Raw genomic sequence first — 144,179 nt, 5'->3', positions numbered from 1 at the left:
GCCTGTGACAGGAAAAAATATCCAAGAGAGAGCTAGAATAGAGAAGGAGACAGGCAAACGTCTTGGGGGAAGGGGGTGTGGGGGGGGGCGAGGGAGAGATGATTATGGTAAATGATGGACAGCTGCAGGGGTTGGATGAGCCGAGATGATAAACGATACATAATCTGCGGCACATAGAAATCATGGGAAACCAATTGATTGACAGAGACTCCAATTGGTGGCAGACGGGTGGGAAAGGCAGGCCACAAGTCACGACTGAGTCCGAGTCCATCATCATAGTTCCCGATTTATTTGTCAGAGATAAATCTGTGTGCTCGGTGTGACAGACGGAGCACTCAAAGTGGATAGAGACGGAGCGCGCTAACTCTGTGATGTCCACACAGGAGTCTCGCTCAAAGGTCTGACGGATGATTTCTAACGCTAAACATGAGTGTTTATTTATCCAAGTGAGGTGAACAAATAATAATGATCTCACGTCGCCCTTTTAATACACAACATACAGTTTTAAATAGTCCTAAATGAAGCTCAGATGTATTACAAACATGGACCTCTTTAGGCGATAGAACACCTTTTATTGCTCGCGACTGAATGACGCTGAACACTCGAGGGATTCATGGAAGCACTTCCGTGCTGATGTGCTGGATAAAGCCTTTATTAACAGAGTGCTTTAAATGCTGTTCATATTAAACTGACCTACCTGACACTAAGTGTGTGAGTGGAGGATGCACTTCAAACGGGTGTCAGGTGTTGTTTGAGCACTTCTTTTTTAATATATTCACTGAAAATGTGTACTTAAACACTACATCCTTTTGTTTGTTCTGTGTACTTAATGAAGTAATCATGCCGTACAGCAATGAGAGCTACTAATATAGAGGCAATATAAAAGCAAAGGGACACAATGGCATACAATACTGTGCCATCCAATAGCAACAGCCCGGCTAGTTGCATTATTGCAAGGCTGTTCTATATGTTTCCATACTTTTACTTTTCTGTACCTTCACATAGTTGAATGTAAACACAATGTTGTTGTTTTTAACAAGAAGACTCCGTAGAGCACCTTTAACTTGTGCTTTTTAATTCAGTACCGCCGGTGTAAAGCATTTCCGACTGACTGCCGGTCGAACTCTTCCTCTGATGGTGTGTAAAAAAAAGCCTGAATGTTCTCTAAAATGCACAAAGCTGTGCCTCCATAACCACACCAGAGGAGGAAAAATACAAACATTAGCATTTCTTTTAAATATTCATAGCCCTATTATAATCTTCCAACAATATTCAACCACAAACTCTTGTGCTCACTTCAGACGAACAGTGAATTGCTAATTATGTGCCAATGCCATGTGCACCGCTGCATCACGCACAAGATCTTGCAATTGCTCAATATTCAACCCAAAATAAAACTGACAAACCGTGGGACCTTATCAGCGAGGTGCTAATCAAACGCAAAACATGATATTTTCCATTTGGAAGTCACTTTCGCGCTGCATGCTGAGCTTTTTTACTCAGTGCGATTACACCACGACAATCAGTGAGGGGGGGGGGGGGGGGGGTCAGTGTCATCTCGAGAGTTTTCTTTAAATGGTACAACCTGATGCATTCATGATGTATGACCCTGACAACGGCGCCAGTGTGTGAATAAAAGGTATACAATGAAACATTTCACTTGGAAAAAAGTATGCGTGTTCTAATTTTAACTGTTCAACAAATGATTCACTTCTGACAGTGATATTAACCTGTCGACACAGCCTTTGCACCCACAAAGCACTTACTCTTGACAGTGAGAAAGTAAAGTGTATTAAATTATCTCGATGGAAGTGAGCTACCGACATCAGAGTTTCCACAGGCTTGCGCTTTGTCAAGGTTATAAAACGGTATTGTCCATTTTAGGGGGATATGAAATCATATTATGTTGCTTCCAGGCATACATTTGGGAATTATGTTGTGATACTTCATGATTACAGGTTAGAGAGGAAGTTGTTACAGTGACTGCGATGGAAATACGTTTTCAATTTATGTGGTGTTATCCCTGAACAATGTCTCATGTAATCTTAAAGTCGCTGGCGTCTTTTTTTAACAGCCGCATTTGAAATTTGGTCTCATAAAAGTTAAGTCTTTTATGGGGCACCCTCAATTTTTGTTGGTTAAAAAGCTTTATTTAATAATCCCCAATGGGGAAACTCATTAACTTAGCATATAAGAAACTACAGATGACGTGAATGAACATGAATTTAAGCACTGGACCATACTGACGCTTGAAATGCACAACACCCAAAAAGCACACGGTCAACTGAGGGGAATCTAAATGGATTTGAATGGGCTTCTTCAGTTTTAGGTGTTGTGTATTTTTACATAAAATGGTGTAAATGAGTTGTGTAAAGCTTCAACCCTTGCCTTGGCGAGGAAGCAGCTGTTGCCACTGCCGTACAAACAAAACACACGGCTCATTCGAAGGCATTAATGAAGAAGTGGCGCCTTGAGTCGCCGAGTCATATCATTCCTGAACACACTTCCTGGGCAACTTTTAAGAGAGCAGTGCTTGAAGCAACTTGTATGAACATCATTTGACCTGCAAATTAAAAGGTATGTGCTTCAATATATTTTGGCTGTCATTTAAGAGACATGTGGAATTCCTGGCAGAATGGATGTCCTGTGAGTAAGATATCCAGCAGCAAAGGATCCCATTGTAAGGCAGATAAAAGACTATTGGCTCTGTGAGTAATTGACTCACCTTCTCCAAACGTCCCTGCCCAAAAGGCTAGGCCCGATTCTTATCAGAGAAGAGAGGGACCTCTGAAGCTTTTCTTTTGGGTGACTTGTTCTGTTATTCGCTGGTAAAAGCAGTAAATGAGCTGTGAAGATGAGTCAAGAAAAGAGACGGATTGACACATTTCTGACCGTGGAAATGTGTTTACACTAAACCCCCCTTACTTAAGTCAGCAGCTGGGTAGTCCACAGAATACACACACACACACACACACACACACACACACACACACACACACACACACCTTTCTAGCAGATGGAGACTTCATTACTGGAGAGAAGAAACAAGCCTTTGTTTAGAGCACAGCACATGCCATAGTGGAGGACTTCTAGTCTATTTACTACAGTAAATGAAGTGTGTGAAGAGAGTTCACCGTGGTACCTGTCTTTTGTGACTGTCTATTGTAGCATATGTGAAGATACTGAATTATTATTTTTATTTTTTCTTTGGATGAAAACAAATATGTGGGCACTTTATGACATTTCGCAACATTCTGTGCCCACAGTGGTATTGCTTTTTTGTGTTGTTTTAAACCCATATTCTGTGTGTGTGTGTGTGTGTGTGTGTGTGTGTGTGTGTGTGTGTGTGTGTGTGTGTTTCCCTGTCTCTTTGCAGCTGTGTGGTGTATGGCTGACAGTCCCTTAGCACGTGCGACAATACGCTGCTCTGGTATTCTGCTTAGATGTTGCTAAACCACAAATCTGTCATGAGACATGCAAGGAAATAGTTGTTCCTTCATCCTGCACACTGAGGGCTTCCAGCCTGCAACCAGAGGGGCCATATTTCATTTCCACATATAGACTTCTATTGCAAAACCTCGGTGGGGCCAAGAATAAATACAAATATAAGGTGCAGTCCATATGTACAGGAGATATACAGTACCTTGAAATGATTCCTCAAAACACATGAGCATAGCTTTGGTGTGCAATGTTTCTAGTGTCAATGTCAACTTCATTGTTAGGAAGAACTAGAGTGGTAGAACCTGTAATACATTAATGTGTGTTAAAAAAAACGATGTTTTTCCAAATAAGATAACGGATACGATCTGAAAGAAAAAACGGCCATCAACACTGTTTTGAGGGAAATTTACATTATAAAGCACATTTCATAACACTAAAACACTAAAAAATGAAGCATAAAAGGATACATAACATTTCAAAAGACCGTAAAAGATAAAAAACAAATTAATCAAGTATAGTTCATGAGAACGGGGGGATGATGATCATATATACTCAAGGTTCATTCAAAGGCTGTGAAGACCATCAATGTTTTTAATTACTTTTATCCGATAGTAAAAGTTGGGGCTCATCCTCTTATATCTTTTAAAAGTTTGTTCCAACTCTGTGAAACATCCTTCTCCATGTTAAGTTTGGACCCTGGAGACTGTTGCACTATTGCAGATACCAGGGCGTTGGAGATGTGTGCTAAACCATTGAGAGGTTTAGAGAGGGGAAGCCAATGCAGAGATATGAGAATAAGTGCGTTCAACTTTCTTAATCTTTGTTAGGAGACGAGCAGCAGCCTCCTAAAGTAACCTGTGAGTTTCTTTAGGGAGACATAAGAAAAGACTGTTACAGTAGTTCAGCTTGCTGGAAATGAAAACTTTCTCAAAGTCATTTCAGGATATCAGTCCACTGATTCTTAATATATAGCTTTTTTTTTTATGGCGATAGACATTTTGCTCGACTGTATTGTTCATTTGATAAGAGGATTTCTGACTTAGTATTTTGGGAAGAATGAAAAAGAAGTGTTGGCAAACCCAATAAGTTATTTGTTCAGTTCACTCGTGGGAATCTATGGGGTTATGATTGCATGGTGACAGATTTGCATAATATGGCACAATGGAAACATGTTAATGTTAAATAAAACCGCGCTGATAACAATAAAGCTTCTCATTTTAGATTGGTAGCAGTTAGCTGTTAGCAGCCGGTGGGCAGCAGCTTACGGTGTGTTTGTCTAACACAGCTAACAGAGCTAACAGAGCTACCAGCTAAAGAGCTAAAAACACAGTAGGACTGACAGTTTCATGTACTGCAGTTTAGCTGCTCAGAGCCGGCGCAGACAGCTGCAGAGATACAAATGAAACCATATCTTCGTGAGACTTGGAAGCAAAACAACGTGTCTGCTTGCGGGCAGTAGAGTGTTGCACGAGAGTCTAAAGCCTGGAAATTAGTTAGCATTGTTACACTTTTACCTCGTCTCAAATTACTTTTTTTGATGAGGTTTTACTTGGATGTTTGAAATAAGTTCTGTGGTTGACATAAGCTCAAGAGGTTTAAATGTGTTCTACCGCATAAAGTATTTCAATAAATACCCCTTTATGTGTCTTATTAAAAAAAGGCGGTTGCTAACAAGTGGCTAAATTAAACTTCAAAATGCCATCACGCTGCCTTTAGCTTAATGTTTGGGGAAAAAGTCTTGTGGTGTAGTTTAGTTAGAGCCTAACGTCAGCTTTTCACATCTGACAATTGCATTTGGGATTCCAAAAAATCATGAAGGCAGTGATAATTCAAGAAGATAATCTTGAAGAGGTATTACAAACGTTTGTTTGCCACGGAGATTATTTTCGGCGACGATACAAAACAGACAGAAACATCACAGAATCGACCCGGCGCTAACTTCCGGGTTGGCCGACGATCAAACATGATGGTCTGGTAGTCGTTGCAGAAAACTGGTAGAGATCTGCACACCGCTGAGTGCACTTTCCTTGCTGAAACTAAATGTGGAAAACAACTACAATGAAGTGCCACTTGTGTGTATAGCTGCTGCCGCATAAGTACCATTGTAGCCGAACAAACCTCCTTTCTCTTCTTCGGAGGAGGAAAGCAAATGATTATGCAGCTAACTCAGCTTACAGGCAGGATGAAGAAAGGTCTCAGAGGATATGTGTCTCACCACACAGCAAAGCTTTGTGGTGTCAACACAAACACACGCCAGATAAATGTGAGAGGGCTTTCTGTATAATAAAACAACCTACTGGCTCTGAGAAGACGGTCACACGCATTTCTCTGATCTCGTTATTTTTGAAAAGGTATGCAGGCACATTTCTGTACAATATTGAGATTTCCGTAGTTATAATAACCACTTAAGTAAACAATATTCATATTTTTAGTTAAGCGTTTCATGGGTTGCTGGGTTCAAAAACTGACTTTGAAATCTCATGCAAATATTTCCAGAATGGATTTAAGCAGGAGTTTTGGAGCCGATGCTTTAGATTTCTTGGTGGTGAAAGCAACTGCAAGTCTGCGTGTTTTGGTGTCGTGCTTAACTATTAAAATGTGGATGCTGAGTGTTAAATGGTCCACTGGCAGTCCCGACGCAGAGAGGTCACCGGTGGTGCCCTGCGATTGTTTTTCGCAGTCTTTTGCTGCATACACATGCCGACAAGCCCCGCCAGCTGCTATCTGCCACTGCCGCTCTTGTGTGTGTGCAGTGTATGCGTTATTAGATTGTGTATATCAGAAGGTGAACAACTATGTTGCAGATTCTTGCTCAGTTTTATGAAATGTACATACATTGCACATATTAAAGCAATTACATTCCAGAAGAGTACAGGTTGTGCGTCAAAATGTAAGACCCCGTATTGTACATAATTATATAGTAACGTCTGCAGGAAAGACTCACAGACGATGGTTTCCTTACTTGCAGGTTCATCGCATCAAATGTTCACAGACTCATCATGGGGCTCTTCGCTAACAGTAGCTCCGGTACAACAGCTAACAAACTCACGTAGCATCCCCAACACACGCACAACAACACACACAACGGCACTTCCTCCGTGCCACCTGCCGCCCCCCCACCACCGCGCTCCACCAATCACAGGCGACAACCCTACCAACAAGCACGCTGCTTCCCTGTGATTGGCTGGAGAGGGTGAGAGGCCCCTGACCGGCAAATCCCCCCCAACAGACACTGTTTTTGGGTAAAGACTTTGTTGAGGATTTAAGGTGAATGGTAATGTTTCAGATTTTCAAAATGTTCAGTTTGGGTTGGTGTTTGAGTTTATCAAATGTTGTGTAACACGTCATCAACTAGCATTAGGCACTACTACGCTATTTATGAAGGCATATTGCTACATACACATGCTACTTTTCAACGACGATGTAACAGTGAATAAAGACCTACCCGGCTTCCTTAATTTAGTTTTCTTCTGTGATCGCCAGGTGAAGTGGTTTCATTTTTGCACTAAGATATTTCGGCTTCAGCTTCTTAAGGAAGTGGAAGTAATTTGGAGCGAGGCAGCTGACCAGTTGTGGGACTGTATCAGACATCAAGCTGCGCTTGTGTATCTCCAAACTGTCAACGTCAGCTTGCATGTCAGGACTGTGCTTTGATGTTGTGCCTTACAGCTGTGACTCTATGATCTTCATGGCTCAACTAGCCGCGTGAGCCACTTGATGTTTATTCATTTCTGGTGAACTTCGCTGTTGAAATCACTAAAAATGATTTGTACCTCGGAAATATTTAACTATTTAATATCTGCAACTCCTTCTGGACAAGATGAAGTGTTTCTGGGTTACTCTTTGCTAAATAAATTAATCTGCGAGCCCTCTCCAGCTTTTAAGGCCAAGAATCTTCTCATCTTTAAATCACAGTCTGACAGTTACCTCCACCAAGCGGCTCAAATAACTAGGCTGGCAAAAATGTATACTTTTCCTATTTGCTATTAAAAGACCAGAGCCAACAATAAATGTGTGTAGCCAAAGCTGTACACCTCAACAAAAACACTTAAAAACACATCAGTAAGCCGCAGCATTGACTGGGTGACAGGTTCCTAAATTGCAATGAAAATAGGCACCGTGGTTAGCGGCATGATTTTGACTCTGCCTTTTAAAAAAAATGTCCCGATGCCCTATATAATTACTGGATTGTATTCATCTTCAGCTTAAAATAGTCCCCAACAAACTTACTCGTTACTCCTTTTTGAATAGAGTTTGCTAAATATGGTGTTCAACTGTTGGAGGAAATACAGAGCCTTTGTTAACAGTGGAAGTACATATTTGGAACAAGTTTTTGTTTAAGTTTCACGTCTTCAATGTCACAGGTTTGAGGCCGATCGCTATAGAATATATATATATAGTCGTACGTACGTATATACAGTCTTATTTATATATATATATATATATATATATATATATATATATATATATATATATATATATATATATCCATACATACAGTATATATGTTATTGTTGGTTTTGGTTTTTGAATAAGCGTCCCATTTTGTGTAGAGCTATATTTAGTGTCTAATATTTAGTGTGCCAATCCGATTTATCTTATCACAATAATGAATTCAGGGGATGGCGCACCCTTGGCAGAGGTATGCGGTGTTTCCTGCTTCTGGTGTGTGTCCATGGTCACAATTGTGTTCATTTTTGCCCCAAAAAATAAACAATGAAACACTGGCAAAGCTGAAGGTTGGTTGTGACTACTAATGCTCACAACATCTCTTCGTCAGACAGTGAACACTGTGATTCTGACTGCAGATTCAGGGAATTTGTTTTCCTCCCCATGTTGCCCATCATCCTCTGCCGCCACCATTACAAACTTTTACTCTACAGCGCTGGGATTTTGCCTTCTGGCATGAAGCACCGTGGCTGATCTTCTGTGTCTGCACCCCCCTTTAAGTTAAAGCCTATCAGGCCACATTATAAAACATAATGGACCAAAGCAAAGTCCAAATCTGGCAGGAGGCAAGAAGTTAGGAAGTCGGTTGATGAGAGAATAACTGTGGGATATTCTGCGCAAGATTACAGTGATCGCTTACACATGTAGGCGGCCATGAGCAGCACTTTTAAAGCTGTTATCAAGTGCAGTGGGGTGTAGCATCACTGCCCTTACCGAACCATAGTGTAATGCAGATTTTATATGTGGGAGTCACCAGCGGCCATTCATTTTCTTTCACAGTGCTTCCAGCAATTTCTGTCGTATCACTGACCGGCCCGTGACTTATTCACACACACACGCACACACACACACATATATAAATACAGACATCACACGTACATACAGAACAGCTGTCTTACAGTTTCACACTCCCTCCAGGCTTGCGGATGATGGATGTGAGCGGAACGTAACCTTATTTAGAAAGCAAATAACATTATCTTGACGGGAAAAGCTGACATTTCCACTATCTTAATTCAAATCGTTTAATATTGTTTGAATGTGATGTCGGCTTCGCTTTAAAAGCACACATTACAAACACTGTCGAAACAGAAATTTGAGTGTTTTTACATACTTTGTGTGACGCTCAACACTATCTTTCCGTTTGAGGAATGAACTAAAATGATTATGATTCAAGATTATGATCATTTCCATAACCAAGGAAACTGAAATGAAATCCTCCTACCACATAAAGAGACAAACACATGATTCAGATATTTTCTGACTTGGGCACTGTGAGGTTGACAGAGGAGAGCCCACATGTTTCTCTAAAAGATTAATAATGCTGGGATGTGTATATTTACACTTTAAAAAAATAGCTATTTTTCTATAGATCACATACATAACTAACTCTTTATAAGCCCCGCCCCCTCACTTACTGTCCGTGGAATGATTGATCCAAGCATATGGTAAATAGTTTACAATTAAAACAGAACCTATTACTGGCAATTGTTGAAACAATGGGTCTATTTTTTAATTAGGGGTAAACTGTTCATTTTAAAGCAGAAAAATAGTCTTAAATCCATTCCTTACTTCTGTGATTTTCACAAACAAGATGACACCACCCTCTTAAATCGTCATATTGATCATATAAATCTTTAAAAAAAAAAACACCGGGCGTCCAATAATTGTACACGCTAACAATTTACACAGTATGTATCTTACTGCAGTTCCATGCACACGTGTAGAAATGAAGACTTTGCCATCCGTAGTTACAGCTGATTGGACAACTGCTGTTCAGGGGAGGGGCATAGCAAGCCGTCAATTAATGAAACATCAAACAAACACCAGAGCCACATTGTGTGCTTTTATTTAACTTTCTGTGATATTACATTCTGAAGCAAATGCTAATTGACATCACAATTAATCTTCACATTATGACATACAGCGATAGTCGTGGTCTGATGGTAAAACAAACCGAGTCTGTGTTTGTAATCCAGCACCCTGTTGCACAAGCAGTGCCTTTATAGAGCCATGGCATATACTATTAGTATGTTGGCTAATGGTTCTGCTGTTAATGTAAACTAACAAGCCTATCCCACAGGATAGATTAAACCATCCGACCCAGGGATCCATAGAGCAGAGATCACTTCAGAATGAACTGTTAATGAATTCGGTCTATTGGTCTTTGCCGGGACTGTGCCGCGGGACTGCACAGAATCTGTACTTGTTGATTGTGGTCTCTGCAGCTGTGGGGGTATCAGATTTCCCCGGAGTGTTCGTGAGGCTCGGGCGGGCCGAGAAGAGAGCGAGCGTCTGGTGGAGGCCGAGGCGCAGACAGACACAGCCTGCTGACCTTTGGGCCAGTTGCTGATTCCGCCGCTGAAGGGTAAATAATGGTGACGTGCCTGTCACCTCGGGGTACAACTGCTCGGATGTTTTCGGGGGAGGGGGGAGGGGGGTGAGCTGTCATAAATTCACCAAGGGGGCAGATTGGGTGGTCTGGTGGCTCAACTGAAGGGCATTTCCATTTAGCTGTAGTGGAAGCTTAATGAACTAAGAGCAATGACAGGGGAGGGGGAGAAAACGAGCCAATGGAAGACATCTTTCATCAGTAAACACGGCTGCTGAGGCGCTAGTGAACAGTGTGGCCGCGAACAGCGCACCAGGCCACCAGGGACGCCAAAGGAGCCGAGCTGGGTTTTTTTTTAATATTTTGCTCACGATTTAAAGCGCAATGAATCCATATATTGCATATTAATATTGTCTGAAATGCCTATTTCAGCAAAATGAAAGGGGTCGCTCATAGTGATGAACCCACTGATATCAGCTGTGCAGCTTAATAGAGCTTTTTTTTTTCACTTCCAGCTCATTGCTTTGCATTTATGTATGTTCGGGTCACTTTCCTCTCATCAAACCAATTTCCAGCAGCAGCAGCTGTTTTCGACAAACACGTTCAAACAGACCAATATGAATATATTTCCTCCATTCATTAGTATTTCAAACCATAACCATTGGCTAGGTTAAGACCGCCACCGCTGAGAAAGGTGACAACATCGGAAGTCACTAAAAATTGCATCCATTACACCGCGGCCTTCAAAGATAAATGCCTAAATCTAATTTCCAAAATCAATTCCGTTCATTCGTCTCCTTCCGTCGCTGGAATAGTCGCAGCACCAACATGCTGCTTCGCAACTTCAGTAATCAATAAAAAAAAAATAAAAGCCTGACAAAGATTTATGGCGGAAGCAGCAGCTTAAGAATAAATGAGTTGGAGGAGAAAAAAGAAGAAGCGTGTTTCTCTTGTCCACAGAACGCGGTCAATACGTGGGAAACATATGAGTTGTTGGTGACAATATAATTGTGTGCTGGCAATTTTCTTCTTCAAGCAAACAGCCCCGTTTGTTCTTGTCCCGGTGTAAATAGAAAGTTGTAATTTCAGATTCTTATCGTTGATATGGTTGAATTGGAGACTCTAATTGTTTCATTTGTTTTTCACTCAGTAGATAAACCTACGACACCATTTGGCTGATAGACACTGACAAGGAAATCCACTTTTAAAGATAAATGTGTGTAAAAAAAAAAGCATGATACTGGTGTGAAGCACAGCAAGATGTAGCATTTGCTACTCGTTTAGTGGCCAGTGTGCAACTGCAGTATATTACTGACCAAACCGTAGACGCACCCTCCTTTATGGGCTACTATTATTTCTAATAAGAAGGGCCATCTGACACATAAATGGGTAGAGGCCAATAGAAACGTGGTGTTACGCCATTTCTTTTTTTTTTAGATTTGTTGTACATTAACACTAAGAAAGGAATGCTTTCCCAGTGTTTTTTGTCATATGATATTGAGCCTTTGGAAATAGTTGGCTAAATGATTATCCTTAACATCCTCATTAAGTCAAACCATGCGTTTAAATGCTATTCATGTCTGCATTTTTAGCCATTGAATGTATTTGAATTCTTCATTTTCTTGTTTTAGCAGTGGAGTCCATCATTCCTGTGCTGTATTTGAGTTACTTTTCCAATAACAAGGGACTTGAAGGGAACTGTGCAATCCAACTGTTTGTATATTCATCTCATCAATTGTACAAGTACAAGTGTTACTGTGTACTTTTTTTTATTTTTATCACCAATCCAATATACTGTCAATGCAAACCAAACATTTCCCACTGCTGCTAGTTCACATGAAAAGTGGTGCTTATGAAACGCAACGTATTTCATAGCAAACAATGTACAATATTGTCACCATGGTAAAAGATTGTTGACTGATGTCTTCATTAAATAAGTGAGTTTGGCTGCATCATGAACGGATACAGTTGCTCTTCTGCTTTGATGACACAAGTAGCCGCACAACAAGTGTTTGCTGTGGTATGATGTCATCACCGGAAACCACAGGGATCACCAAATCAACCAGGACTGAGATCTTAAAGGGGAACTCTGCTGATTTTGCACATCAAAGTCTACGTACATGTTTTGAGGAGCAGACTACTGATGTATAAAAGCTTTGTGAAAATAGAATATGTGGGGGTGTAGAGTTAGAAAACCAATTTTTCTTAACCTCTGTCTGTTCCTAATTTTAATAAATGCACTTCATTACAAAGCGTTCAAAATAGTCTCTGAAGCACACTATGCCGAGCATTTAAAAGTGTTATTTTTGTAGAAGGAACCTAAATAAAAGAAGAATAACATATGGCCGAGCACAATGTCCAGATGTCACCGCGGAAGAGTTGCCGTCCTCTTTAAGTCGTGGGTCACAACATGAGCGTCTGGGAAATGAATATGTTTAAAAATATATATGCAATTTGTTGTGTCCCACCATGAACCCGCAGCCGTGGTCATGTGTTCAGGATCCTCGAGTATAAGGCCGGGCCGTTCGCACAAAGAGAAAAGACTACGGGCATAAACATGCCAGAGACTTTAAAAGGCTGAAGATTGGACTGCATGTGTCACTAGCCAAGGGCAATTTCAGGGTGGAACTAAATGAAGGATGATGATAATAACATCCCGGGTCACCCCTGCAGTTCTGTGAAAATACTTATCTGATGTATTTTTGATTCTCCAGCATCAGATGTGTCTAAAGGCTCTCCGGTCGCTGGCGCCCAGTCGGCCACGCGTTGTCAGCCCGTGATGAAATGAAAGAATTAAATATTCACTTCAGTTTCTCGAACTTTGCAAAAGCGCTGCAATTTTCATGATTCCTTTCCAGCGCATGATAAAATAGTCATATTAGTCTTTATCAATATTTTAACCTCCGTGCAGATGAGTTTCATGCACACCAAAAAAAAGATATTGCACACATTATTGTAAGAGTCTTATCATTTTTTTCGATGACCATGTGGATGAGATGACAGTAATTTCTTCATTGGGACACTTTGATAACGCATAACTGCAATGATTCAGGGCGGCGCCGCGTCACATTGGCGCCACACGACGCCCGGTGCGAAGACGACTTCTTGCCTCCCTCCTTAAGGTCCGGATCGCCTCAGTTTGTCTTCAATCCGAAGGGAGTTGGGCGATAACTCGAGCCTGATCAAAGAATTCGACTGAGTCATTCTGTGGTCTGTGGGCCTTTAGCTCCACGGAGAGCCACACAGCCTGATTGGATTTTCCACTTTCAGGAGCAATCCTCCGTAATGTCACTGACACCTCGCTAAAGCAACGCTGTCACAGCCTGTTATCCGGCTCAATATTCTCCTATTGGCATTTCCCTGTCCACGTAGAGACGGGTGCATGCCAGCAAAATGAGACAAGAGAGAGAGAATATTCCCCCCTTGTTATTTCCAGCCGGCAAGAAAGGGAGGAAAAAAATTACATTGACAGAAATACGAAGCGGCCTTTTATCTGCAGGGAGTCGACTGTAACAGCATTTTGATACAGGTAGCATTACAAAGAACCATATCAAACTGTTAGATCCACAAGTACAACAGCCCTTCATCAATTATGCTCAGAGACTAAACACGCAGGCTTATTGACTCTCGTGGGAACACTCCGTCTGCTGAGTTAGCGTGTGTGTGTGTGTGTGTGTGTTTGTGTATTCCTATCAGCGCATGATGCACTGTGCGTTTCCTATTTGTTTCAGCGAGAAACATAAATCACAAAATCATTGACGAACCCACTCCATAAGGGAACTCTTCTCAGTGGAAAATGGACGGACTTTGCTTTGTGTCACTCTCGCCTCGCGAACACGGGTTTAGAGGGTATGAAGATAGCCCGCTTTCCCCCTCTTGCTTTTATTCAGCCGGAAATAAGCTGCAAGCTTAAAACAATGAAACCTTTTCCTGAAGATTATTATTCACAGACTGTCAATTGTACTTATTTTACCTTGTCATTTTCCATCTCACTTGGTATTCTCCCTGATCATGATATATGGGTATCTGGATCCCTTGTGAAAATATAGAACTTTGCTATCTCAGAGGGCATTTTTCATTCATGTAGAAGCTCCAAGACTTCTCCTCTGATGAGGAAGTGAAAATGGTTTGACATGTCCCAAAGTTTTACCAGGAACCATCAAACTTTCAACTTTCCACACATTCAATAAAACCACCGCGAGTGTGTCGCTTGTGTCAAAATAATAAAATGTAAAACTTTTAATAATGTATTGAATGCATGAAAATGCATGAAAGTGTCAAATTAACTCAACCGGTGCACAATACTTTGCATTTTTCATGTGTGTAAGGAACTTAAGTCAAGTCGGTTTATTCTAACCTCACTTTGTATATCGTGGAGAGACAGGAGAAGCAATTTATATGAAGTATTCTGAATTAGAAAAGTCATTTTTTGTCTTTTTGTATTACCTATGACCAATATCTGCAGTAGAAAAGAATGAACAAGAGAGCACAATTTAAGAAATGTGATCTGAGTGGACACTGTGGGGATTTTTTCCTCTCTTTTCATTCCATAATGTATTCCATATTACAACATTCTCACTGCAAGATCACAGCGGGGCACCCTATGTAATAATATACAATATGTTGCAGGGCTCTTCAATTAAAAATGAGACAGCAGCCAGTCTGCACAATTCATCTCCTGCATGATGGATGTGATGCGGTTATTCAGATCAGGAAGGCGAGTGTATCTGATTTAGCTCCCCTGCAGATCGCTGCATCTATTCCACTGCTGGAATTGGCAAAGTAATGTGATTACTTATTTTTCAATAACAACTTTGTGGGTTGTGTGCTCTCAGCTCGAGCCCCTGGTGGCTCCGCCTACATTTGGCTGCTTAAGGTTCCACGTCCACACACTGCTGCGGACGTGGACCCGTTGTTATTTTAAAAGTTTGCCACAAAACAATACTTTCCTTTTCATTTCCTGAATCAAACCAATTTGAATTCTCCAGATCCAAAATCAACTCTGTTCAAGAACTGAACGTTACGTCATTGAGTGCCAGCTGGAAACAAAATGGTGCCAAACATAGTTAAAAAACATTAGTTTTGAAGCGGTCAGCAGAGAATTGCAGTGTAGTACGCAAAACACGCAGGTCGAAAACTGCAGACAGACACACAAATGGCGTTACATTTGAGCAGTGTGACTTGTTTAGGACCAAAGAGTCGAGGAAAACAAGGACTTGGTCTCACTGGTAAATACCTCCTAACCCGAGGTTTAAACTGCCGGCTTAAATCACAATGTTTATTTCTACTTGTGTCACAGAAAGACAAAGATGTGACATGTGAGTGTGGAGGCTGTGCAGCTATTTAAAGTACATGCGCACTGACACGCCCACGTCAAACCGTTCCAACAAACAAATTGTCACAAATCCAGTTTCAACTTGCTTGCTTTCTGCCATCGGCCTCATGACATCGCCCAAGAAGACCAGCCTGGTTTTCGGCAATTTCACAAAATGAGCGCAATATCGTAACCTCCCCTGGAAAGAAACCCCCCCCCCCCAGAGAATTACAGTTTTCAATCCCGACGGGATTACAGGGCAGCTGTCCACCTAAAAAGAAAAACAAGGTAGCAGTTTGACGCTGCAGCTTTACTTTCCACCGCTCTATTTCAGAAGTCTTTGCCTCCTCACCGCCAGTTTTTATTTTCACAGAAGCTTACCTTGACACAGTGAGACCAATCTATGTCCTGATGGGTGCATGGGCGCTTTTTAAAGGGCTATCATCTTTACGCGCGTGCCCACGAGACTTGTTTTACATTTCAGGTCATTTCTCTCACTCCTCCTGTGTCTCTTGTGTTGCTCTTGGACTCTGGGAAACTGCCACTGCACAGAACGGCCTGTTCCCAGGTGCAGTCGTATCGAGGCTCGCACAGGACAGCGCTGTTTGAACACCCTAATCCTCAGCCTTCGCTCTTCCCAAACTTCAATAGCCGCCGCTGTTGCCACTTCCCCCACAACTGCCTCTGTAATGTTTTGCACACAAAACCCAAAGAGGGCCCGGGCTGCGAGAAACATTCGTTAGACCTTCAAAGGGGGAGCTGAACCCGTGTGATGATAAAACACTGTTTCGACCCATCTCTTTGAAGGCTGTTACAATACATGAAGTGTACCAAAAGCCTGAGCACACATACACGCTGTACAACACACACACACACACACACATTGGCATACAGTACATATGAAATGACACGGGGAAAAGATGGATCGCAGGACCATGTACAGTCCATTTTGCAGCAACCTTCAGATCAATCTCTAAGCGAAAGGGCAGGGTTCTCGCCCTATCAGTATAAAAGAGTCTGTTGACCTTTTTAAATGAGTGAAAGATACGCTAAGGTAAAGTAAACAGTGGTTTGTTTGCAGCATCGTGGCAAGCGGTATTGATCCCTGTTCCCAGAAAAGGTCACGCACTTGAGAGGTGATTGTTATAAGATAAGCAAAAAACTGAGCGTGAACTTTTCAATTTTTTTTCGCCCAGCGCAAAGGCAGACAATGACATTTAATATAATTAGCTCGGAATTACTTCACGCGCAGGTTTATCCTCATGTCACGCACATTGTTGTCTTATGTACATTACTCTGGCCTGGCTTTCGGCCGGACATCTGTGCTGACTCAGCGGCAGAGTTGTGTGTGTGTGTGTGTGTGTGTGTGTGGCAGGTCATTTGCTAACGAGGCAGTGTAATGTCTGCTAAATAGCTAATAGCTTCAGTCTGAGGGAAGGCAGCCAGGAAGGGATGAGCGGACTCTCAGCAGTCCCCATTGCATTTTTTTGTCTACGATGCTGTAGTCTTTTTGGCAATCTAGACATCTTTGGGTGGTATCACAGTCAGAAAGTTGATAATTCTGCAAAACACATCATGTATCTGTCTCCCTGTCCTCCTCTTAATTTATTTGTATGCCTGGCCGGAGCTAATGTGCATTCGGATTGTTCATTCTTGTGATCGCGATACCTCAGGAACTCTCCGATTCTTCAGATTTGGCACAAACGTCTACCTGGACTCAAGGATGAACTGATAAGAATTTGGTGGTCAAAGGTCACTGTGATCTCACAAAACACCTTTTTGGCCTTAACTCAATACATCAAATGCTAAATTCGACAATTTTACACAAATCTCTAATTGGATAAAATTATGGAGCGATGAGATTTTTGGCAGACGTGGATGTAAACTGTAGTATGATAAGCACGACGATGTGATGACTGTTGGCGGAGGCATAGTAATTCTAGCTGAAATAGATCATCTTCCAACTGGTGCTTGTTTCTTGCTCACTGCGAACTGGCATTTTGGCCGTCGCCATCTTGGTTATTGGCTGTTGCCATCTTGGATTTTTGGCAATCGCCGCCTTGGCTTTTTGCAACCAGAAGAGACACAAGCGAATGGAGATGAGTCCAACAGAATGTTGAATAAGTAATTTTTCAAGCAACCAAAAATGTCCCAATAAACATTCATGTACTGAAAACACACTGATAGGGTAAAAGCAACCTGTCAATCAGACGTAAAACTAGTGATTGAGACCACAAACGCATGTTTACAATGTCTAGTGATGGAATAAATCAAGTGTGAGGTACGTTCATTTTCTCATAGACAAATACAATCACACTCTTTTGTGCAACCACAGGAGACGCCCCCTGCTGGCCAATGAAGTTCGTAGTCCCTGTTTCCAAATTTACATTTTCAGATGACAGAAGCAAATCAAATCCAACTCCAAATTGTAAAAATATTTTATACAGATGCAATATCCCTATTTTCCAAATATGTATGACATTTTTAGGATGCCTCGAAACTGGATGTATACATAAGAGTCCCTCAGAAACCTTCATCTTTTATCTCAAGACTCTGGTTAAAAGGAACCTTGCAATATGATTATGCATAGCACCGATATGGTATATTTCAATTTAGAAAGCCATATACATTATGTAAAACATGGGCAGCCCCTACAACCTTTTGCTGATGAAGTATGATAATTACTTCACTGAATTGTCTGCTGTGTTCAACTGCCAGAACTTCCACATCCAAATATGCTGAATATGACAGCAAGTTTACCAGTTTCAAGTTCTTTTTTTTACACCCCAAAAAATCCCAAACTTTAAAATTGGATTAGTGAGTAAACCTGCTCCAAAGGCGACAAGGCTTCACTGTAACAAGTGTTAAAATGTCAGCGAGTAGCGTGTGTGATGTCACCCTTTGAGAGGCATAGGGTGGGTACTGATGTACTGAAAATAATTCTGAGCACTGCAAGCAGGCACATTTTGCCCAAATAAATAATAATTGAATGACAGACAGTGAAGAAAGGGCTGTCACTCAGAGAGCGGCTGAAGAGCGGCTGAAGAGCTCCCACGGAGACGAGGAAGTATATGAAAATGGAAAGGAGTGATTCTTTTCAAGGTCTTTTTTATTTTAGACAATATGTGACACGATAATGACCGGCTTGCGCTGTGGCTTGGCTCTGCGCTCGCTTGCCTCGCGCGCTTCTCTTCGTGCCGTTGGGAGTTCGCTCGGCTGCCACCGAGAGAAAGAAAGAAGCCCATCAAACATTGATGAATGCCACTCTCCACCTGCTGCTCCACTAATTTGCATCTCTGTCCTGGCACTGATTTCCAGCTCTGGGTCTCGCAGACGGGCCTTCAACACACGCGAATGCACGCCAATTGAAGGCGATATCTTCGAGCCGGTTCATTTAGATAAAGTGCTCCGTGTTTCATGACACACAAATGACACACGGGCTGACACGCACACGAACACACAGAAGAACATTTTGCCTTAGTACAATGACAACTCTGCAAGAGCCACCAGCACAGAGCCTCTGAACATGTCCTGAGGGGAGATTAGTTGCCATCGAAGCACTTTGCCATTTTCCTGCAGCGAGTCTTTGAAGAGAAGAGACGAGGCTGGCGTCCATCTCACTGTGTCAGTTTCATGCACATAGTGCACTGTGATAATTATTATCTCTCATATTCCATGAATGTTGGCAACTTTGGGGAGCAAGAAGCAAACATATAATTATATTTCTGGCTGGTAATCTGGCCAGTCGAACACATTTTTTTCAATTTAAATCAACTCAGTGGGGTTTATATGATGTAATTGAAGCGAAACATTTACTGCCGATCAATAAGCCACCTCCCACTACAACCCCCCCTTTTACTGTTGCTGTCTCTTTGCAGCTTTCTGTTTGTGCACGTATGCAACTCAGTTTGTGCAGAAAAAAAAGTTGCTGTTATATGCTTCTGTTAACCATGGATACGTTGATTCTTAATGTTTCTAAACCCGAAATAGGTTTACTAGATATGTTTCATATTGTATGTGTTTTATATTTTGCTTGCAACAAAACAAGACAATGGTTCGTGTTGAAATAATGATGGAAGAGCATGAAAGGGTAACAAAAACTTAAAAAAGGAACCGAAAATTTAACGATAAATATAAATGAATATATAAGAACCTTTATTCAGAGACTTTCTTGTGTAATGTTACATCACGAGCATAATGTTGCATAACAATTAATACATTTTGGTTTCCAACAGAACACTAACAGCCTGTGTAACTTTACTCTACGCTATGTTAATTGCTGCATGCTAATTTAGAGCAGAAAAAGAGTGTTTGTACATTACTTTTTGAAAATGCACAAAAATTAAAGCCCCGCCGTGCCGAGTTACGGTTGCTAAATTATGACGGACAGTCGCTGTTTGGGTGATGGGATTAGCGAATGGTTAAGTGAACGTACATGTGTTGATCCGTAGTTTTAGGTTACCTGTGGCAAAGAGCTGGTGATTCACAGACTCCAGCAACAAGACACCTACAATTACACGTGTGTTGTTGTGTCATACAATTTGTACCGTCTGAACACAGCGGCTCGTCTGTATCTCTGCAGGCGAGGACCAAGCACCCATCCTCTGCAGTGATTGTGCCAAGGACGTACGCACATTATTCTAGCACTTAGTCATACTTATGGTCTCTGTTTTGTACACAAAATGAAGAGAAAAAGAACGAGGTAAACGTTGGTCCATTTTGGTCCAAATTCTTTTCACTCAAGAGATATGACATCCCCCAAAATCTGGGGATTAGGAGGCAGAGTGAAGGCCTCAGGGCCTTCCCTCAGATGTCTAAATCTGAGACGATAGGGCCCCTAGATAAGCAAATGCGACTGTAAATACACACCAGGAGATTGCCAGAGGACTATGATTTTCTTGTTTTTGTACAACAAATGTACGCATTAGTTCCCTAGGAAGGTCTGAATGGTTTCCTTTTATTTGCAATTTTCTGTTTCCTGAGCGTTAGTTTTTTCAACTGGAAAATGTGTGCTGGGTGAGAGCGTAAGGCAACACCATCCTCAGGGGGTTCAAAGCACTCCCAATCCTCTGTATCGCTGTCTTAAAGCCCTAAGCTGCAAATGAACATCCAGCATTTGGGTGTCTGCTGTTTTCAGTGGCTTGTGGACATGTGAAACCGTCCTTGCAAAGCGGGACGTTTTTTTTTTTTTTTTACTTGGGCATCTGTTTCTCAGCTGATATGTACGAATTCACAACTTCCAGAGCTATGAGAAATTATCTGTGCTCCCAGGGTGGGAGATGAGTAGTGTGTGTTAACATGAAGTGGAGCCCAGCATCATTTTAATGTGCCACAACAAGAGGATGGAGGTTTCCCTACAAACACGAGCCTCCATTACAAGGCTTTACTAATCCATCCATGCAAATCCATATCCAAAATGCTCCTTTTGTGTATAATCCCGACACAATTTCAGTGGGATTAGGATTTAGTACGAGGACCAAAATGACTGCTGGAATACAATACATCAAAAATATCAGTCAGTGTTGTGTTCAATTTGTTGTTTCTCCCCCACCGCCTTTATATATTACATCACATCAAAGACCAGGCCTCTCTGCAGAGAGAGAGAGAGAGAGAGAGAGATAGAGAGAGAAGGCTGAAGTAACGAGATTCTGTATGTTGACTTGTGGCGTGTGTGTGTGTGACAGTAAAACATACACTGCAGAATCAGAGGGTTCGTCCGCACGCAAAAAGCAGATTACATTGCGTTATCCCACACCATAACAATTCATTCTACTTCAGTCACACTTTTCACTTGCATTACGCTGCGCAGACGGACGGCGCTAAGCAGTCTTGATTAGCACACACTCTTCAGAGATATTATCTCCCCTTGAGCCAGCTACTCTACCCGGCAGTCAATCAGCACTCCAGAGTCCACAGTCTCTGGAGGAGAGAAGGAAAGGTGATTTTACAAGATTTGACCAAAAAAAAAAAAAAAGAAAAAAACGTGTTTCAATGCAAAATTTAATGAGTACTTCTCTGATAACCTTGGTGGTGGAATAGTTCAACATTTTGGGAATCACGCTTATGTGCATTGTGGTTGAGGAAGATGTGAAGATCAGTACCACTCTCGTATTTGGAGCTCCAGGTAGCAGCTTGTTAGCTTACCTTAGCGTTAGGACTGAAAGGCTAAACAGCGAGTTTGGCTTTACCCTTAAGTAAGACAATATGACTGCCAGTATCTCTAAAATCCACTAATTAACCCAAATTAGCATGTTCACCATTACATTTTTATATAGACAAATAGTACATGATGTCAGTTTACTAAGCTTCACAGCTGCTCGTTTTTTAAAACCCTCGGGTGGTGTCAGGCTAGCTGTTTGCCCCTGTTTCCAATCAATGTGCTAAGCTAAGTGTTAGGACCCAGAGTGCATGGGAAGGCCCTGATGCTGTTCCCCTCCCGGCCTGAGGGGGGTGCTATGATATATTTTGCCTTGCTCTGTGCCTTCTCTTCATTGCAGGGGATTGGACGGCAGTATTTAAGAGGGAACCTGTGGGGGGCCGCTAGGTAAGACGTCTGTACTTTCTTTTGTTTCTTTTATGGTCTAGGGAAGTATGGTGACTTGCTTGGATTGCTTTGTTTGTTATTTTGGGGTTCAGGCTCACCCTCAAGAATGGACGACACTGAAAACAAAATAAAACCTCATTGTTAATGAGAAACTGCAGCATTGGTCCTAATTTGGGATGTGGGGAGACCCGTCCGCATGCTACGCTCCGGCACCCGCAGGCCGGGCGTAACGCTAAGCTAACCAGCTGCTGACGACATCTGTGGATTTGTCGTACACTTGTGTAAGAGTTGTATCAATATTCTCATCTAAACCAGAGCAAAAAGATGCAATGCCATTAACATGTTTTAGAGGTGCTGGTTGGCTGATGTTCCTGTGTCCAGCCTTTAAAGCTAAGCTAACTGGCTATACACTCTCATCTGATAGGAGAGTAGCTTCAATCTTGTCATCTAATACTCAACAAGAAAGGGAATAACCAAAACGTCAAAGTATTCCTTTTAATATATTCATATTAACACAAATTTGTAAATGGTGAAGTGTTTTGCATTTTGATAGATGAAATAAATAGTTTCACACAAAAAAATGAAGTCAACAGCAGTGCCCTTTTCCCTTCGTGGGTGACGAGATTGGACTTTGTTCTCAGGGTTTAATAAGGCGAACCGTCTGTTTACAGTACATTTGCGATGCACTACTGTGATCCATCTGGGGACACCTCCAGGGACGGCCATCTTATTTGGCTTATGAATCAGTGAATAACAAAGAGCCTCGATATGCAACCCAGTCTGAGTCAAATGCCGAGTTTATAAGGAGGAGGAGGAGGGGAAAGGGGTTATTGATTTCCCGCAGGACACTGTACAGGTTTTCATGATAACCTGAGAAGCGCACTGATCTATTATACCCACTTTAATCTGCATGTGCGTGTTCTCTTAAAGTCACACCACCGAATAAATAATGCAGTCATGTTTCAACTCTCCAAACAGGTTGCCCCAGATATTGCACAGTGTCATTCTTTTTTTAGGTAATTACGGAAGCTTCTACAACCAAGGGGCTTTGCTAATATAATCTCCTGCTTGGCTTGAGGCAGCGTGGAGTCTTTATTTTCAGAGCACAGCAGTTTGTCTCCAGCTGCAAGGGCAATGTCAATTGTTTATTATTATTCCCCATAAATTTCTCATGTCATTTTCTAAAAAAAACAAAAAAAAAACAGCAACCTTTCCACACTTAAATACACTGGTACACTGCGATTTTGCGATAATATTCTCTTTCTGCACCGAGGCTCGGTGGCACCCGCTCTGGGAGGGTCAGTGTCTTTACTCGAGGACACTACAGCGGGATGGATATTGAATTATTCCAATCTCGCTTCCAGTTAAGCTCGGCCTCAGGATTCAGATTCTACACAGATTGGAAGGTGGTAGAAACGGATACCTGGGTGCTCCACTGCTGCGGGCGCACTACAAATCATCTGTATCTTTTTTTCTGATCTCTCTCCAGTTTCAAGTTGCAGGGGAACCTGCATTAGTCACGGCGGGGGGACGAGGGGAGTATAACTCACTCAGCACATCAGCCTGTTCCTTGCATCTCTCCGGATCTGCAGCGTATTAGTATGAATGTAAGTGGACATTGAGCCTGCCGTGTGTTACATGAGACGGCGCGGCATGCTGCAGACTCTGTTATATTGAGGCTTTTAAGACTGGGTGAGGAAGTGGAGCGCCTTTTGCGCCAGCACGGCACAGAAGACATAACTGATGAGTCAGTCATCAAGCTGTCACACTATGCACAGTCAGAGTGATGTAAAGGGAAAAAAATATGTAAATCTCCAACAAAAAGTGCCTCCTGATTTCCCGAGTTAAATCCTCTCCATGAAGTGGATTTATGTAATCATTAAGAGGATTGCAGGTGTTCCCCTAAAGCAAACAGTTCCCATCCTCCCCATACACGCCGGCCGGCTATAGGGACCTGACCCCCAGCAGCCACAGGACTGCAAAACGCTGCCTGAGATCAAAGCAGTGGAAGCAGCCCTGGGCATCACCTGACCTGAATTCAATTAAAGCTTTACAGGCAGATCAGAGGGAAGGCTAAGCGAAGTGAAGGAGAGAGCGAGAAAAAGGAGCTGTTTCAGATACCTAACATTGTCTGGGACAAAAGTGTGAGCGAGAGAGATAGAGGGGAGAGCACGAGATGAGAGAGGGAGATGAAACGTTACACACTTGCTCTCTGACACGCAAGCTCAATCTTTCCTCTCTCGTCCTTCTCCCTCTCTCACTCCCACACACACACACATACATACATACATGCACACACACCAAACCCATAGGTCTCGTTCGTTTACTCAGCCTGCAGGCAAATGTGACTTTAATGAGCCAGTGCTGAATGGACATTAGGCAGAGATCCTCACGCTGGACTGCCGGCTCCAGCAGCCCCTCTCTGCTCTGGCATTCTTTGGCAGCCACTTCACAGCACGGTGTCGAGTTTAGTTGTTCGCCACATGTTCGAGGAGCTGAATGGAGACATTTGCCCCTCTGATGCTGCAGTGAGTCCGCTGATCAGCGTTAAAAACAGCCCGGTGGTTTTTCTTAAAAGGCCGCAAGAACACGACGAATTGAGAACGCCATGCCAAATTGGGAAAAAACAAATGGTTGCTTTGATTTTGGACAGAAGACATATGCAGGCAACCCCACTGAGTTGTGCATGTGAGGAATGAGAGAGGGGTGTGACGTCAGAGCTGGAGGTGTAAGATCCTGGATGCCTTCACGGAGATCTGATATGCTCACTTTCAAACCTTGTGACTTTGCTTCTTACAGAAGATAGTTTAATTTTTTTTTTTTTTTCAAAGAAGCACCCCTGAAGCAAAATATGTTTTAATTGATTATGTTTATTTATGTTTTTAAAGGCATCCCATGATGTTGACGGATGAAATATAAATCAGAATTACAATTTACTTTCACGTTAATTCTTCAGAATTATTCTTCTTGTGTGATTTTTCTTTTCAAAAAGAGATAATAATCAAAGTAATCACTTTCCCCATCAGCTGTTGATGTGACTCCCTTTCTCTCCACCCCCCTCGTGCCTTTGTCACTTTTCCAAACGGGAGGATCGACGGCAAGAAAATCGCGAATTTGCTATATCTTGACTTTTTAATTATTTATTTTTTTATCCTTGTGTGTTTTTTTTTTGCTTTGTCTTCTTGCGCGCTCCTATTAGAGTTCCACTATTTCCGATCCCACCTGAAGGCAGCAACAGCATGCAACTCCACCTGCTCAGATTCTAGAGGAGAGGAGCGAGGACACCCGTAAGCCTCAGCTCTACTGTACCAAGACTCCGAGTGTGATGACTCCGAGCGGATCGCAGCAGCATTGGCTCCGGAAACCGTGAGGGACTGAAGACGGGTTCTCTCCAACAGAAGCTGGAGAGAGAGATGCTCGTCAGAAAAAAAGAAAGATTTGCACACACACAAGTGAAAGGGATTTATGTGAAGTGAAGTTTGGAGAGCGGCATCCGGCGATCGCCCAGGTGGTCTGGTGAGTAGAGCTTTTGAGTGATACTGAGGACGTGGTTGTGTTTCCAAATGAGCTTCAAATGGCTCTTTCAAACTTTGCGCTCGACTCTGAGCTTATTGGGGGGAAAGGGCGTTGAAGAGGAGTGAGGGTTTTATGTCTGACTTGTGCCAAACAACCAAACGCACAAATACGCACGCGTCGCGCACTCAAACGCACATGCACACACGCACTGTAGCAGTACAAGTTGACAAGTTGTCTTTAGCTGCATGCAGCACAGGCTTTCTGCAGGCGCACCAGCTGGATCGCTGCAGTCCGGGCAAGAGCAGTGAGACAGCGCCATCAATCGCATAGCAGCCACAATCCTGCGCGCCCGTGGAGGGGAGTGCAGTGCAGTTTTGGGGGTCTGGGAAGCGCGGTCGGGATGGCTGCGCGTGCGTGAGGAGTTGTGTGTGTGGGGGGGTTTGATGGGATCAGCGCGTCCTCCTGGCGCATGCACCTCCACCATCAGTCATCCTGGTTTACTGCCAACATGCAGACCCTGGGACGCCACTGCTGGACTTTTCATCCTCAGACCTAACCCAGGCTATTAAAAGACAATAACGTTAGTGAGAATAATGAGGAAGAAGATAATCCCCGGAATTGATGTTAAAGCACCTAAATTGCCGCCACACGCGAGAGGAACTTCGCATTTGCAAGTATTATTAGCCTATTTTTCATCATCAGGGATGCCCTGAACTGCGAATTCATTTGCAAATGAGAGTTTATCTACCTTTTTATGCTGACAACAAAACTGTGATGCGAATTTACGGGTTATTTTGTTTCAGTAGTGAGCATACATTATGGTCTAATTGACACTAGTAGTGTTGTTTGCTCTCCCCGACCTTTTTTATTTATTTTTAAAAACCCTTTTTTTGTGGTTGTAATTGATCACAAAATAGCCTCGTCATAGCACATAAGTGGTTTGGGCTGCAGCTGAACAGGTAAATATTGGATTAACGTTAGTCCCATTTGGGCAGGACGAGGTTGTGCCCTTCGTGAGGACGTCACGTGCCGTGCCGTAACGCGAAGAGGACTTTGTTGTCTGTCGCTCCTCATTGCTATGATGAGAAAATATTGAGCTGGATAAAGTCACACCAGGGAGTCTCATATTCCTAGATTTCATCTCAAGGGAGCATCTTGCAACTGGAGCCATTTGAGAAAAAAGACAGCTGATATATAATCGATTTAATTCATACTCTAATGCTCTCACAAGTGGATGTTTTTGGTTTAATAACCCTTTTTAAAATTCTGTAAAAAAAAAAAAAAAGAGAAAAAGAACGCCTTATAAAGCAAAGGCTCCATTTGGGGCCAGATATGTGACGTGGTGACCGCCAGATTAAGATTCATCTGTTAGTTGGACAGAAACTTTTTGGCCTTTTTTTTCTTTTCAAAATATATATTTTTAGTGAAATATAGGCTCCAAGGCAGTGACAGTAAATCAAAGCGGGCTCCCCTGGCCCCCGGGTTCAGAGCGGAACGGTTTCATCCCGCTGCCAGCCGCGGTAAGTAGATCCGGACGTGCGCAGCGCGGAGAGATACCGGGCAGCTCCAGTGTGGGAGAGAGAGGGAAGCGGCGAGGGGAGCGAGAGCGGCTGCCTGGTGGCGGTAGATGGAGCAGCGGAGAGGAGGCAAGTCCACGTATTACCATGCCGAGATTTGGACTACATAAACTACATGCAAAGCCTCCAAATATACGAGACTAATAATAGAAGAGGTACGTGAATCGTTTGTTTCTTGCACTCTGTGCTCTGTGGAACGAAGTATATATATATTTAAAAAAAAAGTTAGGTCGCTATTGTGAGCTGCGGGGTCCGTGAAAGAAACGAGCCGCCGTTGCTTTCTTTACCCTCTTTTGGGGGAAGTTTAGCCTCAGCGAAACTATTGGTTTGGTGCCGTTTTTCATAGTATGGTTTTTATTATTGTTTCTTAGTCACCCTGGAATAAGTTTATGCGTTGTTTTGCGTTGTGTTGGCAAAGTGTGGAGTGTTTCTCTCGAGCAAATCTCAGTGCTCCGCGGCACGGCTACCGTCGCTCCGTGAGCTGAATGGCTCCAGTTGGGGGATGGGGGGGTTGGAAACGAAATAGTCTGTTGGCACCTAACTTACTTTCTTGAAAGATTTTTTTTCATTTCGTCGGTTTTGAAAACGGATATAGAGTTTGCAGAGAACCCACATTCAGCAGACGCTACATCTTCTGTTTAGTTGTATGCGTAAAACAAATATAAACCAGAAGTTTTAGTTGGAACTGGATTTTTTTTTTTTTTTTTTTTTTTTTTACAATGGTCGCCCACAAGCAGATGGTTCTTTTGTACCTGCAGGGGATAGTTTCATATGGAAGGTATTTCCTCGTTAGGCTCTGTCACTTATTAACCCCACACACTGAGTATTAATAACTAAACCCGGCTCGGGTCGTTCTGACACGCCAAAAGTAAATGATGTCGGTTTTTTTACACAGCGGACACGAGCACCGGCTCGCTTTTCATTTGTCTTTGTACGGACTCCCACGCAGCCCGAGACGTTGTAAAGCGGCTGTAAACGCATGAATGTGCAATTTTAAAGCCGTCTCACAGTCATCTCCTCTGTGTCTGTGTGTTTTTTTCATTTTTTTTTTCATTATCAGTGATTGGAGTTTGATGACAAAAGAAAGGAGCTCTCTTGCTTTTGATTTAAAACTACATAGCTGGTCTTAACGCCAGAAAACGCCGGATTCAGATTGAGTTATTGTATTATGACATAGTTGCTGCTGCTCGTGTTAATAACTCTGTTAAATCCTAAAGTGAGGGATCAGGATTTTTATTTTATTGCATTTCCATACACAAGGGGAAAAAAATCAGGGAGAATTAAAATGTATTTTTTTTTTATAAATGTCATCTACAAGGAAAGCTTTACATGCCATCTTATTGCCAGTTATTTCTTTTGATCTTATGTTGGGACACATTATGATCCTATGTTATGAAGTGCACATATTTGGCATCTGGCATTCTGGCAGACGTGGGAGCAGGTCAGGCTTAGATCTCGTCCCCCTCCGACTGGATGCTCTGCTTTTATCTTATTTCCACATGCAACCTATTTAGCAATTTATCAGCCCGGCCGTCATTTGTCATGGCATTTAAAGGAGTCTGGGAAAGTGCACAGTGAAGAAAGCAATAAGCTTTTCCACAGACGATGAGAGTGGAAAAGGGCTGATTTCATGTGATTACTTGCTTTTTTTTTGTTTCTTATGTGTAATTATAGTTAGTTGTATGTACAAGAGTGCACTTGCATGATGTTGTGTTACAAAACTAACAATTATATTTTGATTGTTTCCAGGTGGTTCTGTGAAGATCACGGTACGATAATGGGGAAGCGCTTGGTTTCACTGCTTGTGCTGCTCCTGCAGCTCCTCTGTGGCTGCGCAGGGAACCAAAGGATGACGAGGGCCGCCTCCATGCAGTTCGTCCACTCTGTTTACAACGCCACCATATATGAGAACTCTGCTGCTAAGAGCTACTTAGAGAGTCACACCAAGATGGGGATCTATATCGCAGACCCAAGCTGGGAGATACGGTACAAAATCATCTCTGGGGACAATGAGAACTTATTCAAAGCAGAGGACTACCTGCTGGGAGATTTCAGTTTTTTGCGAATAAGGACCAAAGGAGGCAGCACCGCCATTCTGAACCGGGAGGTTAAAGACCACTACATGCTGACTGTTAAAGCTTCCGAGAGGACCACCAATTTTGAGTGTCGCACTAGAGTGAAGGTGCAGGTACTGGACACCAATGATCTGAGGCCTCTGTTCTCGCCAACGTCCTACAGCATCTCTCTGCCGGAGAACACGGCCATACGCACGAGCGTGGCCAAGGTCACGGCGACCGATGCGGACATCGGTACCAACGGAGAATACTACTATAGTTTCAGGGAGTGGACGGACATGTTCGCCGTTCACCCGACGAGCGGCGTAGTGACACTGACCGGCAAGCTCGATTACTCTGAGACGAAGCTGTACGAGTTGGAGATCCTCGCAGTGGACCGAGGAATGAAGCTGTACGGCAGCAGCGGCTTCAGCAGCATGGCCAAACTCGCAGTGAGGGTGGAGCAGGCCAACGAGCATGCGCCTGTAATCACCGCCGTGACCCTGGCCCCCTCGGGTGCAGACCACGACCCCACCTATGCCATTGTGACGGTGGAGGACAGTGACCAGGGACCAAATGGGGAGATAGCGTCACTGAGTATTGTTGCCGGCGACCCCCTCCAGCAGTTCAAGGCCGTGAGAAGCAGCCCTGGCAGCAAAGAGTATAAAATAAAAGCTGTCAAGGATGTTGACTGGGACAGCCAGCCTTTTGGATACAACCTCACTTTACAGGCAAAGGACAAAGGCAGCCCCCCTCAATTTTCATCCGTTAAATTGGTACATGTCACGTCTGCCCAGTTCAAAGTGGGCCCTCCTGTATTTGAAAAGGCAGTTTACAGAGTCAATCTGAGTGAATTTGCCCCTCTTCTTACACCTGTCACTATGGTAACAGCCTTGCCAAAGTATCCACAGCTAAAGTATGCCTTTCGACACAAGTCTGACAAGAACAAATTCACTATCAATCCAGACACGGGCTTAATCAGCACTGCCGGACCAATCAATGCTGATTTTGCACCCCGGTTTGAGCTGGATGTGATCACGGCTGACAAGAAAGCGGCGACGAAAGTGATCGTTGATGTGATTGACGTGAATAACAATGCGCCCGAGTTCCAGCAGACGTCTTACAAGGCCGGTGTTGATGAGAATGTACCCGCCGGGAGCAGCGTGGTAACGGTTAAAGCCACTGATCTGGACAAAGGCGAGAATGGCTACGTGACCTACAGCATCAGCAATATGACCCCTCAGCCGTTTGTCATCGACTATTTCTCCGGTGTCATCAGCACCTCGGAGGTCCTCGATTATGAGCTCATGCCAAGGATTTATAATCTCAAAGTCAGGGCGTCCGATTGGGGGTCGCCTTTCCGGAGAGAGGTGGAGGCATCCGTGACCATAACACTAAACAACCTGAACGACAATAAGCCTTTGTTTGAGAACGTAGACTGTGAAGTGACCGTGCCAAGAGATCACGGCGAGGGCGAGCAGATAACCACCGTGTCCGCCATAGACGCCGACGAGCTGCAGCTGATACGGTACCACATTAAAGCTGGGAATGAGCTGGATCTGTTTGAACTGAACCCAAACTCCGGCGTGCTGTCACTGAAGCAGACGCTGAGCGAGGGAGAGGCGGCTAAAGTGTCGGTGCACAGTTTACAAGTCATTGCGACCGACGGCGAACACGAGACCCGGCCGATGTTCATGAACATAACCGTCATCACGGCGCGCAAGCCGGTCCAGTTGAAATGTGTCGAGACCGGCGTCGCCACCATGTTGGCTGAAAAGCTACTTCAGGGCAGCAGAATCCACATGCAAACCGAGCCGGACGACAACTTAATGGACTTTCACTCGGTCAACCGGTACACTCCTCAGTTTGCGGAGACTTTCCCCAGCGTTGTTGAGGTGAAAGAGGACCTGCCCGTTGGGGCCCGGATTGTCCATTTAAGCGCCACGGACTCAGACAGCGCCTTCAATGGTAAACTAGTGTATGTCATTTCAGGAGGAGACACGGAAAGCCGCTTCATAATAGAAATGGAAACCGGTTGGCTTTTGGTGTATTCTCCTCTTGACAGAGAAACAACAGACCAGTACACCCTCAACATTACAGTGTATGATCTTGGCATACCACAGAAATCCTCATCGCGCCTCTTGGGTGTTAAGATCCTAGACGCCAACGATAACAGCCCTCAATTTTTGCAAGACACATATTCAGTCGAAATAAGTGAGGCCACGCCGGTGGGGACGGAAATCATCCAGGTGGATTCAACAGACAGAGATCAAGGAGATAACGGAGTCGTGAAGTATTCGATTTTAGGCGGCACAGATCATTTCGCCATTCACAGGGAGACCGGCGTGGTGACCGTCACAAGGCCGCTGGACCGCGAGCTCCATCCCGTTTACGTCTTGAAGATCGCGGCGCGCGACCAAGCAGCGAACGAGCCTCAGTTAGTGTCCACGGTGCCGCTCAAAATCACCCTGGAAGATGTGAACGATAACCCACCGAAATTCATCCCCCCTAACTACCGCGTGAAGGCGAGGGAGGACCTTCCCATCGGTACTGTGATCATGTGGCTGGAGGCCCACGACCCCGACATCGGGCCTTCCAGTCAGGTGCGATACAGCCTTATCGACAACGGAGACGGGAACTTTGAAGTGGACAAGATCAGCGGTGCCGTGCGGATCGTGCAAAATCTTGACTACGAGACCAAGCAGGTGTACAACCTGACGGCCAAAGCGAAAGACAAAGGGAAGCCCATGTCCCTGTCGTCGACCTGTTTCATCGAGGTGGACGTGGTGGACGTGAACGAGAACCTCTACCGACCTTTGTTCAGATCGTTTGTGGAAAAGGGATTTATAAAGGAGGACGCACTGGTTGGGACTTCGGTGATGACCGTATCCGCTGAGGATGAAGACAAAGAACGCGATGGAGAGATTCGATACTCCATTCGAGAAGGATCCGGCCTGGGGATATTTACCATCGATGAGGAAACTGGTGAGTTAATTTTTTCTCAATGTTACTACAAAGCTGTGTAAAGCTGCTTGTTTATATCTTAAAACCAAAAAAAAAGATGCATTGGTTTGAAATCATCTGCACGAGGAAAGTTTTATGCAGCTGGAGTTTATTCAGTTCATGTCACAGAGTGGAACAATGAGGTAAGGGAGCCTTCCAGGAGACGGGTAACGTTCCTGATTCCATTCATTTTTCCTCTTTGGGATAATTGACGACAGGAACAGATGGACCAGCTGTCTCTCAGACCTGTGTGGACATTCCTGAGTAGGAGCTGTAGTCTTAAGACGATTCTATGTGGTTTCACCTCCTCTTTCTGCAGCTCTCACTGTTATTACACAGTCAATTTGGAAATAGTCTCAATTGGGAAAATGGTCTGTTGGACATAAGATATAAACATTCTAATAGCAATGTTTTTATTTTATTTTTTACAACAGCACATTTACAACATTTTACTAAAGGCAGGATTTGCTTGCGGGTTCTTTATTATGTTGCAGAAGATAACTAAGACTTGCTGAACTGCCCAGAATGATTTTAACAGCTGTCTCAAATTAGCTCGAAATAAGCGGTCTGGAATTCCAGGAGTTCCTTCTCAAAAACATAACAATCACCTGATTTGGATGTTTGGGACTTAGCTTTGCTGCCCTCCTTTTTGAAGCTTGGCAACCACATTCTCGGGTGGCTTTATATGACTTTTTTTCCCCTCTTATTTGAAATTAAATTTCTCTCTGCATTCTACATATTTTATGTCTAAATGAGGCAGTGGAACTTAATGCATAATACATTGATTTCTCTTGGCACATGTAACCTCGAAGGTTATGAGGAAGCTGGAAATGCAATTTGTTAGTGCACAGCTGACTTTAACTGTTGAAAAAGTGAGTTTTTATTTTTAGTTCAATGTTTATTAACAATCAGATACATGTGAATTATTCAATAAGTTGACGGGAAGTCTCCTCAGTGAACCTGCTGGGAAATACTTTCTTCTGCCTGGCAAATTTAGCAGGAGGAGACAAGCCTTTATGAAGGATCTGTCCTCTAGGGCTGTGTCAGCGGTGGTGTGTTTGTGATTGTGCGGCGGAATTCTCATTTGTAATAAGATTTTGTTTTATGAACAGACACACTGCAGGCTTGAACTAGTGGCTGACTGTATATGCTTTTTTTTGTTGTTGCAAGAATTACATGTGCTTTTCTATGTTGTTTAAGTTCAGTTCTTCCCATTAATGCACTAAATTGACTGTAATGTAAGTTGGACATTATGCATGGAAGAGTCTGTGAGATGGACTGCAGTACTCCAGCGTTAGTCTTGAAAGGGCCTCATGCAGCCCGGCGCCTTGTCCATGTCCAACTTAAAATCCTGTGTGGGGTGCAGATTTCAGGGAGCCTGGTCTGATCTGCTACTTAATCCCAGAGGCCCATATTAAGTGATTATCAGGAGGTGCAATGATAGGATTGTCCTGGGTTGGGTCCTGTCATTATGGATTACAACTGAGGTCAGGAGACAACTAAATACAGCCACGGCGGTAATGCCCCTCCTATGATTTCACTAGACGAAGGCTGTGGTTTGTAAGAGCGTATGCATTTAGAATGTTTTGCTTCTAAAAAGGAAAACACAAGTGCGGGTGTATATTCCGCGCTGCAGCTGCACGTTGTGAATCTTAACCAGAATGTTTTATAAAAACGGTGCAAAATTAGAAAACAAATGAAAAAGCGGTGCGGGGAAACATGCCAGGAGCCGCACACCTTCAGTCATGGAATTTCTTTCTTTTGTAGGGTGGGAAGCAGTGAGGGTTTTACTTGACGTTGGTAATTCTAAACCAATGCAGTTGTGTTTGCTCTTGAGTGCAGGATCAAGTTTGTTGCATGTTCTTTTCATCGACGTTGTCGTGCTCTGTTTGTTCTTTCACCACAGCATGAATCTCTATTCTCTCAGCTCTTCCTCTGCAGTCGCATCCACGATATAGCACAGTAACAACAATACTACTTTGTGGCTTACAAAGTGTTGCTGTGAAAAACTTTGCACTCTCTGGCTGCTGACGCCGGAAGACAGCGAGTGATGCTCCGAGAGTAGGTGTATCCAACAAATCTGTACAAAGCCTTGTATTTAAGAATAGCCTTGCTACCCACTTGACTGACGTTCCCAAACCACACAGGAAGCAGGCGAGTTATTTTGTTTGTGAGATATTGAAATCAGATTGAAAAGTGGTGTCCATTATTGCCATTTATTGAATTTTACGGAAACCCTTTTCATGCAAGCGTCTTCTCCGGATATGGTTGCTTTTTCTCACTGACTGCTTAGGGAGCCCGTGGCAACTGTTTGCCCAGACATTCTCTGTGTTATTAAAAGCTCTGTGGCCACTGGCTCGGTGCCATCTTAATTTAAACGTACTCTTATCAAGACTCCTTACTGGGCCCCTTCCCATGCTGCAGACCACATTCACCAGTCCTCGCTGTAATCTGAAAAATTTGCTCATCGTCAAGTGTTTTTGGACGGGCGTGGACCAACAAGTAGTCGTAGCAACCTAACTGAACTTTAATATACTGAAAGCTTTCCAAGTGCTTTTTGTTTAAGGGAGCAACATCCAACATGCAGAGCATTACTATGCAGCAAACCGCTACCTGAGCAGAGAAGGAGGGCACTCTTCCGCTGTGTGTCTTGCAATCCGAGCTTCTCCTTGCTCTGCGGATGTAGCCGGGCCTGCTTTTAGTGCACGTTAGTGCACGTGAGGGTGCCCCACTAGCTAGCACAGAGCTAATTACAACCAATAGCGTTGTTAGCGGCGCCACAGAATCGTAACACAACATATCCGGTGAACACTGTTGGCTTTGGCAGCACGTTTGCCATAGTTTGTACTTTTAGCGCCAGCCATGTTGAGAGCTGTAGAGAGCCAATCAAAATGCTCCAAATCTCACCTTTTTCTGATATTGACCAGCTTGGAGAGTAAAATAGCAATATCATTTCTCTATTATATATTTCCATTGATGTCCAGCATTAGCTTATAGCCGGTGGTTTAGTCAAACAATCTTTGGGAAATATTTATCTCCATCTCAGAGTTTGAGTCTCCTCCCTCCAACAATGTACTTTTTTTTCTCCACCATTTTGTGCCGGTGAGGCAGCATACACCTTACTTGTCAGGGCTTGTAAGCTAAGTGGCTGGCTACAGATTTACTTGTTTGGGCCCTAGAGGTCAAGAGATAAGGACTTTCAAGGCCTTGTGCCAATTCTGAAGAGGTTAGTGTTGCAAATGGCCGATGTAATTTCCTCTTCAAAGAGGATATATTTTAAAAGATGCATGGACCGTCAGCCGCCAGTATGGCTGCAGAGTAATCTAAAAGAGCACCGCATGCTGTGTGTGTTTAAGCTCCTTGTGCAAGACCCAACTATGATGTCACTCTTACACATGCATACTGTACAAGTTAAGATCCGTATAAGAGGTTTAAAAGAAACAAAGTACATAAACACTTCCAACATTTGCAATAGTGTTGATGTGAATAAATACTTCCAGCTTCCGGTGCTGGTTGAAACGCACTCACAATAAAACAGTTCTTATCACGATGAACCAAGTCTCCACTCCTTTAAGTACATCTGACTCACGTTCCCCCATGACACACCTTCAGACATCAGGCAGACACAAAAAGTGTATGTGTTTCATTTTTATTGCCAATAAGTAACTCTCTCTTCCATTTCATTACTCTGGGATGACTAAGGGAGATTGTGCGAGTCAAGACACTGAGCCCTAATTGATCAAAAGCTCAGGTTGACATTTCAGAGAAATGGGAAAGTCAAAGGTAAAAGGAAGGCGCTAACTTCACAGCGAGCCTTTTTAATTTGGATAAACTATTGCACAACTTCATCTCAGTCTGCGGTGTGGAGGTGACGTTGATGAGAAAAGCCTCGAGGTTTTTACTTTGAAGGATGCTGGACAGTGATGTCCTCTTGGCTCGAGGGAGCCACGCTACTCAATAATCTACAGTTCAGAATATCTGGAGACAAAAACTGTTCTTAAATTAGCCCCGGAACATTAATATGAAATGGGTTTCATAGTGGGAAGGAGGAATGATCACACAAAGTATTATACCTATATTTATTACCTTTACTTTTATACCGTACTATCTTCTGTAGATATTGCATTTTGTTAACGTACGTGAACATCAGGTATGTATGTAGATGTCAAGAGGGATCAGTCTGTCTTAGATCTAATATGATACAAGTATATAAGCATGTATGATCCAAATCCTTGAGATAATATCAGCCAATGAAGGCTGCAGAACTAAAAAGGAAAGAGTAACTCAAGGCTATATTTCCTTAGAGATAATGGTACGGAGCCATTGTCACATCTCAGTTTGAAGTGAAATTATCCCGTGTACAAGGTGACCAGAGCAGAGTGTGTTCCGTGGAGATGAGATGCAGAATCCTGATTGTATAATGCATGCATTGCCCTTTCTTGTTGGATAATATATGCATTGCCCTTTTCCTCGAGGCTGTTTGCAGCCTGGGCTGTAAATACGTTCTTTGTTAAAGCAAATTAAACTGTTTGAGGCATAATGACAAAGTCCCGTTAGTGTGTTTTCCATTTCCACCCTAAAATAAAATTACCAGCCCTTCACTTCTTTTCCCAACGTCATCCAGTTAAAGTCAACAGATTCTTAACGATAATGAAAAGACGCACGCTCGTGTTTGTTTATGGTCTGTCTTCTGGCATCACGTATAGTTTTTGTGAAAAGTGGGAACTGTTGCTCTCGGTCCTCGAGTTCCCTTTTCGATCTATGTGAAGATAAAAGTGGGACTGCGAAGTGGCACATGGGTCCAAATAGTCTTTGCTTCGGTGCCGTTACTGCGGAGACGGGACCAGGAATGTGCAGCGAGACGGAGTGGACTGTCGGTTGCTAAATGTAAAACATGCTTAAAAGTATGTTGTTCTCTCAGTCCATTAAATCTTTTTAAAGAAACTTGTGGTGGCCGTCTGCAGAGGATGTGCTCCAGTGTGTGTTAATTCTTATCATGCTAACGCTCATGAATTAGAGCTCACGGCCTTCTCTCTTCTGATCTACTGTGGATTGTATGCCAGACTTCACACTTTCAAAGCAGTGTTTTTCTTAGTGGGCCCCTGAGGGACATTTCGAACTCCATAATTATGTTAAATGATAGTAAAATACAATGCAAAATTAAACCGTTTCAGATTGTTATTTAATACGTAAAGCCACGGGTGCTAAAAAGCGAACCACTACCATCAACGGCAATGTGTAGTACAAACGGCAGTGATATTTAAAAGGATTAGCATCGTCCTCACAGACGCATCTGAGAACATATATTCGCCGGGAGCTTTTGCGGCTTAATTATGGCAGAGATGTACGAGATACTGACATGCTTTTATCCTCTTATTCAAATCTCAGCAACTGTTTTTAAGTATTCAGAGCCAATTTCATGGTGTCTGGGCACTTGGCGAGAGCCCTGACCACAAATACACTCCGGCGCAGTGGAGTGGGCGTCGATAGATCGACACCAGGACAGGGACACGGCAACATAACATGACCCTGTGGATTCTGGGAGATTCGCTTCTACCTCTTCCTGATTGACATGAAGCTTAACTTCGCACAAAGCCAGAAATGGCAGGGGCTCCTACCGGCAAAACCTCGCTGATAATTACGTTCTCTCTTTTTTGTTTAAAAAAAAAAAAAGAAGTATGAAAACGTCCGGTTTTGGCTTTACGGGGGAGTTGTGTGCTGTGATTTGATTTTTGGTTCGGCGTTTTGGGATGCCTGCCGGCAACCAGGAGAGTTAATTAGTATGCTTCACATGTGCTGGTAGATAGATTTTATTCCCAAGGGTATATGTTTCCCCTGTGTCTGCTTTTAAGCTAATAATAATAGTGTTTTGTTGTGTTCAAGAGGTATTGATCTGTTCATGTTCTGATTGGGCTCAGCTCCATGGACAGGACGTCCATTTCCATTTGGAGAGATGGCATGAATCACCTCTCATGTGAAGGGGAAATTGTTTGCTCTCAGCTCAAAGTCTACATCCTCCGTATGCCAGCTGGGGTTACCATGTACAATAGGAATATAGAGAGAGATATAGTGTAGGAAAATAACAAAGAAACATGTTCATGGGGGTGAATGAAGACTGTCCTTGTGTTTCCCCGCATTGTTCCCTCAGGCACAGCCTGAGAGCTCCTCTGGGCCAAGAGGTATAGCAAAGGCTCCTAAATAATACTGTGATATTGAATCAAGGAGTATTGCTATGAGACCTGTTCAAAGGCCTTTCAAAGAACGCCATTCCCAGCAACAATAGAGGCTTTGTATCGTCAGCTAAGTTCCAAAAAGCTATCTCAACTGGAATTAATAGGCAATTTTTTATTTTTAAATGGGAAAGAAAAACCCATTCAGACATGCATCACAGACATGTAACAAGTGTATGAAAAGATTTATTTCAGTCTCTTTTCAGCGCTCACAGTTGGAGCACAAATAAATTACTCTCATGTTCTCTTTAGTCTCCCTTTTACATTCTGGCTTTCACATGATACAGAAGGCCGACTTGCCCGAAACGCCTGCGTGGCAACATTGAGAAGTCAAATTGGTGAGCCGTTCTCGTCTTTCCTTTTACAGGACGGCTCATCAGTACAGGCTGTGAAAAAAAAAAACATACAGAAAAAAAACTATAGCATTACAGGGCTAACAGAATTGTTGTGAAATGATCGAGCAATTCTTAATTAGCGATTTTAAATGATTTTTTTTTCAATTAGTTCATTTATCTAATGACTAATGTAGTAATTATTTAACATTCATAACTAGGGGTGGGAATCACCAGAGGTCCCACGATACGATATTGTCACGATACTTAAGTCCCGATACGATATTATCATGATACAGCGATACAATGAGTATTGCGATACGCTGACTATTGCGATGTATTGTGATTTATTACCTACTTTTCAAGCGCAAATTGTCCCCAAAGGAAAACTTTGTCAACAAAAAAGAAATAGATTTTATTATTCCAGGACCCAAAAGTTTAAAATTGATCAAATAAAAGATCGTTACTCGGGTTCCGTGTATCGATACATTCAAAATATCGCGATACTATGCTGTATTGATTTTTCCCCCCGACTGCTATTTTTAACAGACGTGCGTTCCTCGTGTTGATGATCACATCACGTTTATCAGGCTTTAAGCCGACACTCGCAGAGCATCACATTGTTGGGGCCTTCCACACTTGGGTGGATTGCTGGCAATTTTTTTTTAAACGGTGGTTTGTTTGGGGGAATCCATGCTTTGAACGCGCTGACGTTGTGTAATCCATGTCGTTCACATTGGCGAATCCCTATTAAGCACCATGTTACCTTTAGCCAGCTGTTGACAGCTATTCCTCTGCCAGTACCGCCAGTACACAGCGTGCACAATGGTGCGTGAAGTGGAAATGGCTCGCAGGCTCAATAGTCCGTGGTATTGAAGGAGATAAGATAGTCTTTGTGACACTATCACCTTTATAATTATCTCTGTCCCAATGGATCACGACCCCGGTGTCACCTTGAATCACAACAGAGGACACTTCCTGCAAGCCGGTTCATAACGCCTGTTCAGTGATTTGTGCGTGCAAGTTTTACATTTGTAAGTATGTAAGCAAACTTGATTTAAATTAAACATTAGCATGCTATTATGCAATGAATAAAAAAAATGACGCTAATTACGAATGTACGTTGGGAAGATTTAACATAAAAATATGTTTTCTTAAAATGTTTTTTTTTATATTTCACAAATGCAAATCAATAACTCAAAAAATAAAACTTCCGCTCATGCCAAACTGCATGAACACTACAAACACTACTTAAAAAAACACTTTGGAAGGACACAAACGCCACAAAATCTTTAACACAAACTTAGTCATGGATACACAAATAGCCCGTGAAACCCAGTCCGCATTTCTTTTTCTATCCACAGTGACCAGTTAGTTTTCTGCCTTTGACTAAGACTAAACCCTTAATATTCTGCACCAATGCTTCAGGCAATGCTTTGAATATACAACAACAAAACACATTTTTTTGCCTCGGACCATACTTTAGATCTTTTGAATTTTGAAGTTTCAGGCATAAATTCCAACAGGCGTGCCGTCTTTCAAACGCATATCTCGGCTGCAGATGTCTGGAAACTTTGGGATGATGTGATGCGTTTAGTTGCTGGGTAACAGAAAGCTTAGCTTTGGAGCTTTGGACTCTTTTCTAATACACTAGCATCTACACCGTGATAGTGGAATTTGAAGCATTTCTCCGGGGTTGTGGAAAGAGAGCGAGAGAGAGGGGGGGGAGCGCAGAGAAAGTTTATGTAAGCATGTGAGCGAGAGGCCTGAGAAGGCCGAGGAATGTGGGGAAGGGGTGAGCGGACTCACCGGAAGGCAGTTCAAAGCGTACAAATGAACGAGGGAGACCCGGAGTACGTCGAGCCACCGGCTCGGTAACGCAGGCTCCCAGAGTTCAGGCACAATTTAGAAAATTAGCATGAGCGACAATCCGGATGTTGTGAGTCTTAATGTTGTGTTGACAGGTTTTAGTTTAGCTTCACGAGGGAGAACTTGTGACGTGCACTGAGCGGTTGCGGGCGACTTTTCAAAGGCAAATGTCACCCTCTTCCAACTGCGGCTTTACTCCGACTGGAAGTCGTTACTGAATACACTCATTGTGCATCTGCACAGGACGTTGATTTAACTACACTCATACGAATGATACCTGCTGGTCTCGATAATTTGAAATCCTTCAGGCTGTCTGAAGGCTCCACCGCACTTTGAAGAACAAAGCCAGAGGGAAAAGGAAAGAGCAAGGGGGAAGGAGAGAGAAAAAGCGGAAAGCAAATCTGGCAGAGGCTGTTGCACAGTCTGTTTTTTTTCTTTTTTTCTTGTGGCCTAAGGGCAGGTTTTGCTTCTGCCTCAGTGGGTAGGCTAGGTATATAGGATGGGTGGGGCAACTAAATTCTTCAGATTCATCTTTCATGTGCTTTGTTTGCAGCCAGCCAGCCAACGGCCATGGCAGATAGCTTTTCATACTCTGTACTGTTTTTTACACAAGTTGTTCCGTTTTTGAGTCTCTTCAGATATATATATATATATATATATATATATATATATATATATATATATATATATATATATATATATATATATATATATATATAACAAATAACTCCTGTGCAAATTGGCCTTGACATTTAGTTTGAAAAGGGCAGAATGTGGACAGTAGTGTTCCTCTTGCAGCTGACGTTTGTATTCATGTGGCAATCTTTTTTTCATATTTTTTTTTATACAACATATGAAGTTATCTCTCGTCTGCTGGCAGAAAAGGCGCCGAAGAACTGCGAGCGAAAAGCATGACCCTCTCCGAAAGTGGATTTGTTCTGCTACACTGGTGTCTGCCAGTCATATACTCGAGCACTCGGGCGCGGGCACAAAGCAAGTGTCGTACCTTCCCGTTCGCCTCGTCTATACTTTGTCGTATTAACGCGTGTGCATGAGCACACATGATCGCCTCCGCTCCACTGTTCCTCCTCCCCAGACCAACACCCTGAACATCTTCCAATTTGCTGTACATGTTGCTCATCCAGTCGGGAGCCACTCCAAATTGTCAGCTTCAATAAGATCACGAATTATTCAATAATGTGTTATTTTATTTTGTAATGATTGCGAACAAATTTCCATGTTATCTCTGTTGAGCAAACGTTTGGCGAACTCATCGAACCAGATTGTCGCGTTCCTGTCTGTGTCTATTGTGAGCTTCAAGCCATGAGTTGGATTACACGCAGCCATTTTATTAGCATTCTTGATGTACTCAATGTTGTTTTCACCACGGGGCTCTTGGCTCTAGGAAACATTGGGGAGCTACCTGTTTTCCCTTGCCTGGCTACCACTCGTACGCATGCCCCCAGCTCATTTGAGAGAGCTATAATGATGACTAATGACAAGAGAGGATCCCGGGGCCGAAAAAGGCCGGGACGCTTAAATGAAACGGGGAGAGAGAGAATAAATGAGCTGTACGACTGAACTCCCCTCCCGTGTTATAATTTTTGAATTCGGCAAGAAGTAATTTGGAGTGTTTCTGCTTTTCTGAGAAATCTGCCTCCACCCGAGGAGGCGGGAGGGTTTGGCTGCTCCGTTTCACTCGTCGCAGTTTCATCACGTAACAGTAAGCAAACGAAGGCAGCGGCAGGAAACCGGCGGCCCTTATCTGTGTTATGGATTCAACACCCACGCCCGGTAATGACACGGGTGTGCCTCCACCGTGATTCACCTTTTTATTAGTTTCAGATATGATAAAACGAAATAAAGCGATACATTGACATCGCACCTATAAAAGGTTATCGAGGTATTGCACACAACACAAACGCTGGAAATAGTTGTTATTTCAAAGGTTGTCAGGGTTTTTGTTGTCTGGAAGATATTTCTCTTGCTGTTGCCCTTTGCTGCCTTTTCTATTTTCTGCTTGTTGGAATAATGCGACCTCACACACGCTCGTTATCTAAATAATATTGTGTTGTTTCATTATCAGAGAGTCTTTTTTTTGTCAGCTTCTGCCCTTTTTGAAGATTTTCACTTTTTGTCCTCATTTATATTTCAACAAGCAAAAAGCATATCCAAACGTTGTCCCGTTTAGCAGCTTGGTTATCCGCTGCATTCACTTGCTCTGTGGCTCCAACGCGTCACTCACCGTTCAATCATTTCCCCACTTTGAGTATTTATGTTTGACGGTCGCATTGCTTTGCATCTATTTGACATTGTGAAAGAATTGGTGCTGAATAGAAACAGGAACCGTAGTCTGGTTGGATTTGAATTATTAGTCTCCACGTAAACACATGAAGTAACACTTTGTCACAAGCAAACGCACACATCGGCATGTGCACTTACCCTTTCCCTCTAACTGAACCTCCCCTACACCAATTTACACACACACACACACACTCACACACTTATCCTTCTCCCTGCAATTCAAATGTACCTACTGAGCACCTGAAGAGTGCTTGTAAGTGGGCTCAGGTGGGGCTGAAAACCACTAAAGCAAATTCACTCCTGAACTTTTTGTTTGTTACCTTTTCCTCAGATAATGTTGCACTGCGCCTCAGCGTCGGCCATTCAGACATCTGAGCTAGTGTCCTCAGAAGTTACATTTACAGGTCATGCGTGTAGATCTGTTTCCAACAGATCTGCATTGTTTTTGCAGCAAAACCAATCACAGAGCATTTTTTCAGGAGATTAAAATTAAACTTGTTGATACATAACTTAGGCCTTTGGTCTCCTGCCTGAGTGCATCGGGACATGTTTACACACAATTTGTCCAGTTTCACCGTGACTGCATCCAGACTGTTCGTATGATATCAGTTGTTGTTTCTGACGACCAAACCGGCCCCTCCTCCACTACCCCACTTAACCGTTGTCAACTTATACAACTTACAGGCCTCTGAAGGCTCTGTTTGCTCAGCTGAAGGCTACAGGCCCCACATGGCAGTAAAAAAAACGTCCCTGCCAGTGAATGTAAACAAGAGAGCGCTGGCTGGCTGTTGTTAATATACCACCATGACATGTTCCTGTCCAGGCGCCTGTTGCTGGTGCTTCTGGTCTCTTTATTGCTAGAACTCGATATCAGAGATCATCAGTAGTGCAGGAATTGATTTGAAACTGTGCTGCACAGGAAAATGATTCCTGATTTCTAAAGTTTGTTTCTTTGTCTCCCCTTTCTCTCAGGCGTCATCCGAACACAAGAGCTGCTGGACCACGAGACGACGCCTCACTACTGGCTCACCGTGTACGCGATGGACCGCGGCGTGGTGCCGCTCTCCGCCTTCGTCGAGGTCTACATCGAAGTGCAGGACGTCAACGATAATGCGCCGCAGACCTCAGAACCTGTCTACTACCCCTCCGTTGTGGAGAACTCCCCCAAAGACGTGTCAATCATCCAGATTAATGCGGTCGATCCAGACGCCAAGGCCAGTGATAAACTCACCTACAGGATCACCAGCGGCAATCCCCAGGGCTTCTTTGCCGTTAACGTCAGGACAGGTAAGATTGCTGTTACGCCGATGGATATTGACGACGCCATAAATTTCTTCCTCAGAGCAGGAAGTCCCTTCTCTGACTCATGACCTTGCATTGGATTTCAGGGAAATGGAAACCTTTAATTTGGCTGCGAGCTTGAGAAAGAAACTTTAAACAACTGCAGAGAAATCCCCTCCTTAGAATCATGCGTTTTCACATGAACAGGGATCAATTGGCATCTGCTCACTGATAGATACATCAACATTTAGCGTGAAATGCTAAATGTATTTGCCTCAACTCAAGTGATCCACTGCTTAAAGGGCACAAATGTGGCAAACAGACTGTATAAAGATTTGTGCTGCACATTCAATTATCATTCGAGACTCTGGGCTAGGTTTTGAGACGCACTGTAGTGCGTGGAAGACACGCCGGCAAGCGGCTGCTGTGAAGTTCCTGTTTCCGTTCTTGTGAAGAGGAAGAGCAGTGTGAACTCCATATTTTAACCCAGGACAGGAGTGGGTTGAGCCTACAGGGGTTTTTCCCACTCTAACACTCTAAAGTGGGTTCTCATACGGTACTCTGCAAATGGTGTGATGATTAATATTTCATTGGGCTCTTTTAAAGTTGCAGGAGCCAGCTATGTTTAGTTGGGAAGCAGCGAGGAAACTTGTAATAGGTACAAAGTGGAGCAGTTGCACGTACATTCAGAGCTTCTCTGTAAATTAACAGATGCATTCCTGTTTTGCCAAACTCCATATTTAAGTGGGATTTCATATTTCATTTTGATTCCTTTGGCGAATGTGTTTTTTTTTTTACACGTGTGCATAGACCCCGATCCGTGCAATTGCGAGACATATAAATGAATCAAGGACAGTTCGTCATCAGTTTCGATGTCTTCCATTCCCATAGATCAAAGTCGCAAAGTGAGGCGGTTAAACCCTCTTTTTTTTAAGTGCCAATTACCGAATTATTCTCGCTCACAATCAGGTGTTTTATTGCCTTGAATGCAAGTGCTCGTGAAACTGAAAGGGGGAACGGTCAGTGAGGCAGTTGCTCCGGCCTGCCCTCACTGCCGTGTGTGGTCCTCCTGTTTCCCAAGGTTGTCACATCAACAAACTGGAGTTATTTTGGTTGGAAGTGGCAATGTGAATGTTCTGACCAAATAAGGATTCATCTTGGAGCACGCCTCCCAGACAAGCCTCGCAGTAATAGCCGGGTACTCCCCGCCGGATAGGAAAAGAAAGAGGAAAAAATAACTGATAACGGGAAAAAAAAGGGAAAACCTTAGGTATGTGGACACGTACGGGTGGTGTTTTATCTGCATGCTTGACAAGATTAGCTTACATACGCTGATGAGAACTGTGGGAGGCTGGAAAGGGAAAGCGCTGTGAAATTGAATATTTATCTTCTGACAAAGCAAGTCATACATAACGCTGTTCAAACATCGTAGGCAGACCTTGAGCTGTGAAGAAAATATCTTTGCAATCATGTGTCTTCCTGATATATATAGTTTTTTTTCCTCCGTCTTTTTGCTCTTCTGTAGACCATAACTGGAAAGGAATGTTTACACTGAAGCAGCTGATCTTGATCTAAATGGCGTTGCTTTTTTTGGTATTTCTTTTTTCCTCGAACGAGACTGCATTTTAATCTCTTTCACCGCCGAAGAAGATGAATTCTCTGCAAAATATTCTCTGATTCTATTATGAACATTTTGTTTTCTCCATCAGAACCCACTGCTTTGTTTCGAGGTTTTGGTGAACTTACAGTGCGTTACTTATTCAGCAGAAGAAAGTCTTCTCAGCCCACATTTTTTTATACAGCTTATGGTCAAGTCCACTGTGGCCAGGGTCCCTTTACAGTGGAATTGTATCTTTACATGTTTTTTTAAATGTCAGATGAGCTCTCTGGAAAAGAAAAACTGGTTATGTGGATGATACTGAAGCATAAAGATATGACTCATTCATGCATATCAAAGCATGTTAAAACATTTATCAGTAGGACACCGGAGCCCCCTGCGTCAGGTTCAACAAAAAGTGGTTTGGACAAAGACAACTTTAAATATTAAATCACTGCTCTGTTGCTGTGATTTCTTTCCTTCTTTGTTTTTAAGATTGCAGCAGAGAGCGGAGGTAGACGGGAAGGGAAAAATAAAAAAACAAGCAAAAACAAGGAGCCAAGACAGTGATTTATGCACAGTGCCAGTTAGAACGACAGCAACATGTTTTTACTAGCCAATGTTTTTAGTTCCAAATTGGATTGGGTGTCTCGGGAGAGATTACAATCTATATCTTATTTTTATTATCTGTGGCATTGAATGAGATGAAAATGTGCCCGATATCTTTCCGCATTATCAACTCAGTATGGCGTCCTCGCCGCATATTACAGGTTTTTGAAAATGTTTAAATTTACAACAGTCTCTGTAATTACATGTTCTAAAATTGCATTGGAAGCATGGGCCCTTGGCGTATCTACAAAGCTCAACCAAAGGGGTGGGGAAAGAGGAAAAAAAGATTCAGGCTTTTTTTGTGTGTGTGTGTGTGTGTGTGTGTGTGTGTGTGTGTGTGGCTTTCGTGGACGTGCATGTGTTCTGAGCTAACTTGCTAGCCTTCCATCGCGGGCCTCGGCCTCGCTCCGCTCTCCAAGCAGCCTGTCGAGCTTCAAACACATGTGAAGGTTTCGCTTTGACGCCTTGGGTGGCGTCGGTTGCCCCCTTTTTCTTTACCCTGCACAGAACCACACTGGCTCGGTAAAGCCCAGGATGAAAGGCTTAGGCCTACTTTATTCCTGCCAAGTAAACAAGTCCCGCTGCTTTGGCTGTTCTCTGACTTTAGCTTGTCATTAAAGTGCAAGACCAGCTCTTCTCTCTTACAGACACCATTGCAATCCGCGACGAGTGCTCAGAACTTAACGGTTTGATATGGCCTTCGCTTTTGAGGGAGAACAGAACAGAGGGGGGGCCGACACAAGACAGCGCTGTGTGGGGACGGGAATTGTGACAGTCAGCTGGATGCGACTTTGTGCTCCAAATCAGTACGAGATCAGGGAATTTGAATAATGATGTTTGGTTCTGAACTTTCAAAAGACGAACAAATGCTCGGTTGTCTGATGGCACAGATCTCATCCCGCCCACGGACATGACTACGGTTGTTCCACGCTCCTGAGCCTGGATTGGACGGCTGCTGAGCGCTGTATTTCCTTGGTGAGGACTCGTAGGCTTGTTTCCAACGGGACCTCAGCAGGATATGAGGCCGACGCCGGGCAGATAGATCATCGCCTCAAATTAGACCGAGGACTGTGTCCGCATGTGCAGTACTCGAGACAGCCAGCCAGTAGCCGTCTACATTTATTCCCCACATGCAGGATTGTCAGAGCTAGTTCATCTGAGGTTGTTGACACGAGTTGCCCACCTTTTCTGTGGGAGAGTGAGCAACGGCCATTTACCTGGTGAATCACTCTCTCGCTTCTCTGGAAATGCTGCTGCGGTGCTTGTGACTTCCTGGACTTTGGGCAGCGCTCTTATGCCAGAGCTTGCATGTGTCGGGGGAAAAGGGCAACCAAGTAGAACACATTAGTCAGAACACACGCACACACACACACACACACACACACACAGAGCACACGCACAGGAAGTTTTTTTTCATATCTAAGCTAACGAGAGCCAGAGCCAGAGCAAAGATCACATGGATAACCATCTTATCTTGCTGAACGCTCATTACTCTACATCCTGTTGTGCCAATTCTGCTTTTCTTAGCACCGTATTAGTCCTTTCCAAGGCTTCCCTAATTATCCCAGTGGTGTCCATTGACTTTTCAGACCATGGCATCATTAGTCTGCGGTGACCTGACATTTGTGCTCACAGCACCTTAAAGCCTGGTGAAAACTCCACCCTGTAACGATGGCGCCTGCCGCGTGTTCGTCACCAGACAATGGTGTGGTTCTAGAGGACACCAGCATGCCTCGAATAGGAGATGACTGTCTGTAGATGATTATGCCTGCCCTGTAATGGCGGACACCCTTCCAGTGGTTCAACTCAAATGGAGGAAGAAATATTCTTGACGGTTGCATTGAACTATTCTGGCCCATCCTTTTCCTTTTCCTTCACCGGCAACGTCCGGCTCAATGTCATCAATTGAAAAGGAGCGCCCGTGGGTAAAAAGCTTTGGCAAGCTTGGATACCTTTTCGACAGGTTTTATGTGCATTTGTCATCCCCAGGGTTGAATAGAGGTAAGGGAAAACAGCCACTGGGACTAGAGCTGCGAATCTTCCACTTTCTGTGGCGCTTATATCAACTTTCAGTAACGCCTCCTCTGTTTGAGGTAGAAAAACACACACACACACACACACACTGGTGTTATCAGTGGTCTACCGAAGCCCCAACAACTATCAGGGGAAGTGAGATAGGAAATGGATACTTCCAACAACTTCCTGGGGTTTTCCGGTAATTGCGGGGGCCAAGCGATTGTTACAGCTCTCAAGAGATTGTGAGAAGAAAAAAGTGGAAATGAAAAATTTCTGATTGTCCTCTTAAAAACTTCAAAGAGCAGTCACGGTGGCTTAGCTGGCTAAGGTTCAGTTTAACCACAGTGTCTTTGAGAGACATCCAATGACACGGCATGATATTAAAAAAAAAAAGTAAAAGAAATGGCATTTCTTCTCCTTCTTGAAAATCGAAAGCGCGTCGCATCTCGTCATTGTTGGCCTCCCTAAAGTTGTATTATTTTACAGGAAGCTGAAGACAAAAACGCACTTCTTGTTTTTCCGAAAATCATACAAAAATGATCATTAACATTTACTCACTTCAGAGAAGCGCCAGAGAGGAACTGTGATTCATTCAGAACAAAGCGAAGCCAACCCGTTATATGCAGTGTGACCAACCTCATGACCTAAAAGCAAGAAGAAAAAACACCACCACCTGACCCGCTAAAGCAGAATATAGACCAGCAACCATGGCAACCATTTGTGTCTTCGACTCGGCTCAAGCGACGCCTTTTTTGAAATTTTGTTGATGCGCTGGCATTGTGAAAGCGTTTCATTTGACGGTGGGAAGCCTGCGTGGGTTTCCACTGGCTGCAGTCAAGCCGGGGCGTATTAAAAAGAAACCGGTGAAAATCTTCACTTGAAAATGTTGTCTCTCGTCAAAATGCTCCCGCTCGAGGGTTAATGCGGGAGCGCACCGACACACCTCTGCTAAATTGACCCGGTTGCCCTCGCCGGCGCACAGCGAAACGCCTCACTTACTCAAGTGAACAGCACACAGCTGACGGCGTTAACAGCCACACATTCGACGGTACCGTTGGAACTGCCGACAGAGATAATTCCCACCCGGGTCAAATCGATCGCCATAAACTGATGATAATTGCATCTGGTTTTGTTTAGTTTCGCTTTGTTTGTCACGCAGATTACCATCTCTTTGACATTTGTGTATTTATGACACGACAACAAGGCAATTTAGTGTGCAGCGTCGCTATTTACTGGCTCGCTGCTAATTATCTCTCCTTTTTCACATATTCAAGGGACTGCTTTTCTGTATTTATTTATTTTTCGCGCCAGCTCTGTGTCACTTCGGGGGCATTGCGTGAAAAAGCATTAGCAAACCACGAGTGCTTCTGGTGCACATTCATTGTTTTATTGAGGGAAAATGACTTCCCTTTTTGCCTGTCATGATTTTAATGCTCGCGCCTCAGTAGCCTCAGGTAGCCAGCCGGAGAGCAGGCGGGCGCAAAGTATCAGGGGAGTGAAGTAAAAAAGAACAACAAAAATGTAATTGACGTTGGCCCATTGTTGTTTTAAAACACTAATCAGACTACTAAATAACTATAAGCGAAGCATTTAAACAGCATTTGTGTCGGGATGCTTCTGTAAAAGCCTTTTGATCCATAAAAGTGGTTTCCTCTGTATTTGTCTTCTGTATTCTTAGTGAAAGCTACTGTCGCCCTCAGGACCCATTCACATGGGTCTGTGTGCTACCTCGTGGGGACCTTGTCTCAGCTTAAGTTGGCACGGGGAATGTCATTGGTGCTTCCTCTTAAAATCCTCTTTAAAGGTTTGGTGAGCATTCAAAGGCTCGTCGGTGAACTGCAGCCAGGAACATACTAGCGTTACTCACAATAACTCTGCAAGCTTCTTTGTATTTTCCTCTAGATTGCAGTTTACTCCCCCGGGGGACTTTGTTCCCGGGGTCTTACATCGTTTCATTCAACAAAGAGTGTTTTTGAAAAGGGGAGTTAAGCCGCCGAAGCTAACGGGTCAGCTCCGTCTCTGACGGGGGACAATAAGTCCTCACAGTTAATTAACGAGACGTATTTGTGCCATCGACTCTCTGTCTTCAAACCGTCCCTCTTTTGTGGAGCAGCTCGCACTCCAACAGAGGAGGTTAAATAAAAGCGGCTGGTGCAACACGGCCCATGAGCTCCGATAACATCCTCCATGTTGGACTCGCCTGCTCTCGGTTCCTCGAAAAGGTCAGTGCTGTCGGGACGCGTCGCTGGTGTTCAACTGCACCGATGTGTCGGTCAAAGTCCACCAGAAGTTAAAGTCAAGGTGAAGGAATTGAACACATTTACGCTGCCGTGGCTATGTATTCAGTTACGTTTCATGTTTTTCATTTTATTACGAGAAAATATGCATTCCAAGGAGAGCTGGGCTTTAATGTATGAACGCAGATAGCTCCAGACATTCGCTAACCGGACCTTATCGCCCAATGGAAATTGTGCATATGTGATCTTGCTCAGGATTACACTTTGTATTCATTATCTTCCCCTCCAAGAACTCACTCGTTCAACTTTAGACAACGTTATGCTCATCAGTGAGCACTTGACCGACAGATGGCCGATAGTCTAATTGGCCGTGCAGATTTATGCTCGTGACACGACCACATCTTTAACGCTGTGGCTTAACATCTGAATTTGATGTCGATTTGACATAAAAATTGAGAGGCCGGCGTGAAATGCGCAAGGTCTCCAAGGAAGGACAGTCATTTAACATATATAGATATGCAAAAAACACAGTCCTCTTGCTGTCACCGTTCTCTGTGATGCCTTGTCTTCAACACCACAAAGAACTCCCAGCAAGCTCAGCGGTACCTCAGCTGCTCCACTGCACTCATGCATCCCCTCCATTGACACAACGTTCACTTTCACAAGCACTGAGGGAACCTGAATCCTCCGTAGCCCCGAGTCTTCCATGACGTGCTCGTCTATTCAGATTACAAATAAGCCTCGCAGCTGTGAGGTGCTGAGATATCCCGATCCTAATACAAACAACGTCCCCCCCTCCTCCTCCTCCACGCCGTTGAATGCCTTTTCCTCACTTTCACAAAGACCATATGTATGTATTTATGTGTTTATATGAGCCGACATGGCCACTCTTTTGTTCACGTTTGTGAACTTAGTTGGACCACACTGCCTTTTGCAAACGGCGTGCCAAGTATCCCTTCACAGTAAAAGTCAGCCGCTCTTGTTCGGCAGCGTTTCGGAGACTCGGTTACAAAGGGAGCGACAAACGGCGACAAACAGCTCCGACTTTAATGTGCCAGTCCCTTCTTAAAGTCCCACGGCCCCTTTTGCATGTCGGTCTCCCACGGTTTTCATCCCGGAGTTTAGATGGCATCGTGAGCGGTGGAAGCGGATCTTTTTTTTTCTTTCTCCACTGTGTTGTTTCAGTGGCAGACACTTAACTCAAAATACCGCTGCGAGTGCAGATATAGCCGGCTGGGGTCGGACGGCGGGTTTTTCAGGATAAGAAACGCTGCAGCCCGCCACGTTCATTATTTTCCTCGCGCTGGAGAGAAATAGCAAGCATTTAAATACTGAATATTCATAGCGTCATAGTGTCATTTCATCAACAACGACACGACGCCTCTCAGGGGGCTCCGAAAAAGCCCAGACGGCGGCACATCCTCGTGCGTCGTCTGGAGTTAAAAGCGTGTCACATGGATATGTGTGTCACTCCGGAGAACTTGCTAATTCCCGGGTATGAACCGGCCCAACAATGTCCTGGACTCCTTAACTCCCTCCAGGCCTTCATTTGGGAGCAGCGGTTTGCAGCGCTCAAGGACATGGTTGAGAGTGCCACCGCTGCTCGGCTGTTGTTTTTCTCCCCCTCTCAAAACAGCACGGCTGTAATTACTGTCGGCCCCGGCTCAGCCCACGCCTCAGGATGGCTTTTGTGTGTGTGTTTGTTGTGACAAAGGCTGCGGGCTTTGGAAGCGCAGATTTCTTTCGGTGAGCTCGGGGCTCACCGAGCAATTACTTCGCAGTTCCTCAAACGTCGAGGTGGAGACGGAGAGGTGCGTGCACCTTCCTGTCGGCCAGCGTCGGCCGGGACACAAATGGGCCATTTTTCTGGCGAGCGTGTGTGTGTGTGTGTGTGTGTGTGTGTGTCGCTTCACTGTGAGTGGACAATGATTGCAGGATGAGTTAAAATAGAGTCCTGAAAGTTTTTTTTCCTTTTCTTTCTGGAAACAAGTTGTTTCCAAAAGTGAGATCAGTGCGTGGATATTAGCAGTGGGTCTCGAGTTCAGAGATCTGGCAGCGAGCTGGCAGCATGTCAGATGAAAGTGGAGCAGAAGCAAACAAAAGCAGTTTAAGCCACAACACAACAACACAACATGCATCCAAACAGCTTCACTCCTCTGCAGTGGACGATTATTATTTTATTTTTTCATTTCAGATGCTTTATTCTTCTCTCTGACATCTTTATCCTCCACATCTTGGAAGTGTATGGTGTTTTCATGCTCCGTCAAAAATAAATGAAAAAAAACTCTTAACTTAAAAAATATGACATGGCAGTAAAAATGTTGTTGAGGATCAAAACGGCAATGCCTCAAAACCCCAACGCTGACTCGTGTAGCGCTGAAACAGTGAATTAATCAGGTTATCAACATGAAAGTAAGCCGCAACCATTTTGAGAATTGATTAATGGTTTTGATGAAAGTCATCTTTCCAGAGAAGAACGCACGCCAATGCCCGGATCCAGTTCCTCCAGTTTGAAGATGAGCCGCATCGGCTTTCAGGACATTTACTTGCAACTTCACAGACCAAACAATGAATCTGTCGATTGAGAATATCATCGCAAGGTTAATCCAAAGTGAACATATTAATTAGTTGCAGCCTCCAGACGGCTCAGCACACCTGTGGAACACACACCTGATGCGATTTGGAAAAGAGGAACCCGAGACCGTGCGACTAAAAGCAGATGCTCGCTATGGGGCGGATTGTCTGCTGCGAGTGAGACGCGCACAAAGAATACACGGTCTGGCAGGAAAGGTCGCCGCCCCGCTGTGAGAAGTTCGCATCCCCCCCCGCTGTTGCTGAATGGCACGACTGCATCTGGAAGGAGTCCCACAAATATATATATCAAATGCGTTTTGATATTTATGTCTCCGCGCCAGTTGTACTGCGTCTCTGGGAAATAGGATTTCAGCGGGTTTGTTCATGAAATCTGAGCGTGCTCGTCACCTGATGTTGGCTTTTGTTTCGTTTTGTTTTCACTTCCAGCAAGCGAACGAAGGATCAAATAACTTTTCCCTTTTTTTGTTTTTTTTTTGTTGTTGTTGTTGTTGTTGTTTAGTTTCTCCTTGTCTCGTTTGCTGGTGCGCTCTCCACCAAATTTCCCCGTCCCCATTTTCAGCTGGAGGTAGCGGCGCTAATTTGTCAGGTGGAAAGAAAAAGAGACGGAGAGATTACACCTGAACCAAAGCGCTCACTGCTTCTCAGCGAGCGCGCGTATCCGTAAACAAAAGGCATCCGGTGATGCCGCCGCCGCCGCCGCCGCCTGTGCCATTAACTCCTCTTTCCTGCGTCGTGATTCAAATTATGTTTGCGAAACGGGACCTGTGTGCTGTCTTTGGCAGAACTAAAAACCTCCATGTCTATTCTATGGGATTACTGTTAAACGAGGCATTTTTTTTTGTGATCGACCGTGTTGCCGGGCCTCGCTGCCGTTCTCCGAGTAGGAAGTCTGTTATGATGCCTCGCCAACCTTTGACTTGGCAGCCGATTTGCAGAGGAATTATAAATCAGAGGCCTCGACTCGGTGTGGTTAATGCTGTCATCTGTATTCTGCTCTATAATACATGTACAAAGAGAGGAGTTACCTAACACGGCACACAGGGGAGCTTAAAAACATTATCATCCATCAGCGCCAGCCCTCTAAAGCACATGAATAATTAGTCAGCGTGGTCTGTTTTGATGTGGCACAGCAGAACTATTAGCTTTGATGGTAATAATCTGGTGCTAGCTACCTCGTGCAACCCGCGGTGCTCCTCTGCAAACTGCTGCAGACAGCGTGCAGCACTGCAACGGGTAATTCCTGGAGGTGGTGTGAATTCGCTGAACTTAATTGTGTTGTCAGTGTTGTCACACCTCTTTTTATTATATGTTGTTGTTGTTATTATTATTATGCAGGGTTATTGCCGGGCTTTTATTGCAATGTTTTCTTCCCCCGTAAAATCATCCTCTGCAAATCAAAGGAGCAGGTTCAGAAAACTGGGAAAAGATGCGCCATTAAATATATATATTCCTTTTGACAAACCGTGTGGTTATCAACCTGGGGTCGATTTAAAATAACACCAGATACGGGGAAAAAGATGTGCCATTAAAATTTAAATCGCATATATTAGTCCTCTCTGGGCATATCTGACCCAACCAATGCTCAAGCCCTTATTTGCATCAGGTGGGCTCAAAACATAACGCATCCACCCTGATTATTATTTTAAATGAATGCAAATTAGCTTTCAAATTCGAGGGGCAGAGCCAACATGAAAAAAGAATCGCGCCGACGTGGAGAGTAATTTTCTTTTTGCCCAACTGAATATCAGTAGACCCAAATCTTTGCAGCTCACTGTGAAGATTAAATAAAGCCGAAGAAGGAGAGGATAAAAAAAAGAAGGGAGGTGGAAGAGGGGGGACGCGGGGGGGGGAGCAAAAGTGCCTCGCTCATGTTCCTCAATTGCAGTGCAGAGAGGGAGGGATATTTCAGGACCTGTAAGTTGTGGCCTGCTATTCTCGTTGCAGGCATATGTGCCATTGATGGGTTTGGGTTTCGGAAATCCTTCGCTTTATGCTAATCAGACGCACTGTGGCGGGCAGACGGCTCTGGTGCGGTCGGAGTTGGCATGTCTACTCTGCACTCAGAGTCTCTGCAAAGTTACAATTAAAGTGGTAGTGAGAACAGCGCGCCGCTTTTAACGCAGCCATGTCGCGATCCCCTCCCCCTTCCCCCCTTCTTTTTTCCTTCCCTTGTGTGTGAATTTGATTTAAAATTGGATTAGCCAGGAACTCAAGACTCTCAACTTGTTTTATTTTTTACTTTAGTAAAACCTCGGCTTAACAAAGTCCCTTCTGTGTGATTCACTTTGGAGCATCAATCCCCCCACTTAAAACGAACGGTGGAACCCCAAAAGACCCTTGAAGCACTTCAACGAGCTGCAGGGTCTTTTCTGAAGGTTCCTTTGCTCTGTTTCAAAGAGTGCTCAGGACCGGGATGGAGGGGGGGAAGGCGGGCGATGTCTGCCCGGCCGGCTCTCTATTTATTCAGCTTGTGGAAGAATTAAAAGCAGGGTGTCGAGGCCTTGCTGCTGTTTGGACACTATTGGCACACCGTTGTGATATTTCACATATGTGAGGCGGTGTGCCGGGACGTCTGGCAACGGGTCGGAGCCGAAAACAAGGAGAGCCATCCTCCACATGCAAACTCTCAACTTGTGGGTGACGGATGAGATAACCAGCAGGGTTCAGATTACGCCACCCACCACTGAGCGGAAGACGAGGAGGGTTATAAATCAAAGACTGTTTGTATATTTATATTTGTGAAACTGACTCTTTGGCTCTCAACCTGATAACAGGAGCTACACAGTGATTTAGTCCTCCATACAGCCTAGCGATAATGGACATTTAATGCAGATATTAATATAGTTAAAAGTTAAAAAAAATCCAATATATTAACAAACAATATATAGATCAATTTCACATTTCTCACAAGGATCCCGAAAATGTTCTTATTAAAGAAATATAACCAATATTTGTGCTCAGTGGGACATTTCGGTGCTCACGTACCTCAAACACATCTTTGGAGACTGTTGTTTTATATTGTTTTATATTGCTTTATATTGCTTTGTGTTGCAGGGCTCGTTCATCTGTCTACTTCCATTCCAGTATTTTCATATGAAACAACAGAAATTGGTGCAATTGGTTGTTATTCTATGTAATTGGTTCTATATCCGCCTGTATTCACACTCTCTTTGATTGTCTTCAACAGGTCTGGTCACAACCACCTCAAGAAAGCTGGACAGGGAACAACAGGATGAGCACATTCTTGAGGTAAGCGCTTTATTTTGCAACGTGCTTTTCTTCCGAAAAAAGCCAGCGGCCCACGTCCGCCTCACTTGTGTATTTGGAAATGAAATGATAATCAAAGACCTTTAAAAAAAAATCAAGGTTTGGCATTTCCAGCCTACTTTGGCTGAGTGCCACAGGTTGCCGACAAAGACAAGTCTTCTAGTGTGTGCAGGAAAGGTCCTTTTGGAATAATTTCACCTTGCACTGATTTCCGGATGGGGTCGGAAGGAGAGGTGGGAGGCGTGCGGGAGATCCTGGTGACTGCTCCTTTGTTCTTTCCCACTGTTCCGTCTCGTGGACGGAGCAAGCTGGGACAGGAAACTGTTGTCAGACCAACAGGCCAATGTCTAAACTTGTGGGTTTTAATTGAGCTGGGCTCCGTTTATCTCCCGATGCTTCGCTCCCTCTCTCTCCCTCTCTCTCACCACGGCGCCGAGGTTGATAATAGCCGTTTTAATTGTGTTTCCGGTGCTGACAGGGAGCAGATTGGACTCCTTTTAATTATTGTTGGAAGTTACACAATTCAGTGATCACTGGGTGACGGTTAATGCCGCTGCATCTGGTGCCAGAGCGGTGTTGTATTTCATACTCGGGTTGTACATTGCGCATCGCGCTAATTGCATGACGGGACTGCGAGTAAATGACAGGGAACACTGTGTCACTTTAAGTGACATGTTTTGCTAAGCAATTGCATCAAATAGTAAGGTTGTTAGAACTAAAAGGGTATTGGGTACTGTTGGGTGTCAGGAAAAAGGTTACCATAAAAACCCAAAGCGCCTCCATGTAGCGCTTTTTTTTTTTGCTCTCGACTTCCAACATGTGGCCGAAAGCTGCTGAAGTACCAGCTTGGATTCGGTGTCCGATTCAAAGTCTTTGCGTCTGTCATAAATGAAGAAGCAAATTCCCACCTAAGTGAAGTTAAGCTCAACCGAGTTTGAGGCTTTTGTTCTTTTTGTCCCGTCGGATTGAATGCCTGCAGACGGATATTTATTAACCACATTAAACACTCGGCTCAAACTCTGGGTTCCACTTTAATGTTTCGCCAAATTCAACACGCCTATTCTCATCATGCTAAAATTCCTGCATTTTTCTTTGTCGTATTAGCACACGGAGAACCAACTATTAACTAAGAGGAACGAACACAAGGTCTCTCTCGCACATTCCTATTTAATTTGAATGCGAATTGGAGGGATCATTTAAAGCTGGTAACGTATGACCTACATACTTTCAGGAAGTGTCTGAGTGAACACGGCCTGGAAAGAGCGACTTAAGATGTTTGTGCGTGTTGGTCAGTGGTTATTGGGGATCGAGCAGGAAGCTCTTTATTGGGCCAAACGTTCATGGAGCTGCTCAGACCCCTCAACCCTACAATTTGCCCTCTCTCTCTCTGCACACACACACACACACCAACACAAACACACACACACACCGTTAGTGTATCCTCAGGGCAGCAAAATCCAGGCATAATCATGACTCAGAGGATCATAGATGTGTGCGCGCATGCCTTTTGTGTGTGATCTGGGAGCCGGCAGGACCAATCAGATTTGAACTCCTAACCAGCGCAGGAGTGTTTTTTTTTTTTTTTGTACGAGCTTGTTGTAGGAGAAGAAACAAAACATGTGGGGCCATGTGGAACATGTGGAGCAATTAGGGTGGGGGCTGTGTCAGCATTGTTTGCACCAAATGCCAAAAGGGAGGTGGAGGGAGCACAGGGGGCCTTCAGCTTTTATGATGAGAGGAATGGGGGTTGGTAGTCGTCGTGTGCCTGTGTGAAAGAGAGAGAGAGAGATAAAGGCAGAAAGGCAGCGGGGGAATTTGAGGAAAGGCAAAGCTGCTCTTGTTGGTGTGAGTGTGGGCTCTAGCGGCTAGATGATAGGCCTCAGTCCCAGGAAGGAGAGGGAGGGGGTGGGGGTGTAAATAGCAAAAGTGGGACATGCCAGGACATGCTTAGGATTCAGGGCTGGGATTTGGGATTGAGAACATTATAATGGAGGAAAAAAAACAAAAAACAGAGGTGAATGGGCTGTTCACATCTGTTGTCTGGAGCCGATCCCAGCATGCAGTTGGACGCAGACGCAGTGTACCTGGCCAGGTTGCGAGTCTGGCCTATTTGACAAGGATATTAGATCCTACTCTGCCTGTTTTTTTAAATAAATTAATCATTAAATCTATTAAACTCATAAAAAATACTGATAAAACCTGCAGCATAACGACATCTTTAGAGGGGTTGTGTTGTCCAACCAGCACTCCAAAACCCAAACATACTTGTTAACAATACCAGAACTCCTCCAGGTGCTGTGAGAAGTTAACTGTAGTTGGAGCTCGAACTCCCATGTGAGCATTTCTGTTTCCACTGTGTGGATTGGGCAAATTCAACACACTTTTATTCCAACTCCTCACCAACAAAAGTTCCTCTGAAGGTTGTCGGTCCCCACGGGAAAAGGTCCCGCAGTGGAAACATCCCAGGAGTAGGAATGTTGTAACAAGGAGAAGAAGTTCCCTTCTCCGGGCCATTTGGCAGTTATCACAACAGACACTTAAAGAGCGACGGCGAGGGAGTGAGCGGCTCTGTGGAAACGGGACGCCGTGCAAAGAAGTGCGGCGGAACTTCAGCTTCAATGACTTCCTCCTCAGCGTCAGAGCCGAGCGCAATATACATTAATAGAGCAACTACAAAACCCCGACACAGTTTGTCTTGATTGCCCGGCTATTTTAACTCACTTTGAATGCACTAAGACAACATATGGTCAGCCGGGGGGAAAGGAAGTGTCGCAAGAGATGATCAGAACAAAGTAGCTTCCCTGTCTTTAGTGCGGTTTTGTGCCTAATTATTAAACAAAAGGCTTTTGATGAAACTGTTCCAAAGACAGACGTGTGTGTGTGTGTGTGTACGCAGTTACACACACACACACAGCCGGCTTCATGATGTGTCGCTTGAGAATTGAACAGGCCTCCCTCCGTAAACGGAGTACCCTTTTTTTTCTCTCCAAGGTGTTTTGATATAATCGGGTATTTCGGGGCGCTGTACCGTCGCAAAAAAATAAAAAAGGCTGGTGTGATCGGAGCTGTTCGCCACGCAGCACAGGATGGGCGCCATGTCCAACACAATATATCCTCCCTGAGAGAGACATTCACACTTTGGTTTCTCATCATCCCATTTAATCAATTCGGCTCATGTGGATAGCGCGGACAGCTGCAGACACTGCGAGGAAAAACAAAAACACATTACTTTGGTAATTGAAACTCTCGCACCAAATGGTGCGCGCCCGGCTCCCGGACTCCTGGCGGTTTTTCACCGAAGCACTTAACAGATGGTTTTAAATGACTGTGACATTTGTCCCACTCCTTCAGCAGCTCCGAAACGAGAAACGCACCGCGTCTCTTCCGGCGCGTAAACTCGAGAGCCCCATTTTCCTCGAGTCGAGGATGAAAATCGTGTGCGTTTAGGTCGACCCGTGGCCCCTTGTTGTTTTTTTTTTGTGATTAAACCGCTCAATTGTCCGAAGACACGCCAAGTGCGTTAAATCGCGGCTCAAATGACCGAACGTAGCGCACGGCGCCTGGTATCATGACTCAAATGAAGGCCTCATTAATGATTCGGCTGCGTGACACTGTCTTTAATTCTAAGTACTTCTGGGGTTCGGAAAAGGCCCCCGGCCCTCGCCGTGGAGTGCAGTAAGTCTTAATGTTTATTAGCGGTGCAAAATCTTTGTTTGCAAGCTCGACACACAGCCGGTGCAGCTGGTGCTGTCACAGTGAAGAGGTGCAGCTAATTAAAAATAATTATCTCTGGTGGGTTGTTCGTGTGGCAGCCAAACACACGACTGCTATCGGGATCGCGAGCAAGAGTACGAAACCGCTACTCGAGTTTAGGAGTCGTTTTTTTTTATTTTTTTATTTTTTTAGTTACAGCCATTACAGCCTCCAGATTGGACAAATCGTGTTTACCTGAATACGCCTACGCCAGCTATTGACTCACCGGGGGCCAGAGTGGATGCAGTTTAATTTGTAGAAAATTAGGAAAAAAAAATGTCTCGCCTGCTCATTTAAATGAGCTCTTTTACATGATTTAACTTCCAAAGTGATCCGCTAATTACGCCACCAATGCGTATTTCACCTGATAATGAATGGTATATTCCCTCAATTTGTTATGGTGCCCCGAAATACCTCTAAATTGATTGGTGCGTGGACCTTCATGCATACAATTAGATTAAATCAGGCTAAAAATAGAAGCTCACGGCAGTGGGTTTAACGTAAATGTTTTCTTTTACTTGTCTGCTCAGTCAATTTGCCGAAAGTCAATTTGTACTTGCTCCGAAACAAATCATTTTATTTATTAGCGGTTATCAAATTACAACAAAGACTGAAGTTAATTGTCATGTTTAATCTTTTTTTGGGGGGGAAAAGAATCAGAACAGGACCCAGTGAGTCATAGATGCAAAGCAACAACTCGATTTTACCACTTGCCTCGAAGCCAAAGGCTGGTTTTGGTATCCCAACGTTTTGTATCCATTCTATTATGCATCCTATCGTCCTCATCCTCATTGCTGAGCTCTTCCCGGGTCTGAAAGCCCCAGTAGTGTCACGCTGCTCCCAACTTTCAACCAGACAGTGGTTTGAACCAAATAACACCCGTACGACCAAGGGACCAAAATTGCTGCTATTTAAGTCCCGATCCAGTGTTGAAAATGGAAGAAAAAAAAAAACAATCCTCTTGTATTTTCCTGCTTGAGGATTTTGGCTCACTAAGAGTCTTCCTGTTTTTACAACTTCAAGGCCCTTTTTCATCAGGGGAGAGGGATGCTCAAAGAAGTGCTTCATCTGCCCAGTTTGACTGGATTCCTTCATTATACTGTGAAGATGATGAAATTTGGTAAACGCCTGTTCCTGATGTATGTTTGTGTTTTAAAAAGAACGTGTGATAGAAATGACCCCCTGCCAGCAAATCTCAGAAAGAGTTGCCTTTAAGTTTGGCTGCTGGCTAAGTTGCTGAGTAAGAAGTGGAATGAAAGCATGATGAAGGGAAAGATTCATACTTCCTCCTATTTCATCTTGTCTTTGATTTATTTGACTTAATTATGACTTTCAAATGCAGCTGTCTTCAACTTTGCTTAAATTATTAACCCTTTCTATATTATCAACGTCATAACTATTGAAGGAATTCTGATATTTACTTCATCCATGTAAAGAAAACCAAAATTAGCGTGCGAGAAATTGAATGTGACTCAAAGTTCACCGCGTCAGATTTGCTTTACTCTTTTACGTCTTTGAATTTCTTGTTCTGAAGTTGTTGTTTTTTTTTCCCCCAGATCACGGTCACAGACCACGGCGTTCCGGCCAAATCCACCACGGTCCGCGTCATCGTGCGAGTCCTCGACGAGAACGACAACAGGCCGTTGTTCCTGGAGAAGATCTACAAGATCAAGCTCCCGGAGCGGGAGAAGCCGGAGAAAGAGAGAGCCGCGAAGAGAGACCCGGTGTACCGGGTCATCGCGTCCGACCGGGACGAAGGACCCAACTCCGAGATCTCCTACAGCATCGAGGAGGGAGACGAAAACGGCAAGTTCTTCATCGAGCCAAAAACCGGGATGGTGTCCTCAAAGAAGTTCTCTTCCGCCGGTGAATACGACATCCTCACGGTGAGTTTCTAATCCCAGAGTTTCACCCTGTCCTCAGCCCGACGGTCTCTTGGTGAGCAGTAAATGTTTACAACAGATGCTTCTTTGTTCCACGGTTGTATTCTCCTCTCTTCTGAAGTTCCCTTACCTTCTTTGTTTCTCTACTTATTTTCCTTTTTTGTGTGTGTGTGTGTGTTAAATACAGTTTTTGTGTTTTTAAAAATGCGGTAAAAAAGAAAAGTCTCCGTTGAGGAGATTAAAAGATAATTGCTCCACTCGCATCATGTTGCTCCGCAAGTGTGGGAAGCAATTATTTGCAAAAAGCATCTACTTTAAAGTTGAGGAAGCATGTTCCAAAACAGCAGTCAACACTGTCCAATTATCCTTATTGCTACAAGGGTGTACAGTTTTTGCTGGATTACTATGGTCTTATTATTGTGGCGCCTTCGTCATTAGGAGACAAATGTGTCAATCATTGATGTGGTTACAGTGCGACGCACTCGATACACTTCTTCTCATCGTGGTAGCTGTTTTTGAAGTATCGTAGAATTACTGAGGAATAACTGTGTGATGTATGCGAAAAACTTTTCTTTTTGACTTTTTTTGTTTAACAATCTTTCACCCGGGAGACAAAAAGCAAGACTTTATCTCCGGTTTAGTCCTCGCAGTTGGCTGTGAGAACTACCAAAGTGACGCTTGAGGCTCACCCAGATTTTATGTCGCCACACGTCCACCGTCGTGTCTCCCGCTGCAAGGCGACACTGCCCACCACAGTTTGCAGTAATTGAAGTTAACACAAAAGGTCGAACCACAAAAGAAAAGCACACAAAAAGGTGCATTGTCATTCACACTGCAGCGCTTTCCTGCCATTTGGACAGCTCCGGAGACAGAAAAGCTTTAACGACTGAAACGACCGGTGGATTTGTCCCATAAATCAGGCGGTTCTACTCACGCACCACGTATAAAATGCAATATGGTTTATTCGCTTATTTTATCTGCAAGCCTTAACTCCCGACAAGCTCACGAGCTACAATACCCAACTTTTCTGTGTATCTACTCCTGTAGAGTCTCAGGTCGAGGATCCACGAGAGGGTTGTACAGAAACTCATTTACGACCTAATGTTGCGTAACACTGTGTAACACCTTTCATTCTCTGCCTCGCTCTCAGATTAAAGCCGTCGACAATGGACGTCCTCAGAAGTCCTCCACTTGTCGCCTGCATATCGAGTGGATTCCCAAACCCAAATTGCCGGCCGATGCGGCTCTCCTGCTTTTCGAGGAGTCCCCGTTCACCTTCTCTGTGATGGAAAGCGATCCTGTGGCGCACATGGTGGGGGTCATCGCCACCGAATCCTCTGATGTCCCCGTGTGGTTTGAAATCGCAGGTATTTCTCGTTCGAATGTTTCTCCTTCAGTGTGTGTGTGTGTGCATATTGTGAATGTCATAGATATATGTTGTAGCTCGACTTTTTTTCAGGACCAACATAGTGCTTGTGTGTGAAATTTCGGGGGGAATTAAATGGAAAATGTATTTAAAAGTAGTTCTATAGAAATCTTGACTTCCCCATGAGTCTTAGCGGCCTTGCAGGCCAAAACGCAGTCACTCCCTATTTGGTGAAAATACCAATTTTTTTTTTCCAATTTTTGCAATTTGTACAAATGAGGAATAATTATGTGATATCAATCTGAGATTTTTGTAGAAAATAAAGTATGTAGAAATATCTCAGAGCGCAGACAATTTCAAAGCTAGCTAAAAAGCAGGAGAGGAATTTAAATTGTGAGCTAGCAGGGACGATAACGTCTGCTAGCCTAAGCTAAAGGTGGAACTACATCAACTTTTTCTTCTAGTGATTTTATGTGAATTACTACGGCCTTTAAATCCTATATTTGAAAAGAGATATTAACAGTATGTTTCGTGCTTATGTAGGTTTAATGGCAGTTACTGTTTGTAAGATCTTATTAAACATAAAGTTAAGGGAGGATCGGTTCATTTGTTGAGCAGTTTGTTTGCCATCTTCAGAACTTCAATCCCTGTTTCTCAATGTCATTGTTAGAAATATATCATGAATGATTCACTCACAAACACTAAATATTTGTGCTTTTACTCGCTCTTCTGGGCAACTGAAATGCAGAATATTTCCTTCCAGTTATAGTTGGCAACTCTGTTTTAAGTGTTAAAACTCAATTTGTCCTTTCTTGAATGTGTGTTTTGTAATTTTTTTTTAACTTCTAATAGGCATTTTATGCATGAGAAGACTTGAATTGACTGCCTTCAAAGATGCTCGCCTCTTCTTCCTTTCCTCCCAGCCCGTCCTCCCTCTAATCAATGTCTGACTGACACGTCTCTTTTCTTCTCTCCTCTTCTCTCTGTGCTCGTCTTTCCCGCTTCCTTCTTTTTCTCTGGAATGTTCTGTGTGGTTGGATTTTTGCAAGACGGCATAGAGGATGCAGAGATGTTTTACATCCTTCAGATGGCTTGTGACCACAACTGTACAGCAGAAGGTAGCTGCTGGGACCTCTTTTATAGGCTGTGGTTGAACCGTGTTGTTGCCGCTGGTTTGATGTTGTGCCACATTTCCCACCCTGAACCTGTGACCTGATTAAGATCACCCCCTCTCCCTTACCATGTGTGACTTGTATGCGTAATTGTATGTTTGAACATCATTATTCAGTATATAGAAGGATCTGCTGTGTTTTTTTAATTCATTACTTGTATGTATCATCCCATGAGTGTTAGGGGTGAATTGCATGAAATAGCTATCATGCGAATGGCTTTTGGATAAACAACAAATCGACACTGATGGGTAGTTACATCGACATTAGTGCATCCATTCATTCTCATTTTCGACCTTAGCACAGCAGAAAATTGATGTTTATAAGCCCATCCCAGCACCTCCATTTCGTGTTTGTATAACCTTGCTCCATGCGGACAACTAAAAGAAGAGCTGCCACTAATCTTTTGTCCCTCATTGTTGTCTGTTACAAAAAAAAAAAAAAAATCCACAGGTGGTAATTATGACAGCCGCTTTGACGTGGGCAAGGCCAGCGGAACCTTGATTGTTGCGCGGCCCCTGGATGCCGAGCAGAAATCAAATTACAACCTGACGGTGGAAGCCACAGATGGGACACGAACTGTCAGCACCCAGGTAATTGAAACACTAATGAAACGGTTGGAAGCTGATGAGGCAGTTGTCATGGCTCTGTTTTTCTCATGTGAGAAATAGGAGGAGGGGAAACGGGGACCGGGGGGAGCGTCGGCCAAACGGTTCCGTTTTGTTGTGAAATGTTTAATGTTGTGACGCTATCATCGCTCTCCACTGACAGTTTTCGGGGTCGGGGTTTCATTACATCCCGACATGACCTGACTTCCAACAGCGTAATGGAGCCGGGAGGAAAAAATGGACAGAAAACACACAAAAAAAGAAATATGGGATATGATCCAGTACGGCTGTTTTAAGAGCTTTTTTTTTCTTCTATCGTCTGGTGCTGCTCGTGGGGGTGTGGTTCAATTGTGTTTCACCACTTAGATTTACTGATGTATTTTCATTATCAGCTCATTGGACAGGGGAAAAAGAATGAAGACTCCTTTGTTGAGCAAGTTTTCAACGCCACGATATTGGTGGATTGTGTTCCCTGCTCCGCTGTCCTTTACCATCTCAGTTGAGTGTTGAGCTCCAGGAATCTTCCATTGTCTCATTCATGACGCAGAGCTGCTGTGATGATGGTGCCAGAGTTTTTTTTTAAACATTTTTTTTTATATACATTCTTGAGCCCCCTCCCTTCCTCCATCTGCTGCGTCTCTCGCTCTCTCTGAACCTGTAAACCTTTCCCTTTGTCTTTCTCCGAGAGGAACAGATTGCCTTGGTCTTTTTCTGAACATGCTCTAAATAACCAACGACATTACACTCATACATATACACACAGGTACGCTCATGCAACAGTGGGGAAACTGCAAAATCGACTGAAAAGAGGCTTTCATGCAGACGAAGAAAAGCATTAGGCGCTGAACCGTAAGACCCAGTGTGAACCATTCTGATGAAAGATGAAACTAAAAAGTAGCTCCCAAAAAAAAAACTTTCAAAGCAGTTGCATACTTGCATTTTCATACATTAATATGCTAATTTAATCCTTCTTGCGTATATCTTGCTCCCCAGCTGATACCGGAGCTCAAGCGCCACCATAAAAAGCTTCTAAGCACGCAAGTTGTCTTTGGTTTTTTTTTGTTCAGATGGTCATGCCTTGTCCATGAGATTCTGAAGGTTTTTACGTGGTAGTTTGGGTCGTATGGGGCGGTGGCATTCAAAATGTTTTGTCCTTTGTCCTCAAAGGGGGGGCTTCAGAGAACTGTAGCTGGAAAAGAATCCATTTGTTGTCACTCCGTATGAATAAAGCCTTTCATCATCTGGCTGCTGTGCTCCACTGAGCCTTGGATGAAGCGCCGCCTTTACTGGCATTTTGCAGCTCATCCGAGGAGGCGGCACGTCCTTTAGTTGAGTTCAGAACCTGAGAAACAGCCGCAGAGTACCTATTTTCACAGTGAGTTTTTCTCTGCTCATGAAGCACTTTCTTAAAAGCCCCTAACAACGGACACTTATTTAAAAAGCCTCTTACGAACACGACGCACGCTGACATTCTGAGTCCTTTAATCACATTCAAAGGTTAACCTATTCAAATGGTCTAATTCTCAGTCGAGCCCGACCACTGCAGGATGTTTGAAGCCTATTCGGATATTAGGGAGTTGGAAATATTCCGTATCGACATATCAGCCCATGTCATTAAAAAAGCAATGAGATGGTATCTAATTTACACCGTGACGCGGCACAACACAAGTGAGAGGAATCGCTTTCAATCCTCAAGATAAGAATCTATCTCCAAAACTATCATATCATACTTAACACAAATTGTTTTACCGGAAGCGCGGATTGATGATGAACAATTCCATCTCTTCAAGCCATCACAGCTTCATTTAACTATCAGTTTCAGGCAAGAAATGGGTCAAAGAATAATCAACGGGTACAGTATATCAGATGAAGCGTATCAGATGAGGCTTCTCCAGCACTGTTTTGCACCGTCTGCACATTTCAAACGTGCATATTTTTGAATGTATTAGCAGAGCTGTGTCTGAGAGGTGCTGTGCTCTGTTCACACTGCAGGCAAGCGTGATTTTTGTGTTTTTTTTGTGTGTGATTTTTTTTGTCAGAATGTGACCAGTATGAGTCTCACGGAATCGAATATTTTCAATTCTGACCGCTTTCATGCGTGTTTTTTTTATTTGATTTTGCAATGCCGCCTCATTCTGAACAGTCATGTTGTAAGTTGTACAACTTTTCAGTTCCCTAAACGGATGTGTCCACTTCTGGCTCCACCTGCGGTGGTCGGCCGGGTGTGCAGAAGGTAGCCGCCACTGCCCGACAAAGAGCCGCGCTGCAAGGCCAGCAAGTGCAAACGCAGCCCCAGTCCTGCACACCCGGCCGACCACTGTAGGTCAGCTGTTTTCCACAGAGGGAACGGATTTGCTGAATTTGTATGCTCCATAAACCCCACTTGTGATGTGATTTAGGCCAGTTGCCTGGGATATGCTGAGAGCCAAATAGGTGACTGCAGAAAGGGCACGCGGTATTATCAGAGTTGCGAAACCCCCCGAAACTTGTGTTGGCCTTTTTATGTCTTTTTGTTGTTTTGCAAAACGAGGCGAGGAAGAACCACGCGTCCTTCGTCGGAGTATCTCTCCTTCATATTTGATGGATCGCGTTCAGTGCCAGTCGGCCGACTCGCACATATTTGAGAGAGAGCCTTGAATGTCCTGAGGATTCGCCGCGCTGAGTGCTTCATGTTCCAGGAAAAGCCATCTGAGTGTTTTGGCTACTAACTTGTTTATCCGATAACATTGTTCGGCATTGACGCAGTTTGCTCTGCCTGCAGGGGTTTAACAGAAACAAAACAAAAAATGCACCTCTTGCTGTTTGATCGTAACAGTGTGTCAAGCCACACTGAAATGTATTAATTATCTTTTTGAGATGGGTTGCGGGCACGCGGTATTACCCCTCCAGCTCATCTCCTCCATTGTACAGAATTGGGAGGAACCCATTGCACTCTCGAAAACACATCTCGTTCTATAATATCTATGTTTTATCGCATGAAAAATAGATGAGGTGTTTTTTTTTTTCTTCCGTCGCCTCGCTTGCGACATGAAATGAACCCGTGACATAAATCCCCAGCAAAAAGAGTTGAATGTGAGTTTGTTCGACAGCATGTTGTCTCTTTAAACAAGTCAAACAGAGTTTCGTCGCAAATTAGATCTACCCGATCACACACGCGCAGTGCACCTCGTGAAAGCTCAAAGTTTAGACTTATCTATTCCTCAAATCAAAGTCATGTGGAAGCGGTGCAGCCAGACGAGCTGGCCTATTTTCTCTCTCCTTGGAATGTTTTTTTTTCCAGCTTTTTGTTCTCTCTCTCTCTCTCTCCCTCTCTCTCTCTCTCTCTCTCTTTCTCTCTCCCTCTCCCCCTCAGCTTTTTTTTCCAGAATTTTTCATTTTCTTTTCTCCTCTCTCCCTTTTTTTTTTTTTTTCTTCTGAAAATGCCTCTCACATTTACTGGCCAGCCACACCGGGTAATGATTACTCTGTTTGGGTAGAATAAATAGCAAACAAGAGCACTGGACCCTGTGTGGGTAGTGGGCTGTGTTAATCCTGTTTTGGGAGCATGTTGGAGTGCTCAGTGCCAGTGCCCTGCCTTTGCCCAGAACCTGCCACCTGGCAGGGGGGCTTCCTCTCCTACGCATGGCACAGGAGGACAATGAGTGCAGTGAAAGCCCCCCATGCGTCTTTTTTTTGGATACAGCAACACAAAAGGTGTTTCGTTATTCGGAAGGCTCCGTTTCCGCTGTGATCTCCTGAGCAGACTTTTGTTTTTCAATGTCCTATTATTGTAATAGTCTTTTTTTCTTTCAAAGAGCCGAAGATTGAAAATGATGTTAAATCCGGGCGTGCTTTGGACTCCACTGGTGTTATCGGTATTACGCTCATGGTCTGTGGGAGGTCTATGAGGAACAGTCGGCCTTTCTGTTGTGTGTTTTCCATTTGGCCATTGTGGCGCTATGAAGGCGCCTCTGACGGATCAGCTGATGTAGACGAGGGGTGCCGCATTCTCGCTCGGGCACCTCATGGGCAGGAGGCTCGGCTCGGCATGCGGCCCGGACTCCCTTCCCCCACCCCCAGCTATACGACATCCTCCCTTAGCCATGCAGAAGTACCTCAAGCTGTTCTGCTCACAATCTGTTCCCGGCCTCCCGTTTCTCGTGTTATCTCAGTCCGCATTACAATGGCTCCCTTTATGTCTCACTGGAAGGTTAACCTTGTTAACTCATACTTATGTTGTCTTGCCTTCAGTAAGTATCAAAGCTGACTATTGCATTTTTCTCTCTCTGTGTTTTATTCCCAGCCACGTCTCATGCACGTGTATTTATTTAATTCCCGCTCACAACCCGCACTTTCTAGATTTGACCATTTCCCTCAGCTGTCTTGTGTTTTTTCTCCCCCGTCACTTCTCTTTCATACTCATCTCGCCCTCGCAGCACTTTTTTTCTTCTGTCGTATCTCCGTCTGTCACGTCTGCGTCTCAGTCCTCAATCTTGTTCCTCTCCAGCATTCCCAGAGGAAGCCATATACAAAGACTACAGAGTTTTCTTCTGCAGCAGCATTTCAGATGCAGTCGGGCTCTATCAGGCTGCTTTGTGATGTTCGGGGGCAAAGTTCCTCTGAAGTGTTGTCGAGCCTCCTCGCGAAAAAAAAAAGAAGGGAAGGCAAGTTTTTGTGTGTGCATACGGAGGCTGAATAGCCTTTTGTGTACTCGCTAAACCATCTGAAATCGTACATTGTAGCGAGATGCGGATACCACTGACCAGGTTCAATTCCTTTTCTGCTTCTCGACAGCATTATCAGCTCTTGCCACCTTCCGCACTATTCACAAGACGTGTTATCTGACGCCGGCCAGATTGAGACACATTGTACGGCTTCTTTGTGCGGATTCATGCGTGGACGTGCTGCATTTTATGAGCCCGCGTATGTGGGTGCATGTATGTGCATCTGTGTGTGTGTGTGTGGAAAAGATGGATTGTGCGACACGGCGGATCTGGTGCTGTAGGATGTCTGACTCAACACGAGGAGACGACATGCTTGGAATGAAAAAGCTGAGGGTGCAACATACACCAGAGGCCCACACTTCCTATGCTTTCTTTACAGGGTTAATTCCTCATGAGGGAAATTGTATTTATTTTACATTACACGTCCTGATTAGCAGTGTGACACGGGTCGCTCGTGACACATGACTTGTGGCAAACCGCCAGTTCTGCGACGTTGGCAGACAGCATGCAGCCCACCGCGCCCCTGCAAGATGACATCTGTGAGTTTCAGCAGCGTTGCCAACATCACAGCACACAGCAGATTGTAAGTGTTATCAGTGCTGTCAGATTGAGTCTATATTTGTCTCTGATATAGGCTCACACCGCTCAACAAACACTATTATGAGGGAAAACAAAAGTGGGCAGTTGCCTTGACCGGAGATCTGACAAAATCCTGGTCAGCTGGTGAGCTGTGGCCCGGCCAGAGCGTCCCTGTTCCTGCACCGAACCGCTCGGCTTTGCCCGGATTCCTTACGGGACATCACCCCCTGGTGTTTGGTATGCAGGTGTCTAATCTGGGCTGATCCCTTTGTTCCCCATGTTTGGCAACGGTAGAAGCCCCTCACTGGTCTGGGAAGCAGAGATGGCATTCCAGCAGCTCTCCATAATCCTCTGTCGGAAGTCCAGTAGACGAGTGGCTGGTGTTGATAAAACATGCTCCCAGTGGAATTTTACAGTTTGGGGATGCTGGATTCTTTGTTGTGCGAGTGTGTGCGAAAAAGCACAGCGACTGCACTTTTACGCGGTCTGAAGCAAGAAGCGCACGCGTGGAGATTTGTTTCATGAGTGGGCAGTTTTTGTGATAACATGAGCAGGATATTGAATCTGCAAAGCAGTTGCACTAAAACTGCGAAACCCTCCTAAAACGTCGATGACTTTTGAGATGTGTTATATGTTGTTAATGTCCATGGATCGGGCTTCTAACTCCCCACAGCTGACAGCTCACCCTCAAATGTTTTTTCAGCCATGTCCTCTTAATTTAATCACCTGCTCCTGTGTGTAGCTCGCAGTTCATTTAGATGCATTGTGTTTTTCCCCCATTGATTTCCTGTTTTCATTGTGAGGCGCATCAAGTGGCTATTCAGTTAAAATATTGCTTTTGCCATCATACGCATCGATCTGTTCTATATCTACACAACACTGCTTATTACTGAAGAGCCTGGGAGAATGTGTGTGTGGATGGAGGAAGGAGGGAATACAAGTAATTATACAGTACTGAACACATCCATTTACACTCAAACTTGTATTGTTGTTGTTATTAGATTATTGCCATTTCAAGTGTTTGCACATAGGACCCTAACTCTTACATAAACTTGGCCCAGTATGCGGACCACTTCTTTCTTTTAAAATGCACATTCTCATTTATTTTTTTCCTGTAGGTGCTTATCCGTGTCATTGACACCAACAACCACCGGCCACAGTTCTCTCAGCAGGTGTACAATGTGAACGTCCCTGAAGATAAGCCGGCGGGGACCGAAGTCCTGCAGATCAGCGCCGTGGACAGAGACGAGAAAAACAAACTGACCTTTACGCTCCTGAGCAGCACCGATCCCTTCAGCCTGAGGAAGTTCCGGCTCGACCCGGGAACGGGCACTCTGTACACCGCTGAGCGACTGGACCACGAGACGATGCATCGTCACATCCTCACCGTCATGGTACGAACCAACCAACGCTGACAGTAAAAAAAAACAACCTTGATAAATTATGTGCTGTTCCTTCCTATATGCGGCTTAATTAAGTTATTTTTTTATTGTTTGCTTCATTAGAAATCAAAAAATCCATGAAAGTAAGATAAGCTAGTTCAATGCTGTGCTTTTCAAACATGAATAGTTTGCTAATTTACAATGTTACTATTCAGGAATGCATTATTGCTCGAGGGCTGGCAGACTCTTTTCTTCCCTCGCGTCCTCCCTCCCTCGTGTCTGACCGTCTCCTTTCTCAATGGCTCTTCTCCAGGTTCGAGACCAGGACATTCCAGTAAAGAGGAACCTTGTGCGTGTTATTGTCAACGTGGATGACACCAACGACAATGCACCCTGGTTCATAGGCTCTCCTTACTCTGGACGTGTGTTTGAGTCCGCAGCCGTCGGGGCCGCTGTGGTCCAGGTCACGGCTCTTGACAAAGACAAGGGCTCTAACGCGGAGATCGTCTACAACATTGAATCAGGTAAATGCACACAAAGTTGCTGTGCCCCTCTGTTGAGCCGCAGTTTCCATAGTTATTTTTTTCCCCTCTTTCTCACAGGAGAAAGCTTTCATTGTAAATGAATGCAAATTAAATCGTCTCGTAAAAAATGTATGAGTCATCTTGAGCCATGCTGCCCACTGGATCTTGATCATGAATGGAATACTTTTTACAAAGAGTAGGAGAAAATAAAAGACTTTGTCTAGAGGATCTCCCAATGCACGAGTAATGGGTAGATCCTGCCTCAGAATTTCCCACAATGGTTTTCTCCTACAATATGCTGTTGTAAGAGACATGCCAGAAACAGCTTTTTGTTTGAATGTATGCATATTTGACATAGCTAAGATGACTTGATGTAATTCAATTGTAGCTTGCTTTGTTCTGAGTGAAACTGATTAGGATGACTGGCTTGGAAAATACGCACTACAAATGCTTGTCAACCACATCTCCCTAGTGCAACACGTAGAAAACTTAGATACTTGATAAGTTTAGCATCACCAGGCACACATCATAAGTCATTCATATATTCTACTTTTGTTGTCTCTTCCTTACAGGAAATATTGCAAACTCATTTGCCATCGACCCCGTTCTTGGGACGATCACAGTAGCCAAAGAGCTTGATCGCAGCAGCAAGAACATGTTTGAACTCACTGTGAAGGCTTCTGATAGTGGAGTACCTCCGCTGTCAACTACAGCCACTGTACACATTTTGGTTACAGTTTCTGACAATGCAGCCCCCAGATTCACAGAAAAAGAGTTCTCTGCAGAAGTCAGTGAATCAGTCCACCCAGGAAGCTTCGTGAGCTTAGTCACAGCCGACAGCAAGTCGTCTATTTTCTATCAAATAAAAGGTGGCAACTTCAACAACGCGTTCAACATCAACCCCAACTCAGGAGTGGTTGTCACCCAGAAAGCCTTAGATTATGAGGCCACCTCCCAATACAAGCTCATCATACAGGGTACCAACATGGCCGGACTTGCCAGCAACGCAACTCTTCTGATTCACCTAAAGGATGAAAATGACAATGCTCCAATATTTCTCCAGAGAGAATTCAAAGGGGTTATCAGCGAATCTTCCCCCGTCAACAGCGTTGTTCTCACTCATGAAAACACCCCTTTCGTCATTCGTGCCTCTGATGCCGATTGCGACCAGAATGCCATGCTCATCTACCAAATTGTCGAACCTTTTGCTCATAACTACTTCGCCATTGACTCGAGCACTGGAGCCATCAGAATCACAACGCCCTTCGATTATGAGCAGAGGAGTGTTTTCCGCTTCACAGTCCAGGTCCATGATCTAGGAATGCCACGCCTATTCGCAGAGACGCCAGCCAACGTGACCATTGAAGTAATTGATGTTAATGACTGCCCGCCCGTTTTTAGCCAAGAACTATATGATACAACGGTCATAGTGCCAACATACAAAGGGGTGGAAGTCGTTAAACTCAACGCCACAGACTCAGACTCTGGTCCTAACTCCAAACTTCTCTTCTCCATCTCTGAGGGAAATATTGGCGATAAATTTAAAGTGGATCCAATCACGGGCATAATTTCTATTCAGAATGTCACACAGCTCCGGAGTAGATATGAAATAAAGGTCAGAGTTTCTGACGGTAGATTTGCCGCAGTTGCCACCGTAAAGATAAATGTGAAGGAAAACAAGGAGAGTAAACTAAAGTTCACCAGGGAGTCCTACAAAGCCTCAGTCCGAGAAAACCTTTCCGAGAAGAAAACACTCGCAGTCATCGCTGCCGTTGGGAACCAGGTGAACGAGCCCTTGTTTTACAAAATTTTGAACCCTGACAGAAGATTTGAAATCAGCCACACATCTGGAGTAATCTCAACTACTGGGATTCCATTTGATCGAGAGGCACAGGACACATTCGATATCGTGGTCGAGGTCACCAAAGAGGACCCGTCTGAAGATGGGGCTCACATTCTCGTAACTGTGACAGTGGAAGATGAAAATGACAACAAACCTATGTTTGTGAACCTTCCCTATCATGCCCTGGTCCAGATGGATGCAGAGATAGGCCAGGTCATCCGACAAGTCACGGCAGTGGACAAAGACATTGGCCCGAATGCAGATATCCATTATGACCTAAAGGATCATCAGGAGCACTTTCAAATTACCCCCCATTCTGGCAAAATCTCTCTGAAAAAGAAATTTGAGACCGATGCGCTCAACACCGACTTTGTCGTCGTTGTTGTGGCAAAGGATAATGGAGAGGCAGCACTCTCAGCAGAAGTAGAAGTTCCAATAACAGTTGTGAACAAAGCAATGCCTGTGTTTGAGAAGCCTTTTTACAGCATTGAAATCCCTGAAAACATCCAGTTACACACACCGGTTCTCCATGTACAGGCCAATGATTCTGAAGGCCCTCGTATCGTTTACACAATCTCGGAGGGAGATCCTTTCAAACAGTTTTCAATTGATTTCAACACGGGTGTCATTCATGTGATTCAGCCTCTGGACTTTGAGACGCATCCTGCCTATAAGTTAAATGTAAGAGCCACAGATTCTCTAACTGGAGCACACTCTGAAGTCTTTGTTGATATCATTCTGGAGGATGTAAATGACAACGCCCCGGTGTTCCTGTCGAAGGCCTACTATGCCAATATTTCAGAGGCCTCTGTCATCGGTACTTCCATTTTGCAAGTTGATGCCAAAGATTCTGATACTGCTAATAACCAGGAAGTATTCTTTCAGCTGGTTGAAGAGAAGGGAAAGAGTATTTTCACCATTGACCGTGACACAGGAATAATCTCCACTGCTCAAGTTCTTGATCATGAGGAGATCCAGCAGCACAAGTTGAGAGTCCGCGTTGTGGACGGAGGCGTCCCATCCCTTTCAGGTGAAGTCACTGTGACGATAGATGTTACCGACCTGAACGACAACGCACCATTATTTACAGAGCACACTTATAAGACTACCATTAGTGAACTGGCCCCACGTGGACACTTCATCACCCAAGTCCAGGCATCTGACGCTGACAGCTCAGACGCCAATAAGTTGGAGTTCTCCATCATATCCGGCAATGACGATCAGAACTTTTCCATCGATAAACACACAGGCGCCATTGCCATTTCCAACCACCGCAGGCCGCATATGCTGCCCCTTTACCACCTAAATGTATCCGTGTCAGACGGTGTTTTCAGAAGCTCAGCCCTCGTCATTGTAACAGTTACTGGTGCCAACTTCCACAACCCCTCCTTCTCTCAGGTGGACTACGTGGTTGAGCTGGTTGAAAACTCACCTATCGGTACCTTGGTAGCAGAAGCGAAGGCGACGGATGACGACGAAGGCATTTACGGTCAAATAACATACCTGATTGTGAACGACTTTGCAAAAGACAAGTTCTCTGTCAATGAAGACGGAGAGATTTTAACTCTTGAGAGCCTTGATCGAGAAAATACCATCGAAAAAGTTATTCCTATTTCTCTAATAGCAAGAGACGGAGGTGGAAAAGTAGGTTTTTCTGTAGTCAATGTCATTCTCACGGACGTCAATGACAATGCCCCACAATTCAGGGCAGCCGACTACAAAGCCACCATTGCATCAGACGTCCCAAGGGGAACCTCCGTGGTTAAAATTGCTGCTTCAGACATGGATGAGGGTAGCAATGCTGACATTGAGTACTCAATCGAAGCAGATGTTGAAAACGTGGAAGAGAACTTTGAAATCCACCCAACGTCTGGGGTTGTTACAACCAAAGAGAGTCTCATTGGACTTGAAAATGAGCTCTATGCATTCTTTGTGAGGGCGAAGGATACTGGGAATCCCCCTAAACATTCTGTTGTCCAAGTTTACATCAGGATTGTTGCACCGGAGACGCCCGTTCCTAAATTTTCTGAAACGCATTACCGCTACACAATTGCTGAAGACCTTCCCATTGGCACAGAGATCGATGTTATTCAAGCTGAGAGCGAGCAACCAGTCGTTTACAGCCTCGTGAAGGGCCACACTCCCGAGAGCAATGAAGATGAGGTTTTCGTTGTCGACAGAGACAGTGGCGCCTTGAAGCTTCAGAAAAGCCTCGACCATGAGATGACCAAATGGTACCAACTCACTTTGCTTTCTCAAACCCAACAGGAGAACTATGAGATAGTAGCGTCTGTAAATGTTAACATCCAAGTGAAAGACCTGAATGATAACAAGCCCGTCTTTGAGTCAGACCCTTACGAGGCTGTCGTTGTGGAAAACCTTCCGAGTGGGACGCAAGTGATCCAAGTCAAAGCCACCGACCAAGACTCCAGCACCAACGGCCATGTGGTGTACAGCCTCGACCCCAAGCAGAACTCCCAGGAGATCTCCGAGCTGTTTGCAGTTAACAGTGAAACCGGATGGGTGACCACCTTAAAAGAGCTAGACCGCGAAAAGACGAACAAGTATACGATCGCCGTCCTAGCCACGGACCAAGGCGACAAAGTCCAACACATTAATGGCACCAGGGTCGAGGTGACCGTCGCTGATGTGAACGACAACCCGCCCCGCTTCACTGCAGAGATCTACAAAGGCACCGTTAGTGAAGATGACCCTCCACCCAGCGGGGTTATTGCCATCCTCAGCACCACAGACGATGACTCAGAGGACATCAATAAAAATGTGAACTACTTCATCACAGGTGGGTGGTTATTATTTTGTGAAACACATAATCGGTTTGCCCAGAGAGTTTACTCGATACTTCGATGGAGCAGGGGGGAGGGGGGGTAATCCGTTTATCCCACTTAATATGATGATAATATCTCATCTTTGAAACATTATACAATTCTATTATCTGTTAGTAGTCTGAGTTATTGCCTAATCGGCCAAAGCTCAAGGCATATATTAAGGTCATCATAATAGAGAAATGTATAATTATGTGACTAATGCTTTGAAATAGACTGGGGGAAATACTTTCACTGGTGCTAATTAGCAAGCGTGAATAACTATGCCAAGTCTGGGAATATTTAGAGGAATCAGAATCCAGCATTAGTTCATGTACATTTTCCGTTTTTTTATGTAATAAACATATTTGAATTTGAAATAAGGATTTGCTTTGTGACGCAGTGATGAATTCTTAAAAGAAGATTTCAGTAATAATTAATAGATATTTTTTGGGGAATGCGTTTTAATATTCAGGCCAGAGTTTCATCCTTGGGTCTTTTTAATGACGCCGTCTGCTTTCCTGCCTCCGAGTTGTTGATCATTCTGAAGTGGTATATTTCTTTTTAACACCAAACAGGAGGGGACCCACTTGGCCAATTTGCCATCGAACACATTCAAAACGAATGGAAGGTCTCTGTCAGGAAGCCCTTGGACCGCGAAGAGAAGGACAATTACCTCCTGAACATTACAGCCAGTGACGGCATCTTTACTGCCAAAGCCGTGGTAGAGGTCAAGGTGCTGGATGCCAATGACAACAGCCCCGTATGCGAAAAGGTAAAGTCAATTTTTTTTCTCGACTTCATTTGCGTTTGTTGTGCCGTTTTCTTCCCGGTATTGACTTTCATTTCTCTCCCTTCTTCCATTTTCCTTCCCCCAGTCCCTGTACAGTGAGCGAGTCCCAGAGGACTCCCCCGCCGGCAGGCTCGTCTTGCAGGTCTTTGCTACAGATGCTGACATCCGCTCAAACGCCCAAATCTCTTACGAGCTCCAGGGAGTCGGATCTGAACTCTTCATCATTGACTCTGACACAGGTGTGTGTGTGTGTGTGTGTTAACAACAATGGATGCAAATGCTTACGTGCATGAAGAACAGATTGTGTGACTTTTATGTGGAACCCGCATGTTATGGTCTCTCATGAAACACTCTTGGTCCTCGGCTTGGAGCCACAAACTCACAAAGGCAGCTCAGCACGACAGCAGTCTTCCATTCTGCCCTCTTTGATTTGAGACTTGTGATGCCTCGAGTTTCTTTTTTGTTTGTGTTTCTGTATGTGCGGGAATCATTATTAGAAATGGAGGAGGCAAGGGGGTGTTTTCTTTTGCCCAGTTGTTATTTACTTATTCATTGTTAAAAGAGCCAAGAACATTTCCCCGCGGGGCAACTTAAGGACCCGTAGCGACACTAAAACACGGAGTCGCACACTAAAATTCAATTTATGGGCGCTATAGTTCTTGCCTGCAAATAATTTCTTCTTGGAGACCCTCTAAATCAGAGCTTCCATCTGGCTGCTGGGATGAAAAATAAGAGCACGGAGAAAAAAGAAAGAAAAACAAGTTTGCCAGTTAATCACCGCCAACCTGATTTTAAAATAACTGCCAAGTTAACGCATGAAAGGACAAAACAAACTAAGCCAGTAGATTTAAACAGCTATACTGCATGTCTCTGCTGCTGCATGGAATCCACAAGTAATGGTAAAGTCTTTTAATAATCTGAGAGACTGACATCGAGGCAACAATACCATCCCGCTGTCTTTTGGCAACGCTCAATATTCAGTTTCCAGCAGCAGCGCTACTGTTATGGAGAGGGGATGTTATTTATTTCTTTCAGTGCAGACAAGTAGGATTATTGCAGATGAGGACCGCCAAGAGGCTCTGGAGTTTTCCAGAGAGGTTGTGGTAATGTTGGCTGCCTCACATCCCAGGATACTTCCAAGCGGCTCTTAGCTGCCAACTCTGATGGTTTCCTTCATCGTTCCACTTTCTTCGCCATTTTCTTTTCCTGCTTTCCCCCGTCAATTATTTATTTATTCGACTCCTCTCACTCGTGAAAGCCGTCGGTTGTTTAGATGTGTGGGGTGTTCCACTGCTTTAGGATACATGGTTTCACCTCTTGAGACGCCTGTCTGGAAGTTGATTTTGTTTTATGTCTTATGCGTTTGTATATTTAGCTAAAAAAAATTCTTCTTTCTCACCTGCAGGCGAGTTGAAGACGTCACAGCCGCTGGACCGAGAGGAGCAGGATGAGCACAGGTTCAAAGTGCGGGCGGTGGACGGGGGAGGGCGCTACTGCGAGGCTGACGTCCACATCACCGTGGAAGACGTCAACGACAACCCGCCTCAGTTCTCATCTGATCCCTACACCATCACCGTCTTCGAGAACACAGAGATAGGCACATATGTGGCAAAACTGCTGGCCAACGACATTGATTCTGGTGAGTTCGTCCTCGGTCACGTTGTGCTGGATCAGTCCATGAACTTAAACAGATGTAATGTTCAGCAAGGAAAGTGACTCTATTACAATAACATTGGCTAAGCCCCGCCTCTTTGTTAATTACAAATATTTTGTCATTTAAATATTTCGGACAGCGGTTAAACTAACTAACCAACAAGCTTCTCATTTCTAGTGACTGGAGTTAGCGAGCTAGTTAAGCTAATGCTAATTAGAAGTGAATATGAGCTTCATGAGTCACTTAGTTGACTTGACTAACTTACTCGAGTAGTTACCCTGTTAGAAAATGATAACCGTATAAAAAATATGTAAAAATATGTCATCGTCATAAAGTCAGAAACCATCATGAGAATTTTTTTTGCGAAATGCCAAAAAAATCAAATGAAAAAACAGCAACAATTTACAAAGTCCTTAAATGCAGAGGGTAACAATTAGTGCAGCCCTGTGCACTAATTGTCCCTATGCAAGCTGAGATTTGACGTGTAACTCAAACGTAAAGAAAGGCATTATTCAAGGTAAGAATTCAAAAAAAGCACCTTAGATTCAAATAAATAACTTTTAATAGGGAGTTTATTATTAGGGTGTACACCATGCATATGCATCTTGGCCGAATGCTCACAATGCATGGGTTATTATCTTTCCTTTATGCGACTGCATTACACTAAATGGCAAGAGGGAGGGATAACAAATGTGGAATTTCATGAATGATCAACCCCTCAAATTAAAAGCTCCATTACACTCTAATGAAATTCCTCTCTCTGAAGCTGGATTCTCAAAAGGGCTGATTACAATTTTCCATTTGCTTGGTGCAAAGCCACAGGGCCACATATTTATCTGCGGCTTCTTCACCTTTCAGCAAGCATTGCTGACCACTGAGAGGCTCACGTGTGGATAAGACTGAGAACTCACACCTCGCACTTAAACAGTCATTTCAAGCTCCTTCAGGAAAGCATTGGACCTGCCGTTCCAGATTACACCTTTTAGTTTAGTGGAACACGAGCCATTCAACGGCTTCACTTTCCATTTCCCCTTTCGCGGTCCCTCGTTTTGGGTGGACTGACAGCTCGACAGGACGAAGCAGAGCTGGAGTCGGATCGCTCAGAGAGAAATCTTAAATAGTGAATGGAAAGCGCTGGTATTAAGACATCTCTTCCCCGAGGCTTTACTGGCACGAAATTTTGCTCACTTTTTGGATATCAAGGATAAGGGTATTTGAAGGCGAGGTAGAGAAAAAAGGTGCTTCCTCCAGTTTAGCCAGGGGCAATAATTATTAAGCGTTACACTGAGTGAAAGCAGAGCTCAATTTGATTAGTATTTCTCTCACATGGGGGTATCACACACATTGAGATTTCTTTGTGTGTGTGTGTGTGTCTGTCTCATATTTTTTTGGATTTAGCTTAGAATTTAAAGCGCAACTGGCAAGTCCCAAGCATTAAGTTGAGTGTACAAGAAGAATTAGATGTTGTAGCTTTGACCCAGTTCACTCAGGCTTCAGTCTTAGCAGGCAAACATCAAAGTGTGAAGCCTCTTTCGAAGAGGAAATAGATATTTGCCTGCATATCTCTGCGAGGATTTGTTCTTGGAGCTGGCTGCTGTGTGCCACCGCCTCAATGATCCACCTGTCCATTTGGCTGGAAGACGTCTGATACTTACCCGCAGTGCTGCTCCTCAGTTCAGCCGACGGTTACGCTCGGCTGAACTGTCGGCAGCACTTATCGGTGCAGAGTGGTTATGAACCAGACTGACGAACACATCCAGACTGCCGGCCATGATCTGATAAACTAAAGTTATGCCAGCACACATTCCTTCTCTGATTCTGCCTTATCCTTTATCACTCCTGCCTGGATCAGAGTGTCTCTCTGCACCGCACTCGCTGTTGTTATTTTCTTCTTTTATTGCCTCATGTCCCACCATTTTGGAGGAATGTGAAAATATTGTGCTTTGCCACCGGGGTGCCGCACCACATTCACGCATGTTCTTCACAATCTTGCCTCCAATGCTGTCGAGAAAGATGTCTGGACGTGCCAACTGGCCTCCAAATGAGATCTGTTGTTGTTTTCAGATTAGTGTGCATTTAGAATAATTGTGCTTGGCAATGTTACAGTGATATGTTGCTGTACAACATTGTCTTTACAGGGAAACTACATTTTCAAAATTCATACATCTTATTCCTATGCTCTAAGACAGTCCAAAAATAGTAGTGAACATGAACAACTCTCCAAAATCCAAACGCTAGCGTGCACTAAAGGTCATCAAGTGTAAAGTGTGGATCTGCTCCATAGACAATGAATTGGAAAAATTGGGTAGTTAATTAATTATTGCAAAAATATCAATAGGCCTTACTGTCAAAATAGTGTTTTTGATGATGGTGAAATCGATACTAGACGTGGATGTATCGATACATTTATTATATACATGTTTTAAACCGATTTAAAATGAAATGCTACAGAAAGTCATCGATAATACGACAGTAAGTATTTGGGTACATTTTCTATCACAACATGGAGAACCCTGCAAGGTGATTAAGCTCATGTTAGTGTAAAAATAAATGCAAAAACTCTCCGGGTTCACAAAATTGGTCTGATATTCATTGTCTATGGAGCAGCTTCACACAAAATAGGTGTGGCATCATAGATACGTATGGAAACAACACATCGGACTTCTTAATTGTGTTCCCCTTTTGGCTGCAACTAAGAAGATTTTTTTCATTAATCTGCTGATTTATTTTCTCGTTTAATCACTTATTTCTTGTTCTACTTTGACGGAAACATTCCAGCCGTTGGACTGAGACGAGCAAACAATCATACACATACCTGCAGGAGTCAATATAGCCAATCGAGAGTCGGCACAATTCAGCAAACTACCATTAAGCGATTGTCTCAAGGATGATCAGACCAGATGAAAGTGACGGGAAACCATATAAGCAGGGCTCCCCGCGGTGGTGCGGTCTCTGCAGCATCGTAATGAGATCCACGGAGGACGCGGGCACTTACCTGATAAATTGGAATATAATAGCGTATCGCAAATGGGGACCACCTGCAGAAAGGCATTATGAATATTATCGTGATCCGTCTCTGTCTTGTTGCTGGGAGCGTCCTGCTAGTGGGAGGACATGAGTTATGAGGATGGCACGGATCAGACGTTTACAGCTCCTGTTTATCAGAGGCTGTATAGAAGATGGATGTGTCGGAGTGAGAGTAGAGGGTGACTCTTTTAATCATTCAAGAATCGATACATCAATATATAAATCAATATGCGTGTTACGCTGTGTGCTCAAAGGAGTCTTTCTGTTGATGTGGCTAGTTATCTTACGGGTGAAGACGTTTCACTCGGTTAAATTGCTGAGATGTGGGGTACAGGAAGTGAGAGGTATCACATCCTGGCAGGGATTATTATGACAGAACTAGAAAAATAAGACGTTCTTACCTTTTTTTTCCTCTGTCTCCCCCAGGTCTTAACAGCGACATCCTCTACTCATTGGTCAGTTCCGCCGACGGCTTCTTCTCCATCGAGGAGCACAGCGGCGTGATCAGCCTGGAACGCGTCCTCGACCGCGAGGTGCAGTCCACGTACGAGCTGAGGGCCCGCGCCAGCGACCAGGGCTCGCCGCGGCTCACCTCGATGTGCCAGGTGGTGATCTCCGTCCTGGACATCAACGACAACCCGCCGGTGTTCGAGCACCGCGAGTACACGGCCACCGTGTCCGAGGACGTGGCGGCGGGCACGCAGCTGCTCCGAGTGCAGGCGGCCAGCCGGGACACGGAGGCAAACGGAGAGATCTCCTACGGCATCATCAGCGGGAATGAGCACGGCATGTTCAGCGTGGACCCACGCACGGGTACGTGGAGGCATTTAGTCCACGGCTTTTCTGCTATACATTACTTCAGCGCCGCTTTTTCTGTGCTCCGACATCTTTCTTGGTTAGTAGTGTAACAAATACTTGAGTATTACTTCTTATCCAAATTATTTGACACAATTTGATCCTGTTGCAGTTTTTTTTTTACCTCTAATAGTGCTCTGGAGCAATGTTCTTACAGGTTTCTGTTCTGTTGTGTGTGTGTGTGTTTGTGTGCGCGCACATTGCTGTCCAGGATTCACACTCATGCACAGATGGTGTCTTTAGCGTGCAAAGATCCATAATGCTGTGTTCACACCAAGTCTGCACACAGTGTCTGGTTTACTGGAGCGGCATGAACCCGGAATCAACAGATTTAGCTGCGACTTCATTTTAATAAAGAAATAATAAAGATGCCAAAAAAACTATTAATATTGGCTCCGATTTGTTTTAGGGACTTTTTTTTCTGAAGGGAGTTGCGAGGCTATCGTCACATTGTTGCTGTTTAATTAACACTCAAAATAACAGCATCACAGGCGCATAGATGCGGCTGCAACTTCACTGCTGCGGTTTATACACAACATTTAAACACGTCGAGTTTCTTTTAGTCTCTGTACCTCAGCGCTGACATGTTTTGCCACACTGTGTTGTCTGAATAACTCAAGTTTAAATATTTCAATACATGAATGACTCTTAGATGTAACCCGACACAAATGTACATAAATTCCCATCTTTCTCTGGCCCAAACCAGCAAACATTGATGTAAAATAAAACCATTCATAAGATTATTGCAAGAAAGGACGTATGTTTACCAGGTTTGTTTGGCTTCAAGGACACACAATACTGATTATTTTGTTTATCACAAAAAGTCCACAGGGCACAAATGAGTTTCAAGCACATCAAGAGCTTCATTGCCCCGGCCATGTAATCGTTGTGGAGTCTACACAGTCTGCATTCCTGCCTTAACATTATCATGGCATCGTGCTAAATTGCCTCGGGGAAGTAGTGAGTCACCAGTACTTATCCCTCTGCAAAGAATGCTTCAAATACAATGCATAAGAATAAAGACGCACAATGTTATTTGTCAAATTGACTCATGCTTCTGGTGTATTGGCGATTGTAGGTGTTATTTTTGTTACCTTTTTTTTTTTAGGGAAGCTCTCGGTAGTGTGAGCCTGTGACATGACGGCAGCGCTCCGCACCAGTCTTGACTCCCCGCTGCCTCTTTGCCGTCCCCCCAGGTGACATCTTTGTGATTGAGCCGTTGGACTTCGAGGTCTCCCACGAATACTACATCACCGTCGAGGCTACGGACGGTGGCTCGCCGCCGCTCAGCGACATGGCCACTGTGAACATCAACCTGACCGACGTCAACGACAACGGGCCCGTCTTCAGCCAGGACATCTACACGGCCGTCGTCAGCGAGGACACGGAGCTGGGAAAGACCGTGATGGCGGTAAGAGTGAACTACAGTTAGAATAGGTTCTTGTTGTGGGGCAGTAACCCTTAATTAATGCTGCAAGCAGGGTGAAAGCCATCCCTCTCTCTCTCTCTCTCTCTCTCTCTCTCTCTCTCTCTTTTCCTCGAGCGAGATCTGCCAGACTTTTCACCTTCTCACTCAGTCGTTAATGTATTCTCTTGCAGCCTCTGTCCTCTCTGCCCATTACTCACTGCATACACTATCACATATCTGCACATGTGGCAAATTACCATCTGGTGGCACAGCTAAATCAGGACCAATGTTCTTCATGCTCGCTGCACCCCCGTTATCACGCATTATCTGACACATATGCTCAAACTGTTTAATTGAAAGGCATTCGACTCATTAAGCCTCCGGCCGAGATAAGGCCTTCTCTACCTTTTTTGCATGTTACAGTCTCCCATCTATTTCTGTCTCCCCTCGCTGCCCGCCTCTCCTCCTCTCATAAAAGACATCTGCTTATGGCCATCTATATCTGTGTGTCTAATGCACCTGAATATAAATGATCCATCACACAATTTGATTTTAATAACTGCCATTGTCTCGTACTTCTTCACTGTCTGTTGATTTCCTCAGGGATCCCTATCTATATGTGACCCCTGGTGGGTTTTAAGAGTGTGTGTGTGTGTGTGTGTGCGTGTGTGTGCGTGTGTGTGTGTGTTTTAGATTAGGTTGCACAGGTGAAAGAAACGAGTGTATGCATCTGAATGATGTTGGGATATTAAGGCTGCAGCTAATGATTATTTTCAGTTAATCATTTTGGCTATAAAATGCAAGTCCACCACAGTATCTAAGAGCCCAGATGTCTTCTTTTGTAAGCAAAAACTAAAAGGTATTCAGTTTGCCATGATATAAAAACAGAGAATCTCTGATATCGGAGAAACTGGGACAAGAAAATGATTTCCATTTTGCTTGACATCACATTTCTTTTCTAACCGAGTCCCAACCCCTTGCAACCAGTGAAGAACCTCGACAAACACAACTGCAGAAACGATTCCTGTGATATAAACAGATTTATTCTCAATGTGGCAGGTAATCACGTGTTTGTGCAGTAACCCATCGATCAGAGAAGGCGTCGTTTTGTTAAAACGCATGTGTTAACTTAACACGCAAGGGCGTTCAATTGTCGTGCAAATCCACATTCAAAGGATTGCCGATGGATCGTCGTTCTGATTGTTTTGATTGATCCTTAGGTGGTGGCCGAGGATCTTGACGGGCCTTCCTTCGATCACGTGCGGTACTCCATCGTGGACGGTAACCAAGGCAGCCCCTTCACCATCGATCCGGTCAGAGGAGAGCTTAAAGTCGCTCGCCAGCTGGACAGAGAGAAAGTAAGGGAAACTGCAGATGCAATGCTGACTGTACACATATAGTTTAATCCACTGAGGGACTAATTGCACTCTATGCAGAATCCAATAAGAGGCATGTCAGGGCAAATCGGGAAGCTTGTTTACTGATCTCAGTTCCATTATTTCTCACAAATGCAGCGTTGCCTTTGGATGCTGACCCTTTCCTTCTCTTTCTCAGACTTCAGGGTACACTCTGACGGTGATGGCCTCAGACAACGGGTCCCCTCCTCTTTCCAGCAGCGCCATGATCAACATAGACATCTCGGACGTCAACGACAACCCGCCGCTTTTCTCCCAGGCCAACTACAGCCTCATCATCCAGGTGAGCGAGGGTTACAGGGGTCACTGTGGACGGCTGATTAGAGAGCATGAGAATGAGGTAGATGGGGAAAGGAAGAAAGGGAGGCGGAGGTGCAGAGGGGGGATTGCAGTGGACACAGAGAGAGGGATTAACAGCATAGAATAATGGGAGGCTGTGCGACTAAAATGTCAAGAGGCAAGTAGGAGGTTGAAGCAACAGAGGTAAGGACAGGGGGGGAGGCTAAAAGACAGAGGCTGCATCTTAAGTATAAGGATTCAGATAAGGGATGGAAAGGAAGGGCTGAAAGAGTGGACACTAAGCTGAGAGTGGAGTGGATGATTGACTGGTGTAAAAGAAAGACGTGTGAGAATGTGAAGACTCTGTATTCCTTTTTGGTAGATAAAACAAATAAATAAAACATGATACCAAAGGTAGGATGTAAGATGATTCGTTTTCATGTCTGTTTAGAAAACTGGGGAAAAACAGAAAGAAAGAAAGAAAAAAGCAATTTCAAAAATACTGTCAGGAGGCACGACACATATTGTGCACAGCTCAAGCGCTTCAGAAGGAAACAGTGTTTTGTCTCTCGGTGGCTTTATTTGACTTACTGCGGTTTCATGATCAAAGTGAAGCCCCGAATCACACTAAAGCAGAACAAGAAAGAAACACGGGTCACACGCGATGCACCAGAGTTGAGGACTTGGAAGACTTCAGAATAAAAGTTAAGTTTTTGAGTCAGGAAGATTCAACAGATGGGACCCAAAACACATCAGACAAAGCCTTAATTGTAAAACTAACCTGGTCAGAAGCCTCGCCACAGCAAGAAGAAGGCTTTAAAATGTCACTATTCTTATATACAGCAACATATGAAATGACGTGTAGTGTGGTGTTTTCTCAGTTTCTCTCACATCAGCAGTGTTTCATGGGTGTTTATCTTCTAAAAAAAACAAAAAAACACGTCCATTGTCAAACATTATAGAGCTGGAGCGCGCCGGGTGCGCCACCTCCTCTCATCGCCAACATTAAACATTCCCCTCTTGTATCCCACAGGAGAATCGACCAAAAGGCACGAGTGTTCTTCAGCTCGCCGTGACCGATCGGGACGCTTCCCACAACGGCCCACCTTTCACCTTCGCCATCGTGGATGGGAACGAGGGCGACGCTTTCCACATCAATCAGCAGGGAGCTCTAGTGGCCGTGGGGGCGCTGAATAGGAAAAGTAAAGAACACTACCTACTTCAAGCACAGGTGAGTCACGGCACAGAGGAGAAACCGCAGTTGAGAGGTTGTATTGATTTAACCGTCAAGCCACAGCCGCCCGATCTATTTGTCTCCTCCAGCTTCCCTTTCTGTACCTTTTCCCTGTCCCGCTAACTCATCGCCATCTCCTGCTTCTCTCCCGCCCCCATTAGCCGATGTTCATCTCTCCAACCTTTTAAAATATATTCTAAATAAACCTTTCACCACGCAGTCTGTGAGACGCTGGATTGAAGTCGGCGTGCAATAAAGCTGCTGCATCAGAGTGCGTCTCGCAGGAGAATCATAAATCAAAAGGCATTTGAGTTGGCACGATCACGTGCGCTGCCGGGTGTTGATGTGTCACCTTAGAGGAAAGAACAGGGAGGAGGAGAAGAAGAAGAAGAAGAAAAAAAACGAGTGGGCAGATGGGATATGAAATGTAAGTGTGATGTCTTGTTACACAAGATGCACACTCAGATTTGAGTAATGGTTTTCGTGCAGGACTGATGACAAATCCGCGTGCAAGTGTGAATGTAAAAAAAAAAAGTCCGTTCTTCAGATGTTTTGTTGACTTTAAAATCCAGTGCACCTTCAGTGTGTAGACGCCGCCAACTTAGTGAAAGGGATTTCAGTGAAAGCGCTTGATTGCCCTCTGCTGTCGGAAAAATGCTGAATCTCCACAGTGCACATTCCTCATCCGTGTGTCTCCCTTCTCGCGCCCAGGTGTCGGACAGCGGCAAACCGCCGCTCTTTTCCGCCGCCTTCATCAGCGTGCGCATAATCGAGGAGAGCGTCTACCCTCCCGCCATACTCCCGCTTGACATCTTCGTGACCACCGCTGGCGACGAATACCCCGGAGGCGTCCTGGGCAAGATCCACGCCACCGACCAAGACATTTACGACACCCTCACATACAGCCTCGCCGCTCCCTCCGCCGCAGCCTCGGACGAGAGCGGCGCCCTGTTCTCGGTCTCCGCCACCGATGGGAAGGTCATCGCCCTGCGGCCCCTCGACGTGGGCCACTACCCTCTCAATGTGACGGTGACCGACGAGCACTTCACCACGGCGGCCGACGTCACCGTGCACGTGAGGCAGGCCACCCGCCAGGCGCTGGACAATTCCATCGCCGTGCGCTTCGCGAACATCGCCCCCGAGGAGTTTATCGGAGACTACTGGCGCAACTTCCAGCGGGCGCTGAGAAACATCGCCGGCGTCAGGAGGAGCGAAGTCCAGCTGGTGAGCCTGCAGCCCACAGAGCAAGGAGATCTGGATGTGCTGCTGGCTCTGGAGCGGTCCGGGAGTCCATACCAATCTCAGGAGGTAACATTTTGTGTTTCCAGCTGATGGTACAACACTGTTGTTTTTGTCTTTAGGCTGCAACTAACCATCATTGATCTATTCATTATTTAGTCCATAAAGAAAGTTTAGAAAAGAGCCCACGGCGAAGTCTTCCGACCGACGGTCCAAAACCCAAATATAAAGAAAGCGAAAAGCTGATGTTCACGTTTCAATTGTCCCCAGGTCGTCTTCCATAAGTTGAACTCCTCTGCCGCTGTGATCGAGGAGATGACGGGGGTTCGCATCGTGCGGGTGGTGCAGAAGCTGTGTGCCGGTCTGGACTGCCCCTTGAGCTTCTGCGATGAGGTCATCTCGCTGGACAAGACCGCCGTGTCCACGTACAGCACGGCGCGCCTCAGCTTTGTGTCCCCGCGGCACCTGAGGACTGCGACCTGCCAGTGCGAAGGTGGGCCGATTACAACACAGACACAGACACACACAGAATCACATTAACTGTTTGTCAGAAACTAAAGGGAAGTATGTTGTCATTTAGATGGCAGATGTCCCGTGCTGAACAACTTGTGTGAGAACCACCCCTGTCCTGAGGGTCTGGAGTGTGTGGCAGATCCCAAAGATGCCGTTTACAGTTGTGTGTGTCCGGAGGGCAAAAAGGGCAAATGCTCCGGTAAGACGACCCGCCCGTCCCTTCACCTGTCTCCATCTTCATCTACACGTCCATGTGATGCTGTGTGTTTGCCCCCACCTCTCCTTGACTCACCGTCTGTTACTCCCTGTCAGACGGCCACTCGCTGACGTTCAGCGGCAGCGGCTATGTGAAGTACCGTCTGATGGAGAACGAGAACAAGGAGCTGATGAAACTGTCTCTGCGACTGAGGACCTTCTCCAGCCACGCCACCGTCATGTATGCCAAGGGAACCGACTACAGCATCCTCGAGGTGTGTCTGTGTGTGCAAACGCATTCATCCGGCCTCATTACTCGGCTGTTTATTCCTTCGGCGTCCCCCAAACTGAAATGATAACCCTCGCTTATCATAATTAAGTCTAGACTGACCGTCCGTCTGCATTTCTGAGCTTGTCTCTGTATTAAAGCCCGGCATTTCCATATCAGAAGGGCTTAATAAACACAAAATTGACCCGCACTCGCAGGAGACCATCCAGCCGTGTGTGCCAATCAACTGCGCTGAAGGGTTCAAAAAGGCATTTTAAAATCCCCTTTCACACGAGGGACGATGGGAATGTTGTGGTGGGTTGAAGAAAAAAAAAAAGGAATCTCGCACACAAGAGCTATTTCAGTACTGAGAGGGAAACAGAAAGCAGTTCTCAACACATTCCTTTCAGGGTCTGTCTGGCGTAGCAGTCTGCATGCCAGACTGTAGACTAAAACCTGGTTGGCTAAGAGGGAGTTATTGTTTCAAGGCTTTTAGCATCTCCAAACTGTTGCTTTGTGGTATTTAGAGGCATGAACAAGAGTCAGACTGTTAAGCGAGTATGTCTAGGAGACATTTGTTTGCTCCCATTAAGATGAGCTGGAATGATGGCATGGTGGTACATTGATGCACATTGTACTTTCTGATAGGGAGTGATTAATGACGGTGTCACACATTGGCGTGTAACGGGCTTCGATAGCGATTTCTCCGCCCAAGTTTGAATCTCGTGAATCGAAAAGGGGAAACGAAGACGAAATGAGTGAACCCTCCTCAGGTCTGGTGCACACAGATTGTTTGTCATGTTCTAACCCCGTAATTTCACGGCTCCGATAGATCGTGAACGGCCGCCTGCAGTACAAGTTCGACTGCGGCAGCGGCCCCGGCCTCGTCTCGGTCCACAGCGCTCAGGTGAACGACGGCGAGTGGCACGCGCTCACGCTGGAGGTGGACGGCAACTACGCCAAGCTGGTGCTGGACCGGGTGCACGCCGCCTCGGGCACGGCGCCGGGCACCCTGCGAACCCTCAACCTCGACAACAGCATTTACTTCGGCGGCCACGTGCGGCAGCTCGCCGCGGCGCGCCACGGGCGCAGCCTGCCCGTCACCAACGGGCTCCGCGGCTGCCTGGAGGCGCTCAGCCTGAACGGCCAGGAGCTGCCGCTCAACACCAAGGCGCTGCGGGCCCACGCCGTGCTGGAGGACATCGTGGACGTGACGCCAGGCTGCGCACTCGCACCCGTTGAGAGTTGTTCCAGCAACCCCTGCACCAACGGAGGGAGCTGCACCTCGCTGCCCAATGGAGGTGTGTAATGTCTTCATACTCATTGAGCTTATGAGGAGTTTGACTTGTGACTTTTATTTAAGAGAGGCTATTAGAGACAGCCGTCTTTCATCGTAGTTTCATGACGCCTCTCCCTGTTTTACTCGATGTGTTCCTGTCGTCGTGTTAATTTGCAGCCAGTGCCGTTTGCTAATAATGCAAACTCGACACTTCTGCATCTGTTTCACATTTTAAAAAAACCTGCCAGCGGTTCAGGGGATGTAATCCCTCAGCATCCCCGGAAGACTTTTTAGTGAAGCGCGTGCAAGACGTGTCGAATTTCACTCACATCAGCTCAAATTGAAGAAAGAACTCCAGACAGTGTGGTCAGCGTAACATTGTACTCGTGTAAATTCTCCAGAATTTAACAAGTGAACAATTAAAGTGAAGTGCCGTTTCATTTTGTACTTTCCCCTTCTCCCCTCGGCCTTTATGCATAACTGACCTTTACCTGTTTTATGAGACGACTCACCCCCAGTGATTCTTTCAAAACTGGCTTGGATTTAAGAATCAACAGCAGTTTAAAAATGTCACTGGCTTCATTTGGCTTTTTCTTCTTCTTTTCGTGACTTCCGCAGGCTACTTCTGTAAGTGTCCTGCCTCTTTCATGGGCACCCACTGTGAGATTGGCATCAGCCCTTGTGCCTCCAACCCCTGCCTGTACGGGGGCACCTGTGTTCCTCGCACAGACGACTTCTACTGCCAGTGCAGAGGGCAGTACTCAGGACAACGGTATGACCACCTCTTTCTACCTGCTTCTCATTTTACACGAGCCTGCATCCTTTACATATGGGAAGAAAGATGATGATGAGGTAACAAAGTTAGATAAAGGCAAACATTTAATTCCCCTCGTTGTACCACGAATATTGAAATTTAAACAAACGACATAAAATGTATATTTGCAACACAAAAAAATAAATGCAAGAAGCAAAGGAGCTTTCATATGTTTGTTTTTTTAAAGGTTTCTTACGTGAACTTGTTTTGAATTCAGGTGCCAGTTGGGGCCGTACTGCAGAGACAACCCCTGTCAAAACAGCGGGAAGTGTATCGACAGTCTGGATGGTCCAGTATGCGAGTGTGAATCGGGCTTCCAGGGAGACAGGTATGTCCATGGTGTCTTCGAACATCTCCAACGAGAGTCTGCTATTTTTGCACGGGCAGTTCATAACGCACATCTAAATCCGACCAGGTGCCTGAGCGATGTCGACGAGTGCATGAAGAACCCGTGTGCCAACGGGGGCCAGTGCCAGAACACGTATGGCTCCTACAAGTGCAACTGCTCGCTGGGCTTCAACGGGCAGATGTGTGAACTCCGCGCCGAGGTCCGCAACGAGTTCGTCTCCACCTCCTGGAACATCGGCCTGGAGGAGGTGATCGGCATCGTCGTCTTTGTGTCCAGCATCTTCATCCTGGTCCTCCTCTTCATCATCATCCGCAAGAAGGCCTGTCGCCGAAAGTCCAAGACCGGCAACGACGACAAACATCTGGGCGGTTCGGGCGTGCCGCACTCCTTTCTGCAGAGGCCTTACTTTGACATCAAACTCAACAAGAACATCTACTCCGACATCCCGCCTCAGGTCCCCGTACGGCCCATTTCATACACTCCCAGCATTCCGAGCGACTCGAGGAACAACCTGGACCGAAACTCGTTCGAGGGCTCGGCCATACCCGAGCACCCGGAGTTCAGCACCTTCAACCCGGACCTGCACGGACACCGGAAGACCGTGGCCGTGTGCAGTGTAGCACCCAATCTCCCCCCTCCTCCTGCCTCCAACTCCGTGTCGGACAGCGACTCCATCCAGAAGCCAAACTGGGACTACGATTACGACAGTAAGTCGCCGCTTTGAGCGTCCATATTAGCACTATTGTGACATTTATTGCGTTTAAGGTCGTTCAACAATGATCATGATTGCACTTTATTACACCAACGCTGGCTAATGCACTTTTATGGGTCCATTATTCCGTAATGGTGTTCTTGGAAGTTTCCTGGAAAGGATGACGTTATTTGTTGGTAATAATAACCAGAATCGGTGCACTTCTTGTTAAATTATTTCAGTTCATTACTAGTTTAACTTTGTCTCCATTTTCTCCATAATGTGTACCAGATTATTCAGTTCTTGGCAGGAAACTTGCGACCAAATACTGGAGTCCAAGTTCACTCCAATGCAAATAAAACAAAATAATTGTGGTTTTATATATGTGATAAGAGTTTTGCAAAAAGCTGTAACAGTGGAGCAGAAATTCCATGACAACCTCCACGAAGGACGTTATGTCTTCGGTTCTGTTTGTGTTTTGTCTGCAGGATTACGGGCAAAAAATATATTTTTTAGCAGACTTAATAAATCACGGGGCGGATACAAGCACTTTGTTTCACTTACGGAAAACGGCCTGAGCACTCGCTCTCCAAGTGCCCTTCCAGTGTTTTATGTGATTTTGCATATATTTGACATATTTGGTCCTCTTTTTCATCAATTTATATGTAGAAGAGCACTATAAAATCAAAAGCAGCAACGTCCAACAAGAAGGCGATGTTGTATTTGGTTGCGTATCCCCAGATTAACGGATTTCAACCACATTGCCACACGGGTTGTTTTTTTTTCTTTCATTTCTCATCCATGTGTCGAGGTTTTTTCCTTTTTTTTAACAATTTGTGCTTTCTCTTCCAGCTAAAGTGGTGGACTTGGATCCGTGTCTGACCAAGAAGCCCGTGGAGGACAGCGCCTGCCACCCCTACAACACCAGGGGCAGCATGTCCGAGGTCCAGTCCCTCAGCTCCTTCCAGTCAGAGTCCTGCGACGACAACGGTACGCCGCATGTTTGTCCACTCAGGAAAAGCTAGCGAGACAGAATAGTTTGAAAAAAATGCCACATTTTATAAAGCGTAACATGTATGAGATGCCATTTCTGCTCTTTTGTGATGAGTGTTTCTTTTGTCTGAGCCTTGCAGGGTTTCGCGACAGTTGCGTTTGTCTCGTAGCGCCTCGACGATGTCCACGCTAACTCTGTTTCTTTGCATGCTCAGAATGGATGGCCCAAATGGTGGCTGTGGGGTCACATGTTCTCTTCTCTTTCTCTTTGCTGCGGGGCTTCAGCTCCCATATGGATCAAATCAGTCCACAGATCCAGAACAAGGTTTTAATTAGGGAGGTCCAGCCTGTAAGTCCTCAATCACTACCGGTACAGACGGAAGCAATCACGAGAACTTGTACTGTGTAATTCTCCCGGGATTTTATATATATATATATATATATATATATATATATATATATATATATATATATATATATATATATAAAACATTCTGACCCTGTACTCTAATCAGTTTACCGGTGTTCAGAAGGAGTTTGATGACTTGCTCAGCGAGCACTTATGTTCCATCTTGAAAATCCCTCACAAGGTCATTGACTTTGAAAGACGCCTGCGTTTGCTTTTCTTTTTTTCCTTTTATGATTTACACGCATGCCTTTTCTTCTCTTTTTGTTTGTCTCTTCTTCTTTTTTTTTAAAGCAAACATCAAGGAACAATTCACAAGGGTACACACATGTAATGTTCTCCTTTTTATTTCCTTTTCATATCTCCTTTATTACCCTTCAAGTCGTCACTGGCCTGTCATGATGGGGGATTGTGCTGCTCATAAGTCATCAAAACCTTCATCTCTACTCAATTGAATTTTAAATTGATTATTTCCTTAACAAGCTACTGCTGTTTCCCCATTTCCTGCGTTGGTTTTCCAAACACACGCAGGCTTTCCTCCATGTGTTAGGGTTGGAAATGTGTTTTTATCCCCGGGGAATTTCACTGATTCTTCCATCTGTACTGTAAATGGCACCCCGTAGCATCTCAGTATGTTGTTGTTGTTGTTGTGTGTTATCTTGCACAAACATGACCAAACCCTCCCTTTCCCCTCCCACTGTTTTGCCTTCCGCCACCGTCTTGTGCCCAGTCATTAAAAAAAAAAAACCTCCCCCGACGTAAAGTGTTAAAAGAAAAAAAAAAAAAGTGTGTCCACTGTCAAGCAACAGCGACGTTTTTTTGGGGGGAAGTGTCGCTTGTGTTGGCATCTCTCCCACCCCCATGCACTCCATGTGGTTTGTTGTTTTTTTCTTTTCTTTTTATATCATTCCAGCATTTATTCTAATGCTGAATCTCCTCTTCCCACTCCTCCCTCTCACAAGCCTCCATAGTAAATGTACTCCACCGTGTCGACGCCGCTGTCGACACGGTGGAAGGAGAAAGCGCTCTTTTATTGCCTCCATCTGCCAGTAGCTTTGTCCTTGGTGTTGGGATGTGAAGTGCAGGTTATAAGCGCTGCCATTATCTTACACTGACGAACCTCTGCCAACCTTGACGCCTTCTCTGTTTTTAAGATTCGGCTGCTAATTAAAAAAGCGACGCAAATACTAAATTAAACAAGCACAGACGCGTCGCCTCCCAGTCACAGTATTGATCTTTGCCAACTTTTTCATTACACACCTCAGGAAGTCTGTCAAAGAGAATGGCAGACCTGTTGTCCATGAATTAACCTGTCACTCCCTTTTATCATTACGGTGTCTCGCAGTGTTTCATTGCCCTCATTTCATCCATGTTCTCAGCCGATTGTTCCTCCTTCTCAGGTTTTAATGTGACTTGTTCTTTCTCTCCTTCTCCTCCTTTCTCGCCTCATAAAAAGAGTCTTTTTTGGCTCATGATCTCAACAACCCAAGAGGTGACTTTTTACATCTTTGTTTGCCTGATGTCCATTGGTGTTCCCCACCCTGATCCCGCCCTCTTAACCGTTAACCGCCACTAACCCTGCAGCTTAATGAGGAGCTCTGTAAGGCCGAGCTGCTGTGGCACTGAGCGCTCTCTGCATCGGTGGCCTCTTAAGGCGTTTTGTCTGCCCTCCGTAGGATTATTATTCCCCCTACAAACATTCCCATGCATGGTTTTGATGCTGCGGCAACATGAAAGCAAATGTTAACCCAAGCATTATGCTATCAAAGGTTTTTGCTCAGTAACTAACACGGAATTGAACGGACCGGTTGTAAGTCTGCTCGTGCTGTGGAGAGTTTGTCACCATGTGTGCAGTCACTATCTTCAACACTTGAATCCTTGAACTTGACCGTGTTCAATTGGTTTAGTCATCTTGAGAGTTACATCACATTTAATATATATTTAAGGTCAACGATAGATGATTAATTAAACATATTTATTTTTATTACATCTTACAAGATAGAAATTGAGAAGTTTTGCTATTTTTGCACATAGTAGGGCATATAATAGGACATAACGGTACAAATAATACAGGTAGACATTTTTTTTTTCTATCACTGTGTCTTTAAATATGTGAATGTGTCTGCAGTGTGTTTAAAAAGTTGTTCTCACAAAGTGGTGTGAAGTGTTTATTAATGAACAAGTCCTCGTGTTGGTGTGCTGTATTGTGTTATCGTTGCATGGTGTGGGTTTTTAACATTAACATGTTGCCTTGTGGTGAATGCTATTAACTGTGATCTTTGGTGCATAATATAATTGAGTGTGTTTGGGCTTTCCCTCGTCAAACAGGCTACCACTGGGACACATCTGATTGGATGCCAAGTGTTCAACTTCCTGGAATCCAGGAGTTTCCACAGTATGAGGTTGTGGAGTCGCCCGCCCCTCTGTACAGTGACCCGAGTGCCATCGACACCGACTACTATCCCGGCGGCTTCGACATCGAGAGCGACTTCCCTCCGCCGCCGGAGGACTTCCATGCAAACGACGACCTGCCGCCCCCACCTCTGCCGGAGTACGACACGCTGCGGCCCGCGGGCCGAGATTTCGACCCGTCTGCGACCGGACCGGGCAGCCCGGCCGGCGTCCGCCAGCGCCCGGCCCTGCCGCAGCTCTACAGCCTTAACCAGTACCTGCCACAGCACTCCTACCCGGGCGACGGGGCCGAGGGGCAAGGTGCCACTTCCACCTCAGGCGCCACCAGCCCGTCTTCCACCATGGGCACCGGTGGCTTCCGAGGGGGCTATCCTTTAGGTTGTAGTCGGGACTTTGACTCCTCGGCTCTGGACAACATGTCCATGTCTCTGTACACGTCCACGGCCTCCTGCTCGGACATGTCCGCGTGCTGCGAGGAGTCCGAGGTGATGATAAGCGACTACGAGAGCGGCGACGAGGGCCACTTTGAGCGGCTGGTCATCCCGGCGCTCGACTCCCAACAGCACACTGAAGTCTGACACTGGATCCAAACAAAAGTGCCTGAAACCCCCCACAGCCACACGTTATGTCCCACCCTCACTAAACACACACACACAGACACACACAGACATACATTGACACACACGATTAATTGAATTCAAACACAGGGGTTGTTGAGACTGGTTGTGAAGGCCAAATCGGCAGAGAAGATCTCATGAAGCTAAGGGAGAGACTCCGTAGCATCTTAACATCGGCTCGGTCTAACTCCCGCCCCTTTGAGTCGCTTTCAGCGACGGTCATCACACAGGAAGCGGATTGTCTGAAGGGTCAACATTTCAATGTACAACATGAAAAGCATCATGAGAAGAAGAAGAAAAAAAAGAATATTTCACAACAATATCTCTGTTTCTATAAAAAAACAACCAAGCAAAATGTTTTTATACAAGTCCTCATTTTCAATGTAAATTTAAATGTACAGTTTTGATTTCAAAGTTTACTAGGTTTTGTAGATATTCTATGCTTTTATTTTCAACAAAAAAAAGAGTTAAATGGTGTGACATTATCAGCCTTACTGTGCTTACATTCACGAAAAAAGAGGAAAGCTTAAAAAAGAAAGAAGAAAAGAGCGTGGCTTTCCAAACACAGTGTACTCGTAAAGTTAATTGTCTCCTGCTCATTTAAAAAAAAAAGGGTCTTCAATGAACGACTGCATATTCTTGTTGTTTTTTTTTATTTGTTTGTCTGTAAATTTTGACTTTGGAACCTCTTTATTTTTCCACCAAGAAAATGGGACCCAATATATTTATAGTGCAGAGTTATCCATGGACACGTGACTTTTTCAGGTGTCTGTGTGTGTGTGAGCAATGCTATGGTCTTGTTAAGGTTTTTATTGAATACTGCCACGAGCTCACGCTTTCCTACTGGCAATAAATTATTCCTAAAAAATATCTCCGCTGTCTGTGTGCAATTATTTCCAAACTGAATTTACGAATTGAACCCAATTGTAGAACCGTCGCTGTGGCTGGAATTATTTCAGGGGGGAAAAAAGTAAACTGTAAACTGTTCGACAGGTCACTGTATTTTATTTGTTGTAAATGACATGTTCTAATCTATTTGAGGAGATTGTTGGCAGACTAAAGTATGCTAATCAATAATCAGTGGAGGATAATAACATGCGGTTGCAGCCCAACAATGTAATGCAACATATGTGATAAATTACATTTTTAAAAGTCGTATATTCCGAAACAATAAACATTTTCAGAGCAACAAAGCAGTGTTTATCTTCCTAAGCAGTGGCCAAAGGGTCAGACGCTCCACAGCCATGGCACGCAGCCAACACTGGGGCAATACTCAACTTCATTTATTTATTCTCGTTTTCACAGATTTAAAATAGGACGGAGGAGATTTGATGGATTGCTGGTTTTGAGAGTTAACATTGTGAAGCTTCAATTAAGCAAGTGTACAGCAGTATTAAAAAAAAGACCCCTTCAGTTAGTTTTTCACATTTTGTTGCAGGGTGATGCTGAAATAGTTTGAATTATTTCAGATAAATCGAAAGAAAGGATTTTAGACCTCTTTGCAAAGGTATCAAAATGTCATCGACACAGTATTTGACCCCTCGCTGTTGAACCAGAGCCTCTCCTTCCTCTTAATTGCCCTTGAGATGTCCCCGCCCCCTTGATTGCAGCCCACCTGGGCTCAATTAAACTGATTGGACTTGATGGAGAAAGGCACAGCCCCGACTCTGCGGGCTCTCGCAGCTGGCGAAGCCACAAGATTCTCTGGGTTTTTTTGACGAAACCGAAAAGGAACTGTGAACCCTCCGGGCCGCCGTACAGTCTGACGGCTCCGTGTCACCTCCCTCCTCCGACTCCCTGCGGCCACGTGTATCAATAAACCCCGGCTGTCTCGCACAAGGATGGTAACCTAACATGACCCCGGTACCTCCGGGCCCGCTGTGTCTGAGCGCCGTTGTTTGTTTTCGCTCTCTCTCTCTCTCTCTCTCTCTCTCTCTCACTCGCTGGACTCCGTGCACTGCGGGGAACGACTGTTCTTTCTCCTGGAATCGGCAGTGAGAGGTGACCTTTTGACCTTTCAGACCACGGCCGCAGAGTCGCTCCATAGCTGCCGGCCAACTCTGCAGACGTAACTCTCCTCAGCCTCCCTCCAATGAACACTGAATACAATCTCAGTGGCGCTTGATAAACGAGGCCTACGCACCTAACTTCTGATGTCGTTGACTAATTTATTCTAAATGAGACATTTATGAGAACTTTTTGGGGTGCATGTGTGTGTGTGCGGATCTATATTTTGTGATAGTGTCACTTGGGGACATCGCAGTTGGACATTTTCAAATTGCACACATCCATTTTGGGGCTTTAGCAGCAGACTTGATGGATTACTGGATTGTTCGCTTCATAATAAGGCTTTAATCTGCAGCTATAAATCTTAGTAAGACATTAATAAAGTGTCATTGATTTATCAGTCTCTAATGATTTGGCAAAGTCTTAATATTAAAAGGAACAGCTCACATTTTTAAGAAATACGCATAGGAGGCTTTTGGCTCAGGGACCAGATCCGAAGACTTAGTTTCCACAATCCCCTTGCGCACACTGGTTAGGTGTCTTTTATTTTTGATCAAATGTTAAGTTTTAAAAGCAGAACACTTGGTTTTGAATAGATTAGATCCTGCTTCCATCGCTGCGTTTTCCACCCCGAGAAGCGGCTGCTACTAAAAGATGTTCAGTGGGGCAATTCCCACTCGACATGTTCAGGAACAGCGCGATGGGATTTCCCGTGAACAGATATCCCAAACTCCAGCAGTGGTTTGGCATTCGAATCACTTTGCACCCATTCATGTGCTGCTTAATCTCATGCTTGGTGGATCCAATTAACTCTGGAAATGGCATCAGATGTTCTTCCATTAAATAAATTAAGATTTTCACACCCATTAATGCATTATTCATACTATGGAATCAGGAAACGCAGCACTGTGGGGAAAGAGGCGTTCCGCTTCAGGGGGTCGTGGTTATTAGCTCCCGCTCGGGGGAGGCGGGGGGGGGGATTTGCTGCTGCAATACTGCTCGAGAGCCACAAGATGGCGGCACACGACAGCTCGTGAGAGCAGGATGGAGAGGCCGGGCGCTTTCGAGAGGGCTCGAGGCGACGGAGACGTGTTGGGTCTCATCAAATGCTTTCACTCCGTGGATCCTTCTGGCTGGATGAAGGAACACAAATCAGCCAAATAAGATGATTCCCGGATCAGTGATTACATGATGTCAACTTCCCCCCGCACTGCTTTGTCTGCCAGTGAGAATCCAGTCTTCTGCCCCTAAAGCCAAACACACCAGAGTAGGGTCATTTACTCTGTAGATACATATGTATGCCATTCATGTACTTTTGCAGAACTTGTTCCCGCAGAAAGTTAAAGCAGCTTTTTTTTTCCACCGATCACGCTTCAAACTCTGATTCGCAGTTTGCACAAAGTGTGTGCACAAGACTTTATAGAGAGGCATGTTGAGGATCCCTCAGACACAACGCAAATACGAAATGCGTCAAATATCAAGTCAAATCAAACAGGAGTGTCTGGAGGGAGACGGCGAGGGCGATTAACAAGAAGCCACCGTGTTGTTTAAACATGTCTGCGGTGAAATCCGCCCAGTCATTCATGGGAATTATGCCTCCCCTCCCCTCGCCATGTCTGATCCATACAAAAGGCCCTGGAGCAGATCCAACACAGCTGTCTGCCCCAACATTGTTCTCCGAGGACAATGCAGTCAGGGGGAGAAACCCCGGGCCGCTGGGGAGGAAACAAAGACTGTTGTTGAGGCTGCGATGTTCACGACAGAAGCAGCAAATGACAGGGGAAAGACGAGAAGAAAAAAAAGAAAAGAAAAGTCCGGCGGATTCTCCTGTCGTGCGAATTTGAGCCGCATCAAATGTCCCGATGACACGTTTCATCCTGATGGGATCATCTGTTTGACAGTAACGACTGTGTCCCGGATGAAATGTAACACTGACGGTTGGAGGAACGGGCGGGCGGGCGAGGAGGGGGGGGGGGCAATTAAAAAAAGGAAAAGTGTAGTTAAAAGGGTCACTTTTTTAGTTTGAAAGGAGGATCAGTTCAATCATCACGAGGAGTCCCTCTTCCGCCGGTGGATACAGTTGTCTTCTGTGGCTTCTTTGGGGGGGGGGATTTTTTTTTTGTCAAGACATCATGAGGCGGTCATCGCCTTCTGCTTTGGAAGTGGCCAACTTTGCCATTTCCGATTTGCCAACTCCTCGAGCGACGTTTTCCTTTTTAGTTCCAGTACCAGCTGTTCATATTTTCTCAGTGAATGGAAAAGTTCAGCGCCGGAGAGCAGCAGCAGCAGCAGCCTGACAATGAGAGCTGTGAATGTGTCCACCATGCTTCCTGATGAACCAACACCAATGTCTTGTTCACTTCACTGGGCTGCTTTATTTACCACATGATTCACTTACTTGCTTCTTTACTTATAGTTCATATCCTGGATCACATCAAAGGAATAGTAGTATGACTAATAGCCAATGAATACGCTCGTCTGAAGTCGTTTTGTCAAGGTCTTCGGCTGTCCAATTAAAAGAAGGAAACTTCAACGTTTATAGAAATGTTCAGATAAAAGGGTGAAGGAGTTGTGTTTACATTTAGTTGTGTCTTTCTATGCTTGAATCCAGGTTTTTATTGCATTTTCTGTGTTGTTTTTTCCCTTTAAGAGTCTTTTAAGTGGGCATTCATCAGACATGGAGGGCCTAACTATAACATACAAGAGGGAAATGTAGGTTTGAGTGTTTTTCAAGCCGTGTTACGCAACTCCCTCAACTTTTTATGGAAGTTCAATAGTAAACCCACGGAGTCCCTCTTTGAAGGAGCTGAGAAACCTGATTGTGGTTTCAAACAATACAACAGACATCGACGCAACCACCGTGAACGTCAACCAGTAGAAAAGGTTCAGCTCAACTGGGTGGGGAGAAAATTCATTGAGTTAGCAACAACAACCACATAATTTGTCCGGCTCCATTCATGTTGAATGTGATAAACCAGTTACTGTGTGAGCCGGTGTGCTTGTGCATAATCATGTGCCCCAAGAAAACATGTGTGCATGTGCGTGAGAGAGAGAGAGAGAGAGAGGGAGGGAGAGACGCACACACACACACACACACACACACACACACACACACACACTCGGAGAACGCTGACCCCAATAATCCTCTTTCTGCCAGCATACACGTCTCTTTCCTGGGTGGAGCGCCGCTGTTGTCATGACGACCGGCCGAGTGGTGGTGGTGGTGGAGGAGGAGGAGAAGGAGCAGGAGGAAGAGGAGTAGGAGGAGGAGGAGGAGGGAGCAAACGGCAGATAAAAGCAAACACTCTTGTTTCTCTGTGGGATGTAGTGATGACCAGTGAAGCAGCAGAGACATGCCGGGGACACACTCGATGCCTTACTTCTGTGTGTGTGTGTGTGTGTGTGTGTGTGTGTGTGTGTGTGTGTGTGTGTGTGGTGGGGGGTTCCTCTCGGCACCCTCCTGTCCTCATCATGGGTGCGTCTGCCCTTTCCCTCCCCCAACAAATGTCACTCCTCTCCCACTTCCTCCCGCCCCCTTTTCTCCTTCTCCTTCCTAACCAGACTCCTAACGGCTCTCGAACCCACGACTCCATTTGGGAGTGATGGAACCACACGGCACCTCCCTCTCTCACCTCCCCCCCTCTCTCTCTCCTTCTCTCACCGCCCCCTCCCCCTTTCTATCTCTCTCTAGTTAGTGTCTCTCTCTCTCGCTCTCTCCAGGTGCTCTCTCTCTCTCTCAATAGTGTCTCACTCTCTCTCTCTCGGTAGTGTATCTCTCTCTCCCTCTCTCATTAGTGTCTCTCTCTCTAGGTACTCTCTATCGCTCTCTCTCCAGGTACTCTCTCTCTCTCTCTTTCTGGCCCTCTCTATCTCTCTAGGTTCTCTCTCTCTCTCTCTTTTAATTTGCCTCACAAAGTGAAAGGTTCTCATTTGTTTCTACTTTGTCGGTTCAATCCACATGAAATACAAAACAAAAAAAAGGAAAAGAAAAAGGAAAAGCCCTTCTGTTTCCTCTTCCTCCGCTCATGTTCTCCCGCAGCAGCGACTGGCGATGTGGCCTCGGAGAAGCGCGGCAGCGTCGTCCTGCTCCTCCTGTTGTTGGTGGAGTGAACCCCTGCGGCGCGCCGTGCTCAAAGGTCAGCAGGAAGACAAAGTGTCCCCTGCAGACAGACGGCTAGTACCTGTCTCTCACTGGCCTTCATCTTCTTTGCTCGTCTGCAACAGAAATGGTTTCTGAACCGCTTCCATGAGCCGTCTGGACCCACGCGCCGGAGACAGCAACTCTGGATTTACAGGAAGAAATATGTAGGCGTGCAACTATTGTATATATATATACAGATATATATATATATATATATATATATATATATATATATATATATATATATATATATATATATATATATATATATATATATATATATAGACTAGTATATACCCTCCTCAACCCATGCTTCTTCCTCCTCCCCTTTTGGCCGCAGATACAGACACCCAATCAGCCATTACTGCTTTTTATAGCACCGGGCCCACTTTAATAGACTTGTGTTGTTCTGTTCCTGCTTTGTTTATTTCTGTGTGCACGCAGACTGGGGAAACAAATCCCCCCGAGAGGACTATACAGAAGGAATCTGAATATATTCTTGTTTTTTGGGGGGGGGCTTCTGCTTGTGATTTTGTCCTAATGTACAACCAATTACCAAGAGGAAGAAACGTACGTGTTATACATCCGGTGCATCGTGGGTCACAGGATTCCTGTGGGATTTCATGTGTGTTATCGAGTGTCTGGGACCAACAGGAACCCACGATAGCAATATGTCAGTTTGATATTGAAATATGCAGTTCTGCAGCGAGGAAACACAGAAACAGGACTGGACAGGAGGAATTCTTCCACAGGGGGTTGTTGTTGTTGTTTTTTTTTAAAAAGTGGAAATCCACTCGTCACCCTCTTCTGTGTTTAGGTTCCTTAACAAAAAAAAAAGAAGAAGAATCCTGATGCTGTTTAACTCCCGCTAGTCAGTTTAAGCACTCACAGTAACAAAAGGGGAATGAAAGCTGCAGCTGCGGGCCCGCTAACGGCGGCACACACGGTGGGGTTGACGAGTGTGTTTCTATAGCAATAGTGGCCCCAAAATATCAGTCAACTGCTGCCATGGGAACCGCCCACCCACCTGGCAGCCGCTCGGATGCTGTTTCCACATGTGTCAACAAGGCTTTATCCCCTTTTTTTTTTTAAAAATGAGTAAAATAAATAAGCAGTTGGTGTTTGTCTGACAACGCGTTAATTGGAAGTCTCGACAGCATCCATGATTCACTGGTGGGTGAAGACTCCCACAATCCCAGACTTGCAACGGGTGAGATGAGGAGGTTGGATTTGCAGCAATTGGCAATTATGTGTTAATTATCGTCGACATCATATTCAGTCAATTTCCAGTGGGGAGAAAAAAAACAACAACTTCAAAACATCACCAATTAAGTCTTTGCAGCTCTGAAGAAGCAGCTGAAAAACGTTCCTCTTGTTCTGCTGACGCTGCAAAAAGCGTCTTTTATCATCAGGAGAACTGGGAACGACTAAAGATCAGCAAATGACCGGCATCCATTTTCTCCCCTTTTTCCCCGCTGCTGTAATTGGAATTATTTGGCATTATTTAGTTTTGGTATACAGAATGGCTTTCTGTAATGAAATGTGTGTGAGTGTGTGTGTGTGTGTGTGTGTTATGCACTAAAGCACGCAGTGGTTGCTGTCAGTGAGAGAAGTGAGCTGACCGAAAATGTCGAGACGAACGGAAAGAGGGAGAGGCGATGATCCTATTTTGCATGAACGCGATTTACCAATCTTTTTTTTTTGGACGATAATGAGCTCTTTGTGTCTTAAAATGCTCCGACAGAAGGCGACGAGACGGAGGGTGAAGGAAAGAAGGAAGGAGAAGGCGGCTCGGGTTCATGAAGGCTGAGGATTTGAGGATGTTGTTGAGCATCGTGAGATAATAATGTCGTGAGGGACAGAAAAGGGAAGTCGGGGTCTTCATCACTGAATTATGCTGCACTTAAACTAAATCAGGGAAATGTGCACACATGAGAGAGAGAGAGAGAGAGAGAGAGAGACGAGTGACTTCAAGAGAAAGGCTCCAGAGAAGCATCCTCGTGGTGTCCTGAAAAAAAGAAAAAAATGTATTTATGGATTTAAAGATTTGATAGCATAAAGACTAATCATGCGCTTGGCTCTCAACAAGCCTGGCATTCAAACACATGTCTTTCCTCACAGACGGAGCCATTTGGCAGTGACATAAGCAAAACATATTGAGGATCTGACTCGTTATATAAATGTAATGGATCTTAAAGCACATGCAGGGATCGACAAACTCATCGGTGTCCGTCAGGGACGAGAGGCTCGACCAGAAGGTCACTGAAAGGTCACGAACGGGAACCCGCTGGAGCGCGGTCTGCATCGCCATACAGACGTGCACGGAAGGAAGAAGAATCACAGAGGCGCTGCTGTATGTGTGTATCGAGACGAATGGCCGGAGAGGAAAGCGAACAAATAACTGCTGCACAAAATTAGATTCAGTGTTTTGTTTTTTTTCCCTCTCCTCTTCTCTCCTTTTGTGTTCTTCAAGAAGCATTTTAATAATCCCTTTTGGGGGGAGAATTCAACCGTTTTAACTGTTGTTATTTTCATTACGCACACATGTATGCAGTGGTGGAGCGATGCCAGCGTGACGGGGCGGCAAGTTAAGGGTTCAGTGCATTGCTCAAGGGCAACTGGGCAGCGGCCGCCCGCCGCGCTCTCCAGCCAAGTCATTTGGTCGGAGCGGCTGCGCCCCCTTCTCTCGGCAACGCTTCAATTTTAGACCTCCGACAAAAGCACTCAAATGTACTTTTCATCATTTTAAAGGACTGACGTGTCAGAAAGGTTGAGCACCCTCTGCTGCGTGAACCGCAGCACCTGCGGACGGAAGGAGAGGTTTCTTATTGTATTGTGAGAACAACAGTGATTTTTCTGAGACACCTCATGAATGGGCTGCAGAGGTGTCTGCATATGTGTGTGTGTGTGTGTGGTGGGAGGTGTCTGTGTGTGCGTGTATGTGTGGGTGGAGGGAAGGGTGGAAGGATGGGGGGGGGTGTGACCCATTTTTCGTGAACATAATTAACTAACAATAGCATAAAGGCTATTCTTTTGTATAGAAACTTCATCATACATTCTTGGGGATGCTCAACAAACTATGTAATTATTTCTATGTGTGTGTGTGTGTGTGTGTGTGTGTGTGTGTGTGTGTGTGTGTGTGTGTGTGTGTGTGTGTGTGTGTGTGCGTGTGTGTGTGTGTGTGTGTGTGCATTCTGGGAGACTGGTTTCACTGAAGCCAGGTAATATAGCCTTATATTACTGAATAAATTCAATGTTAAAATACATGCAAATGGTATTGGGCAATAATGCCTAATATTAAAAAAAAGCAGAATTGTGCCTAATCTGGGAATTTGGGAATTTAATATCTAGATAATCTTCCTGCCGAATCGCCTTCAATCACCTGCATTCATGCATAAAAATAAGTAAGTTCTCTTAATGGCGCCTGAAGTAGGTTATGTTTTTTTTTTTCTTCTTCCTGAAACAGATAAACCATGAATGATTATTCCAGATGATAATGAATGGGCTGCAGAGATAGGGCAAAGCGAGCGACCGCAAAGCCATGAATGAACGCGCATCCGGTAAATGGAGGAGAAAAAAAAAAAAAGAGAGAAAAAGAAAAGAAAAGTAGGACGCCTCCCGAGCGCCGTCGCGCTGCCGTTGCGCCTCTCCGCCAGCAGGCGGCAGTGTTTCTCCCGTCAACATAAAAAGCGCTCCTCTCCGGGGCTGCGCGGTCACATGCTGCGAGGGTTTGAAGTTGGCAGCTTCATGTCACACATGCGTACCGACAAAGTGATATGGCACACGGGCGCGAAGTGACACCGAGGCGAGCAGCGCGAGGGGGACACTTCCAGAGCGATCCACGGCAGCCGGGCGAAGTCCACGCGGGGGGGGAGAACAAGAAGAAGAAGAAGAAGGAGAAAAACAAGAAGAAGAAGAAGCAGAAGAAAAAGGAACACGGAGGAGGAGAAGCGCGCGTGGAAAGGATGAAGAAGAAAGCCGCGGGAGGCGTTCGCACCCCTCCACCGGCGTGTCGAGTACCCGGCGCTAGGGGACGACCTCGGCGAGGGAGTCGCGTGAATTCGGGCCCGGTTGAGGAAAAAGTTCAGCGGCCGTGTAAGATGGTTATAAATGGGTCTCACCTGAACAGCTCCTCGACAGACCCCAGCGACGCAGTGCTGAACCGCCCGCCGTGGGTGACCACCACCTTGGGGTGCTTTCTCATCTTCACCATCGTGGTCGACATCCTGGGCAACCTGCTGGTCATCTTCTCCGTGTACCGCAACAAGAAGCTCAGGAACGCAGGTGAGCCGAAACAAGTGTCCGGGAAGAGGGGTGTGTGTGTGTGTGTGTGGGTGTGTGTGTGTGTGTGTGTGTGTGTGCCAAACAACTCAGTCAAATGTGTAAAACAGTTGAGACTCAACGCTGTTTTATATAATACAAGAAAATAGCTTTCGCAAGGTGACATAATGTTGCCTCCAGGCTCTGTGTTATGGTGTGAGTGTGTATGGTGTGAGCGGGTAGAGGTGCGAGTCTGCTATGGGGTGAGTGTGTCTTTGTTTTGTTTATTGGTTTGTTGTTGTTGACATTTGTTATGATTTCTCCATCTCGGGTATTTTAAATCCCCTCGTGAAGCTATAACCTTGTCAAAATAGCCTCCGACACCGTTTTCCCGGTAAGGCGGAGTTGTTATTGTTTTTGACTCCCGCCCCCTCTCGGTTGTATCGGTTTGTATCACACACACACACACACACACACAAAAAAAAAAACATTCTGCTCTGAAATGTGTGTAAGCTTCTCTTCTCTGGCTGATTGCAATGGACAGTTCCCATCGACCTCGACTTTTGAAGCAGATTTTGATGTCACTGACCTCCAAGCGAGCGCGAGAGGGAGAGAGAGAGAGGGGGGGGGGCGGGGGGTGAGGGGAGAGAGAGAGAGAGAGAGAGAGAGAGAGAGAGAGAGAGAGAGAGAGAGAGAGACGGGAGGGAGAGGGAGAGGAGAGGGGGGACAGAGAGAGAGATCAGAGAGAGAGAGAGAGAGAGAGACGGGGAGGGAGAGGGGGACAGAGAGAGAGATCAGAGAGAGAGAGAGAGAGAGAGAGAGAGAGAGGAGAGAGAGAAAGAAGAGAGAGAGAGAGAGAGAGAGAGAGAGAGAGAGAGAGAGAGAGAGAGAGAGAGAGAGAGAGAGAGAGGGGGGGGGGGGGACAGAGAGAGAGAGAGGGAGAGAAAGAGAGAGAGGAGAGAGAGAGAGAGAGAGAGAGAGAGAGAGAGAGAGAGAGAGAGCGTTGAGCCGCTGTGACAGAAGCCGCGGGGAAGAGCCTCCTCCCCGGCTCCTCCTCCCCCCATCGACGCGTCTCCAGCCGGACGACTTAATGTAATAATGATAATGTAATCATGCAAAAACATGTATTATCAGGTCGATGTGTGTCACACGTGCACGCGTGCGTTTGAGGCGCTTGTCATTTTTCTTTCTTTTTTTTTTTGTTGCACTTCACTGTTAATTAAAGGTTATGGGCCGGTGGGTTCAATTGGGCAATATTGACAATTGCTCAATAGAAGTGGCAAAACACGAAGCTCCTAATGTCAAACAGCCAGGACAGGGCAGGATCGGGTATGACAGGACAGGACAGGAATGGACAGGACCGATGCTGGGGAGAAACCCCGAGGGGGCTCCCTGTCGCGTGCTGAGACGCGCGCGGCCCCGCGCGTATCGTGGCTGTCGCCTCCTGCAGGCTGTGGTCCGGGGGATCCGCTGAGCGCACCCCTGACGTGACACCGTTTCACTCACCGCGGAACCGTTGAGGGGTCACGATAGATCTGCGTCATGTGGGCGGAGAGAGAGAGAGAGAGAGAGAGAGAGAGAGAGAGAGAGAGAGAGAGAGAGAGAGAGAGAGAGAGAGAGAGAGAGAGAGAGAGAGAGAGAGAGAGAGAGAGAGAGAGAGAGAGAGAGAGAGAGAGAGGTATCACGTGGCACCCAGGACGCGCACGAGCAGAGGGGTCGACTCTTCCTGAGATGTCGTGCAACCCTCCTATTGCTTTTTGATGATCAGCATTTGGTGAATGCACGCACATGCACCTCTGCAATAGTTGCCCTTGGATTTCAGTATGTTATCATTTGTGTGTGTGTGCGTGTGATAAAGCTGCTCACAACATACACACACCTGTCCTGAAACAGATTTTAAAAGTGATAATGTCGGAGTGATTTTGAAAATCATGCTGTTGCAGGCGACATTGCAAAAACCAAAGTATGGCACAAGAGAGAAACAGTTAGGACACTTTAAAGTTGCTCCTTTTCCCCATGACTAATTACATGTATACACACACACACACACACACACACACACACACACACACACACACACATATATATATATATATATATATATATATATATATATATATATATATATATATATATATGTGTGTGTGTGTATATATATATATATATATATATATATATATATATATATATATATATATATATATATATATATATATGAGCATTATGAGCATTACAAGCTGGAGTCATCCTCCATTCGTTCTGCTCATTTGATGATAAAATGTTCTTTTTGCCACGCTGAATTTTCCGGGAAGGCGTCCTGAGGAGAAGTCCAACGTTTGAGGATAATGAGGCGCTGATGGGGAGGAAAAAGAAACAAAAAGCTCAGCTTAATTGTGTTTGTGCAAAACTGGCTGTTGAACACTAACAAGTCCTCTGCGGACTGATGACGCTGTTGCTCAGGTTCATGCCTTTGAAGCGCCGCCGCGACTTTCCACTAAAGTTCGGAGAGAGGCGCGCATGCCTAACTTAAGCCTCTCACAATCGTCCGTTGGCAAGTTCAATGCAAGTTGGCAGACATATTGATTGACGTAAAAATAAAAAATAAACTTCTCTTCATTCTTTCATCACTGCTGGAATGTTTAGACGGCGTGCAGACTGCTTTTGTTTGTTTTACTAGCTCTCATCGAAGCCAATCTAAACCTTCAGGAGTGGGTTTTTAACTGCCACATTTAAATGTCCGGAGAGAATTCAATTTCTCGGTGCTGGATAGATGGTCTCTGTTCCGCAGAAGCACACGTGGGAATACATTTACCTGGCACGATCCAAAGCTGTTAGAGATTGCACGGCAGTGGAACAGCAAGAGGATAAAATATAGAAAGCAACACACAAAAAAAGGCTTAATGAAATATACTCGGTGGTGAAGCTGGCGGGCAGCGTCGTGTTCACACGTTGCAGGCGGCGGCGGCGGCGGCGGCCGGCCAAACCCCACGTCGGTTCACGGAGACCGCCGGTGAGCCGACGCCACGCGGCGAGCAGAGCGAGAGCTGAGAGCTCGGCGACAACACAACATGTTAAGTGTGCCTGTTCGGTTGGTGATGAAGGTAGTTTTAAAAAAAAAAAAAAAATGTTTTATTCACACTGAAAAAAGAAACTCAAACAAGCAGCAGAGGCCTCAAACTGCTCGCCGTCTGTCTGGCGTGAGACGCCCGCTGCTGGGATATGACGTGACAGGGCTTCACGGGGCTTTTCTTGATGACAACGGAAGGGAATACCAAACCCTGTCGGGCCGGGCGATGACTCGGTGTGATCATTTGTCATCTTTCGCTCGAATTGTGTCCTGGTGACATGGCGACATCGTGGGGATGAACCCCAATTTAAGTCGTCTAAATTGATAACGCCAATCACGCGACTTGGACTTAAGAGTTCTGCTCCCAGTCGTTCAATCAAACTATTCTCTTTTTCTTTGTTTCCTCCTTGAAACTGTTATTTCCACTAAACTTCTGCAAGGAATGACTCGTCAAGTATGTAATTAGTCTTTACCATGTCGTCTATTTGTTGCATTACCAGAGCTGTTAAAGGAACTTCACAGTGACAGAAGATGTCGACCACATCGCCAAGGCCACGCATTGAGATTGTGTTGATTTTCCTTTTCTTGCAGTCGTCCTTGATGGCCAGCGAAGCGCTTTCTGCAAGGTTGGGTGTCAGCAGTGTTCACGGAGGGGCAACGGCACGAGCATCTTCACCACTTACGTGTCGGCCCTTTAGTCGGAGACGTCGTATTCCCATGCAGTTACGGTTTTGAGGGAAACACTTTTTCATGTGGATAACGTTTGCTTTTGTACACAAATAAGTTAAAAAAAAAGACTCTGTGAGGGGGTGAAGGTCAAGGTGACGGCTCCAAAAACACGGGGAGATGTGCTGTAACCAAGTGGTTTTGTTTTGAAGTCAAACCATGATGTTTTTTGACCAACCCCAACCAAGTAGTATAGTGTTTTTTGCCTGATTTTCTTTGAATGTACATAAAACCGTTAACCTCCGGGTACGTATCCATCCATTTCAGACGTAGCTGCGAGGACAGTCTAGTTGTGTGGGCATGTAACATGTTGTCAACTTGATGAATGAGAGCAAAAATCTGAAGTGGTTTTTGTGTCACATCGTCTCTGCTTTCGTTTTCCTGATCGTTCTCGAGGCAGAAACTTTGCGTTTGAACTCACCTGCCGCTCCGTTCACAGTCTGAAGAGACAGAGCCTCCGTGTGCTGATACGCCGGCTTCTGTTTTTCTTGCTTTACCGTGACAAAGTTCATCCTTTTGTTGCTGTCTGTTCCAGTATTACTGCGATGCATATTCTGAGGCATTAATGCAGAATTAAGTGGCGTTTGCACGTGTCTCCAATTAAGGTTTCCTAAATATCCATCGGCTTTTGTCGGGGGATCCGAAGAGGAAATTGGCTCAGCGCTGCGGAGCTTAAATAAAGAGATAACTGTGGAAAGAGAAACAAATCCTCTTTTGTCGCCGTCGTACGTAGTCGCGGCATGTTGTTTTGTCGTCATCATGAGGGGGGAAAGCGTCTCTCTGAAAGACTTGTTTTGTGAGGAAGAGTAATCCTTTAGATCGGGCTTCATCGGCGCTGCACGCATATGTAACGTGATGCATGAGTGACGCGATCAATCAAACTGTGGAAGTTTCTTGGATAGAATTTATTATGGCGGTACGGAGCTCAAGGAAAGATTGTCCCCGTGTCGCTAGGGTAAAAAAATACTTGTTTTTATTACTTAAAAGGATTGGTTTAAAGTCACTGCGTCATGTATTATAGCATTGGAAACACGTTGCCTTCTGTCCTCTTCTTTCAAAACACCAACTCTCTTCAACTAAGTTCTCCAACTATAAAAGTTCCTCAAGTCTTTCTGTGCTCGGGGGCCATCTGTGTTGACTCAATACTTCTTGTACTTCCTGAACAACTTGTTCCCTGCAATAACAAAAAAAGCCATTCTTGATTGTGGAGTCGAGATGAAGGCTTCTGGAACACGTGTCCATAAGAAAAAGAGGAAAGAAAAGGACGTCCGCAGGCGTCACGGAGCTCCGTAAGCAGCGTAATGTATCTCCGGCCGGCGGTGTCAGCATCGGCTGGCTGTGTCATGAGTTCTCACCTTTGATGACACGCTGTCTCTTTGTGAACCCTGCTGCATCCCCCCACCGTCTCCTCTCCTTTGGCTGACGCCGCTGCAGTTTGACCCTCAGTGACTGAGGGACAGGAGTGTAGCGAGCACGCCCGCCGTGGCCGGGGAGTCCGAGCACGCTCGTATTTTGGAAGCGCCAACGAAAGTTGCCTGACGCGGCTCATTTCGCCGCGTCCTGATCAAAGTCGCGTTCTCGCTTTTTCAAGGCGGGAGAATTGGAAACAATGTCTTATTGTTGACAAAGCGTATCTTTGTTTTATCTTCAAAAACACATGGAGGGGGTATTTAGTTTTCTTTTACGCGTAAGGGCAGCTTTTCTGCAAAGTCGAACAGTATTTTGCAAGAGTTCGAGTGGGCCTCTAAAGCCATTAAGTCATTAAGGGGCCCTCAATAACCGTAAAAGGCCGCAGGTCAGAGAGCCCGCCGTATGCCGAAGAGGCACTCTTTATCCACTTTGTTTTTGCAAAGACACGGTCAGATTATACTTTGGGTAAAATAAACCCAATCCCATATTTGGTGCTTTTCAGCACAATGGAAATCCCGGGTTAGAATTTGAAGAAAAACACAAAGTAAATGAAAACGGGAACGTAACGCGGAGAACTTCATTCGGTCTAAGCCCATGCTTGGCTGACGTCGGGCGCGCTATCATCCCTACCAACAGGTATGCCGAGGGGCAGGGGTCTGGCGCCGCTCGCTGGGTTTGTCAGTTTCTGTGGCGATCGCTGTGATAATCATCGGAGCGGCGCGGTGCGGCGCAGTGTGGCGGAGAGCGGCTTATCGGCACCGGGACCGAAAAAGAACAGAGCACAGTGGGGGGAAAAACACAGACTAATTGGGGACCCACAACAGCCAGCAGGTCATGACTTTGCAATTCATTTACAGTTCTCCAGAGTTGAATAAAGCCGACACAACAGCCAGGACCACAAAAGAAAAGAGGTCAGTCTGCTATCGCGCCCCGAGGCTGCTTTGCACCTGATAACTGTTTCCTTTAGTGTTCCTGTGTGTCTTGGAACATGGAGAGAGAGAGAAGAAGAAAAAAAACGTACACCTTTTTAATTACGCCGTGGCTCGCAGATCTAATTTGTACAGATTTCCTCCCGTCAAGAGGGCTTTTGGCGCTCCGCGAGGATTAAAACCCCCAAAACTCGAGATCAGGCGCCGATCTCATTAGCTGGCGGATGCACGCGGGTGGGGGGTGGGGGTGGGGGGGGGTCCGTGGTTTCCGCTGCCGGGGGCCGTGTGGCCCGGTGCTGATGTTGTCTCGTCCCGCTTGTTTGCCGAGCTTCCCTCCACGACGGTCTACATGATAGCCGAGTTAAAGACCAGAATAAATAAAAGGGAGGACGCAGCAGATCGGTGCGAGCCTGTCATACAAAGTAGGCTCACATTTATATTCGGAGGAAGACGGATTGTTAGCTTGTTGCTCCCGTCATCGGGAGACGGGGCTTCTGTTTGCTTGTAACATTAATAGCAATGCCTGCACTATTTCGGTCTTAGCAGGCGCCCCCTTATCTCGCTGGGCTTAGGCCTCTTTCCAGGGCCATCGGAGCCAGCAGCAAGCGCTCATTTGGACTGACTCTTGCCAAGGTGCCTCCGCTTCGAGACGATTTCCTGATTTTCTAATATTTGCTGGATTATCTGCAAACACAAGGCCCGCCTGCAGTAATCTCTTCTCATATATGGCGTGGATGATAAGAATGTAGGCTGTGTTTTCCCGCATTTATCCTGCGAGAAAACACCTTTTTCCGTTTTTCTATTTTTCTGGCGTCCATTCGGGGCGGCATTTGGCATTCACCCTCGCCAGATTTTGCGCCTCATCTCAAATCACCCACCTCCTCTATCCTCCTCCTCCTCACGCACCCTAACATGCACGCACTCTTTTTCTTTTCTTTTTTCTTTTCTTCCTTCTTCGCCTCTTTTCACTGAAATTTCACCTCCCAGGCTTCATATTCCATGACACTCTGTCCGTGCGCATCACTCTGATCCGACACCCCCGTCGTCCTCTGAGGACGCTGTGTTGTCAGACCGCATACCTGTAGAGGAATCCCGCCAATAGCCCTCGACGTCAAGCCAGTCAGGCAACAAGACGGTTATCACACAAAACCCTGTGGATTCCAGATTATGCTACGGCTAAGTGGGCAAAATGAATCACGCTTGGTATTTGGATAAGAGTTAAACAACGACCAGCCGGACATGGCCGAATATAACAGGAGCAGGCGTCTGGCATCTGGTCTCCTCCGCCTCGACCCCCCCCCCCCCCCTCACCCCCTGCTCTCTTTCTGCCTGTCCCTCACCCTCATGGAGGACAGCACACTTTCACTAAAATAGACATAAAGAGCCTATAAATACTTATATGTACAAGAGAGCATATTTGCCGCCATTTAAGACTCTATCCCCCCCCCCCCCTTTCCTCTTTCCAAGCCTCCCCTAGCTATTTTAATCATTTACAATATTATACAGTGCAAACGTCTTTCTGCTCGATAGGACGCAGCGTGACGTACATGGGAAGCTTCGGGCAGCGAGATCAAGTAAGACCTCAATGCTCATCCGAGGGGAACTGTGCGTAACGCATGCATACTGTAGAGTGCTTACTGTAGAGCGCCGGGCGTTTGATTGGACACACATCCGCGAGGCGGCAGGAGCTCAGGAGGTTAGGGATGCTGGCTGGTGCTGGGAAAGGGTGCCAGTTTTAATTCCAGTTGGGTGAAACGGAACTGAGGGGAAAGAGGGTGAGGGGGTGGGAGGAGAAACACTCTCCTCTGTGCGCAAGGTGCCCTTGAACGAAGCACTTAGTCCACCATTGCTACTCGGTGGCCGACAGTGGAAGACCGTAGTCGGACTCAGCAGCTTCCAGCTGTGAATGCGTCAGATTGTATGACTGTTAAAACAAGGCACTGATGGGAACAAAAAGAGAAAAATATGCAGGGTCAGTCGATCCTACTCAGAGAAACCCCATTTTTTTCCAGATTCCTCCCCCCCCCCCCTTCGTCTGCCTCGTCTCTTTCTCTCTTTCTCTCTCGAGCCAATTCGATTATTACGGCAGACACATGAAAGCCATTTGACGTAGCCGCGTGAACACTGGCCCATTCAGCCTTGTCAGACCGCCGTTTCCGGGTTCAGCGACCTGGTTTGTCACTCAGACTACACACTCGAGACGACTGCATCCGTTGTACGGAAAAGAAAAATAACAATCGGAGTGACTGCAAGTCGAAGAAGTGAGGGCATAACATCCTTACAATAATCCCGAGGGCGGAAAAACAGCACGTTGTCACGTTAAAATTAACGAGCTTCCAGCAGAGCCAGGTCTCACAATATTCTTTTGTTTGATAAGATCTCCTAATTCTTTTGCAGGAAAGGTGTCAGAATTCTGGGAAACAAGTAAATGGTCTGTCAAAAAAAATGAAAAACAAGTCGTATGAATGGTAAGAGGCAGTTTTGTTGTTTTGGGCTACGGAAAAAAAAAAAAAAAGAAGCGAGTCCGACCATTAAATCTGTACTTCCTGAGACACTCGCGGAGACACACATTTGTTCCTTCAGTCTGCACAAGACGAGATTCATCCTGAATTTTTTTCCGCCGAAACCTTCTGTGAACGTTTGCGTTACGCAACAACTCGAGAAATGTTTTTTTTTCCCTGTGAGATTCAGCGCGGAGACGACTGAAGCGATGTATCGCTGCCGCCGCCGATATGAGGAGGGGGACTCTTTAATGGGTCCACAAAAAAAGTAAAGTACAGGATGTTACTCGAGGCAGTCGACGCTCGAGCAATCTTCAGTACAATCCGGTGGAAATAATCTGCACTCTGCTTTGTTATCTTACAAGATGAAGCCAACACTGTTCAAATGATTGAATTTTCTTATTTCTCATTTTTTACAGTTTTTATTAGCCTTTCAATATTAAATAAACTGAATAATAAGACATCACAAATACATGATGAGACGGGTTGCTAGGTTTTAATACATTTTACAAGACATTTTAAGTCCCAATTGAAATAGCTGAGTTATTTCCTCCCTGCAGTTCTCAGCTCCGCGAAGCTCTAAAAGCAACTTTTTAACTTTCACGTCCTGCAACTTGACTTTTTAGTTCCACTCTTGCCGCCAGTCAGCTTTACTTCCAGCGGTTTCACTGATAAAGCAGCTGCACGCGGGCAAAGTTAGCGGCTACCTGATGAACACGGTGGAGCGCCCGGCGGCTGAGATAGATTTATATTTCCCTCGGGAGCCAAGAGCGCATATTGGATAAAAGTCATCAGGTCGACACAAATGAAAGCTAATGTGTCTCTGTTTCATCTGGATGTGCATGGAAGCAATTGTGTGCTAACAGCCAATTCTATCATTGACTGCTTATTTGAGAAAACAGCCGCTCATCCATGTAATTTAGTCTAATCACCAATGAATATTTCCCGTTATTAGATCTCTATTATGCAGCTCGAGACCAATTTAGTCTCTTCTTTGTCTCTGTTTTGCATCATTTACGAGCACTTAACTCAATATCCATTTTATGTAACTGCCTCTTTTTTTTCTTTTCTTCCTTTTATTTAAAACCTCAGAAATCCCTTTTGAGGGTGAACCCTCGTGCTCAAAGGTGCCGTACAATAAATATAGATATAATTACAGTTAAAAGTCACTAACAGAATACGTGGCTGTATCAATAATAATAAAAAAAAATGCATAAAAGCAATTACAATACGATTGAAAAGATTCATAATTAAACTTTGGAACAGTCTGAGTGGTGTTAAAGAGATGAACTTAAAGTTTTGTAGAAGCATCTTCAAGTATATGGGACACAAAAAAGCAGATCCTCACGGTGAGCCGGTACAATGGCTACTCCATTCCCAGATAGTGGGCTTGAGAGCTTATGATAGCTTCATAAATAAATCAAAACAAATGCTGATCCCTCCTAACCGAAAGAGCCGGAAAGCCAGGTTTTTATTTCCGTATCGTGGCCAATGGTGTGTCCCACAACTACCATTTATTTTTCTCGAAAATAATGGAAAGCACGATGGATTTCTGAAAAGAAAGCGCAGTTGTTTTTTCAATCCCAGCTTTGATAATGTGTCACAAAGGACTTTCAAAGTGTGTTTTCCATCGGCCCGAATGCCGAGCTATTTATAATGTTGCGCTCTCTCTATCGATCATGAGAGATCGAGAAATTATTGTTATTTTGCTTAGCGCGCCAATAACAGTTGACCGAGCACAACCTCGGCACAAATAAAACATGTTGAATTATCGTTACCCAGAGAAGATTGTTCCTTTCTTTCTATATCTACTGTTGGGACTCGGGACCGTGTGGTGTAAGAGAGAGAGGCCTGCATGTAATTTCCAAAGCCTAGAATGTGAAATTGCAATAATAATCAATAATACAATTTTCACACTGGTGTAATTTGTGTTTCCAGACAGTCCCTTCCTTCCCATCCGGAGTCCTCTCTTCCTGTCTGCTTCTTAAAGTTATGTTGCCTGACGCCCAGCCATCAAATACACATCGTGACACTCGTGGTCGTAACATCCCTGGCGTTGCGCGTCTCTTGTTGTCACGCTTTGTGTTATTAACAGAGCTGATTCCAGGACTGCCATAGGCATTCAAAAACAACATCCATTCTGTTGTTGCACAGTTTAGACCCCGTTTTCAAATGATGGAGGTGTTTGCGAAGGAGGTTTAAATGGTAGCTGTAGATCTAGAGTGGCGGCGTGAAGAGAATCTGAAGCGCCGCATGAAAACAGACGCAACACAATTGTACAATAGAGGTATAATTGTGTATATAAATAGTCTATAGGACCGTTGTAAATGCTTGCATCGTTAAGGGCTCTTATTGTGGATGCACGGGTGTCGGTGGCGCCTACATTTTTTTTCCGTTGTCCCTGCAGAGATATGAGAGAGAATCCATCCATCCATCCATTAGCTGTAACCACTTATCCTATTCAGGGTGGTGGGGGAGGCTGGAGCACATCCCAGCTGACACAGGAGGAAGGCAGAGTTCACCCTGGACCGGTCGCCAGGCTGCCGCCGGGCTAATAGAGAACAGTGCTGGTTAAATAGCTTCTTTCAAAAGCCTTTATCGGATGATACGAGCCACCCTTTAGCAGTGCAGGAGGAGTGTGCACTAATTCTCAAGAGGCAGATTATCACACATTCTTCGTGGTCCGTCAATTTTTTCTTCTTCTTTCAAAGTAATTAGTTGAGTCCGACGCGTCCCCCCCTAATGAGCAACAGCTTAGCGCGGGAGATTTCCTCATCGCAGTATGCTTTCCTTTAATGACCCATAAACATGCTCGTCGCGATTATTGTCTAAATGAGTGTCTTTTGTCGCACTTTCAGAACTCGCTCGGGTTCAGCCCAGCGCTCTTTGGGTGCCGTCCAAAAGCAAGAGGAAATTATGCAGGAGGAAGTAAAATGTTTTGGCCGCTCGGTGCTCATTGACCTCGTCTGATAATAAAGTGAATCAAGTCATGTGGCGCTGCATGTTGTGAACAAGTCATCTGACACATTTAATGAGAAATATTGTACGCCGTGATAAAACTGAATATGTGAATAGATGTGGAGGATAGCGTCGCCGGGCCGGGGACGTTTATTAACACAATCTTTGCTGACTTTGCAGCAACAGTCGACCGTATATCTTATTAAAATCAAATCAAACTAGAAGCGCTGAGTGTGATTTCCGTTTTGTTGGGGTTGCTGTTCACCGACTTCAGCGGGAGGAGATACGGCAAGTGGAGTATATCACAAGTAAGGTGACAGCACAACACGCTCGGTTTCCTCTCTTTATGTGTACGTATTAATAAGAAATGACATTTATTGGTCCTCCACCTCTGAGCTCTCATGAGAGGATGGGAGGATGTGTTGATAGCGGAGCACAATGAGAGCGAGGATGAGGTCATTGGGGTCACACGTCGTCTGGTTCCTGAAGATGAATAAGCGCCTCCATCAAGGCGTGTTCATCGTCAGAATGAGGTGAGGGTGTAATTCGGGGATTTGATCTTTACACAGAGCAACATTAGAATGTCATCCTATTGGTGTCCTCTTTACAAAGTCACATTTATTTATTTTAAAGTGCTGTTTCGTGCCGCTTTCTTCATAGAATCTCGACTTTATTTACCAAATAGTTTACTTCCGCTGGAGCTAAATGACTGTAAAGCTGTGTTGGTTCACAGCGCGTTTGGCAGTTCTTATAACCGTTTTACTTTACGCAGTCATAGTTTGACTCAATGTTTGCATCTAAAATCTTCCTTTACGAAGCTATAATGTCGGGAGACTTTAGCCACGGCAGAACAGGATTTGTATAATATAGATATACCAGCGCTTCAGGTACATTTTACCCAACTGACGACAGCAAAAAAAGGCTTTTCAGTTTTTTTTTCTGAAAAACCCCACTTTAGTATACTAAATGCATTCCATTAAAAATAGATTAGTGCTGTTGATAATGGTGAAATGAGATGTTGGAGCACGTGGGTGGTGCAAAGAAATCCCACCGCAGGGAGAAGGAGACAAATGACAGTGGTTCAAGTGTATCAAACAAAGTCATAAGATAAGATGAAGAACTCTGATATATCCAGAGGGAGACGGCTCGGCAGCAAGTTCAACACAAAGGTTGAACAGTGGAAATAAAAAGAGTGCCTGTGAACACCCCCCCAGAGGCCAGACTTGTCCAGTTTTTGATTTTGTATTCGAATGAAATAAAACTAATTAAACAAAATCAGATTTCATTTTAGACTACAAATCAGTCATTCGTGACGAGGACCACAGCAAGTGGGAATCAGCAATTCCGGTTTCGGATGTAACGGAAGCATGTCTAACAAACCACGAGATAATCCCATTACGACTGGAATAGTGTGAGCCAAGCTGTTAAGTTATGAAACTAAAAATCTAGCAAAAGAATCCCCCTGAATTAGATTTGGTGATGTTACATTATATGGGTACATCAGAAGCATTTTGGCCCTGTGAACTGTTGCGGAGAGATGCAGAGTTGACCTTCAGGAGGCGTTCAGGCGCCTTCAGGAGGCCTTCAGGGGCCTTCAGAGGGGCTTTCAGGGGCCTTCAGGAGGCCTTCAGCAGCCTTCAGGAGTTCTTCAGGGGCCTCAGGAGGCCTTCAGGGGCCTTTAGAGGGGCTTTCAGGGGCCTTCAGGAGTTCTTTGGGTGCCTTCAGGGGCCTTCAGGAGGCCTTCAGCGGCCTTCAAGAGTTCTTCAGGGGCCTTCAGGGGCCTTTAGAGGGGCTTTCAGGGGCCTTCAGGAGGTGTTCAGGTGCCTTCAGGGGTCTTCAGGAGGCCTTCAGGTGCCTTCAGGGGTCTTCAGGAGGCCTTCAGGTGCCTTCAGGGGTCTTCAGGAGGCCTTCAGGTGCCTTCAGGGGTCTTCAGGAGGCCTTTAGGTGCCTTCATGGGTCTTCAGGAGTTCTTCAGGTGCCTTCAGAGGCCTTCAGGAGTTCTTCAGGTGCCTTCCAGGAGGCCTTCAGGTGCCTTCAGAGGTCTTCAGGAGGCCTTCAGGTGCCTTCAGGGGTCTTCAGGAGGCCTTCGGGTGCCTTCAGGGGTCTTCGGGAGGCCTTCAGGGGCTTTCCGGGCGCCTCTTGGGGAGACAGCGATGATGTAGCTAGAAGATGTGAACATTCCCCCTGCTGAGAGTGCTAAAAGTGTTTGGGGAGCTGTGCGTCAAATTGTGGTGAAAGCCCAACGCGAGAATCTGTCCTCCCTTTCTTTTGTAATTAAATTAGGTGTCAGCGCGGCCTGCAGCAGATGCTGTCAATTATTCTGTGCCGAGGCCTAAATACAATATCAGATCCAAAATGAGTAATTGATCATTTATTCATCATCTGTGTCCATTAATCCCACATGAGCTAAATCATCCTGTCAAGAGTCCCAATTACTGCCTGGACTGTAATTGTAGGACAGGTTAGTGTACTGTGTGTGTGTGTGTGTGTGTGTGTGTGTGTGTGTGTGTGTGTGTGTGTGTGTGTGTGTGTGTGTGTGTGTGTGTGTGTGTGTCCCTGTGAGGACCACTTTTATATTCAGACTGAGGACATTTTTGTAAAATGAGGTCATTTTGACCGGGTCTCACTCCTTTCACAGCTGAGACTAATATAATCAGATTATTAAGTGGATTCAGGTCAACATCAGGTGAAGGGTTGAGGTGAGACATTGAGGGTGAAGGATTACGGGCTTGGGAGGGATGGGGGGGAGTTGTTGTATGTGTGTGTGTTTTTGTATGCACGTCTGTGTGTTTTTTCTGATTGTTCCCAAAAATATATAGATATTTATTTCAAAACTGAAAGAATAAAAATCGCTGCTTTCTACGATATTAAATCCCTGATTTAAAAAAAAGAAAAGAACTATGGGACAGTACCAAAAGCCTAAAAAAAAACATTTTTGTCTGACCCGTGTACATTCCTGTTTTTTAAAGTCTTGTAAGTCTTGTTCATTTCTGTGAGGGTGAAAATGCAAATACGATATGTAGTAGTTATAAGTAAATTGTGTTGTAATAATTAGACAATCGACCGAAAATTACCGCATTAATGGGTTTTTTTGGCCAGTACAAGAAGAAATGTTCAGTTTGGAGTCGTGTTTCTGGTCAACTGGCAAAAGAAGCTCCAACATCATTCCTTGTGCACGTAGTTCTGTTTTGGACTTCACAGCCACTGAGGAAGATATCTGGCTGCTAAATGCTAAATGCAGTTTGCCAAAGTGGTTTAAGCAGCGGCTTGAAGTGAGCCTGAACCAAAACAGGAAGCCAAAAGATGCTCAAACATTCGATAGATCTGACAGGAACTGCAGCGTCCGTTGAGTTTGTCACTATGAGCGACCCCCTTTCACACGACGCATAGCCAGCTGATCCATTGGCAATATAAGAATATTGATTTCCGCAGTTTATCAAGCGAAGAGGCCAAAAAAATATTGTATTTCAGTTTCTCAAATAGAAGGGTTTGTCGCCTTTTGTAGTTTCTTTATATTGTTACAATTTTAATAACTTCGCACTGCTGGTCTGATAAAACAAGTCTTTTGAAGAGAACTTGTCTTCCGAGATTTCTTTTACAATATTTCATTGCTTTATTGAAAAAAATATATAATTTATTTTAATGAAAATATGGTTTGGTTTCCGCTGTTGTTACGCACACATGTTAGATCATTTGTTTTGCTTATTCCTCCCCACAAATCCTTCAGCTTGAGCTTCATAACAACAAAAGGATTGGAACAAAACTCATCAGGGTTCATTTGTTCCATGCCGGAAGATTCTAATAAAAACATTATATTATGCCTTTTCATATTACTGGTTTTGTTTGGGACCACAGGCTCATTGTTTCACATAATGACGATTATTTGTGAGCAGTCACGCACCGGAGGAGCGACGGTTGCGTGGCGAGAGCGGCCGGGTGACTGATGTGCATCTACGCATGGTTCTTATCGTTCTGTGTATTTACTGTCCGCTCACGAAGCTCCTTTCCACTTCGCTAATGCAGTTCCTGTACGCATATGATTGCGCGTTCACGCACGCACCCACGCTCTATGTTAAAGCGAACTTTTGATTTTGTCCTCGTAATTACGATGGGAATCGCCGCGCAGGACGTGATGCGAGGTTGAGATACACACGGATGTCGAATATGCCAGTGATGCAAAAAAAAATAAAAAATAGCGGCTTCTTAATATTGGGATTAGTGAGAATATGGCATTCGGGCTGCTCTGTATGTGACTTTGAAGCAGAGCTGTTACATGCAGCAAATAGGAAATTAGAGACTGTCCAAAGCTTACGCTCAGAGTGACACTCGAGGGAAAAAAATGGAAAGATAAGACGTTAACCACACCAATGAAATGTGTCTCATCTATTCTAAGCCTTCAAATGTATAGTATGTAAGTCTGAAAGCGCATTCAAAAGATGACATTCAAAAATGCCGAAAGAATTCCAACTATGGTTTTAGGAGATTACATTGAGCTCTTTCAGGTCAATTGGGGTCGGATAGGATGATGGAAATAACTGCTGCACAAACCAATCATATATAATAAAGCTCAACAGATGCTAAAGCTCTGGTATGACCTCAATTTCCCATGGGAACAGAAACAATATATCAAAATACACAAAGGATTGTTTGCTTTAGGACAGTTGCGTAACTCATTACGTTACATATTCATCACCTAAAACTTTATACAATCCTTTCTCTTCGCATATTTTTCTGACAACCGGCACAACAAACATGTAGCGTGGACGTTACTGCGAATGTCAGTGCAGCTCCTTACGTGCTCACCAGTATAGCTGTTAACGTGGGTGCAGTGTCACTGCAAGGTTCACAGAGACTTCCCCGCTACGCTTAATTACATGCTGACAAAATGTCAGTGAAGAAATGCACAGTTATATAAACAGGAGCGGAAAAAAAAAAAGAGAAACTGAACTGAAATGCTTAAGAACTGAAACGCTTCATCTGGAAACAGTTTTCTGTTGACTATGCAGGGCAACTGTTGCAGTCACTTCCTCCACCTCCACCTCCTCCTCCTCATAAATACAATTTGGTAGTTTTATTGTCATACTTGCCTCGATTAAATCACATCTTTATGTTAGTAGTTTTAATTATGTGTTATAAAGTAATATTTACCTGAATTTGCAAATGACAACTCCATTGTTCACTCACGCTGAAGAACTTCTACACTTTTGTGTGTGTGTGTGTGTGTGTGTGTGTGTGTGTGTGTGTGTGTGTGTGTGTGTGTGTGTGTGTGGCTGTACTCTCAACATCACTCAACAACCAGCCTACATAAGCAACATTTAAATGAACTTGGAGTGGTGTTTGTGTCCACCTGGTGTACGCAAATCTAATATTCTCTCTCTTTTAAACTCTGTTTTGTTCTCCACCAACTCCGATGGAAAGATCCAGCTCTATAGGTGCTAAATATTATTCTATATGTTCACCAGCTAGTCACTAACTTTGTCTATTTGGTGCTGAGTAAATGGCGTCGAGTACACAGGTGACTGATGCTGGACACAAGAACCAAAACAATTGGCTGAGAGATGCTAAAACGCTCCACAGAGGGAAACTGTAAATTGGGTTGATCATCCTCTGTCGCTGCCAGCGGCACCTTTTTAAAATATACTGAGTCGTGCAGCAGCTTTGAAGTACGAAAAACATCATCACACATCATCTACCGCACCATATGCAGAAACATGGAAGCCGTCCAAGCTGCGGCGACAGATGGCTCTGAGGTGCTGGTGAAAACGCTGAAATTATGGTTTCTAATATCAGGTTGCAAGTATTTCACCCAAAACAAGATTCTGAAAATTGTACAGCAGCTGTTGTGAGGAAGTGGAGCAAACAGCACACACACACACACACACACACACACACACACACACACACACACACACACACACACACACACACACAAACACAAACACATACAGATATGCACTCATCATCAGCTGTGCCGTGTGATAAGCTGAACTTCCACCCTGTATGAATGAGACGGCCTCCACAACCGCTGCAAATCACTGAAAATGCAGGCATGAATATGAGATATCGGAGATCCTTAAACTGTATTTAAATCATATTTTATGGCGATATAGTGTATACATTACTCCACTACACAACATGTAAGGTGATATACATTTTAGTCACTCTTTCCAGCCCCATATGGATGCTGTTTTTAGAGATTAATGTTCATTTTGTTAACACCTGGCAGGAAAGAGGATTTATTGTTTACATTACCATGTGATGCAAAAGTTCGATTTAAAGAAAATGGAACTCATCGTCATCATTTCACAGCTAGTGGTTTTTATTTATTGTTCCTGTGAGCAATAGAGTGTAACACGTGCCCTGTATTTACACAGAAATGAGCTAAACCCATTCAAATGGACACTACATGTTGTGTTTAATGTCTGCATGATTCATGTTTCCATCGTTCACAAAGCTTCGGGATTTTACTGTATCTCAGTTTGGGTTTTCATTGTACAAGAACTTCAATAACCTTGAAGCATGACGAGTGTGCTCATTTCATAATGAGTGGCAGTAACTCCTTATTAAATACTCGGTTTCCAGGGACCTAAATGACATAAATGGGATCAATCCAATCTTCTGACAGGATCAAGCTGCTTAGCGATTGGAAATGGGAATCCAAGCCAGCCTGTAATTGGTTGCTACGGGTTTATGTGTGTGCATGTGTGTCTGTGTGTGTGTGTGTGTGTGTGCACGCGACTTGGTGAAATGTGGTTAAATCAGGTTGTGTGCCAAGGTTATGGTTACTTTATTGTCTCCCATTGGATGGTATTGTCTCGACGAAAGGAAAATTGCTGTATGAAATCCAGACATGACGTTAAAACACACTGAACATGAACACATGCAAACATCAGCCTGAGATATAAAAAAAAACAACAATCCAATTAATCAAGAACCATCCTCTCTGCTCAAGGCTATCAAGGCATACATCTTAAAGCATAGTCAGTGTTTTCCCAAACTTTTTTTTTCTTCTTTTTTTTCTGGAGACACGCTATCTTCCAATCGACAGACCATCGTGACCCAGTTCACAAAATCTCCCATGAATCAAATATTTGTCTTATGCATGCTTTATAGAAAAGATATCCACGAGCAACTGTGTTATTAAAAAGATATACATGAGCAACTGTAGGGTTTCAATGTCTCGCTCAAGGACATTTGAGACACGCAGAGCTGGGAATCGAATCACTAACCTTGTGATTAAAAGATGACTTTCTCCCCTCGCTAAGCTGCAGCGGCCCCATAGCGTGTTCAGTTTAACACAATTCCTTCAATTTTGTGCCCACTCTCAAGCAAATCATGCTTATCACGCCATTCAACAGACCGGTTTCTTGCAGCTTTACAGCTGATATTGGATGTTACTGCTGCTGTTGGAGTTGCTTATGAGTAAACCGAGGACAGAATTTCACTAGAAACTAATGAGGTAGGTACACAGCCGTTTGTCCACGCAGTATGTTGATCACGATACCAATTCCTGGACTTTGGGCATCGTCCGATATACTGAGAACTGATCCGATACCAGCGGTTAAGTAATAAGTTGTGTGCCTTGGATTATTTTCAACGTGTAAGAGAACATCAGGTGTGACTTGAACATTGCTTTCTTAACGTCGCAAAATACATTTAAAAAAATCCATAGATGTAAAGGTACTGAATTGTCATTTAGTGACATAATGGTATCTGATACCAGATTGGCCGTTTGTCACCAATACAAGCTGGTTTAACTGGGTTTTATGAGAGCGGCTACATGGTCTTTGGCTGAGTCAGCGGTTAACACGGTCAATAGTTGAACCGAAACACCGGCTGCTACTTATTCTACACATTCACTAATAGCGCGCAGATCCCGAAAGTCCGTTTTTTCCGGTTGCATTCACGATCTTCGCCGTTTGCTGCCCTCGCATAGCTCGACAAGCTTTCTGCACTACGCTGTACTTCCATTGCCAAACTGCAAGAAGTGCACACTTTCATACGTCATCATTAATTATACATTGTTAAAAAAAAGGGTCTACATCAGAGAGTTTCACGTGTTGTGGCCTGTTTGACCAAAGAAAATACCACTTAATAAAAATTAAAAAAAGGATGAATAGTGTTAAAAACAGAACGAAAGCAGACTTGCACATGCAGCAGATCTTTATAAGTGCTTCAAGACATGGCGCACTATTGTGGAGATGGCATCATTTATACTGCAAGGTTTTTATGTTCTCAAATTGGTACTCATTAAAGAATGGCTGCACCTCCCTGCATAGATCCCCTCCAAGGAGCTTTGGCCTGTAATCATTATTTTCCTGAGGACAAGGCTTTCTGAGGACTAGCATTGGGAAGGGATTTGTTTCTATAACTCTTTATCAGCGGCGCAGCAATGGGTGTGCCCAGATGCCCCTCTGCCATCTAAATCTCCAGCTGGCACACCCAGCGCAATCATAAAAAATGTATGTGGTAGCAGAGCTTTCTATAAGCACTGGATGGTGGCCAAACAGCCAACGACTCATTTAAGTCCAGCCAGCTACTTTATGATATAAATGATTCATTCTAATAAAATAGTTTTGATCGAAGCCTCACGTTTCGCTATGTGCGCCTTTATCTTACGACCACGAGACTCCGCTTCTAAACTATACAAAGACGATGATGAAGTCTTTATCAGTCCAGCTCCCAAATGCTCTTTAAAAGTGAGTGTGTGTGTGTGTGTGTGCGTGTGTGTGTGTGTTTGTTCACTCAGTTGAGATGTTGTGTTCACCTCGAAGCCCTAAAGAGACTTTTTCAGTGTTTGAAAATATAAGCAAAATCGACAAAACATAGTAAGAATGGCGTCGTTTGCACAGACAGGAGACGTCTTCAGTGATGACGTCGCTTTGAGGTGTTTGCATGTATCCCCCAAAAAAACTTGCTCATAACCAAGTCTTTCATGATCTTTTCAAACTTGTGTGGTGTTTGGGTCTGTGGCACCCATTTTTTATTTTTTATCAAAACAAAAATAATATGATTCATTATTTTTTTCTAACTTAGACTTATTGGCCTTAGCTCATTTTCTGCGAGGAACATATGTATCAGACAAAATTTTAATCAACTGCACACGGTAGATCCCCCTACGTTCGGGTCCACTGGACCCGGGCTAATAAAAGTGTTGAAATTGTAGGTAACTGAATTCAATTATTAACCATATTTGCTGTTTATATTGCTTCTAATTGGGATGAAAAAAACATCTGTTCAGCATTTTAACAGAAAATTGTTGGATTGCGTTGAATTAAAAACCCAGCGGGTCCAACAGACCCACAACACCTGCTGAGTAACAAAAACCTGAACGCCATACAAAGGTTAAAGTAGCTGTTCCTAACGCTGATGAGAAATGTGGACGTCATTTCAACATAAAGCGCTCTTTACAGGTAATTTCACGTCGTTCTGTGAGAACAGGTTGTTTGGAAAATGTGTGATCGACTCGCCCGGTTCTTAAGCCCTCGATGCTCTTTGTTGTCGTCCACCTGCTGGAGGTTCAGCACAACTCTGAGCATAATGGGATGTTTCAACACCCTCCATGTGCAGACAGTCGCTTCTGTTCGTGCATACAGTACACCCTCTGTCTCCAGAGTTGGACGTCTACTACACTCTCGCGTAACTGAACCCGGCTTTTGCCGTCTTTCTCGCCAATATTTACTCTGTCCTCGGGAAATGGAGCAGGGTCTTGAAATAGAGACAAATAGCGGCGTCACGATATTGTTCCTCGTTCCGGTCGACGCTTACACGAGGAAAACAATTACCGTGGCAAATTCGAAGTGCGTCGCTGTATGAACCGTCGCTTCAAATGTCACAATCAACGCTTTTGCGGTTGTGTGTGGAGAGAGAGAGACAGAGAGAGAGAGAGAGACAGAGAGAGAGAGAGAGAGGGAAGCAGTGGTCACCATAACACTGTACTCAAACCTATCCCTTGTGTCCTGGTTGAACTTTAAGTCTGTCTTCCCCAATCTGGGTCAAGCCATCAGCCCCCTACCACGCTCTGCACCGCTCAGCCTTTCAGACAGCACTACTCAGACTTGAATCCCCCCGTGGAAAGAGGCAGAACAGAGGGGGGTTAAAAAGTGAGTAGGACAGGTGGGGTAAGAACAACCGAAAAGAAAATGTCCATTCAGCTTTTGCCTCTACTCTGTTATATAGAGTGTGTTTGTGTCTGTTTGATGGGATTTTTCACACAGGAAACAAACAAATTCCCACAGAACCGCTCGCCTTGACTTTGTTGGTCGTGTGCATGCTTGTGGGTTTGTACGCGTAAAGGTCAGTTTTGTAACAATGAGGCTTTTAGCAAATTGGGATTTGTGACTAAAACATGCTTTCAAAGCTAAGCCGAGCTTAACAAAACGGTGGTTTATGTCTGGAAATAATGTCATGAAAATGGATAAAGTTGTCTACAATAACAAAGGATTCACTGCAGCGTGGTGAGAATAAGAATTCAGTCTTAGAAAGTTAGAAATTTCTTTATAGGACATTTTTTTATATTTAAAATATTTCAATTTTTCTTCATTTACATGATATGTATCCATGTTAGCAGCATGATTTGGAAAAATTATTGGTCCAACACTTTGGTTCAGACTGAATGAACTCAGCTTGTCATGATGTGTTCTTGGTCTCGAGAGGATGACCATCCCTTTTACTCCACCTGCAGGTCAAAGTTATGACTTATCCTGTGAAACATATAAACATCTTTTGGACAAAACATTCATGGAGCCCTGACGATGACTCCTTTTGGCTTCGGTGGTCCACTTTTATTAACACCACAATTATAGTTTGACAATTGTGGTGTCGAGTAAAATGTTTCGATCGGTGTCGGATGATTGAACTTGAGTTCAGACATTCATGGTCTCCTCGGGATGATTGTTCGGTGTTGCCCTGACCTTTTATCTAGCGCCACCATCAGGTCAAAACTCCAATGTGTCCAATACTTTAGTTTGAAGAACAAGAAGAACGACATCCATCGTCTCTACATGATTATCCTGTTCAGGGTCGTGGGGGGAGAGGGGCGGGTGTAGGAGTTCATCCCAGCTGACATTGGGAAGGCAGGAAACACTCGGCACTGTTTGCTGACACATAGAGACAGCCCATTTAGAATCAGTTAACCTAAGCTGCATGTCTTTGGACTGGGAGAGGGGGCAGGGAGCCCAGAGACAGTGCAACAAAATGCCTTTGATATGTTTAGATTACATCAGCAAACAGGTGTACTAAAGCAGCAGAGTAACATATTTGACAACAAAAGCAATGCATCACAGTCTCTGACCAGCGCCTATTACAGATGAATCTGTCCCAGCGGCATCTTGTAAGTGGGGGGAAACTGTGACGCACATGAGACCAACGTTATTCACATGTCCTCGGTATGAAGGGAGTTAAAGTCACTCTGTGTTCTCGCGTCAGCAAAATAACCCGCACCTGCCACATTGACAGTTTGATGGCTTGACCTCAGCAGAATCGCCCGTATTCAAACAGCACTTACGTACTCTGAGATGGGCGTTTCTGCTGGCATTGTCCTACTGTATGTCCTCTGTTTTGTAGTCTCGGACGGTGAACAGAAGACACAATATGCTACACTGCATACACATGTGTTTTTCTAGTGTCTCTCTACTTCATAACAGATGCTGTGGCTGAAGCACAGAGTGTGGCTCACTGGGGAGCAGCTGCGGTACTGTAAATCTAAGCAGCACCAGCAGCTACAAGAGCCGTGGCCACATGGCTCACCCTCCCTACAGCTCCCCAGGGGATTTAAAGTACAGTATTCCCCATGCATTGACCTGATGCTAACCAAGATCAGTGTGATGGAAAGATCAACATGTGTACATGTACGACAAAACAATCGTTCCAACACAGATATCGGAGTTGCAAATCGAGGTAATTGTCCTGCCCGGTCTGACAAACAGGTTAAGTTTTGATATCTTGTTTTGCCACTAGTTCATGACACATGATGACTGTGTAATCAGATTGACAACATGACATTGGACAACTTGTCTAGAGGGCTTTATCTGGAAGACGTGACTGGACCTGTCAGCCTGTGTCAGGCCACCAGCTGTGGGGGTCTGGCTGACATCCAGGGTGACACCACCCGTGGTGTTTTGTCATCTCTGCTCCCTGACCAGAGAAAGTAAGTGTGCCGGACAGGTATTTTCACAACACATGATGCTCAAAATTACAGCGGTGGCTATAAGAAAGGGGCCCATCTATTTGAGATTGGAACTGCTTAGTTAGGTTGTTTTTTTTTTTTTTCAGGAACGACAACAAGGTTGGCCGTGTTTGAGATGTTCACATTTCACTCAAGTCACTTCCCAGTGTGAACACCCACGGGACATGATAACACTTCCGATTATAAGAGAAGATCATTAATCTCTCTCGAAAGAAAACAAAGACAACATTCGTACTTTAAATCTGTAAAATGTAGCTGCTGGAATGAACCGCGTGTCATTTGTTTTGCCATCAAAGATTTTAGTTATGTATATATCTGCGACTGAAGCTTCAAATGTCTGTCGTCGCTTTATGCCGCGATCACCCTTTAAAATAAGTAGGAAAAATAGATTGTTTTTGGGATTGTGGTTATATAACAGTAATTTACGCTGCTGTTAGATTGCTGCTCTACTGCTTCGATAATACAGATACTCTGGTCAGAAAATGATCTAAATTGCATTACTCTCACAGGCCTGTACGGTTACAAGGTTGGGTGACTGAAATCCGCCGTTGTGAAGGTACTCATGAAGGTTTTTTGTAAAACGCTATAATCGCTTAGTCACGTGAAGGAGTTTAAGGAAATATTAAAACTCAAGGTGTTTTTTTTTTGTGGATGAGAAGATAGGACAATTCTCTCATTTTCGGAAAAAGAGAAAAAGGGCCGTCGTGTTTATAAGGTTAAAAAAAAACCAATGCTTTCACTGAGGTATAAATACCCTATAAGCTTCATCCGGAAGCCTCAATAGACGCTTTGCATGTTAAAAGAAGATGTTCAGTAGCCTAAATTTCAAATTACAATACAACGCAGTTTGTGGGCGAGTCGTAAGGAATTTGAGTTGAGAGTGACATGAATTTTGAGTTGAGCACGGATCAATATGGAGCGGATGTGAACGGTGGAGCAGTGGGAATCGAACAGCTCCCCCCCTGCTAACAGTGGACATTCTCAGGACATCCCTAAATAGTATGAAATTAATACTATCAGTGTAGTCAAATTGGACATTGGCTGCAGCTTGAGAGTACCTAGAAGGAACCTCCGCCCTCGTGGACACGCACGCCTGAAAGACGCCAGTCATTCTTCAGCATTTTTCCTGACCGGCACAGTTATTGTGATTCAAAAGTTGATTTTGACATTTAAATCATCTTCGGGCTACTTGCGCCTGGCTGCTTTTATGAAAACAGCCGCGGTGCTCGATGCAATCTAGAATTATGCTGGCGGTGGCGCTTTCCACTCTGCAGGATGTGATTGGTGCTTCCCGAGGAAAGAGGCACTCGAGACCACTTTGTAAATCCCGTCTTTCCTCTGCCCCGCCAAGGCAGGCATAAACTTCTTCCACCTAAATCCACGATGAGAGTGCTTCCCTTCTCTCCCAAGCTGCGGAAAATAAATGATCTTTTCAGTGGCAGATGCTATCGACAGCATCCATGTTTTATTAATAATATACTGCGTGTTTTCTCTTGAAATGGCTTCTTTAAGAGAAGTGAGCCGATTAAACCTGCCGAGAGGCTCATCATCCGCACCCGTCACTGACTCATTCATACACGTAAACGCAATATCAGTGGCCCGAGGACGATAATCACTCTCTCTTTCTCTCAGTTTCTCCTCTCCACCTCTTTCTCTTTGGATTATTATTAATGCAGCGCGAGTAAAGCCCCAACATCACAGTTGTTTTGTGTGCATTTTGTCACATTTCTGTGCATGCCCGGGAGCTGCCACAATAATCCCGTTTTCTTTTTCTTTCTCTTTTTTATCCCCGGATGGCGTAGACTGGGAGATATTTTGAGTGGATTTCACAAGACCTCTCTAAATGCCCCCAACACTCAGTCACAGACACAGACCAAATGCATTACATCCTCTCATTCATCAGGGACTCATCTTTATTCAAGACTTTCCCATTTGTTGGCACAGTTACCGATCGCTGAATCATGTATGAGCCGTCAGTTGCTCAGTAATGATGAAAAAAAATCCACAATAATATATTTTTAAAAGGAAGAGAATAGGTGTAGAGAGTAAACCACTGAGGGCTTTGTATTTACCAACATAAGAGTACAACGTACTAGTTCATGATAGAAAGTGCCTCTGCTCTGGTTCATTCATGCTTTTTATTCTTTCTTTTACGCGTTACTGTATTTATCTCCTATTTTATTATCACTTAATTATGAACCTGGATTTGAACTTTTAGCTATCAGACCGCATTGTTTTGGCACCATTGTCGATGAATATACCTCCACGATGGTCTTTTGAGGTTGAATAAAATTTAAAGAAATTGTGGTGTTATGTGCAATATATTCCAACAGAGTGGAATATATTGTAATTTAAATGTGTGTGGGGATTTATTTTTACCCTCACATTACAGTCGTGCATTATTAAAATGGAAATAAGAGGAACATAACGTTGCTATTTGCGGTTCACAATGGCAAGATGCAAATATGTAGCATCAGAAAGAAGAAGAAAACCAACAATAAGCAAATGAAAGAAAGGCAAACAAACTTTTGCCATTGAACTACTCGGGGACTGATAATTTGTTTACAATCTGTATAAATGGTTTAATAAAAACCAATGCATCATGCCATTCATCACATGTAGTCTCATAAATCCTCACTCCAGGCATTTAACCTTGGATTCAATAAAGCTGGAGACTGATGGGTAATTTATGACAGAAACTTGACCTCTGCCATCGCAGGTTTGTACTTACTCTGAAGCAACAAAAGAGATAGCCTTGCTAAAGAGTTGTTCTGGCTCCTTGAATCAAAACTTTTGTGTAAATCTGTAGAGTTTCAAATAATATTTTCAAATAAATGTAAACTTTTAGGAAGATTATTCATTTAAAGAGTGTTAATCCTGCTTAATTTAACAATATATCTTCTATAGGTGCTAGTTGTAAAGCAGTTTGTGATCTTAACATGCGTGACCTCGTGACCAGGATTATTTTACTCCTCTCCTTTTACTAACTAGACTAATTAAAGATCGAGAATTGTCGATTTTATAACCCAGAATTTTGCATTAGGTTTTAAGATTACGTCAACGGCATACAGAGCAACCCCATGCTCCATGTGCACGTGAGTGTTCTGCTATTGCAAAGGCTCAATTTCTAAAATAAATAAATAGTGGAGCTGGAGGGCGGCCTTGGTGGCAGCCTCTAAATATTGTGATGAAAACTGAGATGTTATTCTTTTTATAGACTTACTCACCCACATCAACCAAGGACTTTAAAGAGATATGACCTCTTAACCCCATCACAGGCCTTTTCACGCAAGTTGAGAGTTGTAGCCATTTAGGTTTATCTCCATATTCTTCTCCGAGCTAATTATTTTCAAAACATATTGATGTCTTAAATTGGGATAATTATAGAACACAGATTTAACTGTATCATCATCCTCATCATTGTTTCCCCAGCGTTAGAATTAAAATAATCAATGTCCATCAAGTAGATGAGAGGGAGAATCAATTTGTGGAGCGGTTTGCCAAGTTTTTTTTTTTTTTTTTTTTTTACATTTTAGATCTCTAATTAAAAGGGTCATCAGAGCAATACAATGACTCATAAAATAATGTATTGATCTTTAAAGGGTCTTCTATCATTTTAAACAGAAAAGCAATACATTAACATGCATCTGTCCACTGTAGGTGTCGTGTAATATCTCATGTTTTAATGTGGCCCATACATAAAGCACAAAGGAAACATGACACATGTTCATTTTTCATCTTCACCAGACGGGTTTCCTCCAAGCGGCTTGGCTCGGCACCAACATGTGCATGACCGTTGGATCCATTAATAAAGGGCTCCAAAGTCAATCAAAAGTAAACACCTTTAATGCATTATTAGCCATTCTTCTGTTGTTGTTTTTTTTACTCTTTCACTGAATTCCTCCAGTCAAAGGTGAAGTGTCCGTCTCAAAGGGTGTCACCGCAAATGTGTTAATATCCGATTCATAAGGCGCGACCTTCACTCGGCCATCTCTGCTCTTTCAGTTAATTCCTTAACGGCCCTTTCAAGTGTTTGTAGTTGCGGTTTTAAGGGGGTTGATGCTTTCTTCACTCCCATGAATTACTTTCTCTGACCGGTCAAGTCTTTCTTCTAATGCCTTTATTCAATTCTCAGTGGCTCGCACAGAAGTTCACACATCATCCACATTTACGTGCGGTTCTGCCTTCATTTCAACAATAGCTTTCGTAATTAGCCATTCCCGGGGCTAAGATGACTGGTTAGCCTTATCGTGCTCTTCTGTGAGCACAGTGGCTAGCTTCAAAGAATCAACAGAGGGGATTTTGTGGCTTCTTCGTTCTGGCGTGAAAGACTGAGCTCTCCGCTAACCCATTCTTGGCATGTGGGCCACTTCGGGCAGTTTAAGTGGCAGTAAAAGTGGAGATTAGGAAAGGATTTTGGTCAACGATCCAGCAGAGCTAAAACAAGCGACCTCTCAGCAAGCAGTGTCTCTATTCTACATTTAAAGATTGATTTCTTATATTTTCCGATTTTTTTCTGTGGTTAATCTATGTGTCAAGTCGGTCTCACGACGTCGAGCATTAAGCAGGGAACTAACAGGTATACATTTTGATGTAGAACTGGAGTCATTGCAATGTGTTGCAGTGGCTTTAATCAGGAAAACCACACATCACCGCGCGCAAGAGCGCTGCACTTTGCCGTGGCTCTTTCCAAATGGCTTTCCTTTGGTGGTCGTAGAGATTTAGGGAGAGTTTTCCTGTATAAAAGCAAAACTATGAATGCCGTGCATCTCTTTGTGCCACTTCTTCCGTCATGGTGTGAATATACCAAAGAAGAAAGTACATTTCAAGGTCAGGGAAAGACACGGCTTCTAGCTCAGTTTACGGCAGTCTAAACACGGGCATGAAGAGACATTTAGAATTGAAATTCATGTCATGGGAAGAGCATTTCACTCTTCATGTCGTGTAATTAAAATGTACATATTTATGGTGTTGTTTTTTCACATATTAACATACATTAAAATCAGCGTTCTGCAGTATGCCAAGTGTTGCGTACTAAAACGCCTCACATGCTTTATCAGCACATTCTCAATGACCTCGGTAACTTCCCTTGGAAAGGTTTGCAGTTCAACTTGACCTGTGAGCGTGCTTTTTTGAAGGACTGGTTCATTAGTGCATGAGGGTACATTGGCCCCACCTGCATGGAGCCTGTATACCTATTACAATTAAATTAAATTGATCACCTACAGTCTCATTATTGTTGAATTATAATCAGAATGTGTTTAAATCCACTTCATTTATTCACATTAAACTTTCATCAAAGGTTATTGGGCTGGAAACAAGTTAGTGGGACACAAAGTTTAGTTTAGATTAAAGTTTACAGTTTGTTTAAGTAGTAATTACATCCCACATGTTTGCACAAGAGAATTCAGAGACAATATATGTGCGTAGGGAAATAAAACAACGTATGAAAACAGACTGTAGTCCACCAATACATTAGCATTTCTGCCTAAAAATATGACACAAGACTAATATATTTAATACTAACATCTCCCAAAACTGCAAAACTGGGCAATGAGAGCCTGGATCAGAATCACAATGGACCCGAGGACCAGTGACAGTGACTACAGTCTGCTGAGCTAGCACATTTCGAGCGGCAACAGGAGGCGCAGAAGGAGCTAGATGTCAAAAACGACATAACTCGGAGTACAAAACATGTATCTGCTCCAATGGAAAATGTAACTCTTGTTGTAATCCCAAGCAGTCGCCAGGAAACAGACAGCTAACAAGTCGTCTTAACAACGTCCCTGCTGTAAAGCGTGATGGCGGCGGCCTCATCCTGCGGCTGCTCTTTTCAGCGCACGGGGACTCGGGATTTGTGAGGTTGGAGGAAGAAAAAGCAGCCAAATGGGGGGAGCTCTGTGTTATGGTGACAGCTCGTGTTCCCACACGGAGGGACATAGAGTCGGTAAAGGGAGACTCCCTTTATGAACCCAAAGTCTTTATTGAACAACAAACAAAGATATGTTCTCAGTTCGGACTTTATTTGAGGGTTAATGTACATTCATGGGGACTAGGTCGGTGTTTGTGTTGTGAGATGGAAGTGGGGATGATCATTTTATACTGATTAGTGAGTGGATATAAGGAGTTTGTTTGTTTGTGTGTTTTTATTCAGTCAATCATTATAATACAATACATTATTATACTATTCTATATTATATACAAAAAAAGAGACTGAAAAAGTACAGGTGGAAGCAAAACATGCTTATTGATTCCTATCCTAAATTGTTAAATCTTCCATATAGAAACATTTCTTTTACACCTGTAACTCTCAAATATTGTTTATAAATAATCCTCTTGACAACCAAAAAAGAGTTTACCGCTCTTACATCCATGTTCGCGTTGTTCCATACTCTAACTCCTACAATAGAAAGACATCTTCTTTTTATCCCTTTTTCTTTTAGCTTTTTGTACAACAAACTTACAAACATGAAATGAAGTGAAGTGTGACGCTTCTTTGATAGAAGGATGTGACTCTAGATGGGGAGGCCTCTTGGATTTTTACCTGATTGGATCCTTTTTATTTCAAAGGCAACATTTGTGATCAGAGGACGCGATTCAATGATGAGATAAAAGTAGTCGATGCACAAGTAAAAGCAGACGATTTATGAATAAAATTGTCGCCCCCCGACTGCGCTTACGCTAAACTGCATATCAAATCAAAGCCCTTCCATATCACTGCAGTGGCTCCAGGACAAGAGAGTGACAGTCCTGGTATGACCCAGAAACGGCCAGGTCTTAAATCCCTTTAGTAAATCTGTGGACAGACCCCAGTAGAGCTGCTCACAGACACTTCTTCAGCTTGACTCAATCGGAGAAATTGTGCTCTGGAAAAAAAAGAAAAGAAAAAGGGGACGAAATCCTACTTCAAATGCTCCAGGCTGACAGACTCAGTGGTGTCATTACTGCCAGCATCAAGGAACCATTCACTAGCTAACTAGTTTGGATGTCATGGCTTTTGTCTTAAAACACAAAAAGATAGAAACATTTTCACCATATTGCATGTTTTAGAGATTACACCGCAGCAACATCGTGAGACATGTGGAGCTGGCCCTGAGACATGTCCGGATGCCCCGTTTATTATCGTTTCAGCTCGCCAGCGAGTGTGTCAAAAATTGATTGCGAGAGCTGCAGTGGGACAAATGCTCCGACTCGCACCCAAAACGGTTGAAAATGTGGGATTGCAGAAATGGAAGAAGAAGAAGAAGAAGGGAAAAAAAGGGCACACAGCACCAGGCCATATCTCTCCTCCAGCCAAATGGAAACTCAGAGTGACGCGTCAAACACAGAGCTAGTCACAGTGACAGAGACAGTGAGGGCGAGAGTCCAACAGCCAAAAGAGCCAGCTGCCTGGAGGCTTTTTTTTTTTTTTTTTTTTTGTGAACGAAATGACCTTGTCAAGGTCAAGGCTGTAAATACTGAGTGACTTGAGTTTAAAATCCTGGACCGGGGTTTGTTAGTAAAGAATTGCCACGGGAGGGAGCTCCTGAAGATGACTGTTTGCGTGTTGTGTCAACAACATCTTTGAACACGGAAAACATGTTCTCATTTGGCAGAATGCATGAAGAGTCCCTCACAGCGGCCAGCCCTCATCTCTGCACACACACACAGACACACACACACACCTATTTACTTGTTCTTGTCACGTAGGAGGACAATAATACATCTCCAACACTAAGCTGTATCAATAGCCCAGCCGAACCATGAAATGTACTGGTTTAATCTCGTGGTGTTCAGCTGGTTGTCCACAACTGGGAGTTTAGTAGATTAATACCACTAACGCAAGCAGACACTTACCCACATTCACCCTTAACTCTAAAACTGAAATTATATTGTTTTATGTTCACAACGAATCAAATGACGACTGCTAATGTGAAGGGGGAGGAGGGGGGGGGGGTCGCTCAAAGAGAACACCCGCAACTAATTATGACCGGCCTGCCACTCACCGTGCATTGTTTCCAGTCGCGGCTGGCAGCTGCTTTCAGCCAAAAATGATTGCTATGTTTATTCAGAATTCAGTTGGGCGTCCAGGTAGAGCACACAGTGCATCGTGACCAATTAATTGGTCGGCGGAGTTTTGTTTAGTTGACTCTCACCCTCCTATGGGGCGGCGTTTTGATGATGTTTTGTTTATATGTTGTGCTTTACCACACACACACACACACACACACACACAAAGATCTACATGTACGAAATGAAGAAAAGAAACTCCACCCTGTACGTTTAACCCCGTTGCGACTCACTAAACGTGTCCTTGCTCTCAAGGTCCTCACAAAGATAGATACCTGTGATATTACGTGAACACACCCAGTCACACACATACATGGAGTAAAGCTCCCCGGTAGCCACGGGACCTTGTGTCTACAGCAGGTGTGTGTAATTCCCTACAGAGGGCAGCTGAATGAGAGATTTAAACGGCACAAAACTTTATTAATAGTCACACGCGATCCCCCGGCAGTGGGGCTGGTCGGTGTGTTCCACGGGAGATAACCGGCCACCGGGCCGATCAGCGGTGCGCTTCTTCTTCTCAGGTGAGACTGACAGGTCTGCCGGAGGGTTGGGGGAGTGTGTCTGAAACTGACAGACCAAATGTCAGCGCAGGAATGAAATTGCTCTGCAGCGATTGTAGAGATACGCGACGTGCTTAGTTCCCATCTGACATGCAGTAAATGCGTCCTGTCATCTGTGACAGGGCGTTTAACATCGGCAGCTGGATCCGGACTTGTCATTAGGCCCCATACTATGGCAGTCACTACTATACATAGAGCGCATTACACTAATGTATAAGTGACAGCTGTGGAGATGCTCTGTGGCTCGACGTTGGAATCCTCCTACATCCTCATGACAGGCCACTCGGCGGTAAATAATGATGGAACGCAGAGGTTTGTGTAATTAGGGCCAACAGGAGAGCTGACTCACACAATGAGACGGTTTCCACCGAGAGCAAAATGTTGTTTTTTTTTTGCTCTTTGGTCTCTTTCAAGTGCGTGTCGTGGATTTCACTTGAGAGAGGTCGGGATCACATCCGCTGACTGTCAGCTCTCCGTGTGCAACAGCGTGTTCAGTGTTCGGTTTGGGAGGAACTGATACTCTCGTGTGCCCTCCATTAGCTGTCGGCCTGTATATCGTGTCCTTACTGCAATTTAGAGATGAGCATTGTGAGGCGACGTGGGCCCCCTCCCTCTCGTTCCCTCTCATTATTCACCAACATCTACGGGTGACAACTGAATGCATGTGGGAGTTCACACACGCTAAATCATTGAGGTAAACTGCCAAATATGTTTATGCATGCACACAGGCACATATATATGTATATACATAAACAATACAAATTTAGCAGATGCATTCCCTCTCAACATCAACCTTGAGGCCTTCTCCCTGTGGCTTATATAATGAAGTAGGAACAAAAACAAATGGATGTCTCTAAAGGATTGTGCCGGAATCTTTTGCATTTCTTTGCATATTTACGAATCATATACTTCAACTACTGCCAGCCATTTCCAGAGCGTATTGCTTTTGGGATTTCTAAAGGACGGTCCCTTCTGCTAGACAGCTTTTTCTTTTCATTTCTTTTTTAAAATAAGGAGCCTTGAACCTTTTGATCATCACATGGAACATCGTCAGTGTGATATTTACATTTGTCAAAGTTATTGCTCCGTGATAATACAATTACCACAACACTCCATTGCCCAAATTAGGAGTTTCTGGCTTGTATGGCAGTGAACCTTTACCCAAGCTTGAAATTGCCCCATCAGAAAACACCTGTCTGGCATTACGGCGTTTTTTTTATTATTTTTTTTATATTCAAGTTTTTCTACTACGGTCTATATAACAAGCAAAATACTGCAAAAAAATTAGTCAGGCATATAATTCCCAAATGTACCGTTGGCACTCTCCTGGTACATCACTCTCTCTATCTCAGCAACCTCTCAGCAAGTGTTGTTTTTAATTCTACATTTAAAGATTTCTTTTCCTCCCATTCTCCCATTTTCAGACGTTTTTGGTGCATAACCTTGATTTGTCACAGTTTTCCAAATCCAAACTGTCAAATGAAACCTCTCCCCTGTCTCTCCCGTGGTTGTGCGTGTTCTGCCCGTAGGGAACATCTTCGTGGTGAGCCTGGCGGTGGCCGATCTCGTGGTGGCCATCTACCCGTACCCTCTGGTCCTCACCTCCATCTTTCACAATGGCTGGAACCTGGGTTACGTCCACTGCCAGATCAGCGGCTTCCTCATGGGCGTCAGCGTCATCGGCTCCATCTTCAACATTACCGGCATCGCCATCAACCGATACTGTTATATCTGCCACAGCCTCAAGTACGATAAACTGTACAGTGACAAAAACTCTGTGTGCTATGTGTTGCTAATATGGGCGCTGACTGTGGTGGCCATCGTGCCCAACCTGTTCGTGGGCTCCCTCCAGTACGACCCACGGGTCTACTCCTGCACGTTTGAGCAGTCCGCCAGCTCGGCGTACACCATCGCGGTGGTTTTCTTTCACTTTATTTTACCCATCATGATTGTCACATACTGCTACCTGCGCATTTGGATACTGGTCATACAGGTGCGAAGACGGGTCAAGCCAGACAACCGGCCGAAGCTAACGCCGCACGACGTGAGAAACTTTGTCACCATGTTCGTGGTGTTTGTGCTCTTCGCCGTGTGCTGGGCTCCGCTCAACTTCATCGGCCTGGCCGTAGCGATCAAACCCGAGGTGGTGGTTCCCCTCATCCCCGAGTGGTTATTCGTGGCCAGCTACTTCATGGCCTACTTCAACAGCTGCCTTAACGCCATCGTGTACGGCGTGCTCAACCAGAACTTCCGGCGCGAGTACAAACGCATTGTAGTGTCTGTGTGCACGGCGCGCATCTTCTTCCAGGACAGCTCCAACGATGCCGGGGAGAGGCTCAAGAGCAAACCGTCGCCACTCATGACCAACAACAACCAGGTCAAGGTGGACTCTGTCTGAACCAGAACGCCGAGGAAAAACTAAGCAAATGTGAAAAGATGTGCTGTGACTGAGCGTGGAAAAAAAAAACAAAAGAAAAAAAGAGAAAAGGTGAGGAAAAATACCAAATATGAATATAAAACAGCTTCTATCCTCTGAGCTTAGTCATATGGTGCTATCTGACCTCTGAACAATCGTTAAAAACAGGGGTGCATATTATCTTTGTCTTTTATCAAGCACTCATGTTTGACTCTGCAGTACCTGTAGTACAGTAAATATATGATGTCCGTTTGGTTTTCATGTTTACAGTGATGATATAAATGTATCATGCTATATAAGTATTTATTTTGTATGAAATGTCATGTAGATATATGGTAAGATATATCTGGTTCCAACTAAATGAAAACAATACTTTATCAGGCTAATAAAAGAAAAAAAGAACTACAAAAGTTGGTGGGAAATATCACCAGAAGTTTATCAATTTAATTAATTTTAACCTCATTTGTGACACTGTAACACTAATTGAGTGCAAGCAATGTGGGTTGCTGCTGTCTTATTATACCCCGCAGTACATTAAGTGGAATATATATTTGAGTCTCTCTCGCTCTCGCTCTCTCTCCCTCTCTCTCTCTCTCTCTCTTTCTCTCTCTCTCTGCCATCTTGTGAGCTCATTATACTGTATGCATGGATATGCAGGAATCGTTCTAATGCAAAATAAATCTGATATTGATGGACGATGTGCTTTAGTCCTGTGTCCAATTTTTCTACCAGATGCAGGTTTATTGCTGCCCTGTAAATGCATAACTCTGGTCATTTTTTTTAAATAGTTTGAACTATCTCAACTAACTGTTATCGGGAGAATATTCTCCCCGAAGCAATTGCTGAGATGTCGGCACGCAGCCCCTCTGAAGACAAGTTCGACAGGGAAAGAAAACACCAACTGGAAGATGACTTTTGCAGAATTATCCCTCAGCGTCCGTAGACAAAGTGCATGTGAACAATTTCAATCATTGAATTAGATTAAAGTTGAACAAAGAAGTCTGTCTCTTAACTGTGGATTAATTATTACCGATCGGCGAGAAAGCCCACAACTATGAAAAGAAGATCCAAGTTGTAAATGTCATAACCAAATGTCCACTCACACTAATGTAGCTTCATACAACAGAGGTATGTATTCTAATGTGACTATGAATGACACATTTTTTTGAAGTAGAACATGGCAATTGGCAATACATTTCAACCAAACTGGCGAACATTAAATCAGCATCTCTCTGAAAGGTACTTCAACAGAAACTGAACATGATAACATCCACTACAGGTTTCGTACAGGACTTGGTGGCATCCAGCGGTAAGCTTGTAAATTGCAACCA

The 144,179-nt window shown here is 44.5% G+C and overlaps 2 protein-coding genes across 7 annotated transcripts; both read left to right on the top strand.

Moving 5' to 3' along the window:
* Nucleotides 1-25,166: 25,166 nt before the first annotated feature.
* fat1a (FAT atypical cadherin 1a) lies at nt 25,167-98,919 on the top strand. 6 transcript variants are annotated; one of them, XR_011078182.1, is made up of 31 exons: nt 25,960-27,325; nt 28,920-32,209; nt 43,935-44,249; nt 56,485-56,546; nt 61,874-62,203; nt 63,351-63,567; nt 64,616-64,684; nt 65,189-65,328; nt 71,744-72,019; nt 72,321-72,531; nt 73,104-77,174; nt 77,775-77,971; nt 78,075-78,228; nt 79,395-79,628; nt 83,097-83,483; nt 84,722-84,936; nt 86,154-86,291; nt 86,488-86,631; nt 87,661-87,858; nt 88,573-89,169; nt 89,371-89,593; nt 89,681-89,812; nt 89,926-90,083; nt 90,909-91,377; nt 91,974-92,127; nt 92,387-92,497; nt 92,585-93,225; nt 94,062-94,199; nt 94,488-94,551; nt 96,065-96,100; nt 96,937-96,990. XR_011078182.1 is itself a non-coding variant. In XM_068588953.1 (30 exons), the coding sequence occupies exons 2-30, from the start codon at nt 28,948-28,950 to the stop codon at nt 97,596-97,598; spliced, it is 13,941 nt and encodes a 4,646-aa protein (XP_068445054.1). In that variant the 5' UTR covers nt 25,167-25,593; nt 28,920-28,947; the 3' UTR covers nt 97,599-98,919. The 6 variants fall into 6 exon arrangements, 5 of the variants coding, with proteins under 5 accessions (XP_068445054.1, XP_068445053.1, XP_068445056.1 ...); XM_068588953.1 differs by lacking the exons at nt 25,960-27,325; nt 94,488-94,551 and adding an exon at nt 25,167-25,593 and having other exon boundaries at nt 96,937-98,919; XM_068588952.1 differs by lacking the exon at nt 94,488-94,551 and having other exon boundaries at nt 25,962-27,325; nt 96,937-98,919.
* An 8,582-nt stretch (nt 98,920-107,501) lies between these two features.
* mtnr1aa (melatonin receptor 1A a) lies at nt 107,502-143,508 on the top strand. The gene is made up of 2 exons (XM_068588844.1): nt 107,502-108,069; nt 141,962-143,508. Exons 1-2 carry the CDS (start codon nt 107,562-107,564, stop codon nt 142,828-142,830), a joined length of 1,377 nt encoding a protein of 458 aa, XP_068444945.1. The 5' UTR covers nt 107,502-107,561; the 3' UTR covers nt 142,831-143,508.
* Nucleotides 143,509-144,179: the final 671 nt, after the last annotated feature.

Source organism: Clinocottus analis, unplaced genomic scaffold (assembly GCF_023055335.1).
Source record: "Clinocottus analis isolate CAN_PGR_092001 unplaced genomic scaffold, fCliAna1.0.p SCAF_22, whole genome shotgun sequence".
NCBI classification, from domain to species: Eukaryota; Metazoa; Chordata; class Actinopteri; order Perciformes; family Cottidae; genus Clinocottus; species Clinocottus analis.
The sequence above is the reverse complement of the archived record's forward strand: the minus strand, read 5'-3'. Positions and strand labels throughout refer to the sequence as shown.

What these genes read in the sequence shown, in the direction of transcription:
- fat1a (XM_068588953.1), top strand. Translation starts at nt 28,948, where the DNA reads ATGGGGAAGCGCTTGGTTTCACTGCTTGTGCTGCTCCTGCAGCTCCTC. An exon ending in GTCACATCCTCACCGTCATG is followed by an intron (nt 72,020 to 72,320) that starts GTACGAACCAAC and finishes GCTCTTCTCCAG; the next exon opens with GTTCGAGACCAGGACATTCC. An exon ending in TCGGGCTTCCAGGGAGACAG is followed by an intron (nt 92,498 to 92,584) that starts GTATGTCCATGG and finishes AAATCCGACCAG; the next exon opens with GTGCCTGAGCGATGTCGACG.
- mtnr1aa (XM_068588844.1), top strand. Translation starts at nt 107,562, where the DNA reads ATGGCACACGGGCGCGAAGTGACACCGAGGCGAGCAGCGCGAGGGGGA. An exon ending in CAAGAAGCTCAGGAACGCAG is followed by an intron (nt 108,070 to 141,961) that starts GTGAGCCGAAAC and finishes TTCTGCCCGTAG; the next exon opens with GGAACATCTTCGTGGTGAGC.